At 40.8% G+C, this 122,176-nt stretch overlaps 3 protein-coding genes and 1 long non-coding RNA gene across 7 annotated transcripts in view; 2 read left to right on the top strand and 2 right to left on the bottom strand.

Annotated features, from left to right (window-relative positions):
• Positions 1–4,826: 4,826 nt before the first annotated feature.
• LOC119482061 (GRB2-associated-binding protein 1-like) lies at positions 4,827–30,099 on the bottom strand. Of its 2 annotated transcripts, none has more exons than XM_037759450.1 (14): positions 29,794–30,099; positions 29,543–29,662; positions 21,273–21,401; positions 20,688–20,883; positions 18,877–19,069; positions 16,870–17,558; positions 15,457–15,539; positions 15,238–15,347; positions 13,931–14,220; positions 12,046–12,117; positions 10,224–10,320; positions 8,701–8,833; positions 7,857–7,991; positions 4,827–5,532 (listed from the first exon to the last, which is right to left on the bottom strand). In XM_037759450.1, the coding sequence occupies exons 2-14, from the start codon at positions 29,618–29,620 to the stop codon at positions 5,350–5,352; spliced, it is 2,388 nt and encodes a 795-aa protein (XP_037615378.1). In that variant the 5' UTR covers positions 29,621–29,662; positions 29,794–30,099; the 3' UTR covers positions 4,827–5,349. The 2 variants fall into 2 exon arrangements, with proteins under 2 accessions (XP_037615378.1, XP_037615379.1); XM_037759451.1 differs by having other exon boundaries at positions 20,718–20,883; positions 29,794–30,097.
• Positions 30,100–33,733: 3,634 nt separating this feature from the next.
• Positions 33,734–104,886, bottom strand: col4a5 (collagen, type IV, alpha 5 (Alport syndrome)). Of its 3 annotated transcripts, XM_037759417.1 has the most exons (52): positions 104,547–104,886; positions 75,402–75,458; positions 75,147–75,236; positions 74,207–74,251; positions 73,766–73,810; positions 71,800–71,862; positions 70,242–70,295; positions 70,120–70,146; positions 68,124–68,204; positions 66,680–66,742; positions 66,532–66,567; positions 66,373–66,414; positions 66,194–66,286; positions 63,156–63,209; positions 62,983–63,039; positions 60,755–60,799; positions 60,612–60,665; positions 60,477–60,518; positions 59,346–59,442; positions 57,567–57,854; positions 56,567–56,656; positions 56,336–56,406; positions 54,831–55,022; positions 54,581–54,749; positions 53,711–53,803; positions 53,503–53,607; positions 53,239–53,336; positions 52,501–52,651; positions 52,316–52,429; positions 51,346–51,354; positions 50,057–50,224; positions 49,631–49,720; positions 49,254–49,403; positions 49,034–49,132; positions 48,859–48,948; positions 48,631–48,770; positions 48,423–48,549; positions 48,147–48,326; positions 47,989–48,039; positions 47,723–47,908; positions 42,907–42,915; positions 40,419–40,427; positions 39,052–39,185; positions 38,887–38,959; positions 37,718–37,789; positions 37,432–37,557; positions 36,581–36,679; positions 36,219–36,431; positions 35,953–36,130; positions 35,752–35,866; positions 35,488–35,660; positions 33,734–34,120 (listed from the first exon to the last, which is right to left on the bottom strand). In XM_037759417.1, the coding sequence occupies exons 1-52, from the start codon at positions 104,628–104,630 to the stop codon at positions 34,039–34,041; spliced, it is 5,073 nt and encodes a 1,690-aa protein (XP_037615345.1). In that variant the 5' UTR covers positions 104,631–104,886; the 3' UTR covers positions 33,734–34,038. The 3 variants fall into 3 exon arrangements, with proteins under 3 accessions (XP_037615345.1, XP_037615346.1, XP_037615347.1); XM_037759418.1 differs by lacking the exon at positions 51,346–51,354 and having other exon boundaries at positions 104,547–104,885; XM_037759419.1 differs by lacking the exons at positions 40,419–40,427; positions 42,907–42,915 and having other exon boundaries at positions 104,547–104,885.
• On the top strand, positions 69,451–76,847 carry LOC119482080. Its single transcript, XR_005205359.1, has 4 exons — positions 69,451–69,652; positions 74,113–74,115; positions 75,132–75,254; positions 76,477–76,847. It is a non-coding gene; the product is annotated as an uncharacterized LOC119482080 (long non-coding RNA).
• A 4,577-nt stretch (positions 104,887–109,463) lies between the features above and the next one.
• Positions 109,464–122,176, top strand: part of col4a6 (collagen, type IV, alpha 6) — a 171,617-nt gene continuing 158,904 nt past the window's right edge. The window contains 3 exon segments of the mRNA XM_037759416.1: positions 109,464–109,597; positions 109,766–109,891; positions 110,017–110,062. Of these exon segments, the coding sequence (XP_037615344.1) occupies positions 109,881–109,891; positions 110,017–110,062 (57 nt within the window). The 5' untranslated portion in view covers positions 109,464–109,597; positions 109,766–109,880.

Genomic DNA, 122,176 nt, shown 5'->3' with positions numbered 1-122,176 from the left:
TCAGACATTCATGTTCCCCAGGGGATGAATCCTACTGACTTTGGTGATCCTCTGACCTTTACTGGAGCGTCACTGTGAGGTTGAAGTTTGTGATTTTGAGTGAAATATCTCAACAACTGTTGGATAGATTTCTATGAAATTTGGTTCAGACATTCATGGTTCCCAGAGGGTGAATATTAGCCCTGACTTTTCTACTAGCGCCACCATTAGGTTGACATTTATGGATTTTAGTGAAATATCTGAACAACTATTGGATGGATTGCCATGAAATTTGCTATCGACATTCATGATCCCCTCAGGACGAATGTAATACCTTTGGTGATGCTCTGAGTTTTCATCTAGAGCCACCACCAGCAGATCAGCCAATAGGAATTATGGGTAGGGGGACAGACTTTCCAAATTGGGCCCCTGATCCACCCCGACTCCAGGTCGCCCAGTTTCATATGATATTATTATATTATATATTAGACAATATTCATATTCACTCCAACTTTAAAAATGAGCCCGCTAGTAGGCTTTATTTGCTAGTCTGCCTATAGCTCCTCATCTTTGTACGTTCAGCTTCGCCTGTCATACCTGCTGCTTCTCCAGAAATTCAGTCATTGCCTCTCTGATCCTTTCATTTTCTTGTTCTCTCTGTACCCTGGCTTTTATTTTGTAGAGCCCCCGATCCGGGATTTCCACAAGGATATGGAGTAGCCAGGCACTGGATAACAATAGCCAGCCAGTGTGAAACAGTAGCCAGCTAGGGGGGTCCGGGGGCATGCCCCTCGGAGAATTTTTTTTTTATAAAAGCCGAAATTTGGTGACCTCTGGCACATTCTGATGCTACTGTTCCACCATATACACTGATCTTAATGATTGTAAACATGTAGCTAGTGAATTATTGTAAAGGAGAATCAGGCTTCTCGTGCATTTTAGCCCACAGTCTGTAATAGTTATTCATATTTAAAACCACGTCTATTCCTGACAGATCAGAACTTTTCTAATTTAGAGTCATATACATTATTTATTATTTATTTATTGACACCTTCACTGTGGTGTATCAAGACATGCCACAATGATGCTTAATGTGTAAATGCTCTCTTATTCAATGGAAATAAACACGGTTACTTTAAGGGTCCCAAAATATGACACAAAGATATATATATATATATATTAACTGTATAAAGATATATGACACAAAGTTATTCACTGTACAAAGTTATACACTGTACAAAGATATCCCAGGTCTAATCCAGCCTGTGTATTGATTTTAAATTAAACTATTGATAAAATAAAACTGTGGCAAAAAGAGCTCTGAAATAACAAAACATGTGAATCACTTGACTCAAATCATGTGAATCTAGTAAATCAACCTATCTTCTGTCATCTTCACTATCATCATACTTTATCATAGGGGCCTACAACAGGAAGTTCCATTACATCATATTTATATTTAGGATTTGGGACATCTGAATGAGTCTGACCCTCTGAAGGTAACGTCATCTCTCATCGATCAGCTGTTTCCCGTTAATTATGCCCGCCTGCAGTTTCAGAATGAACTGATCATATTTCTACATTTCTCCAGTGGGGTCGGTTGGCGATCGCCAAGTCTGTCTGGAAGATTCAACTCAGCGGGTAGAAGGATCCCCGTTGGACCCCTCTTGGCGCATCTCCTCCGTGTGGTGCGCGGACCTCGCCACTTTCCGGGGGGGGGGGGGGGGGGGGGGTATGAGATGATAAGTTGAAAGGTGTTTTAATGATACCAATATATTTATTCATCATATAAATATATTTAACTTGCACTGTCAGTGATATAGGTCAGCAAGTTAAGTGTTGTTCTAGATCCCATTTAAGGGTCAAACATAGACCTTTGCATGGGCCCCACCCTCTGGCCTTGGGTCCACCCTGGCCTTGGGTCCCCTCTGGCCTCTGGCCCCCCCCTGGCCTTGGGTCCCCTCTGGCCTCGGGCCCCCCCTGGCCCCGGGCCCCCCCTGGCCTTGGGTCCCCCTCTGGCCTCGGGCCACCCCTGGCCTCGGGCCCCCCCTGGCCTTGGGTCCCCTCTGGCCTTGGGTCCCCTCTGGCCTTGGGCCCCCCCTGGCCTCCGGTGTCCCCGGGCCAGAGGCCTCCGGTGTCCCCGGGCCTCCACCCTGGCCTTGGGTCCCCTCTGGCCTCTGGCCCCCCCCTGGCCTTGGGTCCCATCTGGCCTTGGGCCCCCCCTGGCCTCCGGTCCCCCCTGGCCTGTGGCCCGGGGACAGCTGTACCCTTTGCCCCCGCCTTACGGCGGTCCTGACCACCGGGTCAAAATATTAATTTTTCCAATATTTTGTTTTAAGACCAAATACATGCTAACACGCTACACTGAGATGGTAAACATTACATCTGCTAAACATCAGCATGTTAGCATTGTGATTGTGAGCATGTTAGCATGCTGATGTTAGCACATAGCTAAAAGCATCACTGTGCCAAAGTACAGCCTCAGTGAGCCACTAGCATGGCTGCACACTCTTGTTCTTTGCTGGTCACACAGGTATGTTTTTGTTTTTACTTTAGGGCTGCTCAGATCTGGGTAATCCCAGTTTCAATTCATGTTTCGGTTCTGCTGAATAACATAGCAGAGCCTGACTCAAAAAGTGGCAAGATTAAGATCTACTTCATTCATCCACATGGGGAAATTTATGTTGGACTTATGTTGGAATTGATGTTGGAAATCTATGTTGGACACACTCAATATAAAACCAGGAGCACCCAATCATAGTAAAAGATACTGTAGAACTGCAGTGTCATCATGTTGCATTGCTTTTTCACTCCAGGTAGTTTCACTATTACATGAGCTCCTTGTCAGCACTTCTGGGCAGTGGATTCCTTTACTTTACCGTGCCTTCACTTTAGACCTGCCTTTCCTAAATATACACTGGCATGCTGAGGCATTTCATACACCTCATGCACAAGGCATACATAGCACGCATGCCTTGTCTTTACACTATGTTGCCTTTTGTTGTGAAAGACAGATCTTGCCTCAGATTTCAGACTTGAGACTTGAAAGCAGAAACATTTAAATCTCATCTTATGGCACTAAAATGATTTAAAGACTTGTGACTTGATTGGCCCCTAAGGACATAAAGCTTGACTTGAGACTTACTCGAAATTACTTGAGTCACAAACAGCTCTGAAATCAGCTGTAGTCATTCACAACCGAGTACCGATGTGGCAGCTGCCAATTCTCTGGTGCTTGCTGTTGTTTCCCTTTTCCCTGGTGTTTTTTTGGTTGAGTTGCTGAGTGATTAGAGGGTTATTCAGTTCACCTGTTGCGCAGGGTGTGGGGACTGGCTCTTAAATGATAGTTGAGAGCAGCTTGGTGCATTCCCCTCTTGGCCAATCAGGGTGTAACGACGCCCTTTCTGTAGGGCTTAAAAGAGGAGGGAAACTGCACACCCAGGGTCATTCTGATCTCTCCTTCACTCAATGCAACATGTGTTATCAGCTTTACCAGAAACTCTGGTCTGTTTTGGGCCCTTTTGGGATTCTGTGATCTTTGTGTTTTGTTTGTTGAGAGTGTTGACTCTCCTAGTTGGGGAAACAAGTTAAGTGCCAACCAATTGGGTTACCTGCACTGGGACGTTTAGGTACTATTTGTGCAACGATCTGGCTTGCCTTACAATAGCCTAACGCCTGCAGGCTGTATTTTTGTATTCTATTCATTTGTTGATTTTCAATGAAACCCTTTATACCCATTTCTTTTAGTGTATTTTATTTGGGAAAACTTTAAAGGAGGGTAAAAGGAAAAACACAAACCAATATTTCAGTTTCCTTAATTGTTTGTTAATATAGAGGCATTTGTTCATTATTGAAGAGGCATTTGTTCATTATTATTATTAAGAAGGCATTTTATTTTATATTATTATGTGGATGGGAACTGTTTTTCAGTCTTCTGACTCAGTACCGCCACACCGATACGAGTACTTCTCTGTGCCAAAAGACCCTCGTTAACAACCAGCTGGAGGGTGTGAGCGACACACGGCAGGCTGGGGAGTCCCGCATACGAGGCGGTGCGCCGCTACTGGCTCTAGGTTGGCTTGGAAAGGCTCGGGGTGAAGGTGAATCGCGGCCGCAGCTTTACAACGCTCCCCGCCCGGACCGCGCCGCACCGTGACGGGGCTCTCTGCTCCCTGCGCGACTGTCAACCGGGGCGGACTGTCCAACCGCGCTGTGCCGCGGCCCACGTAAAACGCGCCAGGGGCCAGTGGCGATGTCGGCAACCCACCCGACTCGTCTTGAAACACGGACCAAGGAGTCTAACGCCCGCGCGAGTCAGAGGGTGCAAGCAAAACCCCGTGGCGCAATGAAAGTGAGGGCCGGCGCGCGCCGGCTGAGGTGGGATCCTGGCCCAGCTGGGTCGGGCGCACCACCGGCCCGTCTCGCCTGCACCGTCGGGGAGGTGGAGCGGGAGGACCCGAAAGATGGTGACGAGAGGTTAACGTTGCGCTGCTGTAAAGTGGTATCGGTGCCGTTGTATTGGAGCCGCTTTGCGAGTACGAGTACATGAGCACCCATACCCATTCGAGTATCGGGTATGGGTGCATCCCTGTACATAATTATTTGTCCAAATTGCACCAAATTCGCCGAAGCACTCCCTTTGGTCCCCAATAATTCACCTGCCAAGTGTGAAGTAGATCGGATGAGCGGTTCTCGAGACATGCGGATGATACGAAGGACACACAGAGATTCCTCACTTTATAGTTTTGCAGCATCTAGTGGCCACTAGATGAACTGCATGTTTAAGCTGATTAGGGCTTGGATTCAGACTTCCTGTTAACCAATAAAAACCCACTAGAAGCCCAAAGAGTGATGTGTAGTGTTTATTCATGGATTCACTGTTGGACTAGACATCACTGTAAATCACAGAATCATCGATCAGGAGGAACATTACAGATTTGATTTTGACAGAATCACTGGCTGCACACGAAGCTGCTGGAACGATTACATATGAAAATGATCACTGATAATAATTATTCTGATTTGTGAATCATCAGAACATCTGATTCGTCCACCATCGTGTTCACTATTTCAGAGAACTAACTGACGCTTGAGTTGATGCTGGTGGATTTAACTGGGCTGACTGTCGTTCTTTAGAAACTGGTATCTTGACCTACGTTTTTATTTCTACAACATTTCTCAGAGGCAAAGAAATAATCTAGTTAGTTAAATAAAATCTCAGTTTCAATACATCCGATCACACAATACAGATGTTATCACTGACATATCTTTCTGTTCGTATAGAAAAGAGAAGTGGAGTAAAGAATTTATTACTTTTAAGCAAAGTAACTGGTTTCAAACATCACGTCTGTGAGTGTGTTCACATCTCAATCATTTCTCCTTCTCCGTGGACATCCTCCCATCATGCCATGCTTCTCTGGTGCTCCTCAGGGCCTTGGTTCTTTTGGGGTCCACCACCACGTAGTCCACACGCGTACGCTCGCCCCGTGCACGCTCCTCGCCTGCTCCGGCCTGCTCACTGCCGTCGCCTCCACCTTCTGCCGTGCAGCGTTTCTGGTTATGGTAAAGATGTATTTTAACACTTATGTTGATTTATTGATGCAAGAAGAAGAATATGCTTGGAAGGTGAATATAAGATACTTTAGAACTCCATTGACCGTATACAAGTATACACAAAACACAAATCCAGTTGCTAGAGGGAATGTGGGCAAGATAAGGTGGACCATACACATATATTGTTTACATGTAAAACAAACAAGGGCTATGAAAGTTAACGTGATAATAACGCGTTAGCGCAAACTCGTTTTGACGGCAACCATTTCTTTAACGCATTACTTGTGATTTTTAGGTTGTAGCGGCTTAGTTTTAAAGCTAGAATGAAGATAAATAAAATAAAAAACGCTCCAAACTTAAGCTAAATTTTAGCGAGGACAAACTGTCATGGCCATTTTCAAAGGGGTCCCTTGACCTCTGACCTCCAGATCAGTGAATGTAAATGGGTTCTATGGGTTTCTACGAGTCTCCCCTTTACAGACATGCCCACTTTATGATAATCACATGCAGTTTGGGGCTGAAACCATGCAGTATAAAAGTGTTATTGTCTCCTATTCTAAAATGTTGTTTTAGAATATTGCCACATACTGGGGTCCCTAAACAGTCTTGAGACCATTTTTGTTTTAAACGTGACCTCACTGTATAAAATGACCTGTGGTGACCTCTAGGATCATCACAGCCTCATGAAACTTTACAGCCACAAACTAGAGACCTAGAGCATTCAGAGGATGGATGGATCACACTAGAGACCTAGAGCATTCAGAGGATGGATGGATCAGACTAGAGACCTAGAGCATTCAGAGGATGGATGGATCAGACTAGAGACCTAGAGCATTCAGAAGATGGATGGATCAGACTAGAGACCTAGAGCATTCAGAGGATGGATGGATCAAACTAAAGACCTAGAGCATTCAGAGGACGGATGGATCAGACTAGAGACCTAGAGCATTCAGAGGACGGATGGATCAAACTAGAGACCTAGAGCATTCAGAGGATGGATGGATTAGACTAGAGACCTAGAGCATTCAGAGGATGGATGGATCAAACTAAAGACCTAGAGCATTCAGAGGATGGATGGATCAGACTAGAGACCTAGAGCATTCAGAGGATGGATGGATCAAACTAGAGACCTAGAGCATTCAGAGGATGGATGGATCAGACTAGAGACCTAGAGCATTCAGAGGATGGATGGCTTTCCTAGCTAGATTGACAATAAGAATTGCAAAAAGAACAAAAACAAATGTCAAAAGTTTTTGATCCCAAATCACAGCATGTCTTTTTCTCTGGTGTTCCTCAAGGTCTTGGTGTCTTAATGTGGTATTTTGGAGGGATTATTGATCATTTTTATCAATTCTCAAGTGGAAACAAATGGTTACATTTAGCACCAAATCTGTGTAACAAATGATGTCAACTTATGAGAATTGATAAAGCATGGGGATAGCATCATATACTTCTATCTCTATAATGTTCTACGCTCTTATACAATTTCACAATTTATTTTAATGAATTTATTTATTTATACATTTTTATTTCTGATTTCTGACTAGAACAGCTTGACACACAGTGCTGGGCCGCATCTCAAATTAATCTTCAGGAGAAGTAAAGTTAAGTTTTGCCTGCAGGACTTTTACTTCTAGTATTTCTACACTGTGGTATTACTATTTTTACTCAAGTACAAGATCTGAGTACTTCTTCCACCTCTGAGTAATATAGATGAAACTTTAATAGAAAGTCATAGCAGCAGCAGAAGGCCTACTTCTATAATGAAACATCAAATTAAACTCTTTTTCCCTTTTGTTCCTTTTTTTGTTTGTTTGTTTATGCACTGGGTTATCTGTATGTGAAAGATATAAAATTCTATAAAAAAAATTTGCTTCAAGATATTTAAATAATGGAAAAGAAATACAAAAAAAATATTTTTAAAAAAAGAAGAAAACTGTGAAAAAAAGATATGATGCAGCCAATGACAAAGCTGATCAAATTATAAATATATTATTACACATATTGAAAAAACAACAGAATAAATTAGTGGAATAAAATATTAACTATTTAATACTTAAACACATGAAGAAAGTGTTGATAAGATGTTATGTCCCTCTAGTAGCCTTAACTCCCACCAGACATGAATGATTTATTAGATCTCTATTGACCAATTATTGAAAAATGATAACAAAATATATATATACATGCAAACAGGGCTGCACAATACAATAACAGTAGAAGATATATGCAGTGTTAATGTGATTTGTGTGACGTGACAGAGAGAAAGAGAGAGAGAGAGAGAGAGAGAGAGAGAGAGAGAGAGAGAGACAGAGTGGTGTTACCTGTCTCGTTGGAGTGGATCGCCCGGTGTGGAGGTCCAGGTCCAGGTACTCCACCTGTTTGTCGCCTTTGGCTCGCCGTAGCACCGGGCTGCTGACGCCGCCCTCTGAGGCCCGGTGCAGCATGAGCCTCAGAGACTGTACACGTACACACACACACACACACACACACACACACACACACACACACACACCAGGGTTATTATAGCAAACTACAACTGAACCAAAAATAATTAGCAAAAAATATTTTTTGTCAACTAAATAAAAACTATATCCTTAAAGAAAAACTAAAACTAAACTGAAACGATAATGCCTGATTGAAAACTAATAAAAAACAAATACAATTCTACACGCTTGGCTACCTGTGCGTAAAAGCTATATCGTAGTCTGTTTGTGTGTGTTTTAATTGTCCTGTATCTCCTTCCTGAGGGAAGGGGAGTAAACACTAAACAGGATGTTACCATGTTTACTATCTTAGTTTAGTGTGTTAGCATACTAACATGCTGATGTTTAGAAGATGTTTACCATGTTTACTATCTTACTATAGCGTGGTAGCATGCTGATTTTTTAGAACAAAACAAAAATAAATGTGGAAGAAGAAAGAGAAAGAAGGGAAGGAAAGAATAAATAAACAAATGAAAGAAGTAAATGGAGGGAGAGAAAATAAGTCATGAAGCCAAAAATGAATAAGATCAAAAAGGTAAGGAAGAAATGAAGTAAGGATGGATGAAAGGAAAGATGATAGATAGGAAGAAGGAAGGACAGAGGAAAGAGAGAAATCATGGAAGGAAAAAAAGAAGAGAGGAAAAAAGAAAGGAAGTACAGTGTTAAGGAAGGAGTGTTTTACCGGCTCCCCGGCGCTGAAACTGAGGCTGGGGGCCGTCGTCATGGCGACGTAGCTTTCCTCTGTGTCATCAGAGTCGGAGGAGGGAGACGAGCTGTGAGCAGAGGTCGGCCTGACTGACGGACGACTGGACGGACTGACACACACACGCACACGCACGCACGCACGCACACACACACACACACACACACACACACACACACACACACACACACACACACACACACACACACACACACACACACACACACACACACACACACACACACACACACACACACACACACACACACACACACACTGTCAGACAGCCCTTTCCAACAGGGAACTGTAGCCATTGTATCCATCTATACTCTCTTCAAAGCCACCAGACTCCATTGAAAAAACCTGTGATTTTCCCTCACAGAAACGGGAGTTGCTGGTCTACCGCGTCCTCGGTCGGTTAGTTTGTTTGTGTTATTGTGAGATTTTGGTGAATTCAAACTAACCAAAGTCACACAATAACACAATCAAACTAATCAATCGAGGCAGCAGTAGAATAGCAACTCCTGTGTTCTGTGAGGTAAAATTACAGTTTTTTTCCAATGGAATCTGGTGGCTTTGGCAAGAGCATAGATAACAGCTTTAGCAAATTAAACCAGTGAAAATATTTTAAATATAGCGTACACTTGAACTGATATTGATTCTTTTAGGTGTCTAAAATCCGTTTTGCTGCTGCCCCCGTCCACAGCAGTACAATACACTGACTATGGAGAAATACCTCATACAACCCCACTTCAAAACACCCGAACTATCCCTTTAAGCTATGGGAAGTTGCGATGGGCATTTTAAAAAAAAAACTGTTTTTAAATTTAATATAGGCAAAACGATTAATCAATTAATCAAGAGAATAACTGTCTGATTAATCCATAATCTGCAGCCCTGAATTAATGAAATAGTACGAATGAACTAACGACAAAATATATTACCAAATTCATATTTTCAGTATAATGTAATTGTTTTTATTATTTACTTATTTTACTGTGGTTATGTATTGTATGTGTGATGCACATATTTGTACATATTTCTTATTTTTATCATATATTTATATTCCTCTACATATATTATGTTATGTGTAATAGTATTATGTACATAATTTACATTTTATATACTCCTTTATTTCTATTTTTCTCATATTTCTTTATGCTTTTTTTTATAAGAGCAACTGTAACATCCCAATTCTTTCATCATTAGATATAGTTAATCATTATATAATAACACCAGTATTAGATTATATGTTCATGTCTCAGTTTTTTTGTGTGTGTAGCAGCTACTACTTTCTACTTTAATCTCTATTAGTCAATCAGTAATAACTTGCAGTAATCGTTCATCACTACAGTGGGGCAGCAGAGAGCAACACAGCTGAATGTAACTGCTCTGATATTCACACATCACTCTCTGGTTCTGTAGTAGACATTAAATATTGACATGTTTTGTAGTTTTCTGTCGAGGCTGCGATAAAACATCACAAACATACAAACACTTACTCTCGTGTGAAGGTTCGAGTGACAGGCGAGCGGACCGGGGGCGGGACTTCCTGCCAGTCCTGCTGCACTGGAGTGATGTCCAGAGGAGCTGGTTTCACTGGAAGGGAGAGAGAGAGAGAGGGAGAGGCTTTTCACTCTGTGTTGAAGTAAAATATTGTTTGTCATCTCACCCATAGTAGAGTACAGATTTAGGACTAGAGCCTGCAATCAGAGGGAAATGAATGGGGCTTTTAGTTTGGTAGATCAGGGGGAGTGTAGAGACCGGAGCGTCTGCACTGACGTCTCACATGGGGTAATAGGTGTGACTCAAGTGTTATTAGCTGCTGATGCAACACACCTGGTAGGGTCGCCAGGAGCACAACAGTGGAGAGAGAATACTGCTGTTGTTCAAGAAATAGCTTTTTGAGGCATCAGATTTCCTTTATTTGCAGTTTTTTGTGCTAAACAGGTCCGAGACACAGAGGTTAAAGACCCTATTTACACTCTTCACTTCATTGTTTTGTGTTGTTCATCGATTTACAATAATAAATATATACATACATTTGCATAAAGCAGCATATTTGCCCACTCCCATGTTGATAAGAGTATTAAATACTTGACAATTCTCTCTTTAAGGTACATTTTGAACAACAAAACATATGCGATTAATCGCGATTAAATATTTTAATCGACTGACAGCCCCAATAAATACACATTTAAAAATAAATGTAAAAATAAATAAAAGATAAATGCAAAAATAAATAAATAAAAAATAAATGCAAATGATATGCAAATATAAATGATTAATTTAAACATTAATACAAATAAATGAATAAATAAAAGGGGAAATTCAACAGAGGAGTAAATAAATAAATAAGAGAATTAATACAAAGAAACAAATAAAGAAGAAACAGAAATATAAATTTATGACGCATTTTATGAATTCATTAATTAATGCCTACATTTATTTTTATATTATTCTTGCTACATATAATGATATATTTATTTATTTACTGAGTCATTTATTTATTTATTAATTTATTTTTTATTTTGGCAGGTTCCGTCCTCCATAAACAACCGCCATAATCAATTGATTGATTGACACACATACAGACAAATCAGTGTTGAATTCAGACGTGTTGTTTGACTTTTTATATTAAATAGTAAATATCATTATTATTATTATTTCAATTCTGGTGAAACCCGGGACAATTTGGTAGTGAATGTTGGAAACCGGGACATTTTAGTGTTTAACAGATATTGGTTGGGACTTGGGACACCATGCTTGAAACCGGGACTATCCTAATATCTGGTCATTGTAGATAAAGGCAACCAAAGTTACACTAAAATTAGCCTCTTCTTCTCTGTCTCATTAAAGAAGGAATCCAGCATTGGATAGTTGTTAATAGCTAAACTGCTAAAGTGCAAAGGTTATTCTTCTACCAAACAGCTTCTTCTGGACTGGATGTAGCTGGAAACACCAAGACGGATTACAATCATGTTTGTGATCTGGCCAACAGAGACGCGTGTATATGGCTTATAGTAAAGTCTCTAAACACTAATGTGTTTTTTATGTTTAAAATCTCCAATGAAGCAGTTTGGAGTGTTGCAGAATCAGCTCCCTACCTGTGAACCTTTACTAATATTTAACGAGTTTCTATAAGCTACATATGGAGCTGTGGCTGTCGTGCAGCCTCGTTGAGCAAAGTGGAAGCAGGTAAATAATTCAAACTAAAAGAGGTTGAAGGGGAACAAGAGAGGCGAGAAATGACAAACAGAGAGAGACATATGGAGAGAGCCACTGAGAGAGAAGAAACAGGAGGAGAAATCTTGCAGTTCATACCTCTGGTTTTGTGTGTGGACTCTGCAGCAGTCTGGACGTCCGTTCTCTCTGCAGGCTGACCGACACAAACTCCTGCAGTGATTCACAACATCAGAGAGCAGAAAGCATCAACCAACTAAATCAATGTCTGTTAACGTGCACAATTTACATTTCAGTTTCTATGCAAACCAGAACAACAACAGTCTCTTCGTATAGTGATGATTCCTTGTTTGGTTTAGATCAGGGGTCAGCAACCTTCACTATCAAAAGAGCAATATTAGGCAAAAAAAAGGAAAAAGAAAAAATCTGTCTGGAGCCGCAAAACATTTAAACATTGTGATGAAGGTAACACAGACTACAGTCTACGTATATAAATATACGACGGAGTATAAGGGCCACATTTAGGGAAAAAAAACAGAGATTTCGAGAATAAAGTCATAATACTATGAGAAAAAATTCGTAATGTTATGAGAATAAAGTCACAACTTTGCGTGAAAAATTTCGGAATATTACGAGAATAAAGTCATAACTTTACGAGAAAGAAAATCGTCATATTACGAGAATAAAGTCATAAATTTGCAAGAAAAAGTCGTAATATTCCGAAAATAAAGTCATAACTTTACGAGAAAAAAAAGTCGTAATATTCCAAGAATAAAGTAATAGCTTTACGAGAAAAAAAGACATAATATTACGAGAATAAATAATAATCATAATATTGCAACTTTTTTTCTCGTAAACCTTTGATTTTATTCTCGTAATATTAAGATTTTATTCTCGAAATCTCAGATTTTTTTTTTTTTCCCTCAATGTGGCCCTAATACTCCGTCGTACCGTCGTACCATAGACCTGCAACACTGATAAATAAAAATTCAAATGTAAACAAAAAAAAGTTATTTATTTCCACAATTTTTTTTTTTTTAAATCCACAGGGAGCCCCTGGAGAGGAGCTAAAGAGCCGCATGTGGCTCCGGAGCCGCAGGTTGCTGACCCCTGGTTTAGAGAGATTATAGCCGACCTTACTGTAAGAAATAATAAAATTCAATGCAATTTAATGAAACGTACCATCGATGACTTTCTCACTAAAATTAGCTGGCTGGGTCAACATTAGCTGTGCTGAAGTTTGGAAATAACTGAAACGGTTAGTGCAGATTTTTTGAAGAGGGGTTGTATGTAATGACTGTTTTTGTAAATGAAGTCTGGCGGCTTTGAAGAGAGCGATGTAACGGCTTCAGTTCCCCATCGGAAAGCGCTGTCCGACGGCGAGGTAAAGCGGCTGTGGACGGGAGCAACAGAAAAATGTATTTTAGCCACTTAAAAAAAAACTAAATATCAGTTTAAGTGTACGCTATATTTAGAATATTTTCAACTCTTTACCTCGCTATCAGGCAGCTCTTTCTGACGGGGAACTGAAGCCGTTATATCGCTGTCTTCAAAACCACCAGACTCCATTCACAAAAACAGTAATTTTACCTCGCAGTACACGGGAGTTGCTGGTCTACTGCTGCATCGTTTGTTATTGTGTGACTTTCGGATTCGATCTATAGCTTAGCTTCCGTACCGGTACTCCTGTCTGCTTCTCCAAACTGGGAGCGTGCCGACCGCCATCTAAGCTACTGTATGTAACGTTAATACACTGACTATGAGGATGTTTAGTTACTGTATATGTAGCAGCGTCATCATGCAGAAACCTACGTCAGGTCACGTGGGGAAACGTTTGTAGAAGGGCTTGAAGGGAAAATAGCAAAAAAAAAGGCCCTTCAAAGTAGCCAAAAGATGTTTGAGTGCATCTGTTAGTAATTGTAATTTTCTTTCTTTCCTTTCTACTTATATAGTTTTTGTAATTTGATAATGTAATGCGGTTCTATTACGTCCCAGTCTTGATAATCCCTGATGAGCTCCTACTCACCTCTGCGTTGTGGTTTCAGGTTGCGGTGGATCGGAGGGGGCATGGTCTCCACCCCGCCGCCGGTGTTCACGGTGTTCCTCCGGAGCGGCGGGGTGAGGGGAGTGCCGGAAGCCAGGGGGGAGTTACGAAAACCCATGTGGGCGGGTGGGGGGACTTGCCTCCCCAGGGACGCCAGGTCACCTGTGGCAGGGATGGGGTGAACGGGAAGGGAAGGGGTGAGGGGGGTCATGGGGACGTAGTTGGCATCCTGGAGCTGGACAGAGGGGTCAGAGGGAGGATGTGGAGGCACCCTGGAACCAGAGAAGAAGACATTAGAAATTGGGGTGGTGTTTTTGAAAATAAGTCCCAGGGAAGTCCGGGGATCAATATGGGGTTCCACTTCCACAGGTTGTATAAAGGGTAGAATATTGTGTTCTTCAGAGTGTTTTAGGGTTCTTTGATGAGGTTGTAGCCAACATGTATGTTTGGTCGTCTTAATATGATCCGTTATATCGGCATTTCCACTGTGCATGACCGAAAACTGTACTCTGGCAGTGTGTGCAGAAAACAGCATTTTCACTGCCGGGTACTTAACGAAGGAAGGAGTAAGACTCCTGGAGCTCTTTAGAAAAGACCGACCAGCTAACCGTTAGCTTACTAACAGGTTCTGTCAGAAAGAGCCACAAGCGTCATAGCAACTATGGAGGACGGAACCATGATGACACATGTTGAGCGACAGCCCCCTCATTTGCATAATGAGGCAGAAATGCATAAAGAAAAGAATACAGAAGAAATAAGTTTGGGGAAATACAGTAAGATAAGGGGTGAAATGCAAAGGGAGAATCATGCAGAAATAAATAAATGCATAAATACATAAATAAATAAACCCATTTCAAAACGAATATAAAATAAATGCAAAAAAAACGAATACATATAAAAAAAAATAAAAAATAAACACATAATAAATAAAAGGGAAAATTAAACAGAGGAGTAAATAAAAATAGAGGAATTAACACAAAGACAAATAAATAAAGATGCAAATTAAAACAGAAATTTCAATTTATCTCCTATTTTATCAATGGCTACATTTATTTTTTATATTATTTTTTTCTACATTTAATGACACATTTATTTTTGTATTTATGGAGTTTATAAATGTTTAAAAATATGTCAAAAGAAACACGTTATTAGCATTATAATAAAAATGTCTGTTAACGCTTTTTCTTTAAACTGCAGGTCAAAACGTAACAATTTCAGCTCTTTTAATCCTTTCGAAACAAATCACTAAATGAACACAGTCTCATCACGTCACGTATAATCTGACTAACCTCGGTGCAACAGGAGGCTCAGTGGTGGCGGCGCTCATGGGAACATAGTTTTCGTCCACATCATCATCTTCAGAGCAAACACTACCCAGCGGCACCATGCCTTTATTAAACTGAGAGAGACGTTTTGAAATGATACAGAGATAAAATGATAAAATAAAGACATGGAACATGTACAGGTGTTGTATTTTATTTTTGAGGGTTTTAAAAGTTTGAACTTACAAAGTAGCTGTTGAAGCTCTCGCTGAACTCAAACATGCTCGCTCTGTCGGACAGAGACCGAGGGATGTAAAAAGACTCACAACCTGAAAAACACACATATATAGATACATATATATATATATATATATATATATATATACACAGTATATAGACTATTACATAAAACACCTGAAGCACAATGGTTCAAAACCAATAGCTCAACGATTTTGGAAAACCTTGCTGAGAGTTAGATGAGAAGATTAACACCAATCTATGAACACAGAGTAGTGTCAATCTTCTCATTTCATTCTCGGCAAGAAAACAAATGTGTTTATTTCCCAAAATGTCAAACTATTCCTTTATATGCTACATATACTGAACATACATTGACCACTATTACATTGTAAAAATCACATGTAACTTATTGATAGAATATTTGTGCAGCTTTATACGATGACATATTAGGGCCATTGTAGGTAAAAGATGCTAATTACAGAGCCAAGGGAGGGCGGTAATATTCAGAGAAAAAACTCAGATTTTTTTAGATTAAAGTCGTAAATGTATGAGAAACATTATTTGGATATTCTTTGAGATTAAAGTGGCAAATTTACAAGAAAAAAACTTTGTGAGATTATAAAGTCATAAATTTACGAGAAGAAAGCTTTAATATTCTCTGAGACTAAAGTGGCAAATTTAGGAGAATAAATAAATACAATTGTGAGATTAGAAATTCAAAAATTTTACGAAAAAAACTTGGATATTCCTTGAGATTAAATTGGCAAATTTAATGGAAAAATAACTCACAAATTTGCGATATTAAAAAGTCATACATTTACGAGAAAAAAGCTTGGACATTCTCTAAGATTAAAGTGGCAAATTTACAAGAAAAAAACTCAAAAATTTGCAAGATTATAAAATCATAAATTTACGAGAAGAAAAACTTTAATATTCTCTGAGATTAAAGTGGCAAATTTATGAGAATATCTCTGAATATTAACCCCCTCCCCCGGCTCTAATCCACCGCCGGGCTTTAAGACTTGTGTTGACAGAGTGGAAACAGAGCTTGACCAGATCTGAATGTAGATGGCCAATCAAGTCTGAGCAAGTCTGAATCCAGAGACTGTTGTCCTGAATATGTTCTGAAGCAGCTGTGTTGCTATCATGAAAGAATATTTGAGAAAGCTTTTTTACAGAGATCTGGCTGATCTGTGCTGTTGTGGGGCAACGTTCTCATGAAACTAATTCCCAATTATGGTGCAAACAGGCACAAACTGTTTCAGCTGTGAGGATATAATCCATCAACGCTGCCAGTTCTACACAATAAAGCTGCTTACCTCTGCCGGTTAGTAGTGACGATGAAGCATATTTCCCACAATGTCAAACTATTCCTTTAAAACAAGACGTTTAATGAAAGCCAGACTGCTGTCTTCTTACCCGTCTGTGTGCGTCCTGGTGCTGTGATAGTGTTGCTCCTCGGCACACCTCCTGCCCCTCCCTCCACATATCCATCCCTCCTCTCCGGCTCTGCGCTGGAGCGGGGGAGTGTGGCAGGCCACGTGCCCACAGCCGAGCTCTCTCCCTGGGCCGCGATGGTCTGGGGCTTGGGTGGGCGTGGAGGTGGAGTCGGGGTGGAGGCGTGGAGCTCCGCCTGGGTCAGGGAGTCCACACTGGGGGTAGAGGATGGGCGGCGAGGGGGTCGCGGTTGCGTGGTGGACGCCGGACGAGGGATCTGGTAACCACTGGTGGTGTTGGAGTGCGTATTTGGATGCACGGCGGAGAGTGTATCGTCACTGAGAGGTATCGCCACGGGTCGCAGGTGGAAGTCCAGGGAGTGCTTCCTGGGATGCGGAGAGGGGTGACAACGAGGTCTGCCGGCTTGTCTCTGGAGGTCAGAGGTCGTGCTGGCATCCGGAGACTGGCTGAAAGGGCCTGTCATGGAAGCAACTGTCCAAGGGGCTGTCCTAAAGCCGGAAGAAGAGGAGGAGGAAGAGGAGGATGGAAGTGGGAGGCCGTTGGGAAGCAGGGAAGGAGAGGAGGAAGAGGAAGAGGAGGAGGAGGTGGCGGAGGGAGGAGGGTTGTCGGTGTAGTCAGTTTCAAGAGAAGTGGAGGAACCTAAAGGAGGCCTGGACACACCAAAATAAGAGAGTTTTAAAACGGACAGTTCATCAAAGATGCAGCAAAACACCAAAAACATGATTGAGTAGTTCTCATTGAAACTGTTCATACTAAAGAGTAACTGGTCAGTTTTACTCATTTAGCGGCTAATTAGCACGCTAGCTGGCTAATTCCACCATGCTTTCATGCTACAGTTACAGAACATAAATAAAACACCACATGATCTGCTGGGCTTGGTCTACGTTACTTTAGCATTTAGCCGGGCTTTACTGTTTTTAAATGACTGTTCATGATAGCCGTTACCCTTCCAATTAGCTAATTAGTGCTAATGCTAATCGCTAGCATGCTGACTATTGTTATGATGAGTGCTGTAAATGGTTTGTCATGGTGACAAAATACAGTATAAACTCTTATAAACATTTGTGAATGTGAGTTTATGTGCAAGACTGGGATGTGTGTATGCTTGCGATTAGCATTAGTGCTAGCGATTACCCTCTGAGACCTTTACCGTCTTTCAGAGGCTCTAGCAGGTTCAGTTTTAGGGCTAGAGTGAAGCTACAGATATCACATGAAACTACAAAGCATTGGTACCAACCATGGTATACCACCTTGTCGGAAAAGAGGCTACATAACGCTCCAACGTTGGGCTACATTTTAGCGAGGAAAAACTGGCATGGCCATTTTCAAAGCGGTCCCTTGACCTCTGACCCCAAGACATGTGAATGAAAATGGGTTCTATGGGTACCCACGAGTCTCCCCTTCAAAGACATGTTCACTTTATGCATGTTATGATTGGAGCATATTGTTTTATGCTAAATGCAGTACCTGTGAGGGTTTCTGGACAATATCTGTCATTGTTTTGTGTTGGCAATTGATTTCCAATAATAAATATATACATACATTTGCATAAAGCAGCATATTTGTCCACTCCCATGTTGATAAGAGTATTAAATACTTGACAAATCTCCCTTTAAGGTACATTTTGAACGGATACAAAATGTGTGATTAATTTGTGACTCCCAGATTGGAAAAGTCAAATTTGAGCATTTATATATTTTTTAAACGTAAGCCAACCTTTTACACAAAACTCACCTGTGTAACTGATTCATAATTCTGTTTACTATTATCATTGTGTCATTTTTTGTTTTGCTAAGTTTTAATAGTCGGTCGGCAGAAGCATATTGCACTTGTTTAGTCCTTCTTCTTCTAGGATTGAGGTCTGTAAATCCCTAAAAATCTCCAAATTCAGAGTATAAACAGACTGGAAACAGTTTCACATCCCAAAAAAGGAAGTCTCGTTTCCTGTATTTGTGTGTGTGTGTTTACCCAATGTGACTCTGGCAGTGTGATAGCCACAGGTAATCTTCTTCTGCATTTCCATCGGGCTCCAGGTTTCGCACATTCACTGGGTCATAGGGGGGTGGGAGTAACCCTGCTACCGTGGCAACGGCGGCAGTGCCACTGGTCGGGGTCATCGCTGTGACGGAGGACGAGCCGGAGACGGGAGGTCTCTCCGGGACTGTAGAAAGAAAAGTCACCCAAATGAGGAAGGAAAATGTTGAGAGAGAAACTCCTCCAAGTTCCTGTGTCTCCCTGCAGGGCATTGTGGGTATTGCAGCTCAACCTATTAACACAGATTTTAGTTAGTGGTGGTGTTGGACTGTACTGTATCATATCATATCATATCATATCATATCATATCAAATCAATAGTACAATAAATCTTTGTTAGGCTGCAACAACTGTGTCAAAGCAGAAGTCCATCGATCTCAGCATAAACATTACAGTTAGATTAACCCTTATAAAATTAACTTTAAAAGGTACAGTGTGTAGAATCTGGCGGTATCTAGTGGTGTGGTTGCAGATTGCAACCAACCGAGTACCCCTCCACTCACTCATCCCTCACTCAGAGACCATCCTCAGCATATTAACACTACTTTAGGAGCAGTACCGGTACCATGGTTTAGCACTCTGACGATCACGTTACTGCAGTTTCACAAGCGTGTCAGAGAACTACAGTGGCCTTCAGGTAACTTAAAAGCAGTGTTTGCTTTGTCCGTTCCGGGCTACTGTAGAAACATGGCGGACTCCGTGAAGAGGACCCGCTCCCTATGTAGATATGAAGGACTCATTCTAAGCTAACGAAGACAAAACAATTCTTAGTTTCAGGTGATTTTACACTTATGAAAACATATTATATACAGTATATCATCATATTCCATTTCTGTTAATTGCTACACACTGTTCCTTTAAGAAAAGAGTGTTACGCATGTTGCTAAAAGTTGGTATTGAAGTCAAATGACTGCAAAAGGCAGAGCTGTTATACATAATACCATATCTGATATTTTACATCTGAGTCACCGACGTCCTTGGGACACTTTCGTCAATCTTTTCTTTCTGCATGTTCTCTCTCTTCTCTCCTCCCACTAGTTTTCACACTGACTCAGCCACAACCCACACTTCTATCCACTTCAAATACAGAACAAGAAAGGTGCTCTCCATCCATCATCCATCCATCTACCTAATTCTCTGTCTACCTATCTATCTCTCTATCTATCTATCTACCTACCTCTCTATCTATCCATCCACCTCTCTATCTACCTCTCTACCTACCTACCTACCTACCTACATACATACCTCTCTACCTCTCTACCTACCTACCTACCTACATACCTCTCTACCTACCTACCTACATACCTCTCTACCTACCTACCTCTCTACCTACCTACCTACATACCTCTCTACCTACCTACCTCTCTACCTACCTACCTACATACCTCTCTACCTCTCTACCTACCTACCTCTCTACCTCTCTACCTACTTACCTCTACCTACCTACCTACATACCTCTCTACCTCTCTACCTACCTACCTACCTACCTCTCTACCTACCTACATACCTCTATACCTACCTACCTATCTACTTACCTAGCTACCTACATACCTCTCTACCTACCTACATACCTCTACCTACCTACATACCTCTCTACCTACCTACATACCTCTCTACCTACCAACATACCTCTCTAGCTACCCACTTACCTCTCTACCTACCTCTCTACCTACCTACCTACCTACCTACCTAACTTCCTACCTCTCTACCTACCTACCTACCTCCCTACCTACCTACCCCTCCTATCTTTCTTCCCTCCCTCTGTCTCCGTCGTACCGTCGTCGGTGGGGTTGAAGCCACAGAGCAGACAGATGGAGGACACCCAGCGGTTCATGTCCTCCTCAGACTCGGCCACCAGGTACCAGGTCCTCTCCTCCGTCCTCAGGTCGAAAACGAAGCTGCTCTCCAGCTCCTTCTTGGTAAACGTCAGGCCGGCGTCCACCTGAAGGAGAAAGGGATACAGAGAGGCAGACATGGGGAATGAGTGTACAACATTCAGTAACGTCAAGCAACAAAACCTGTTGCTTCTATTAAGGAAAATTCAATAATATATCATTAGCAAATAAAATGCAGCATTAATAATTAGTTAGTATTCAACACAGAAACTTGTGTCTACATATTACTTCTGTTAGTGCAGTGGAGCATATTTATGGAGGATTAAAATGACTCATCCATAAATTAATACATAAAAGAATAAATACATGAAGAAAATAAATAAATATTCTAACACACAAACCTTTAATCTGTAAAGAGAAGCTAAAAAAAGAACTCAATTAAAACTTTTAAACATGCACAATAAGTTTCAGATTCCTTCTTGTAATCTCTATTCACCTGTTCACACAGGTTCAGGTTGATGGTCCTGATTGGCCGGCGGGACTGCTGGTTCTTGAAGTACTGCAGGACGTCGGGCTCCCCGCTTAGCCGACCGCTCCGCAGCACGAACCAACGCCGCTTCCACGCCTGGACACAGCCAGAGACAGTTATTAACACACAATGGGACACAATCTGGCAGATGGACGCGCCCTTTAAGTGAAAGTATTATCAGCACAATCTCCTTAAAAGTCAAAGTATCGATTGTGCAATCAATGTTTTGACTATTCTATCTGATGTTTCTGCCTGACTCTGGTGTCTCTCTCCCATGTCAGAAGTTTTACACTCCACTGCACATGAATGTTAACTAAACATCACACACACACACGCACACAATGTTTAACACTTCTCTCAGGTTGTTGCCGTCATGCGCTGAGCATTATGGGTAGGGTCCATCTCCCATGAGCGACCCACGGGATGACACCTCATATTTCAGACATGACTCACCGGCCATGTGTGTGTTTGAGTGGTTAGTGTGTAGTTAGTGTGTATCATGACTGTTTAAACGTGTGAAGCAGAGCATGAGGAAGGATTTTTCTGTTTAAAGGAATCAGAGAAAAAACTAAAGAAACGACACAGACTTGGTGACGGAGAGTGTTTTCAATTGTAGGATTAAGCTTTGTGCTTCTGCTTATGTGGCTAAATGCAGCACGTGTGCGTGTGTGTCCAACAGTCCAACAAATCCATCGCTTCCGATCCCTGTTTAATTATGTTTCTCAACATAACCAACGTGACCACCCCCCCCACCCCCTCACCCACACACACAGAACACAGACAGGAAGAGGAAATAGCTGAACAGGAAATGCCATTAAGAGATGGCAGTAGATGTGTGTGTTTGTTCTCCCCTCACTCTGCCATCTTCAAGCTTCTACGCCTTCTAATTAAAGCTGCAGTAGGTAGAAATGGAGCAAATATGAGTAATGTGTCCTTCGGTGCTCCTAACGGCATCTGCAAGATTTCACAGACCGGAGGAAAACAAGCAGTCAGAGCTGATCTGGAGCCTTGCCGTCTCTGACCGGCTGTCAATCACTCACAAACTCCGATCAAACGGTCAAACTATGCAGCGCTGATCAAATATGAATCAATATTCTGTTACGTTAATGTCTATTTCTCTCCTCAGATGTTTTCAGAATCATCTTGTAGTGCACGGTTTAGCTGTAAAATGAGAAAGGTTGTGACCCGGCAGCCATGTTGAGATCCGTTGAGGAAATACCAAGTACCGGCCACCAGCCGGAGCAAACTTTCTCGACCAGGCGGACACACTGAGCTGCAGGCAGCAGAGTGTGTTTACCGCTGTGACCACCGGCAGCCCTCGTCCCACGTCATGTTGCTTTTTCATATACGTCGGCGGACTAATTTGCCTGATCTTCGCAGGTCTTCAGACCGTCAGTGGGTTGAAGGAACCTTTTAGTTCCTTGAAGAGTTGTTCCAGGCTCTAAAAGTCCCGGGTGCTTTTGGTGGAAACCCGGCTTAATTCAACAACCTGCCCTGGACTCAGCGATCCAATGTTATCACAGACACAGATTACAGTAGGTGCACATTTTCCAACATATGAGAGGTAACAATTATATTGCTATAGATTTAAATCCATGATCCCACTCCATAATAACAAAGAGAAACCTGTTAGGAGAAACCATTAGAAGTTCATCCTATGGGCGTTTCACTCAGCAAAGTCATCAACAACACGGCCCACCTACAATAGTAATACGGCCAAATATTGGCTTCCTACATGGGCCCGTTCAGAGGGTTAATATCGTCGATATTTACTCCGTTGTCAGCAACTAATTCACGAGCCGAAAAAGCTTCTTTTTTTTTTACACACAATATGCATTTTGTTGGAAAGAAATCACTTGTATTTGTACATTTCATCTGTCTGCAAAAAGTAACATTATCCTTATTATCCACACTGAATATCAGAATAATGATAACCTCTTCTCCCCAAACACTTTCTCTAATCTCTTCTCCACCTATTCTCTCTCATTTGTTTCCTCCTTTGACCTCTGACCCCTGAGAGGAAGAGGGCACAATGGATCTAAAATAACACTTCCTCCATCCTGCCTCCAAACCAAAATTAACAGCAGAGCTGAATAACGTCGTCCCACTGTTCACTTCCTCATTTTACTGATCTATTCCTCCTCTTCGCATCACATTCAACACTTTCCAGTTCTCAGAACTGCAGACGTGTAACTTTCAACAACACTTTCGATCTTACGGCGGTGAAACACTGTGAAGGAACTGAAATCAAACGTCTCTGCAGTCGAAATGCCTCGTCCCTTCTTATCAACTACACCTCGTTGTTTATTATTGCTTCCTTAAAGGTGCCATATTGTAAAAAGTGAGATTTCCATGTCTTTTATATTATAAAGCAGGTATAAGTGCTATATAAATACTGTTAAACTATCAAAACTATCAATATACAGAGCCCGTATTCAGAAATTGTGCGTTTGAAACAAGCCATTAGGATTTCTGTCCATTTGTGATGAAATATACAATATTTACATGGTTTTAAACATAAACATTCCAAATGTGTCCCAGTTTATTTCCTGTTGCAGTGTATGTTAATAACATCAGCTGACAGGAAGTAAACATGGACTCAAGCTGTTGCCTAGCGACGCAATTCCGTTGGAATGCACTAAAACGGAGCGTTTCAGACGGAGGGTGAATACAGGTACATTCAGACAGACAGTATGAAAAAAATAAAGGCTTTCTTGAACATTACAGCATGTAAACATGTTCTAGTAGAAACACAAAATACAAGTATGAACCTGAAAATGAGCACGATATGGGACCTTTAAAACTCCCAAATATGGAGCAGAAAAGCATCAAAATAGTTTTCAAATCCAATGACACTAAAATGGAACATATTTATTATTTAATTATATTTATTTATTTATTTATTTATTTATTTATTATTTATTCTTTAAGGATGGTTCTGGTTTATCACTACTTGTTTTGGTCATCAGTTATGTCAGTTACTGTATGTTGACTTTGCGAAACACTAAATGGATTGCTGAGATCTGGGAACACACCAACATTACTACTACAGTCATTATAAAGATGATATAAACAAGTTGTGGTTACCAACCTTTTATGCGTGTTACCCCTTAAAATAAAGCTACTGTGTGTCTAATCGCAACCTAAGAAAGAATTATTTCCTTCTTTGATTGTTTAATTTAAAAGTTGTTAGGGACTTTAAGACGCAATATTAATCATCATTTCATAAACAAACAAAAAAAATGTACATCATTTTGTGTAGCAGAAATAGACGATTTATTTTGGTATTTTTTTCCCCAGTAATTTACATTAAAAAAATCAACAACTAGAGGAACGTAAAAAATAATAATAAAAGTCCATCAATTGTCTGCAGCTCCTCAAATTTATCTTGGAACTCTCTTGGGGGTCCACTGAACCACTGAATCCCTTCATTGCAAAGGAAATTATACTATAAATCAAAGTTTAACCAGTAAATAAGCAGGTTTTAGCATCAAAATGTTTCTAAAATCTTTTCCCATGTGAACTGACGTCAGTTTCTGCATGATGACTCTGCTACATGTTAGATATATATACATCCTTATAGTCAGTGTATTAACATACAATAACTTAGATGGCGGTCGGCGTGCTCCCAGTTTGGAGAAGCAGACAAGAGTACCAGCAAGGAAGCTAAGCGATGTACTGCTGTGAACGCCACGTTAGTTTGGATCCGAAAGTCACACAACACCCATCCCGTTCTCATTCCCAGGGCGTCAAAATACCGAGGCTTTGTCATGGCCATCAGCGTTCGGTACCACAATACCCTTTAGCGCCGGTATGATACGCAACAGACGTTCCGTTAACTACAATGTAAACCTATCCACGGCGACGCTCCGAAAAAGTGCGGCGCGTGTGTGGTGATGTAGTTGAAAGAGCAAAAAGACACACACTGGGCTGGCGGGAGGGGAGGTAGATGGGTCCACTAAACACAAGGATTTCATCCAGGAGACCGCTGTTCGTGTCCCGTCACTTCCACGTTACTGTTCGTCCGTGTCCTGCGTTTACAACGTTCATTTTCGCTGTACAAATGTAGTAGTTTTTAGCTGTAGTTCTTTCCTAAACCTAAAACGAGTTTTGTTGCCTAGTCCTAAAGTGACGCCAAGGGGCGGGACAAAGCGGCTGTATATGACGAGTCTTGCAATAACATAAACAAACTAACTGATCGAGGCAGTGGTAGACCAGCAACTCCTGTGTTCTGCAAGGTAAAATTACTGTTTTTGTGAATGGAGTCTGGTGGCTTTGACGGGAGCGTAGATAACGGCTTTATCCTAAGTATTTTAGGAGCAGTGCTGCCGTAAGCACCCGGGGATGCACTTTGGGTTTAGTGTCTCGCTCAAGGACACTTCGTCATGCGTCATTCGTCAGTCTGTAGGAACTGGGGATCGAACCGCCAACCTTGTGGTTAAAGGACGACCCGCTCTACCCACTGAGCTACAGCCACCTTCAACCAGGAACTCATACCCGGGTCGGGGTGGTGAGAGCGCCGAATCCTAGTCTCTAGACCATCAGGGAGCCATTCACGACCTCGTAAGTGGAAAGATTCTGAAAGCTCAGAGTTCACGAGTTGTGACGTGTTTGTTGACGGTTTTTTTTTGTGCATAATAACTGAATGTATTGTAATTTTAGTCGTATATTGTTTTTCTTTGTAATTTTATAATATGTCTGAGGAAAACGCTGATATTCCCAACGGCCTCATCTTCTTCCTTTGTCATTATACCTTTGTATTTCCTGCATTATGTTACCCGCTAGCTTGCTAAATTGATAGCCTCTGTGGCTTCTAGACGCCGACAGTAACATTAATATTTCCGTTGCTTAGTAGCGGTGTTCTCACGACTTAACCACTTAAACGCCAAACATATTGTGTACACGACTTCCCATGTTGCAAACACGAGCTCACCAGTTTCATTTGAAGGCACCATAAATATAGCGTACACTTAAACTGATATTGATTTGTTTTAGGTGGCATTTTTCTGTTGCCCCCGTCCACAGCTGCTTCACCTCGCCGCCAGACAGCTCTTTCCGGCGGGAAGCTGAAGCCGCGATATCGCTCTCTTCAAAGCCACCAGACTCCATTCAGAAAAGCAACAATTTTACGCCGCAGAACACGTGAATATACATACAACCCCGCTTCAAAAAATCTGAACTAAACCTTTAAGTTATTTACAAACTTAGCACAGCTAACGTTGACTCAGCTAGCGCTAGCGTTCACATTATTCAGAACCTTATTGATTAGCTTACTGAACGGCTTAGTGGGCGTTTCCATTTGAAAATAAATGTGTTACCTTTACAGATACGGCTTTCCTTAAACTGTGTTTGACCTTGTGTGTTATTGCACTGAAGGTTGCAGAATGTATCATTCTCCTTAGTTTTGTTCCAGTCCATGTGTTTGTTTCCAAATCTTCTAAATCTTCAGGGAGGCCCCCTCTTCCAACCAGGCCCAGCTGAGAGCGATTAGTTTATTACATAACACACACACACACACACACACACACACACACACACACACACACACACACACACACACACACACACACACACACACACACACACACTCACGCACACACACACACACACTTCCAGAACAGGGAGTGTATGTATGATGAGGTACACTCCACGAACTCTGGCCCAATACTTAACATGAACACATGAACACACACTCGGCCTGCTGCAGCCATTATAGGCTGCTCCGTGTGTGTGTGTGTGTGTGTGTGTGTGTGTGTTGACAGTCGACACACAGCTGGCCTGACGGTGTATGTGTGTGTGTGTACACACACTAGGCTGTGTATACCATCATGGCGGGCACACAGTCTGAACAATGAGCTCTTCATCTCGTCTCTCTCCTCTTCTTCTTCTTCTTTGCAACTTGTGCGGTATGTTTGTTCCCTCTCTAAAACCCTGGGATGACATTTAGTTTACAGCTACGGGGATTGTGGGAAATGGAGTCCTGTTCTTTTAGCCGTCATTTGTTTCAGCATCTGTTCTCATTTTATCAGAGGGAGAACCCACTTCATCCACATAAAAGTTTGCTGTGTCAGATCAGAAACCACAACCGCTCAGACACACAGCAGTAGAAAAGGCAAGTTCTCTCTTCTTCTGTCTAAACAATAACTTTTACACACACACACACACACACACACACACACAAACACACAGAAAAAACAGGAAGAGAAAGTAAATGAATGAAAGAGAAAGGGACAGTCTGGAAACAAAGACAACAGAGCAAAGAAAGAAAACATTAAGGGAAAATATGTAGAGGTGAGATGAGATCAGCTCAACTCACTGGCAAAGCATGCCAGATATGCAGTGTGTGTGTGTGTGTGTGTATATAACGGCCTAAGCTGCTTCTTTACTGGAAAGCGAGCTGTGCTGCAGCGTAGCCTCGTGCTGATTTGAATTGTTCCCAAATTCATTGGATTTTGGTTTCTATCTATCTATCTATCTCTCTCTCTAGCTACCTATTTATCTACCTACCTACCTATCTCTCTATTTACCTAGTATGTATCCATCTTATCCATCTCTCTCTCTCTCTATCTATCTATTTATCTATCTATTTACCTACCTACCAACGTCTTTATCTCCCTACCTACCTACTTACCTACCTACGTCTTTAGCTACCTACCTACCTACCTACCTACCTACGTCTTTATCTCCCTACCTACTTACGTCTTTATCAGCCTACCTACCTACCTACGTCTTTATCTCCATACCTACCTACCTACGTCTTTATCTCCATACCTACCTACCTACGTCTTTATCTCCCTACCTGCCTACCTACGTCTTTATCAGCCTACCAACCTACCTACCTATGTCTTTATCTCCCTACCTACATACCTACCTACCTACGTCTTTATCTCCATACCTACCTACGTCTTTATCTCCCTACCTACCTACGTCTTTATCAGCCTACCAACCTACCTACCTATGTCTTTATCTCCCTACCTACATACCTACCTACCTACGTCTTTATCTCCATACCTACCTACGTCTTTATCAGCCTACCTACCTACCTACCTACCTACGTCTTTATCTCCATACCTACCTACCTACGTCTTTATCTCCATACCTACCTACCTACGTCTTTATCTCCCTACCTACCTACGTCTTTATCAGCCTACCTACCTACCTACCAACCTACCTACGTCTTTATCTCCCTACCTACATACCTACCTACCTACGTCTTTATCAGTCTACCTACCTACCTACGTCTTTATTTCCCTACCTACCTACCTACCTACGTCTTTATCTCCCTACATACCTACCTACCTACCTACCTACCTACCTACGTCTTAATCTCCCTACCTACCTAGAAGAAGAAAAGGTTGAATTAAACAGACAGGAAATGCATATTCTGACAGACCAAAGTAAATCTAAAACATGAGGTCACTTTCTGTCCAGTGTGAGCAGCAGACAGATGATTGTTTTATCACTTTATGATTGTGACTTTGGAAAATGACTTAGTATGTAAATAGTGATAAAACAGAGAGCTCATCTTCAGGCTTAATTTAAAACTACTCAGGAGTGTGTTTGCTCAGCAGGTCAGCATCTAAAAATCAGTCAGTATTAACACCCAACAAGCCAACAGGTAGCCTACTTTTTAGTCTTTTAAAAACGTATTCTGAGATTTTGTTTTTTGCCAAAAGTAAAAGTGAAGTACTCAACATGGCGACGGTGCAAACCAAGATGGCGACGGCCAAAAACCAAGATGGCGACAGACAAAAACCAAGATGGCGATGATGACCAAAAACCAAGAGAGTGACAGCCAAAAACCAAGATGGCAGTGGCCAAAAAATAATATGGCGATGGCCAAAAACCAAGATGACGATGGCCAAAAACCAAGACGGAGACGGCCAAGATGAAGCCACGAACTTGAGGCTTCAAAGCGTCCACAAACTAATGGGTGACGTCTCGGTGACTACGTCCACTTCTTATATGCAGTCTGTGGGCATGTTCATTTAATTGTGAGAAGCCAAAATCGTCATCATGATTAATATTTGATTAATTGTGCAGCCCTAGTAAATAGTGATGAAACAGAGAGCTCATTTTCAGGCTTAACGAAAAACTGTGTGTGTTCAGCATGTCAGCTTCTGAAAATCAGTCAGTATTGACTGAGTGCAGGCACCCAACAAGCCAACAGGTGCTTTTCAGTATTTTAAAAACTTCAAGATTATATTTTTGGCTAAAAGTAAAAGTGAACTACTCACATAACGGCGTAGCTTCTTCTCTGGTGGTGACTTTCTCAGCCAGCCTTCACACACCACCTCCCCTGCTGCTCCGCTCATCCTGGCTCCAACAACTCCAACACAGACCTCCGATCAATCAACCTGAAACAACCAGTCGATCAGGCCTTCCAATCAGGTGTCACAGACTTCCAATGAGTCAATTAGGATCCCCAGCAGTCAATCAGACTAGACCAATCGAGCGTCAAATCAGTCGATTTGGCTTCTAATCAGACCTGAAATCAGTTGATCTGGCTTCAAGTCAGTCCTCCAACCGATCCGATGATCTTTAAATCAGTAAGATCAGACTTCCAATCATTTGGAGAGAGTTTAAATCAGTTCCTGTGATCAATAAACTTGGTTGATAGACTCCAGCAGTTTCCATCCACACATGAGGGAGCTGCTCCTCCGTCTCCACGGCTGAGTCACACCTCCTTCTGAAAGGGTTTCTACTTCCCAGCAAAGTCCCTCTTCCCTCCTCCCTCCTATCCCTCTCTCTCTCTCTCTCTGGTTGTGCGACAACCAAACACAATAATGCCTTGGCTGGACATTCCTTCCCTCCTCTCCTCCCCCTTTCCCCTCCTTCCTTACTCCTCCCCTTCTGCTCTTGCTCAGGATAACAGGAAACTCCCCCTGTGGCTATGTATGTGTATGTGCAGCGTAGAAGTTCTCACAAGTTACAAGTCAAAATCCTGCATTCAAAATTCAACAATAGTTTTGCGAGTACCAAAGTAAAAGTCATTATGCAGAATGGCCATTTCAGAATAATGTACAATACTGTATTTTAATGATTGACGTCTTGGTGTCTTAATGTGGTATTTCCGAGGGATTATTGATCATTTTTTTATCAATTCTCGAACGAAGTTAAATTTAGCACCAAATCTGTGTAACAAATGGTATCAACCTAAGCATTGCAGCAACAATTTATGAGACATAAGTAAGCATGTTAATTTCTGATTAATGACTAGAACAACTTGACACACAGTGCTGAGATGCATCTCAGATTAATCTTCAGGTTCCCAGCTTTCAGATGATGTACACCACTTCTACGTGACATCTACTGTTGACCTGCTATCTCCACCTAAAGACCCCCTGTACCACCCTAAGAAAACACACGTCTATTGTGGGACTCCGAGGGTAAATGTTGTTAATTTTTGGCTTGTATATTTTACCAAGGGATCAATAGTCTCTATCATTAATAATACATTATAATTCATTTGTTGATGATATTGTGTATTATATTCTATATTCTAGTGCAGTAAAACATACACTATTTCCCTCTGAAATGTAGTGGAGTAGAAGTATAGGTAGCAGAAAATGGAAATATTCAAGAACAAGTACCTCAAAGTTATAGCCTACTAAAGTACAGTACTTGAGTCCGAAATCACATACTATGCACTACATATGCAATTTGCGTGCTATTTGTTTCATACTAAGGTTTCAGACATACTAAAATACCTCACATACTGTTTTAGTGTACTTAATAGCATGTTAGTATGGAATTTCGGAGGCAACCCAAATGTACCTAAATTTGGCTTGGAAATACTGAATCCTACATTTCCCATAATGCAATTCAATATAGAAAAGACTGATTTCTCTCTCCAGAGCCACAGAAGACAATCTGTAAGCATCACAGGATGAGTACTACTCCTCGTAACCAGTAAACTAAACTTCCTTCAGCTTTTAATATCACACACAGGCGTGATATTAAAAGTGACTTTTATTGATATTTTACAGATATTAAATTATAATAAAATTGAGATGGATTATTAGATTGAATGACTCAGACTTCACTTTGTGAAGTACACCAGAAAAATGAATCTTTTGAGATGAATTTAGGGATAAATGCTGACATCTAGTGGAGGGACACCTGAGTGCAGCAGTCCAGAAACAGTTCCTCCTGTCAACGTTGGTCTCTTTGAAGGCACATAAATACATTTAATAACTAATCTATTAGTTCATTTAAAAAGTCAGCTGATTCTCATTGTGTATGATAAATTGAAAGATGTATGTCTGTGTTCATAAAGCTAATCAAGACCTCTCCTATAGAGTTACACAGTATTAGGATTTGCTGTTTTATTTCAAACTTTTAAATTGACCTTTTTTTCCTTGAAAATGTTTGTTGTGTCTAATATAATGTTTATATAACATAGTTGCTTCTAGTGTAATATGAAGCTAATGTTAAGCACAAAAAGGACACTGAAGTGCATAATTTACAGATGACTTAATAGACTGAGCATACTTGCCATGCTTTCATTCTTCTGTGATTCTCTGTGTGCATGTGTAGCTGACCTTTGGCCTTGGACTGTTGTTTTCGTTCCTTCTGACTGTTTTCCATCCCTCTATCACTACAAGCCCAGTTATTTCCCCCTTTGGCGGTTAACATTAGCAAGTGGCTATAAAATAGCTGCTTCTAGTGTAATTTGAAGCATGTGGCTATAAAATCCAGATTCTGCAGGCCCACTGCTCTGCACGTCACAGTGGGTGTGATATGCTAGTATGTTAGTATTTAAATAACGGTTTTAGACCAAAAGAGGTCATATTATCCAAGAACTTGTTTTTTCCTTCCTTCCTCTCCCATTAATCATCTCATGACCCCTCAGATGTATCTCGTGACTTTTCATGTTCAAATAAAAACCTTAAAATGTTCATGAAGCTGCTTTTCCACAGTAGGAGATTCTCTCTTGGTGATAATCACACATTTTCAGAGGACACCACTTTGGACATAGTATTTATTTCAGTCTTAAAGTTTATAACAACTTCTGGATAACATAACATGAAAAATAAACAAAAAAAAAATACACATTTTAATCTCACCCCAGGTTGACAATTAGAATTCATAAAAGCAGTTTTGAAAAAATAAAAATAACAATAAAATCACAGGAAAAAAATTCTTCCCCCCCAAAAAACAGCTCTTGTAGACTTTCAGTACATCAGGAGTGTGAACACCTGATGTGAGAGAAGCGTCACATCAGGGACCGTTAACACCTGATTTAAATGTACAAACACTTCAACCTGCATTTCCACAGGGTCGTGTGTGAACACTTGAACCGATTTTGGATACAAATTCAAGCCAGCGAAAGTGGATTCGAAGGTTTTGGGTGCAAAATAGGCCCAAAAACCTCAGGCCCTCTTTTTACAAGCAAAGCCCAGCACCTGGAAATGTTAAAAAACACAAAACAAATATCGAGGTTTTCTAATCAAGGAGCCATGATTTAATTCAAATCCTTTTTTTGCACAAATATCTGTAACATCCCCCAATCATTAGACTACCTAAAAGCAAATCCCCTTTATTTCAGTTCAACATTTATCAATTCTACAAATTGAATACAAAAGGTTTAAGCGATTTGCGTCGTTAATATCATACAAGACTGTTATGTTTTAGGGAAAATGGCTCTGTCTGTGCTCAGTAGTTGGCTTTAATATTCGGTGAAATGCCTGACCTTTGTTTGTGTTTGAAAACAGCGAACAATCTCCCCACAGCCGAATAAAGTTTATATACCTTTTTATCCTCTTTTTTCAAATATATATTTATTATATATAAAATACTGTTTCATTCATAAAAGCCTTACTTTATACAATATCTGAGTCGATGTGCATCAGTGAGCAATGAAGTGAATGAGTGTGTGTGTGTGTGTGTGTGTGTGAATGCGTGAGTGTGTGAGCTAAAAAGAACCTGGAAAATTGTCTTATAACAAACAGCTGGTACCGATTCAGGACCTAATACACTAAAAACAAAAAGGTGTTTTACACAATATACACATTTTATTACTTACAAAAAAAAGTAAGAGAAAGACAGGCAGATGGTTAGAAGGCGGGCTACAGCAGGGTTAGTACCACCAAATGTAACGTTAAACGACAGAAAAATGACGAAGAGAGAAAGAGAGAAAGTGTGAATGAAGAGCTAGTAATAAAAAAAGGCAGTCTCACTAAGGAAAGCTCATCGTCAGTGCATCTCTCATCTTGGATGTTCCGAAGTCAAAGTGCCGATTTGGTAATCCACTCCTCATCAATACGGCCAAAAACAAAACAAAAAAAAGAGCACTTCTGTCTAGAAACGGTGCGGCATCACATTTTAGTTGCACCAACGTCAAAAGTGTTTTGTTTGTTTTTTAAGAAGAGAAAGGAGATCCTTTTGGGAAAGAATGAAAAATGCACTTTTGTTGTCACACATCCATCATGGCACCATTTAGTGGATATTTATCTGCTTTCATTTTGAGGTACTTCTTAAGAGTAACAAAGAATAAATGTAAGGTTTATTTACGTCTTTTTTTTTTTAAGCTGTGTTGCACAGTAGCACCATTGTTTAAAGTCGTACGTTTGTTTTCCGGAAGATAATGCACCATTGGAAGTCCACCTTGTTGTCACGGCGACGCTCCCCCCCCCCTCCCTTCCCCTTACTTGTCCCCCGTCATCCAATCATCTCTTGTTATTGATTGTGCGTCCCCGGCAACGGTGGGTTTGCTTGTTGCCGTGTGCCGTTACGTCCTCTTCATGCAGACCACGCAACGGCTGACGCGCGTCCGTAGGTTACCCGCCTTGAGAGTCTCCGACTGGGGCTTCCTGTAAGGGTCAAAGGGTGGAGGTGGTTAGGACAGGAGATGGATATATGCATATGTAACTATATTAGTTTGAGTTATATAATCAAGTTAAACTATCAGACTCTTGTAAACAGGGAAATTATTTTTGTTTCAAAATGAGAGATCTTGATGAGTCACTCAACTTTGGACTATCGTACATGCATTTTGTAGTGGCCAAATATGCTGCTTATGCAAATGTATGTACATACAGTATTTATTAGAGCTGGGACGATACACGTATCTCTGGATTCAATACTATCACGATACTTGTGTGCCGATTTGATATGTATTGCAATTTTGGGAAAAAGTTGAATCATACACTTCTAGGGACTTTTACTTTGGAAAATATCTAAATTAATCTAGCAAAACTGTTTGATTTTCAGCATGTATGTAGTCAGAGATGTCCTGAAGTCAAATATATCAGTCATTGTCAGCAATCATTTATTACATTTTTTCCAGCAACACAAAAATCAATTTCCTTCACAAATCAGTGGTATTTTCTTTTTAATTTATAAGGGACATGTAATGTTTTATACTTCTGGTGAATATAATCCATCAATCTTATTTCCATAGATGTGTTTTGTATATACAGTTCCCTTTGTTAACACCTTATTTTGAAAAGCGGACATAGTCCCACGTGTTTACTTCCTCTAACTTCTCCAAGGTGGTCTCTAGCTCTCCCGTCAGCTCCGTTCTCTTTATCCATCCATGGTCAGCTCCATCGGGGCCGTTTCAATACATTTAACATAAATGTCAGTATATGGGTGCTCTACAGTTGTAGCGTCGGCCCATTTGACCACGGAGATGAGAGTGACGGTCGGCTCGACCGCAACGTTACCGCGTTTCCTGACCGTGACAGAGTTAGCATGCAGCTTTAGCCGTGATGTCTGGCTCTGCTTTTCCTGCAATGTGTGAAACCCAAAGTGTTTCCATCCTATACTGGATATGTAGTGTTTACCACGCTGGATTTAACATGTGAGGGTGCAGGTCGTATCCACACTGACCCTCCAACGTTTTATATTGCATCGTTTCAGCTCGCTGTGGTTTGTTTTGGTTGACAAATAAGTAAAGGATATGACGTCACGTTACTCAGACTACAACAATAAAAGCGGGGACTTCCTTCTACATCCTCATAGTGAAGCAAATAATTTATATCGATTCTATCATTAAAAAAATCTAATTCAAAATCGTAAAAAAACACTGAGCCCACTACAACCAAAAAATCGCAAGTTGCATTAATGCGTTTAAGAAATTTGTGGCGTTAAGACAAATTTTGATGGCGTTATCATTTCGTTAACTTTGACGGCCCTACTAATCACTAAAGCGCCCTGCTGGCACTTGTATCCGTACCTGAACATCTCAGAGGGTTCTACAGTGGCCAGCCAGAAGCTGTAGGAGTTGCCGTAGTAGTTGCACGTCCCTCTGCCGTGGCACTCTATGAAGGGGGCGCTGCGGAACTCCTCCAGGCAGGAGCCGGGGGAGGCCAGGGCCTGACCGGAGCCCTCCGCACCCGCACTGGTGTGCTAGGGAGGGGGGGGAAGACGACAGGTGGTGGGGTTAAGCATGTAGCTGTGATGGCTACCTATGAGTGCAGACGTGTGGGTAATATCGTACCATCATGAAGGAGTATCCTATCCACAGAGCTTCCCAATTTGAAGGGCAAGTGGGAATCTGGATGGTCTGACTGTGGACTGCGATCACCATGGCCGGAGCTTCACACACTGAACACCTGGACACAGAAATGTAGAATTTAACATGTCACATCTTCCCTTTCTTCTTCTTCTTCTTCTTCCTCCCTCTGTCTGCATCCCTAACCTGCTGATGAAAGGCTTGATGCCCTCTCCGGTGATGGGGGCCATGGACATGGGCATGGGCTCCGGCGTGGACAGCCAGTAGGAGTAGTCGTTGCGGGAGGCGAAGTTGCAGACGTTGTTGATGTTGCAGAACATGAAGGGCATGGTGCTGAACCTGCGCAGACAGCTGCCGGCCGTGCCTGAAGAAGAAGAAGAAGAAGAACAAGACGGTCAAATATATGATGATAAAATACGATCGGGAAGGCTTAGTGAAACAAAAATTGGTACCGAGGTCCTGTCCGTGTGCTCTCTCGTTGCCCTGCACGTACAGCAGGGAGTAGCCGTCGTAGATGAGGCTGGTTCCGTCGGGACAGTAGGGCACTTCCTGGCCCTGGCTGTGTCGGGTGATGAGGAAGCCATGGGCTGAAGAGACTGATCCTGGAGAACCGGGAAGACCCTGTGGACCGTCTGAACCAGGGGGACCAGGGTAGCCACGCTGACCTGAGATCAGGGGAAAGGCACGTATTAGGGCTGCACAATTAATGGAATATTATTCGTGATCACGATCAACCACTAGGTGGCAGCAAAATCAGCATTATTATTATTATTGAGTTGTGATGGTCGGTGTGTCTGGTTCCTGTTTCACTCACCAGGCTGACCGGCGGGTCCGTTGTCTCCCTTCCTGCCTGATGGGCCGCTGAAGCCGGGAGGACCCTCGGGACCAGCATCCCCAGGGCCACCAGGTAGACCTGAGAGCAGGGGGAGAAAGAGAAGAATACTCTTTTTTAGGTTTTAGAGGGCTCAATTTTAAAGCTAGAGTGAAGATACTGATATCATATGAAACTAGAAAAACCTGATGAATCCATCAGTACCAACCATGTCATACTAGTTTGTCATGAAGGAGGCTAAATAACGCTCCAAACTTACATTTTGTCGCGGAAAAACTGTATGCCCATTTTCAAAGGAGTCCCTTGACCTCTGACCTCCAGATATGTGAATGTAAATGGGTTCTCTGGGTACCCACGAGTTTCCCCTTTACAGACATGCCCACTTTATGATAATCACATGCAGTTTGAGGCAAGTCAGAGTCAAGTCAGCACACTGACACACTGACAGCTGTTGTTGCCTGTTGGGCTGCAGTTTGTTATGATCTGAGCATATTGTTTTATGCTAAATGCAGTACCTGTGAGGGTTTCTGGACAATATCTGTTGTTGTTTTGTGTTGTTAATTGATTTACAATAATAAATATACACATACATTTGCATAAAGCAGCATATTTGTCCACTCACATGTTGATAAGAGTTTTAAGTGCTTGACAAATCTCCCTTTAAGGTACATTGAAAGGATAAATAAAGTGCGACAATCACGCGCTAAATCTCAATTAAATATTTGAATCGATTGACAGCTTTAATTAACTATTATCAATACTGTTGTAATTTCTCATCCCCAACTGTCCCGTGACCTTCACCAGGTCCCATCAAAGAGTCCACATTCACCCACCTGAAGGTCCATCACGCCCAGGATTACCAGGCTGTCCCCGACCACCAGGCTGGCCCTGAGCACCAGGAGGTCCTCGCTCTCCCTTCACATAGGTATCCTCAGGTACACGGGCGTCACCAGGAGGGCCTACAGGTCAAGTGTGACAAAAGAAAACAATCAAGTGTCTGACGCTCCACGAGAAACTGATTTTTAAAGGCAAATCTAAATGTTTGTTTAGAAATGAATAGAACTTCAGTGCCAGTTATTACTGACGCCATCTACTGTAACTGAAAGTGTGTTCACCCACCAGGGGCTCCGACATCTCCAGGATCTCCAGTAAGGCCACTGCCACCGGGGAGTCCTGGGTCTCCCTTTGGTCCTGGCAAAAAACACAAATGATATAAATGTTTGCTTACAAGGAATTCACTAAGGTCGGGACGATACAGCTATCTCCTGATTCAATACTATCACCATACTTGGGTGCCGATTCAATATGTATTTTGATTTTTAAGTATTCGATTTTATGATTTATTGTGATTTTTGTTAACTTTTTTAACACTAGGTCATGGGAAAAAGTTGAATCATAAACTACTAGGGACTTTTACTTTGAAAAATATCTAAATTAATCTAGTAAAACTGTTTGATTTTCAGCATGTATGTAGTCAGAGATGTCCTGAAGTCAAATATATCAGTCATTGTCAGCAATTATTTATTACATTTTTTCCAGCAACCCAAAAATGAAAGAATGAAGACATTTTTTGATGTATTTTGTATATACGTTTCCCTTTGTTAACACCTTATTTTGAAAACTGGATGTAGTCCCACGTGTCTACTTCCTCTAACTTCTCCAAGGTGGTCTCTAGCTCTCCCGTCAGCTCCGTTCTCTTTATCCATCCATGTTCAGCTCCATCGAGGCCGTTTGAATACATTTAACATAAATGTCAGTATATAGGCGCTCTACAGTTGTAGCGTCGGCCCATTTGACCACGGAGATGAGAGCGACGGTCGGCTCGACCGCACCTTACTGCGATACGATAACGTTTCCTGTCTGTGACAGAGTTAGCATGCAGCTTTAGCCGTGATGTCTAGCTCTGCTTTTCCTGCAATGTGTGAAACCCAAAGTGTTTCCATCCTTTACTGGATGTGTAGTGTTTACCACGCTGGATTTAACATGTGAGGGTGCAGGTCGTATCCACGCTGAGCCTCCAACATTTTATACTTCCTCGTTTCAGCTCGCTGAGGTTTGTTTTGGTTGACGGATACGGAACGGATATGACGTCACGTTACTCAGACTACAACAATAAAAGTGGTAACTTCCTTCTTATTTCGAAATTGTAAAAAAAATCCCAAAACATTGGGATACATACTGTAGGTGAATCGATTTGTTTTCCCATTCCTACAATTCACAGGATCAAAATACAGTTTTGGATAGCAGGAAGAAATCTGACAAATGCTGTTACAGTATTGTGGACTAACCAGGGAATCCAGGAACGCCAGGCAGACCGATATCTCCCTTCAGACCAGAACCACCGGTAAGGCCAGAGGGACCCTGTTGAGAAAACAAGTGTGAATCAAGTTAAATCTCAGTCCCCTTTGACCGGCCCTACTTCACAAGTTCAAGAGACCAAATTCAAATCTTACTGGGAATCCGGGAACGCCACCGTCTCCCTTCTGTCCCAGGAAGCCCGGCTGGCCAGGAGCGCCGGGAATACCCTTCTCTCCCTTAACGCCACCGCTTCCTCCAGGCCCACGGGGACCCTGTGGGCCAGGCCCACCTTCATACGCAGACACCAAAAGTCAAAGGTCAGGTACAGAATGATGGAGAAGTAACACAATGTTTCTCCTCATTATATTCTCACCAGGATCAGTTCGGTTTCAATTCATCAATTCAAAAGTAGGATTTTGTTTATGAGTTTTTATTTTGTTGCCTTCTAGTGGTTGACTTGTCTTGTCTAAATTTAGATTAATAACTGAAAAAAGATGTCGTAAACCATATTCTCACTACTTATTTTAAACTGTATAAATGGAAACTGAACTGATCCAGACCTTGTTTTTTTATTTATTACAATACAGCCACTGACTCATGAATTAAACATATATTAAGTATAATATTATATTATACAGTACAATAGTATAATTATACAGCATAACACAAGGAATATCTCAGACGTCAACTTCCATTTCATTCATGGAAACATTTGCAACACAAAAAACTGAAGAGTTTCATTCCCAAATCTGACATAACTGGCTGAGAAAACATTAATATTATATGTAATATTACATGTATTTATTCTGATAAAAGATGGTGTATTGATAGGGAACAAAACATAATGGTAGGCATCTTGAGCCCTTCATTGACACATTTTGCATATCATTTCAGTTGTCAGTTTTTAGTGAAAAGTTCATGAGTTCATTCTTTGCTATTCAATTCCTTTGTTTCCCGCAGAGCAGCTTCACCTCAGAGAAACTTGGAACTGACAGAAATGGAAAAGATGAAGGAGAAAGATCAGAAAAGGACAACCAGTTCTGTTCCCTCAAACACCTGAATGAAACTCTTCAGTAACACAGTTGGAGTAAATGTGTATGTTTTCTTTTATGCATGTGTCTGAGTGATTAAGAGCAGTCGTGAGTGTCCAGCCTGTCCTGTGGGGTAAAGAAAAGGTAAAAAACAACAATACGGATTTTCACTCATTCTCACACACTCCATGTGTTGCTGCTAATTAAAAACAGATCAATATATCACAAAGCTAAACAATGTATTAGGATACACATAAAGAGATCAGGGTTTGGATGAATGCATCTTCAAAAGCAGTAAATCGTAAAATATTTAGCTATAAAATAAATTTCAATTATACAAATTCAAATTTGAACCGAGAGCGTTTTGAAGTGAATCAACCTCAACCCCCCGCCGCCCCCCGCACGGGACACATTAAAACGTCGCCCTTCATTTCCCCAACAGATCCCATTAAAGAGCATGTATCAAAACCATCAAACCGCTGGAGTCTAACCTGCAGGACCTAGGGTTCCCAGAATTCCCAGGCAAAGCGGAGCCGGGTTGACGGCAAAAGGCAAAAAAAAAGAAGAGGAGGTTTAGGCAGAAGCAAGCATCAGTACAGAAACACAGTCACACTAAACAACATATGTTGCCATTAAAGAGTAACTAAACCCCGGAGTTTGAACTAAAGTGGAAAAAAATGCCTCTAGGACATGAAAAAAGTACCAACATGGACTGGGCTCGGGGGCTAACTCGCGTCTATCTAAGAATAAAGTTCACTCATTTAGGGGCTTGCTAGAACGGAACATAAACAGTATCACATGAACTGCTGGGCTTGTTCTACGTTACATTTAGCTGGACTTGGCGATGATAGCCTTTACCCTTTCAATTAGCTCACACTTATCGTTAGCGCTAATCGCTAATTGCTAGCATGCTGACTATGGGGACTTATGGTGATAAAATACCGTATGAATTATAAACATTTGTGAATTTGAGTTTACATGCAAGGCAGGGATATGTGTATGCTACTAATTAGCATTAGCGCTAGCTATGTGTATATGGTGTGTAAGTGATTCACAGGCTAACTGAAAGGGTAATGGCAACTTTTAGCTAATACTATTTTCTACACAGTCTGCAGAGTCCATGTTGGTTTTATAGGAGGGGGTTGGTTGGTGAAGAAAGCTACCTCCATATATATCACCTGCCTCCAGATCTCAAATACTTCGCATCAAAGTGTCAAAATTTGGACCTGAATCCACCAACAACACGACTAAATACCCATATACATTGTTTTTTAGTTTACACAAAGTGGTTTTGGGGTTTGGTTACTCTTTAAGTAGCAAGGAGGTATTAACCAAAAAGGCTACTGGACAACTTCAAAAGCTCCACTGCTGTTTGTTTGTAGTCTCAATGATGATTTATAATAATTTAATGTTAAGGATAATGACTCTGTACAGCTGTAGTTAGTCTTAAAAATTAGCTGCTGTTAATCTTGCTTGAGTAAAAATGATAAAAATGATCACCCAACAACGCTCCCGTATCTCAACATTTGCTCCAAGCTTACTGCTGAGGTTTTGAAATGTATGGATACCCCTGGAGGTCACACGGTAGAGGAAAAATAGTACTAGTTTGTGTTCTCAAATTAATAATTTATGTGCACTGATACCGACGTTGGTCATCCCTTGACTTTTCCTCTTGCGCAACCATGAGGTTGACATGGTCAATAAGGGAATTACAATATATATATATATATATATATATATATATATATACACACATGTATATATAAACATCAGCATGTTCACATTGTCTTTGTTAGCATGTAGCATTTAGCATTTAGCATGACCCATTGGTTTGTGGTCTACCGTTTTGAGGCATTTTGGCCGTTGCCATCTTATTTTTGGCCGTCACCATCTTGGTTTTTTGTAACCAGAAGTGACACGAGAGGGAGGAGCTAAGTACAACCGAACGCTGAATAAGACGTTTTTAGGCGACCAAAAAAGTTACAATTAACTTTCATGAACGAAAACACAAACAAATCCCAGACCGGACAAAGCCGTGGCAGCGACCTGTCAATCACAAGGTAGCCCCGCCCTAAAGCATCCCCTGCTTTATGGTCTATTTGACTCTAAATGGGACCATCATTTACTAAATGAACGTCATGCTGTGTTGAAGACTTGAAACTAGTGATTGAGACCATAAACTCATGTTTACAATGTTTACTGGGGTAATAAATCAAGTGAGAAGCAGACTCATTTTCTCATAGACTTCTATACAATCAGACTTCTTTTAGCAACCAGAGAAGTCGCCCCCTGCTGGCTGGTAGAGAGAATGCAGGTTTAAGGCACTTCAGCATTGGCTTCATTTATTGAGACCCGGAGGTCAAATCACTGCAATTCTTATACCATGTGACCACCCGGGGGATCAGCAGAGACTCTTAACAGCAAGTTGGGGGTCATTTTTAGGATTTGGGAGATACTGCTGGTTGCTACAACAAAAACCTTTAATCTCAAATATGTTTAAATTATAATAGTTCTGATGCACAAACAACAACATTTCAGTAAAATAAAACAGAACTAGAATTACAGTATGTGAAACATTAATGCTTCAGGTGAGTTAGTTAAATTATGTTTTTTGTGCACAAACTGTATGATGCTGTACGCATAACACATTCTGCATGTTAGATGTATATTTGACAGTAATGTGATCCAGATAACATGCTACTTGTGCCAGAAAACTACTGTGAGTTTTAAAATCTACTACTGTGTGTTTTTATCATTATGAAACTTTTATTTTTTAGGTGCTTACTTGTTAAAGGTGCATTACGCTACCATCAGTGTGCATGGAAAGTGGAAGGAGACAGTCATTAGAAGCAGAAATAAAGAGTCAGAAAAGATCAAATGATTTCCCAGTAGAACCCTTTAGATCAGAGAGTGGGGTTAAACTCAGTCAGTGGTACTGTAAGGAACGTGCAGTAGACGTCTGGACGCCGTTGATCTGACCTTGGGGACCTGTGGCGGTCGGATGCACGTGTCATCACGTGAAGAGGCGGGGCCACACCGCAGTGGGTGGGGCCAAGCCACAGGAAACACAGGGGGTAAAATGTCAAAGTTTCAATTCTGTCACCCTGACACCCAGAAAAACACTTGAGTGTTCGTTTTTACAAGCCTAACACAGTGCTGGTGGGTGGTTAGTGCTGACATTTCATTTTAAAAAGGATATGAAGTTATGTCTGATGTATTTACTATAACTATGAATTCTAATCTGGGAGAAAACATGCAATATAAGCCTTATTTTTTTTTTTTTTTACTTTTTTCTACAGGCTCCAAAAACTTAAGAATAAAAATTCCCCAAAAATAAATAAAATAAATAAAATAAATAAAATAAATAAAATAAATAAAATGACTTCTATCATAATATATTTAAACTCCACATAAAGGGTGCTATACATGCCACAGTTTTGATTATATTTCCCTGTATTTTTTAAATATATTTTTACAGTTTAAGGTGAGACACCCCATTGTTTTTTCAGGTCAAGTTTGAGATTTTTGGGTCTTCTTTCAGACTAATGGAAAGAAAAGATCCGGAATACACATTTAGGTGTTTATTTTACAACTTTGTCTATTGGCATCTATGGATTTCTCCTACATTCACCAAAAGTTAGCATTACATAATGCCTCATTTGCATATTTAAACATAACATTTCAGAAAACTTGTAATACAAGAACTAATTGTCTTAATGTCAGTAATCAACTGGGCGACGTTTGATGGTGATATCTAGTAGGTAAATATTTAACCCTATTGACCTGTAGTGTCACCCCTTAACATGCTGACAAGTTGTAGTTGTGATGTGAACCTGGAGCAAATTCATAAACACATTAGAGATGTACAGTAAAAAGGTACCCTAATTTATTGCATGTTAACTTTCCAACTGTGGTGAATGGCATTTGTCGGGTTGAGAAATGTTTCCAACTGCTTGTATCACGCATTATCTATCTTCCCGAGGAGTTCGTCAGAGCTGTCCACTCTTTCCAGCATTGTGTTAGGCTTGTTCTCAACGTGTATGTTTGTAAGTGTGTTGGGACAAACAGTGTCCATGCAGATGACTGATTGGTGGAACAAAACACAAGACAGTAAAGCCTGATGCAAACACTCTGAGCTAGACTCTAGTTTATTGTTTATGGTAATAGTAGCCGGGTTGGAGAAAAATCCGATACCTAGACCCTTACTAGTTAATGTTTTTGTTAAAGGCCCTGAAAGCCTGTTTTCTCAATCATCTTCTTACTATGAGCAAGTGTTGTTATTTCACGCAAAGTTTAGTTTTTTTCAAATGACAGATTTCTGTATTTTTTTTGTAGGGCTGCCCCCTCTTCGTCAATTAATCCAGTGGTTCCCAACCTGGGGTCCGGGCCCCCCTCAGGATTCGTCTGCTCTGAAGTTGTCAAAATTATACTATATATATATATATATATATATATATATATATAAAATACATTATACAGTATACAAGACTATTTTAATTTAAAAAATTTTTTTTATTTAATACTAAATAATCTGCTTTAATCCATATTTGCTGGCGTTTAGCCTTTCAAAACCGACATTTTCGGGCACGCACCTATATTAACGGGGTGGTCTAGCAGCAATCTAACACCATAAATAAAAAAAAATACACGCAAAAAATTAACAAAATAAATAAAAATAAATAAAAATAAACACAAAAATCTATTTAGGCTCTAACGCTATTATAGTAAATTAATGAAGTTGTTACAAAAAAAAGGATTATATTATATATCTGCATTCACTTGCTGAATCCGTCAAGACCTCATGATTTTATTTATGTCGACGAATTCTTTTGGGAACCACTGGATTAGTCGACTAATCGGCCGTTTTGGTCTCAGTTGACTAAGATTTCTTTAGTTGATTAGTCATTTTTTATGCTTTTTTCATGCTGAATGTCTTATTTCCAAGAGACTTCTGAGCACATCTCTGGTAAACACCAGATTTAAAGTGGTGCTTTTGTGTGATTCTTTGTGGAGAAACTCAGTTTTACAGATCAGTCGTTTATAATCAACTAATCTATTAGTGAGGGTTAGTTGACTAAGAGTTTCTTTAGTCGAGGACAGCTGTCATTTTTTGTTTTATCTCTGCTTTTCTAATTTTCAAACAGATTAGCTGAGTTTTTAAGTGTTAAACTCTTAATATATAATAACTAGTTTGTTTATTTAGTCATTAATACTGAAGATTTGAAACCAGGTTTTCAGGGGCTTTAATTGTAATGAACAAAACTGTCACTGAATCCCATCTTGAACTCAGTTTTTAAGATGCAAGTTGAGAGGTTTGTCTCAGGCTGAGCTGTTTCACACCAACATTTCTTCAAAATGATCTAACATGACACACACAACGAGCACACACACACACACATATACAGTACTTCAGGGCTGCGGAGAGATGGATAGATTACAGCTTTCCCCCCCCGTTGTGGGATCAGGAGAAGAGGGCAAGGGGGTGAGGAAGACATGAGGACAGATGAATCGGTGGATAAAAGACAAAAAAAATGGATGATGTTGAGACAACAAAGTGCCATGCTCTTTTGGGGGTCAGACCCCGGTGACAAATAGTGATTGGTGCATGAGGAGCACCCCGACATTTCCTGGTGAAAAAGTATTCTTATCATTTGTGCTCAAGTGTTCGTGACAATGACTTGACAGGTGGTGCTCAAACAGTGACGTGGCTCTTATGCCAGTGGTGGCGATTGGTGCGACGACGTCCCATGCAAATCAACTGACATGGAGATGAAAGCATTCACATTTAAAAGTGCACTGTCTGCCGTTTTACTGTCTGGTTTTCATCAGTACTGTGTTTTTCTTTAGTTTGCAAATAGAATGTTTGTACTGCAAATTCCGTACAGGATTATGGTGGTTTTGTATGTTTTAGACCATCAATTATAAACTGCATTTGCCAAAGCATATTGTATGTTTCTTTTCAACCCCTTTCAGGCAGCCACTTAGTTTCAGTTCATCGTTGCACATAATAAAAAAACAGCTTCCTGGAGTTGAAACTTTCTTGCAGTAGGTGATAGGGCTTATCAACGATTATGAAATCAAGATAATCAACATAAAACGATTATTGTGCCACATTCCGTTTCACAATGACGCTTTCGTTTTGTCATGTGTTACAAATTCAGCGCACCCCTTTCCTTTAAGGCGGCACACTTTTGCCCCGCTCAGCGGGTCGTGGACGACCATGCAGCGTGCCAGATCGGGGCTCGGCCCACGTAAAAGGCGCCAGGGGTCTGTGGCGATATCGGCAACCCAACCGACCAGTCTTGAAACACGGACCATGGCAGAGGGTGCAAGCAAAACCCCGTGGCGCAATGAAAGTGAGGGCTGGTGCGCGCCGGCTGAGGTGGGATCCCGGCCCAGCGGGATCCCGGCCCAGTGGAGTCAGGCGCACCACCATAAAATGGTATCGCTGCCGTTGTATCGGAGCCGTTTTTCGAGTACGAGTACATGAGCACAGTATCGGACCAGATACCCGATAATGGTATCCCTACCCTCGTGGATACTTTTGCTGGCTGCATTTCCACCGTAGTGGTTTACCGCAAGCAGCTCTAGGTCAGCTTGGCGCTTTACAGCACCCGTCGCCCGGACCTCACCGCTTAGTGCTCGTGCCCTCTCTGGGGCTCCCTGCTCCCGGCGCAACAACCGGGGCAGACTGACCTCAGTGCGGCGATGTCGGCGAACCCACCCAACCCCTCTTGAAACACGTTACCCCGTCTCTTTTAGCATGCTTTTGTTTGCTGTGTCATCACCATTAATATTTATACAACCAATTTATGATTCAATTGTTTACTAGAGCAGATATTTATTCATAGATTAGATCTTAACTCTGCTCTCAAAGTGCACCAGATTCATGCATTTAACTTTAAAATGTAGGCTACAAAATTTTCTTTCTAAATACATGATATTTCATCAGAGAAGTTTTTGTATTTAATGTCAATAACTCTGAAGCGAGAGTCCTTTGAAAAGACAAAATCATCCTTTTCTATCCTGTCCTCTTGTTTTTCTTCCATGTTTCATCTTCCAGAGTCACAGCTCATGATTGACTTCATTGAAAACGGAGCTCTTGTAAAACTCTGGCCAGGGAGAAAGTTTTCAGTTATCTTTTGTGAGGCGTCTCTAATGAGGCGACATGTCGTGCAACGGCAGCGTAGCCAAATAACCTGCTAACAGAACTCTTAACATGTTTACACATAAATGTACGGTTACTTTTCCAAAATACTGGGGAACAGGGACGTCAGAATGCATTACGGTGGTCGCTGCTACATTATTAAATGCAACGACACAGACCCCCGCCGCCAGTGTGTGTGTTTTTGCGTTTTCATCTGGACACAGATTTTTTTTAAAACTGTGCTTGAGTGGACGGGACGAAGGAGGAAAAAGCGCTGTTTACAAAAATACCCGTGGATGTGTGTGACAAAGCCTGAAATCTCAAAAATCAGCACCTCGCTGGTGGACTCGAGCAACAACAAGGAAGCTTCAAAAACAGTTCCTGACGTCAAACGAGCGATCACAAGCAAGATTTAAGACTTTCAGTAAGTGAAGCCAGTAGCTGATTGAAAAAGGCCGGCAGCAGTGATGTAAAGAATCCAAAACAACAATACAAAATACTAGTATAGTTCCCAATAAACCCCACCCACCTGCTACTGTAGGTGAGTAAAACAAACCACCACTCGTTCTAGGTCTGACAGTTTATCAGAAAACCAGGCAGCAATTTCTGGCAGCACATGGTGACAGATACTATATCCAAATGCTTTACCTCCTCTTCCGGGTGGTCCAGGGGGTCCTTGGAGTCCTTTGGGGCCCTGCAGAGCCAGTCCTGGAGACCCAGGAGGGCCGCCGCTGCCTGGTGGACCAGGGGAGCCGGGGAAACCAGCCTCTCCTTTAGAGCCGGGGAAACCGGGACTGCCAGATGGGCCGGAAAGACCTGAGTCTCCCTTTGCACCTTAGTGAGAAATAAAGTAGAGATTGTTATATCAGTGCAGACACAAATAAAGCTGTTACATATAGTAGGTGACTACTCACCTGGCAACCCTGGAAGCCCAGGTGCACCGGGTCCACCGTAACCAGGACGCCCTGGAGCAGACAAGAATCAGAACCGAATCAAAACTAAATATTCTATGGGGGAAGTTTTGATTTACATTTCAGTGATGTTTTTCCGAGCACCTTGAGCAGTGACGTACCTGGGTCTCCTTTGACTCCAGCTGGTCCTGGGATCCCGTCCCGACCTGCTTGACCCTTGTCTCCTGACGACCCTGGTCCTCCTGGTCGGCCAGACTCTCCTGGTCTACCGGGAGCTCCAGTGAGACCTGGGGCACCGGGCCCACCGTCGAGACCCTTAGGACCGGGGATACCAGGAGAACCTGAGCAGATGGACAATGCATCAGTTACTGTTGCAGCTTCTTACCAACATATCAAACATTAATTGCACAATTGCTGTAGTCAAACTTCAGACTTACCTTGGAATCCTGGGAGTCCGGGGTCGCCTTTGGAACCTGGCCCTCCTGGTATACCTGAGAGACCGGGTGATCCTGGGGTTCCTTTAAGTCCTGAACTTCCTGGGAACCCTGGCTGACCTGGTTCACCCTATAGGAGACATTTAAAAAATGAAGGTATGAACCTAAAATCTGTGCTTTGCAGTTTTTCCAAAGTAAAACATTTCTGTACCTTGGGTCCAGATGATCCGGGTGGTCCGACTCCAGCAGAGCCTGGTTCACCTTTGGCTCCTGGGAAACCAGATCCTCCTGGCTGTCCCGGGGTTCCTCCCCTACCTGGCCCACCTGGTAGACCCTTCTGTCCTGACGGTCCTGTGACATTAGCATTTATGGCAAAGAAATCAGTTTGGGAACAGCTTTCAGTAGGTCGCCAACTACGGGACTGTGAGTTCAAACCCACCTGGAAATCCCATTTCTCCCATGCTGCCTTTTCCTCCTGGACTTCCAGGACCACCTGGGCCTCCTGGGAAGCCAGGATCTCCCTTGGGACCTGCAGCACAGTGGAAACAGCACCTTAGGAACCTATTTGCATGAGTGAGTTTGTATTTATGTATGCACGGGAGGTAAACACATACCTGGTGGTCCGGGGAGTCCGGGGCGTCCATCTGATCCTGGCCCTCCAGGGTCACCAGAGAGACCAGGGACACCTTTCTGACCTGGAAAACCTGATGCACCTGTAGAACACAGACAAAATGTATTGTGTATTCAACAATATAGTGAGTAGTAATTGAATATGATTACCTACTTTTAAAATGTGTTATAATTGGTGTTCAGTGAAGGTGTTTTCAGCTGTACCTGGTACTCCAGGATCTCCTTTGGCTCCCTTTGATACCTCTGGTGGCGCGCTTACGGCTCCGGGGGGTCCCTGGACGCCAGGGTCACCTCTCTCTCCTTTACCACCGGGGCCGCCGGGACCACCGTCTCTGCCTTGGAATCCAGGTTCACCTGGAGAGGAGAACATGAGGATCAGAGAAGTTTAGCGCTCATCAGCAAGGTTATACAGAGACCTCCAGAGTTATTGAAGCTAACGTTAGCAAGTAGCTATAAAATAGCTGCTTCTAGTGTAATTTCAAACTATGTAATCTAAACTTTACAAAGTGGGAACATAACTTGTCAATATTGTGTGTGATATGTGCCTTTTAGGGCTGTATGCAAGAGTTATGAGTGAACACCTTTGTATCCGGGACCGCCCGGCCCTCCTGGTCCTCCAGGTCCTCCAGAAGGTCCTGGAGTTCCCATGGGACCCATGTCTCCTTTCTGACCTGTAACCAGATGTTAGAGCAGAAAATAAACAAAAACTGAAAATATTCAATTACATAGTCCATCGTTCACACAGCTACAGCAAGTCATATAGTCAGTCATATCTTAACTGCCAGTCAGTAAATTAAGTTCACAGCTAGACAATGAACAGCTGGGTAACCCTAACTAGCCCTGTTGGTAGGCAGATAGCAAGCCATGATGAGAAATGATACTGAGGTTTTCTGTCTATAGTCTCTAGATGTATTAGTTAGCTAAGAGGTTAACCAGCTAGCCTTTGGCCTTTACAGTTCACTACTGAGTCATAACTATAGATTAATGACGTAGGCTTTAGTTTTTACCTGGCAGTCCAGGCAGGCCATCCCGTCCAGGTCCTCCAGGAGGTCCTGGGGTTCCGACTTGTCCTGGGGAACCTGGGAAACCGGGACTTCCTCTGTCTCCTGGCAGACCTGGGATGTCTAGACCTGGAGTGCCGGGGTCTCCCTTCGCTCCGTTTGATCCAGGGAATCCTGTAATGATGATATCAAGATTTTATTGTTTGGATATAGGAACTGAGGCTTTATTCTCCTGGTGATGAGCCCACAACAAACTTATATAGTAATAATAATAGTAAAATCGGACTACTTTCTGGTCTTAAGACGCCCAGTGCAGTCAAGATGCAGGGAATTGTGTGTTTGTAGACAAAGCAGCGCATCATTAAAGGGTGGGTCCATTATTTTTACGTTTTTTGTATCATTCGGTAGCTGCACAGTGGTGTTCTTTGTGTATTCAAATCCGAATATTAAAATGTTGGTTTAAGTACGTATGTTTTAGCATCAAAATGCTATTTTCCCTTCAAGCCCTTCTAAAAACGTTTTACCCCGTGACCTGACGTAGGTTTTTGCATGATGACGTTCTACATATATACAAATATCCTTATCCATAGTCAGTGTGTATTACAGTAACTTAGATGGCAGTCGACATGCTCCCGGCTTGAAGAAGCGGACAGGAGTACCAGCACGGAAGCTAAGCAATGTACTGCTGTGGACGCTGAGAAATTACTGTTTTTGTGAATGGAGTCTGGTGGCTTTGAAGACGGCTTCAGTTCCCCATCAGAAAGGGCTGTCTGATGGCGAGGTAAAGCAGTGATAATATTGTAAATATAGCGTACACTGACATAGATATTTATTTAGGTGGCTAAAATACGTTTTTCTGCTGCTCCCGTCCACAGCCGCTTTACCTCACTGTCAGACCTTTCCAAGGGGGAACCGAAGCAGCTATATCGCTCTCTTCAAAGCCACCAAACTCCATTCACAAAAACAGTAATTTTACCTCACAGAACACAAGAGTATACATACAACCCCACTTCAAAAAATCAAAACTAACCCTTTCAGTTATTTCCAAACTTAGCACAGCTAACGTTGACTCAGCTAGCGCTAGCGTTCACATTATTCAGAACCTTATCTTACTATGGTAACCTACGTCGCTGCTTTTTGCAACGACTGAGTGCAGACAGGCCCACCCTTTAAAAACTAAAAGTATCCACACAAATGGAGTCTTAATACCTCAAATGACAGCTTTTCAGTGTACAGGTGTGGTACGTGTCACCATTAACTGGCCATTGACCAGCACCAGTATTGGGTTACAATACCTTTCTCGCCTTGGCATCAGAGGGTCGCAGGTAAGGGAGGGGCGTGTTTCAAAGCGCAGAGGGCGGAGCGTTGGATTAAGCCGATGAGATGAGGACAACAAATTATAAAATGCATTAAATGCATTAAAAATTCGATATGAAGCAGGTTTTTCGAACACTCTGAATATGCACCGAAGCTTTTACGGAAAAACTTCACTGAACGTGTCCAGCGGCAACCAATGCATGCTCAGAGTATTTGAAATATTCTGTTGGATTTGTGTTAGTTTGTGTTTTTTTGTGTTGCATTCGAAGAAGAGCGGTGTGAGGTTAAATACTAGTGAAACTCTATGCTGTTAGTTTAAGATTGGTGTAATCGCAAAGAAAGTGCCTTGAGTGATGTTAAAGTGGTGTAGCTCTGAAATACAGAAGTGGAGGGTGGTGATTCGGCCAAGAAAGGGTGAGAGAGCTGTGATATTTTTGGTGGCGTCTTAAAAACGAGGTGGCACTCAAGTGAAAGCAAAGACAAGATGAAGCTGTGAGGGAAAAGTTCCCCAGATCAAGGTATGGTTTCCTTCCAGTAGTGCGGTAACCGTGATATTCAAACGCATTCACCTTGATCACCAACACACCCCAAAAGGGTGACAATCAACCAAACAAACCCCTCAGACCCTCAGTCTGGTGCTCAGCTGCTCAGTGGGCGACATATAGTTTGAACCTCTATACCAAAACGACATCCAGACACCTCAACAAGCTCAAAACATGGACAAGTGGGTGGTCATGCACAGTCCTGGGTGACTATCCAAACAAACTAATACATATTTCAATATTGTAAACACGCAAAAACATACACAAAGACTAAATGAAAAAAGAAGCATTGTTCTTTTGCAAACTAAATCTGATGAGTACTCTACGTGTGTCGGTTCCAATCAACAAAGTGAAAATAAGAAGCTTATCCACGAGAATACGTGCTCACAGATGTTATGCATCTCACCTGGTGGTCCCATTGGGCCAGGGGGTCCAGGGGGGCCTTGAGGCCCCCCCGGACCGGAGATGGGGGATCCAGGTGGGCCACGAGCTCCAGGTATACCGGGTGTACCAGGGTCACCTGGACAGAGAAAGTCACCGTCAGCTCGGTGTATTGTTAAGTGTCAAATCGGGAACAGAACTGCAGAATACCTTTAGTTCCCGGACCGCCGTCAAATCCAGATCGGCCAGGTGAACCGGGGCCGCCAGGGAAGCCAGGATCTCCCTTTGATCCGGTGAAACCTTTAGATCCGGGTACTCCTGGTAAACCTGGGGGACCAGGAAGGCCAAAGCCAGGCTCACCCTGTCACACACACACACACACACACACACACACACACACACACACACACACACACACACACACACACACACACACACACACACACACACACACACACACACACACACACACACACACACACACAGACAGACAGACAGACAGAGGGCGGCAGACTGTTAATTAAATTCTTGGGGACACAACATGCAGGTAAAGATCAGTGTAAAAGAATCTGCTTCTTAATATTTTTCTTGAAAAATCATGGAAAAATGAAGCCAGGTTTTCAGGTTTTCAGGTTTTCAGGTTTTCAGGTATTCCCGATTACTTTTCGGGAACAATCGATGACTACTAAAATGCAGCAGTTGTTAATGTCCTCTGTAAATATTTAGACTGTTTCTTACTCATTTAGCCAGAGTCAAATAGCTACATTATGTTATTATTGTGTAGGATATCACTTCCAGGAAGTGTCTGGTCATGCCTTCATTGTATATATTTAGAGTCCTTGTTTTCGTTCAGTTTCTAACCAAAGATTTCTTTTGTCATTTACCTTTCTAATGTGAATTTCCCATCGGTATTAATAAAACACCTTATCCATCCATCTATCTACATACCTTGGATCCCGGAAATCCAGGCTGGCCAGGGAGTCCATCTACTCCTGGTCTACCTGGTCCTGCTGCAGGTCCTGGCTGACCGGGGACACCTGGGAATCCTGGAGGAGAAAAAAAAAGAGAGGATGGGGGGGAGGAGAGGTGGCGGTTAAAAGAGAATTTGTGAGGAGGATGTACTGAGATGAGGATGTGAAGGTCAAGAAGAGGAGGATAGGGGAAGAAAAAGAAGTTGCAAAGGTCGACAAGGAGGAAGGAGAATGTCTTTACCTTTAACTCCTGGGGGCCCTGGGAGTCCGATGCCTGGGAGTCCAGGGTCACCCTTCGTTCCTGGTGAACCAGAGAAACCGTTCTGTCCGGGCCCTCCTTGGTTACCTGCCAATCAGACATCAGAAACATATGTCACCTCGGTTGCAGGTAAGCTGGAGTGAGCACTGCATGAACACGTGTCCTTTACTGTAGAATAATAATTATGTACCTGGTGAGCCGGGCAGTCCTGGTGAGCCATCCTGTCCTCTGGGTCCTGGATCACCTTTCGCGGCCACCGCCAGGCCTGGTTCACCTTTAGTACCTGCATGGTGAGAGAAAGCAAAGGCGAAAGGTCAGTGAGGTAAGTTTAAAGTATTTTAGAAAAATATCAGTTTAAGTGTACGCTATCTTTAGAGTATTTTCGCTGGTTTACCTCGCCGTCAGACAGCCCTTTCTGACGAGGACCTGAAGCCGTTGTATCCATCTATGCTCTCGCCAAAGCCACCTGACTCCATTGAAAAAACCTGTAATTTTACCTTGCATAACACAGGAGTTACTGGTCTACCGCTGCCTTGATCGGTTAGTTTGTTTGTGCTATTGTGTGACTTCTGGTGAATCTGAACTAACTGAAGTCACACAATAACATCAACAAAGTAACCGATCGAGGCAGCGGTAGACCAGCAACCCCCGTGTTCTGCGAGGTCAAATTACAGGTTTTTTTCAATGGAGTCTGGTTGCTTTGGCGAGATCATAGATAACAGCTTCAGTTCCCCGTCGGAAACATAGACTGTATAGCTGTTTCACGGCAAGCTAAACCAGTTCAAATATTCTAAATACAGCGAACACTTAAACTGATGTAGATGTTTTTAGGTGAGTCTTTTAGGCGTCTAAAAAACTATAATAGTAATATACTATAACTGGGGGCGTGCCGACCGTCATCTACTGTAGGTAATACACTCACTATGGAGAAGTACCTCATACAACCCCACGTAAAAACACCCGACCTATGCCAGATGTTGCACGGGATGTGAACCCCAATATGGAGGGAAGTAGGATAGATTTGGAAGGTCACTAAATACACCTATAATTGTCATCCTACCGGGTGCACCGGAACCTCCAGGTCTTCCTGAGACGCCCTGGACACCTTTCTCTCCTGTAGATCCCTGAGGTCCAAAGCCAGGTCCTCCTGGAGGACCCCTGTCTCCTGGATTACCTGGGGAGCCTGGCTCACCGGGGATACCTCGTTCTCCTTTCACCAGCAGAGAGCCCTGTTGCACACATATTAGTTATAAAAATGAATCGTGGGTGGATCTCAATGAATCTAAATGATGGGAGTGAAAGCCACCTACAGGAGCTCCTTTGGGTCCAGAAGATCCAGGCTGTCCATCGCGACCGGGTCGGCCGTCCAGACCGGGAAGACCGGGTGATCCGGGGAAGCCGCTGTCACCCTTCTCTCCCCTCACACCGTTGACTGTGATGGCTTCGCCTGGGTCTCCCTTCTCTCCGGGGAATCCTGGAGAACCTGGACCACCGGAGGTACCCTGGAAAGGAAAGGAAAGAGGGCAGATGTTGTTGTTAGTATTAGATTTTGTTTATTTGTCATAAGGGTTCAATCAAACTCGTAATTACAAACTCAAAATTAGCACGCATATGCAGGTTTTTTAAACACGGTAAAACACGCTAAAAATAGGCGATAGGCTCTTTTCCCATTGCAAGTATGCCGTTGCACTGGCCTGTCTGTTTTTTTTTCCTGGTGTGTCACGTTCGACGTCACCGGAAGCAGGGTTAGTAATCTTTTATCTGTTACTTATTCAGTCTCTCTTTCAAACTCTCAAACCAGAGTTGGTGATTGTTGGAACAGTGGAAAGACGGTTTTATTTTTGTTTGAATGAAGTGTGTTTTACAACGATCAGCGAGTTAAAATGACTGTTTCTGTCAACAGAGTCTGGTGGCTTCGAGGTGAGCATATAACGGCTGTTTCTTTTCACATCTAACTCCGTGAATTAAAGGTTTTATTTCGACCAGACCAGAGTTGGTGATTGTTGGAACAGTGGTAAGACTAACAGATGAGTTATATTTTAAGTTTGAATGAAGTGTGTTTAACAATGATCAGTGAGGTAAAATCACTGTTTTTGTCAATGGAGTCTGGTAGCTTCGAGGAGAGCATTCATTGTATGTTGTTGTTTTGTATGTCAATAAATTATAATAATTGTCCAAATCCTTGTTGATTTTATTACCTCTGCCAAAGCCGAAGGCCTAGGAAGGAGGTTATGTTTTCACCGGCGTTGGTTTGTTGGTTTGTTGGTTTGTTGGTTTGTCCGTTTGGAGGATTACTCCAAAAGTCCGCAGTGGATTTGAATGAAATTTTTTGGAGGGGTGCGGTGTGGCACAATGAACAATCCATTCGATTTTGGTGGCTTTGGGATTTTTTTTTTAAATAACTCCGCTTAGCCTGTGCATTAACACCACCGACGTACATGAAACATGCCTTGGCCGAGGTCTGCGCTCTCCGAGTGCTCTAGTTTATTATATATATTCACTACAACGTGCGTCACTTAGCATTGCACCGGAAAAAGAAGCGAAAATAGTGAGTCATTTGTCCCGGGAATGAATGCCAGTTGTTAGTGTTTTTTTTGTCCAGTGGCCAAGTTACTTAAGATAGCAGTTGACATCAGAAAGTTATATAAGCTTTAAGTTATACCAACCATTAATGTGAGATAATAACAAAATGTATTATAACCTTAATTTAAAGCTCAAAGAGTAGTATATTCATACCCCAGATCAACATTTTGATGTCATGATTATCTGTTGTAATATGATATGTGCTGCTTTAGGAAAAGTAAAAAATACTAACAGGGGGTCCAACGACACCAGGTGTTCCTGGATATCCTCTGTCTCCTTTGCCACCTGGGCTGCCAGGAGATCCTGATGGGAGGAGAGGGAAGGAATTACTAATACAGTAATAATGATACAATAGATTTACACTGCTAAGTAGAAACTTGCGGCTATTTCATAATCCCTTTTCCTTCCAAAGATTTCTGCATAAAGCTATGTCTGACGGGAGTAGGAAGTTAAGTGGTGTTACCAGGGAAACCGGGCTGTCCTGCAGGTCCTGGGGGTCCTGGGATGCCACTGGTACCGCCAAAGCAGTTCACACAGGTGTCGCCCCTGTCACCTGAAACAACAACAGATCACTAATGTCAGTTTATTTCTACATTTGCATAAAGCAGCATATCTGCCCACTCCCATGTTGATAAAGATATTAAATACTTGACAAATCTCCCTTTAAGATACATTTTGAACAAACGTGTGATTCATTTCCGATTAATCATGATTAACTATTTTAATCGATTGACAGCCCTTCTCCCTTATTATCTTATGACATTTTAGTTTGTAGAAATGACAAAAATCTTACCAACATATATTCTTTACTAGGGCTGTGTATTGGCAAGAATCTGGCGATACGATACGTATCATGATACAGGGGTAACGATTCACTATATTGCGACACTGTAAGCAAGGCGATATATTGAGATTTTTTAAATCTAATTTTAGGAAAACTGTCATAGTGTAAAGAACACACCAGAAATAAACAATTTTAAAATAGGCAAAAATAACACATTTATACTGCATTCAAAAAACTGCAGTGTTTTTTGCCCCTAAACTGCATGTGATTATCATAAAGTGGGCATGTCTGTAAAGGGGAGACTCGTGGGTACCCATAGAACCCATTTACATTCACAAATCTGGAGGTCGAGGTCAAGGGACCCCTTTGAAAATCACCATGCCAGTCTTTCCTCGCCAAGCGTAACTTTGGAGCGTTATTTAGTGTCTTTCTCGACAAGGTAGTATGACAGGGTTCAGTTTTTCTAGTTTCATATGATGTCAGTATCTTCACTCTAGCTTTAAAACTGAGCCACTACAACCTCTGAAAGACAGTATAGCACAAAATATAATATCGCGATACTCATGTGTGTCGATATTTTCTTACACAGCTATTCTTTACTTTTCTGTTTAGTGTTTTTTCATAGCCTAAATATTAATACATTTTTTGGATGAGCACCAGCATCTCTATATTCTCTCACCTTTCTGGCCCGACGCTCCAGGGTAACCCCTGTCTCCCTGCACACCAGGACGCCCGGGCTCTCCACCGACGCAGGGTTGTCCTCCTGAGGAAGAGCCTGGAGGTCCAGGGAGCCCTTGTTGACCCGGGGCACCAGGAGTCCCTGAACGTCCTGGGGGACCAGGCAAAGACAGCCCTGGAGCGCCGAAGTCTCCCTTCTGACCTCTCTCTCCTGGGAAGCCTGGAGCTCCAATCTGACCACCACCACCGATAGCTGGAAGTCCTGGTGATCCTGGAGGTCCTGATAAACCTGAAGGAGACGGGACCAAAACCAATTAAAGAGCCTGAATTTAACTCAGTTATTTAATTCAACTCTACTGTCCTCTTATTGTCTCATTCTATTTCTTTTATTAATCTGCCCTTGTTTGAATGTGTTGCATTTTAATTTTCTTTTGTAAAGCACCACGAGCTACATCTCTTGTATGAAAAGTGCTCTATAAATTATTTTTTAAATTATTATTATTAGTAGTATTAATAATAATAATAATAATAATGAATGTAAAATATATTAAATACATTAACAAATATGTATTATTATTAGTCATTATTTAGAGCTGCAACTAACAGTGACTTTCATTATTGTTTAATTTGCCAGTTATTTTATATTGGTATTAACATATTTGAGAAATAAATACAAAACTGAAGAACCAAAAAAGTTTGAGAGACAGTAGAAGTGTCATTGAACTGAATTAGATGACAGTGGGCAGTGCCACATAATCACTAACTAGCTTGTTAGCATAACATTAGCTTGTTAGTGTAGCTGAGTCAATATGTTGGTTATGTTATTTTTATTATTTTCATTTTGTTTAGTGAACATTCTCAAAACCGGTGTGTTATACTTTCTTTTGTCATCAATATCAGCCAAATGATCTGTATTGTAACTTTACTTGTGTTAACTTTGTATTGAATGAATGAAACAGTTCTGTTTTCATGGTTCCGGGTTACCTGTTGTAGCAGGGGGGCTTTAATTGTTGACGCACAAAACACACACAGGCAAAGCATGGACAGCTTTTGCATTGGTAAGATGTGTTGTGAGGCTCTTTCTCCTCTGCTTAAGCTAACATGTTTAAAAGTTGTGTATTCTGGCTTAACCTGTATGAAAATGCAATGATGCATCGTTATCAATATGTTTCTGAGGTTGTCATTTGGTTTTGAACGGCCAAAATACGACTTTTACTTCTGTTAACTCCGTCGGAGTTTCTCGCTCATTTGCATATTGTCTGAGTGCTGCAGGGGACTGAGAAAGAGCCTGCCACTGAGTGTGTGTGTGTGTGTTGACTGTGCCCTGTGCTGCTCCTTATAGGAAAATAAATGTGCAGATCCTGATTCCTGGTCTGAGTGCTGTCTTTCAATCTACGAGCAACCATTCTACAGCTGCTACATTAGCATCACATTAGCTTGTTAGTTAGCCTCCAACCTCAGAACTAGCCCCACTAGCTTACAGCTCTCTGCTTAAGCTAACTAGTTAGCCTGCTAAGTTCATCTTCCCAAAAAAAACCCGGCATGATCACGACTTCAGTAAGAAGTTATACAAATTAAAATGTTACAATTGATTTTTTACAATATAATGTGACAACAGTTGAGTTTAAAGTTAGTTAGTTGAGTTAAAGCCACTTAGCAAGGGTTTCAACATCTGTTCTTAAGCTAGCGCATAGAGCTAGCATCAGCCTTATTGAAGAACCTCTCCTTAGGGGACTTGATCACAGGTTGGAGTGTTTGGTGTCTGTGTGAGTGTGTTTACCTGACGGTCCTCTATCTCCTTTGACTCCAGGTCCCCCTGGGAAGCCGGGCTCTCCTTTAGGACCGACCCGTCCTCCTGTCGGTCCACCACCGAGCACCTGGTGGAGGGACGATGAGACATACAATCACACTCACTCACACACCAAGAAAGTCCTTTATTCATTATTAATAATAAATAAATAAAGAGTATTAGTATACAATATTCATATTTTAATATATAGGAGGACATTTTTTTTAATTCAATCAAGGTGAGGGAGATGTCACCATCTAGTGGTCAGAAAGATGTAGTTTTTTTTCAGAATATCTTTTTATTAATAAATAATATAAAAGACAGGAAAAGCTGGAAAGAGACATTTTTACACAGATCTCACTTATTTGTATATGTTTTTATACTTTTTAACTGCAATGTGTACATTTTTCTATTCTTATCTTAAGCTAACTTTACTTTTTTGTATATATATATTTCTTTTTTTCAGAATATCTTTTTATTAATAAATAATATGAGACAGGAGAAGCTGGAAAGATAGAAATGTTTACACAGATCTCACTATTTGTATATTTTTTCATACTTTTTAACTGAAATGTCTACATTTTATATGTATACACAGGTATATATTTTAAGAGCAAAATCTGAATTTTTCTGTTTCTGTATTTTTAAATTAAACTTATTTATATATTTGATTACAACATTAGACAGCTCTGTATACACACTTCAAGTAGATCTTTACTCTATTATACGTAGACTTTTTGTTCTTATTTCACTTTGGCAGTGTAAACGGATGTTTTCATGCCAATAAAGCCCTTTTGAGTTGAAAATTGAAATTGAAATGTCTTTATCTAGTGGTCAGAAAGATGTAGTGCACCGAGAAGCAAATGGGTCTATTATTTGTGCTTTTATGTGTGGAACTTTAATGCTGCCGTCTTGGCCAGGAATTAAATCTCAGTGGGACTATCCTAGATAAATAAAGGTTAAATACTTCTTTACTTTCTTAACTTAATTTCCTAATTGTCAAGTAGAGTTTTACACTATGGTTCAACAGTTTCCATGAAGGAAAAAAAACCTCCAAGGCAACTTAGCAAACTCCATCTGCTGATAGCTCCAGAAAAAACGCATTAAATGTAGAATACACACCAGTCCTGGTGGGCCTGGGTATCCATGGTCACCTTTGAGTCCCTAAAATAAGAGAGGGACGGGGTGGAGGGAATTATCAAAACAATCCATGACATACCCTTATGACCTGAAGAATATAGCTCATAGAGAACCTACTCTGTCTCCATCCCTGCCCGGAGGACCTGGCAGGCCTGAGCCTCCTTTGGTTCCCTGATAGTGAACGAGGACAAAAGAAAGTTAGACATGCGAATAAGAGAATAAGTGTTATGAATTGTATAGTTTTTTGGGGTAGAACTCACGGGGAAGCCTGGAGAACCGGGATCACCATCTTTGCCTGGTTTGCCCTGCAGATAGAAGAAAACAGTGATCAGGGTTGGACAGATATTTACTGTTTCTTAAATATGAACTTAAATAAAAGTATTAAAATGTGCGTGTGGTTTAGAGGATATCTTTGGAAAGTGAGAACAATTTAGCCCATCCTTTAAGCTTATTGTTAAATGCTTCATCCGTCCAATCAAACAGGATAACATTTCATACCAATATGTCTAAAATTTCTGAATACCATCGTAGCTTCCTCCTGGCTGCAACCCACAGCTTTCTCTGAAACTTCAGCGTCCATTTTGTCTTTGTGGATTTGAACTTACAAATTGGGATGACGGCGCAGAGTTTCTCTTTGAGGGAATTCATGGAGTTGAAAGTGGGCATGATTGTCACATCCCCGGTGCTCTAAGGGCGCTTTCACAAGCCAACATTAGACCGTTTTAATCCAACTCGTTTGGGCAGTTGTGAACGCAGTAATCGTACTCTGGTTTCGGATCAAAACAACCACCTCTAGGAAGTAGTCTCGGACTGTTTCCAAGCGAACCCTGGTGCGGTTCGATTGCACTGAGAACATAATCTGACCCGACTGCAGGAAGCGAACCAAAATGCAGGCTTTCTATGAGGGTATTTGTTGAGATGGATTCAGGTAAACGGCAGGTTAACATGAGCGGGGAGAGGACGGACCTGGACTTCTGCAGAAGTCCCATCTTGGCCGAAGAGAACATACAGAATATGCTAAATAGTAATAGAGAGCGAGATAAACTGGAGGAGAAGCGGTTAGTGTGCACAGTCAAGTGCTGAGTCAAAGGGAAAAAACTTTGACAACATCAGAGTCTGGGATTCCCTGCATAGAAGTGGCAGCTCTCCAGACGAAAAAGATAAATTCGCTCTTTCGTACACGCCCCTCAGCAAATATTTTTTTTTATTTGTTCCACTTTAATTTGTGCACTGTGAAACTGAACCAGACTAAATAGAAAATTAACTAAAAGTATACATTTTACTCTGATTCGGACTTGCCAAACAAACTATGGCTGTGAAAGCTCCCTTAAATGATTCAATAAAGTACTTTGAAGCAAACTGAGGCATTTAGAATTAAGTGTAGCTGGGACGTGTAGAAGGAAAATATTATGTCAATGAAGGTCCTCATAATAACTATACACAGGGTATGAAGCACCCGCCAGCCACCAAATGTGGGAAAACGCTTTTGATGGGAAAAGAGAACCGGTTCTAAGTTGTTCGATTCCTTGGCACCTCATGCCTCCGTGACTTTCGATTCCTCTTATCTATGCTTTCAGACAGTTACGCATGAACAATGACACATACGCATGCCGTATCCTGTTTCAGTTTGTTTGGGATCGGAGACACGGCGGAGAGACAAAAAGCGCTCAACAACGTGGCGCTACTAAACCTGAGGGGGTGCACCCCTATTTTTCCCTGATAATTCTACACTGTTAATAACAAAACTGTGTTTAAATCAGCAGGAGGAGAGTTAGTAACGTTAGCTGTTAGCAGCCGTTAGCAGCACAGTCCTGACTGGTTAAATAGCGGAGCTACTAACGTTAACGGAGGTGCCACTCAGTTATTATTATGAGGCATTTAAGCTCTGCTCAGTAAAATTACTATTGGGCAAAGGGAAATTACAACGTTATGATGTATTCAAATGTAATCTCGTACAAAATAAGTTTTTGGTGAGAAACTTGAATAGATCCAGTTGTATGAAGATGTTTTCACAGCAATATTAAATAGATATTACAGAGGGAATTATGACCTGTTTAACTTCCTAACACTAGCTCTAAGCAGCTTGCCAAGATTTTTTTTTAATCAAAGCAAGTATTTAAATAATCATTTGAATTGTGTGTTTTTATGCAAATAACCACTATAGATGACAATAACAAAGTACAGTACTGCTGTGTACACTACCCTCCCGCCCAGAAAAACAGGGCTCCCCTAGAAGCCACGGTGTATTTCGAACACTGTAATTTACCGTGTATATAATGTTTTCTGTCTTAAATATATCCAACATTTAATGACATCAGATCTAAAATGTTATTCCCTCATTTAGCGCAGAGGTTTCAAAAGTGTCAGATAACATTTCTGAGTGCATACTTATGTACCTGCCACAGTGGCAGGAAGTGAAAAAAGTTAATTTCAGACCTTGACTATAGAAGCACATTTGTGTATCTGTTCATGTGTGATCTGGACTTACTCGTTTGCCTGCTTCTCCTAATTCTCCCTTGTCTCCTTTCTGGCCACCTGAAGGACCCTACAAGGACAACAATACAACACCAATATCAACAACATGACTGTTTTTCTTTTCTGATATTTTTATAACGTGGATCAATAATATTATGATGTTTGCAGGTGGAAATAGATACTTACAGGAGGTCCTGGATAGCCTGGATCACCTGGGGGACCTTGAAAACCTGGATCGCCCTACAGAGAAAGAGTTCAGTTTCAACCAAACAATGTGACTGGTTGGAAATGTGCTCTGATGATGGGTATCTGAGCTTTACTGGTTTAACTAAGCTGCTCATTGCTATCATATCTATTGTAATATAATAGCACAACATAAATATGAATACAGGAATGCACCAGATCTATAAAACATCGTCAGGAATAAAACTTCCAGAAAACAATGTCATACAATCAACAGCAGTGGCTCCCAACCATTCCCCTTAAGGGATCCCTTTTCTATCATTGAGTAAACCCCTGACTAAGTGACATATTTAATGAATATTTCATATTATATTCAATGCATAACAATAACAGCACAGAACAGCTGATAAACTGGACAATTAACCCAAATAGTGAACGCAATAACTGCAGGAAGTTTGTGTAAAACGAGCGATTTGGATGAATTTGGAGCAGATTATTTCTAGCAACTTTTAATACAGCCATCTGTCTGTGTTATGTATTTTTCTTAATTTTAACAATCATTCGTACTTAATACACTTCTTTTTTGACAAGTTCTGTGTTTTCTTCTCTCTGACGCTTGGCCATTGTTCTATTTGGTTGTTTTAACTGCGCATTTTCAAATGACTACTTTCAAATCCGAGCTAAAGACCTTCCTGTTTACCGTTGCTTTTAATTCATTTTCTTGTTTGCTTTTATTGTTTTTATTATATGTGCTTTTGCCTGTTTGCTTTTATTGTTTTTATCACTTGTTTCCTGTGCAATCTGCAAAGCACTTTGGGTATGAAATGTGCTGTGTAAATACATTTGCTTGAAGTTTATATCTTAAATAACAATCCAATCTTTAAAAATAACAATTTCATTTAGTTTTCTTCACAGAAATTAATAAAATACTGAGATATAGGCCAACTGTAAAAAAGGTTGTTTTAGGACCCGGTGTGAAACTTTGGCGACCCTTAGTGGGGGTTGGGACCCCCAGGTTGGGAACCATTGATGTAACTCTTTCGTACATCGTCCCATACGGTGAAGATATTAGCAAAACAAAGGTAAGAAGTGTCTTTACTTTACTTTAGAGTTACTGTACAGAGTTACAGGTCTGCTGTCATCTAGTGGCTGATGTGAAAGTTGCAGCATCCGGCAGTTTACACAGAACTTTTAAGAAAACAAGAAGCAAAAATTGATTTCTTTTTATTATTATTTTACTGCTTTGGCCTGATGGAAACATTTCTTGCATTTGAAATTAGTTCACATTTTCTAACATAAATTAGGTTAGACCCCTTTAAGGGTCACCAAAGCTTCACGGAGGGTCACGAGGCCTTCTTGATTTTAAGGGGTGTAAGACAACTTTTTAAACAAACATACAGTTGGCCTTCAGCATTTCATTAATTTCTCTGAAAAGAGGTTAATTAAATTGTTATTTTTAAAGTTTGGACTATTATTTAAAAGGTCCCTAATTGTAAAAAAAGTGAGATTTTCATGTCTTTTATATCATAAAGCAGGTTTAAGTGATATATAAATACTGTGAAAGTATCAAAACACTCAATCCACTGAGAAATACCCACAGCCCGTATTCAGAAACTGTGCGTTTCAAACAAGCCGTTAGGACTTCTGTCCATTTGTGATGTCACAAATCTACAATATTTAGATCATTTCACAGTTTTAAACGTAAACATACTAAATGTGTCCCAGTTTATTTCCTGTTGCCATGTATGGGAATGACATCAGCTGACAGGATGTAAACATGGACTCAAGCTGTTTCCTAGCAACGCAGTTTGGCTGCCATTCTGTTGAAATGCGCTAAAACGGAGCGTTTCAGACAGAGGTTGAATACAGGTATATTCAGGCAGACAGTATGAGGAAAATAATGTGTTTTTTGAACAATAAAGCATGTAAACATGTTCTAGTAGAAACCCAAAATACAAACATGAACCTGAAAATTAGCATGATATGTCCCCTTTAAGATATCAGAATCAGCTTTATTTTGCCAAGTACATAATGTACATGGAATTTGACTCTTTGGTTTTATGCAGCTCTCTCGATGTACCTACACAGAATAGAAATAACAGCTAGGAACAACAATGACCAACAATAAACTAAGAATACAATAATGAAAATAAAAATAAAATGTATATATACAAGTCAAGTGTACAACTGTAATATAAACTTAAATATATATTATATATACTATAATATAAACTTAAATATATACTATACAGTATATACTATAATATAAACTTAAATATATACTAAATATACTATATATAAACTTAAATATATACTAAATATACTATATATAAACTTAAATATATACTATATATAAACTTAAATATATACCATATATACACTATAATATAAACTGAAATATATACTATACAGTATATACTATAATATAAACTTAAATATGTACTAAATATACTATAATATAAACTTAAATATATACTATACAGTATATACTATAATATAAAATTAAATATATATCATATATATACTATAATATAAACTTAAAAATGAGAAAAGTACGCATTTAAAACAACCAAAGAGCTAATAGAAACAATGGCCAAGCGTCAGGGAGAAGAAAACACTGAATTGCTCAAAAAAGAAGCCTATTAAGTAAGAATGATTGTTAAAATACAACAAAAATATATAATACAGACAGATGATTGTATTAAAAGTTGCTAGAAATAACAAGAAAACAGGAAATAATCTGCTCCAAGTTCATCCAAATCGCTCGTTTCACACAAACTTCCTGCAGTTATTGCGTTCACTATTTGGGTTCATTCATTGTACAGTTTATCAGCTGTTCTGTGCTGTTATTGTCATGCATTGAATATAATATGAAATATTTATAAAATATGTCCCTTAGTCAGGGGTTTACTCAATGACAGAGAAGGGCTCCCTTTAGGATAAAAAGTTGGGAACCAATGGTTTAGCCTATTTGAAGCCTATTTCGTCGCCTTACAACTATTTAACTTTGCCTTTCCTTTGTAGTCAGACAAAGTCATTACCTTGTCTCCTCTCTGAATCTCCGTCTCCGGCGGCCTCTGCTGTTCTCCAACTTGCCCCGGAGGACCAGCAGGTCCTTGCAGACCTGGATCACCCTGTGTTCACACACCACATGAGACGAAGGGTTAAGCTTCTTATTAGTGGTAGAAGATGCCAGTCAAACTGTAACACTGGTGATTACCTTCTCTCCTTTGGGTCCTTGGAAGTTCAATCCCATGTTTCCCTGTTGGAGAAAGCAGGAAAACACACAAGCTCTCAGTCTCAGAATCTCAACAGGATGACAAAACGCATCTTTAATCTTTGTAAACTCTGTTTCTCTGTTGTCAATGTTTGAACTCACCTTTGGTCCGGGAGGACCTGGAGAACCTGGACGACCCTGGAAAACACCCCCGGAAGACAATATTGTTCACTTTAACAACTTCAATTGAAAAATATGAACGAAAAATATAGATGAAAATGATATGAAGCTTTGCAGCAGCTTTCTTTACCTCATAACCTCTGGGTCCTGGAGGGCCGAGTGGACCCTGCGAACCGGTGGATCCAGCTGGTCCCTGTGACACGAACACACACAGAAAAAATATTATACATTAAGACATACATTAAGATAATTATTATGTGTTTCACTATATATGGGATATGTATATTCATATATTGTATATAGTTTTTACACTGTTTGTAGGAGGAAACGTTATCGTATCGCGGTAACGTGTGGTCGAGCCGGCCGTCGCTCTCGTCTTCGTGGTCAAATGGGCCGACGCTACAACTGTAGAGCACCCATATACTGACATTTATGTTAAATGCATTCAAACGGCCCGATGGAGCTGACCATGGATGGATAAAGAGAACGGAGCTGACGGGAGAGCTAGAGACCACCTTGGAGAAGTTAGAGGAAGTAGACACGTGGGACTACGTCCGCTTTTCAAAATAAGGTGTTAACAAAGGGAACTGTATATACAAAATACATCTATGGAAATAAGATTGATGGATTATATTCACCAGAAGTATAAAACATTACATGTCCCTTATAAATTAAAAAGAAAATACCACTAATTTGTCTAAACGTCTTTATTCTTTGATTTTTTGGGTCGCTGGAAAAAATGTAGTAAATAATTCCTCACAATGACTGATATATTTGACTTCAGGACATCTCTGACTATATACATGCTGAAAATCAAACAGTTTTACTGGATTAATTTAGAGATTTTCCAAATTAAAAGTCCCTAGAAGTGTATGATTCAACTTTTTCCCATGGTCTAGTGTTAAAAAAGTTAACAAAAATCACAATAAATCAGAATATCAAATACTTAAAAATCAAAATACATAGCAAGTATCGTGATAGTATTGAACCAGGAGATAGGTGTATCGTCCCAGCTCTAATAAGAGATATAGATTCATGTCGATTTTATGCCTCATGTGTGCTTTGAAAGGTGAAGGTGGTTTATACTAAATGTTTGGCAATAATAAATAAATATATATTTGAGATCTACAGTAAATACATGAGGCTTTTCTGTGTATATTTCAGTTGGACCACATTCTTTCAATATCAGATAATGGTAACTCTTTTATTGTAAAATTACTTGAAGGCTCACGATACTAAAATACATATTATCTTTGTAATATTTCAGCATATAAAAGATGAAATTTAAAGATTAAGCGTCTGTCTATCCATATTTATAACCCCTTAATGTACAGTTTCCCCCCTCGTGCAGCTTTAAGGTTAGAACAATCTTCTTTTTGTGACCGTCTGATAGCATCACTTTTCTGTATCAGATAGTTCCAGTTCTTCATTGAAGCTCTATGATGTTCACAATATCCGTTATTCACTCCTAAATGTAGCCTGACATATTCGGCGTCTGATCTCCACTAAATAAAGTTTGAACAAGCTGCACGGTACGAGTTTTTTAAAAGGTTAAAATACGCAAAAAAACTCACAGGAATTCCTGGCAATCCGGGCAATCCCACTGCTCCTTTCTCTCCGAACCGATTGGTGGAGATCACATCGCCTGGGTCGCCCTGCAGGGGAGAAAAACACCAGCAGAGGAAACTGTTAAGACATGAAATATCTGCTATTTTTTAGAGGTTTGTTGTTTAAAACTATCAGATGCTGTTTCACATCAGCAGTGAGGGAGAATGATCCATTTTGCAGATGTCTAATAAAAGTGAAACAGCACCATCTTGTGGCAAAAACAAAGAATTCAACTAAACTTCAAGTCGTATAAACATCTAATCAAATTAATTTAACGAAAACCTGATTAAGTGAATAAGAGCCAATAATATTGTGTGATTTTGAGGTGTTCTTTTACAATAATGACCGCCTCAGCAAACACTGAAGATTATTTGCAAAAGTTTGACCCTGTCTACATGTTGACAGATATTTTTAAAAACGGATATTTTCCCCTCCATTTAAAAAAAAAAAAAAATCTGTCCACAAGACCTTTCTTTTACAAAATATCTCACCCAAAAGCTCATTCAACCACCATTCAGCCTCCAAATGTTTAATGTGTTCCTGCTTTGGCCTCCTGTGACTGGAACATGTTTTAAATGTAAAGTAGTAATTAGTCCGAGCAGGGCTCAGTAGTCCGCCATCTTTGTTATTGTTTCTGATACATGTTCATTACATGAAGCAACAAAGGGCATGCGCGAGATGAGGAGTTAACCTCATCATTTCCCAAACGCTCCGTTTTACACGTCAATACCGACTGAAGTAGTTTCAAAGTTTTTAAAAATATGCACCTTAGAAGGCGTTTTCAAAAATATCTGTTTTTGTGACCCAAAAATCTGTTTGTGTGTGGACGAGAGGACAAAACCTAGAGGAAAATATCCCTTTTTAAAAACACCTGTATATGTGTAGACGGAGCCTTAAAGGTCCCATATTGTAAGAAGTGAGATTTGTATGTCTTTTATATTTAAAGCAAGTTTAAGTGATATATAAATACTGTTAAAGTATCAAAAGGCTCAATCCATGAAGAAACACACACAGCCCGTATTCAGAAACGCTGCTTTTGAGACAAGCTGTCAGGATTTCTGTCCATTTGTGATGTCACAAATCTACAATGTTTAGACCATTACTCAGTTTTAAACATTAACATTCTAAATGTGTCCCATTTTATATCCGGTTGCAAAGTGTATGTGAATGACATCAGCTGACAGGAAGTAAACATGAACCAAAATGGTTGCCTAGCAACACAATTCTGTTATAATTCCGTTGAAATGTACTAGTACTTGAATATCTAGTGAATGTTCAGTGGACATTTGTGCAGAAATAACTGCTGCAGCTCCTCCAGACCAACAGAGGCTTCCCGTGTCTTGTGAAGTGACGGGGCTCTGCAGCGAGAAACGTTTACCGGTGCCGGTGTCTCGGGACACCGGTCGGGAGGCTGAAGCAGGAAAAGCCAACACTAGGATCAGCAGTGATTCATGGAGAGACCTTCGTCTGGTCAGCTAACATTACTGCCAAGCAGGTGAAATATAAAGTGATGTTGTGGTTTTAGCTGATGTGTGTCACCTCAATGTTTTGAGTGATGCTCGTTCATGTCTATTTAGAGCGAGGACAAGCGCGAGCAACAGGACGCTGACTTTAGTTGACTTAATAGCCACAGGTGTTGCTGTTAACAAGACATTTCTGAATCTTACAAACAGTCCCTTTAAGCAACGTAAACATGTTCTAGTAGAAACATAAAATACAAATATGAACCTGAAAATGAGCATGCTATGGGACCTTTAAACTTGAGCCTGAAACACTGATGACTCTAATAAAGTACAGTGTGACAGCATTTAATTAGCTTGAACTGTTTGAGCTGACTCCATCTACCTGGTTAAAGGCCCCGCTCAGCCACACAGGTGTTTCTAGTCACCTTGGCTGATTAGACCTCTGCAGTAGGAGCTGTGATTTTATGTACCAATAAGATTCATGACATTTAACACTCACCTTTTGTCCTGGCAGACCAGGTGGACCCTAGAAAGAAAAAGATAAAACATGTTAAAGGAGAACGTTAATTGTTAAACGGTCTGATAACGAAACAAACTCTCTCTTCAATGCTGAAAACTCACGTGCTGTCCCTGCTGTCCGGGGATTCCACCGCTTCCTGAGAAACCCCTCTCACCCTGGAGAGAGGAGGAACACAGTTAACACACAGCCCACAGATAATAATTAGGGCTGTCAAAGTTAAATACATTTAAGTTTTAACTTCACTAATTACTTCATTGCATTAACGCAACGTCCGATTTGTAGGATGTAGCGGGCTCAGTTTTAAAGCTAGAGGGAAGACACTGTTATCATATGAAACTAGAAAAACCTAAAGAATCCATCGGTACCAACCATGTCATACTAGCTTGTCGTGAAGGAGTTTAAATAACTCTCCAAACTAGTGCTAAATATGGGCGAGGAAAAACGGTCATGTCCATTTTCAAAGGGGTCCCTTGACCTCTGACCTCCAGATCAGTGAATGTAAATGGGTTCTATGGGTACCCACGAGTCTCCCCTTTACAGACATGACCTCTTTATGATAATCACATGCAGTTTGGGGCAAGTCATAGTCAAGTCAGCACACTGACACACTGACAGCTGTTGTTGCCTGTTGGGCTGCAGTTTGTTATGATTTGATCATATTGTTTTATGCTAAATGCAGTACCTGAGAGGGTTTCTGGACAATATTTGTCATTGTTTTGTGTTGTTAATTGATTTGCATTAATAAATATATACATACTTTTGCATAAAGCAGCATATTTGTCCACTCCCATGTGGATAAATGGATTAAATACTTGATAAATCTCCCTTTAAGGTACATTTAAAAAAAAGAAAAATGTGATTAGCTATTAATCCAGATTAACTATAGACAATCATGCAATTAATCACAACTTTAATCGATTGAGAGCCATAATAAAAATGCTCCGGAAAAAGCTAGAAAGTAGGCTTTGAGTTAAGATTTATTTTGTCGACGCCCATAAATGGTTATTATTATTCATGGCATTACAGAGGCTTTTGCAATGTGAGAATAATACAAATCTGGCAAAAATTTAAATCTCTAGGTCAAAAACAATATCAAATGACAAGATAATAAAATCTGGCACAAATTAGCTTTGATGCAAAATGATTACTCATCATTATCCTTTTAATAATATATCAGACGCTACTTATTTTTTAGGTTTACTTTCTTATTTTTTCAGACACAACTCGTCACACACTGACGCTCTGTCAGATCCCTCGGCGTCACTTTTCGGTCGCAGTAAACACGTGTTTGATGTTGTGAAGTAAACAAAAACACTTGATTAGGTTTAGGCAACACAACCACTTAGTTAGGTTTAGGAAAAAAACTAAATGGTTGGACTTAAAATGGCTACGGCTTTACAGTGCAAATGTGACTTGTCGGACCCATCCACCTCCCGCTTTCTCTGAGCGCTTACTCTGAGGCCGCGGATGGGTTTACATTGTAGTTCATGGAAAGCTTGTGCGTCTCATACCATCGGTATCGAGCGCTGACAGCCGGGACAAAGCGTCCGGTATTTCACGCCCTGGGAATAACAACGGGCTGGAACTCCTGTCTTTTCTGTCATTTGTTCCAAATGCTTTTTTTTATTTTAATTTCCTGAAAGACTTTTCATCAGATACCTTAGTCCCATTGCAACCCGCCACTCCTCTCGGGCCTGGAGGTCCGTCCTGGCCGGGCAGACCCTGAGGAAACACAAAGTAAACAGGAAGTTACATCACACGTGCTCCTACCTGGGTTTTTTTGACCAAGTAGTGTAAGAATTATTTCAGTAGGACTTTAAACAGGGGTGGAAGCTACAAATTACTTTTCCTTTCTTTTTTTCTTCTTTTTTTTAGTGTGTACCTGTACAATAGAGTGCTCAGGGAGCAGATTTTGGGCTAGGAGTTCCTTAATTTAGCGTATTATTGCCTCTAGTTCTTGATTGGCTGAGAAGCACTCAATCATTAGCACAGACCAATAGTATCATGCGCAGCATAAGAACCTGACCTAGTAGTTACAGGTACATTCTTTAAAAGGTCCCATATTGTAAAAAATTACATTTTCATGTCTTTTATATTAAAAAGCAGGTTTAAGTTCTATATAAATACTGTGAAAGTATCGAAACGCTCAATCCACAGAGAAATACACACAGCCCCTATTCAGAAACTGAGAAACAAGCCGTCAGGATTTTTAAACATTAAATTAGGTAAACATGTTCTAGTAGAAACCCTAAATAGAAGTAAGAACCTGAAAATGAGCATGATATGGGACCTTTAATCTCAAAAGAAGAAACGAGTAGCCTAATACATCCTTAGAATGGATTTAGATACATGAATCATTTTTTTTTTTTAAATCTGTAATTTTACTTTTACTTTGAAGTTTTCAAGTCATGATAAACTGTGTGCAAATAGAAAAAAAAGAATATATAAAACATAGATAGATATAATAAAAGCTGATGTCATTAGGTTAGCATTATTTTACCGCGGAATAGGTTAGATTAATTAATCACTGGTTTATTGCACCACCCAGCGGGCACGCTAGCTGACACAAATCAAACACACCCAAAAAGTGCATGCTGTGGCTAACATGCTAAATGCTAACATGCTAAATGGTGGATCCTTCAGCCATGACTTCTGCATTCAGGCTGAGTGAACTGGTTCTACTGGGACAGAGAGGCTGAGTGGACTGGGTATACTGGGACAGAGCGAACGAGTGGACTGGTTCTACTGGGACAGAGAGGCTGAGTGGACTGGGTATACTGGGACAGAGCGAACGAGTGGACTGGTTCTACTGGGACAGAGAGGCTGAGTGGACTGGGTATACTGGGTGAGAGAGGCTGATTGGACTGGGTATACTGGGACAGAGAGGCTGAGTGGACTGGTTCTACTGGGACAGAGAGGCTGAGTGGACTGGGTATACTGGGACAGAGGCTGAGTGGACTGGGTATACTGGGTGAGAGAGGCTGATTGGACTGGGTATACTGGGACAGAGAGGCTGAGTGGACTGGGTGTACTGGGACAGAGAGGCTGAGTGGACTGGTTCTACTGGGACAGAGAGGCTGAGTGGACTGGGTATACTGAGACAGAGAGGCTGAGTGGACTGGTTATACTGGGACAGAGAGGCTGAGTGGACTGGTTCTACTGGGACAGAGAGGCTGAGTGGACTGGGTATACTGAGACAGAGAGGCTGAGTGGACTGGTTATACTGGGACAGAGAGGCTGAGTGGACTGGTTCTACTGGGACAGAGAGGCTGAGTGGACTGGGTATACTGAGACAGAGAGGCTGAGTGGACTGGTTATACTGGGACAGAGAGGCTGAGTGGACTGTTTCTACTGGGACAGAGAGGCTGAGTGGACTGGGTATACAGGGTGAGAGAGGCTGAGTGGACTGGTTCTACTGGGACAGAGAGACTGAGTGGACTGGTTCTACTGGGACAGAGAGGCTGAGTGGACTGGTTCTACTGGGACTTTTTAATTTGATCTAATACATTTTTACTCAAGTATTTGTACTTGAGTAAAATGCCTTTAAATTAGCAGTACTTTTACATCAGTAAAATCCTCTAGTACTCTTTCCACCCCTGATTTTTAGATGATGTGGAAAACTCACTGGAAGTCCTGGTGTTCCTGGGAATCCTGGCAATCCAGACGGCCCCTGTTAGGAGGGAAATAATGAAAAGAATCTGTCATTTAAAGTATAAAAGCTGCAGAATATGTCAACCACAGAGGATTCAGCTCATAGTTTCTTTATGACTTCAATGACTCTGTTAGTGATAAGATGAAATGTGGACATCTGCTGGTCAGAGGAGGGTATTACAACCTGGGATCCTTCACTGTTTACACAATGTTGGTGAAAACTAATCCAACTGAAATCCCTTTTTTACCCTGGGATTACCATGAAGGGAGGACAATGATCATTAAATGAATGTAAACCTGATTAGAGAGAGTTTTTCTCAGTATGTCTGTAAAGTAAACTGTTGCGGCAAGAGAAGAGATGGCAAATAAATAATAATAAATATAAATAAAAATGAAAAAAAGGTGATATACTTACTCGTATTCCTTTTGGACCGTATAGTCCCTGAAGTCCATCGCCACCCTGAGAGGAAGAGCAGACATTAAACTGAATTAGATGAATAACATTCGACCGAATTGCGTCCATCCATGTAAAGAGCTTTGAGTCCATTTACCATCATGTAACGTTACTGAGAGTTTGCAACCAAAACACTTCATCATATTTTCAGTTTTGTTTAATTATTCTGTGATCAGACAAAGTATTGAAATCAAATATAGACTCAGGTTTTTGTAATGGGTGAATACCTGCTAAGTAGTTCCAGTTAAACTGCCCGTTCACCGTTCTAAATCAATGCGCCAGTTAAACTGCCCGTTCACCTTTCTAAATCAATGCGCCAGTTAAACTGCCCGTTCACCGTTCTAAATCAATGCGCCAGTTAAACTGCCTGTTCACCTTTCTAAATCAATGCGCCGGCTACTGAAACAGCTAACCCAATCTTACTAGCTTACTGTTAGCTTTATGCTAGCGTTACGCTAACTTTGTGAAACCTTTGATATTGGTGAGGAGACTGACATGGCTGTATAGCTAGATAGTCTTGTTGTTAAACCTGCTGTCAAATTATATTTACCGTTTTTAAAACCGTACGCAACATTACTGACTCTGAATCTGTTAGCTTTATGTTAGCGTGATGCTAATCAAGATTTTGTGTAAATCTTGATATAGATTTGGGGACAGTGACATGGCTGGATGGCTAGCTAGTCTCATTGTTAAACATACTGTCAAATTATATTTGACATATATTTGTCAACCGTACGTTATGTTATTGACTTTGACTCACTGACTTAGCTTTAGCTGAGCTAAAGGGTCCTATGAGCGGAGCGGACTAGAAATATCTCCCGTTGCCAAGTCATAGCTAAGGTCCGTCCTATTTACTGGAGCAGTGACGGACGTTTCCATTGCATAGGGACCCCCGACCCACCTTCTCTCCTCTGGATCCGATCGGCCCCTCAGGTCCGGGGAATCCTGGGACACCAGGCTGTCCGGTGAGACCTGGGAAACCCCGCTCACCCTGCACACAGTGAAACAGGTACCGTAAACAAACAGTAACACTTCACCTCAACCCTTCCTTATTCAGCATTCATATGCAGAGTATATAGACTTTTAATGACACACTATACTGTAGGCGTTAACAGCTAGAAGTCCTCCTGTGGGTGTTGTGTGTTTTTTTGCCTACCTTGGTTCCTTTTACTCCGCTGCAGTCACATTTGGATCCCACACATCCATGGCAAGCCTGTTGGGCAACACGAAAGAGAGATGAGGATGTTTGTTTGTAAAATATCATAATTATTTATTTTTATATATTCTCAGTCTCATTAAAAAACAATGTTTTATAAGAGTCTCAAAGTCAAAAAACACTTAACTCAGAGACAAAACCACAGACAAATAACCTTAAATATATATCACCATGTGGACATCGGGTTTGGGTTCGGAAAATAATCATAATAAATAGAAAATAAAAAATAATTCCTTAGAAAATAATTTATAAAAATGTACTGTAGTTTCTTGCTATCACTGTTCTTTATTATCTTTTTTTTTATTGTTGTTTTATTTATGACAATTTCTCACATTATAAAAACAGTGAGCAAACAGCAAATAACAAAAAAAAGCAAACAAATTGTGAATATTGATTGGGAATATACATATGTAAATTGAATTCTTATTGAAGTCGTGTGGAGTTCATTATGATCTTTGTTCAAGGTCAGGCTTTCTTTATTAATACCCAAGGGTACATTTGTCAAATGTTAAAGACAAACACTCACAGCACAAGAAAACATACATTAAAACAAACATCATCATAATAGAAAAATAGTAAAAAATTTCAAGAACTCCTAAAAAAAGGCTTAAAATCCTGTTTGCATTTTTTTGTTTGCTGTTGTTTTGTTGATATCTCTTTAATATTATGCATCTATCAGTGAAAGTGGATGCTTAAAATCCACCAGCGCCACTAGAGGGCGCTCTATCATCATGATACTGCATGCTGCAGGCAGCACTCCTTCCCACAGAGAAGGAGGTTTGCAGGTGTGTTTAATGATGTGAGGTCAGCGAGGACCAAAACAACAAGCTAACCTCAAATAATAAGCTTTTATCTAAAAAAAAAAAACAACTTCGGTTTTCTCAGCAGGAAATGCCTTTATCAGAGGCGTAAAGAGTGAGAAGGTTGTGGAGGAGAGGGGTTAAAGGGAAGAAGGGAGGGATGGAAGTGGGAGTGCCAAGCTGTTGATTAACTTTTCCCATGCTTGTTGACACAGCGGATGCCAGACGGGCATCGATTGCACGCATGCCAGCCAGCCAGCCAGTCAGGTTGTGAGAAAGACAGACAGGGAGGCAGAGAGCGCACGAGAGAGAGGACGGTCAGCATTCTTCTGCGTCGGCAAAACCTTTTTGTGTGTCCGTGTTTGAGTTGGTGGCTTTCATGGTGTCACTGTTTTATTGGTCAGCGCAGACGGATGGGCTGTGACTAATTCTCAGTGTAAAAAAATGGCGGAAAATTGTAAGAAATGCCCGTCAAATGTCTTGTTTTGTGTGAGTGGCAGTCCAAAACCCAAATATATTCAATTTGCAGTGATATAAAACACAAAAAAGCAGCAGATCCTCAAATTTGAGAAGCTGAAACTAGCAATTATGTGTGTCTTTGTCCATCAAATGAAGTGTTACAGCCCAGTGAGAGGTGTAATGGGTCAGATTCATAGAAAAGCTTCAAATTCCTACATTTGAAAAGCAGATTTTTTGACATTTTTGCCTGCAAAATGACAAGTCACAACTGTTGCAGGTCATTTTTCTGTTGATCCATTGATTAAACGACAAATTGTTTCAGTTCTCGCATTGATATCGGTCCAGACGATCAGATTAGTGCATCTTTAATAGGGGTGTAAATCATATCGATTCTTTGGACAATGATATGATATTTGCTGATATCACAAAGTCTGCCACAATAGGATTTTGATTACACCTAGGTGCCTGCGAGCGATATGTGCGATATGTGCGCTAAGGGGGATATGTGCGATATGTGCGATGCAGCATCGCCCTGTCGATGATTCTTTCACAGCAATGACCCGCTAGCTGTACATTATCCCGCTTATTACACGGCTACTTACTGAAGAAATCAATATTTTGACGCAAAAATGGTCTCCAGACTCCATTCACAAAAACAGTAATTTTATCTTACAGAACACAAGTTGCTGGTCTAGAGGTCTAGAGATCTAGAGATAGATCGCTGTCTGTATGTAGCGGCGTCTTCCTGCAAGGCTCAGAGGCTAAAGCAAGGCACTGTTAACAGACAGGGGATGAGGGTTTGATTCCCACGGAGGCCTTCCATGTCAGAAAGTATAAACTTCTCACACGTCAGGAGTATTTTTGGGGTTTAAAAGATGCCCAGAATGTCACATGTTGGCGGTAAACACAAACTGTTCTCTGGACTGGAGGGTAGAGGGGTCACCAACACACACATACATGCCTGAATACATTTGCACATGGGTAGTCAAGTGTGTGTGTGTGTGTGTGTGTGTGTGTGTGTGTGTGTGTGTGTGTCGAGGTGTTTTTACAAGCCCTGAATCTCCAGATTAGTCTCTGGTCTGCTTCAGCTCAATGCAGTCTGCTCTCCCACGCCCAGGCCTGCAGCTCACACTCTTTTCAACTCCATCTCTCTCTTTCTCTTCATCCATCTGTTTTCCTGCTGTCTCTACACTCATCCCTCTCCCCCCCCCCATCGATATGCATTTATCCAGAGGAGCATGACAGCGCTCGTCTGCTCTAATAAGGCTTTAAAAACATCTTTAAAACCCAGGAGATTTCCACTTAAACCAGTCACAACACTGTACTTGTTACCCACTTGATTGGACTTTATGGACCAACTCTGTCTCCGAAAAAAATTCCCATAAAACTTAACTGCATTCTTTAGTACATTTCGAAGGAAACATATTTTCTACCGGATTACAGTCGCACTTTTATGCAGTTTTAAACACGTGCTAACGTTGTGAATTAAGACAAAACAAAAAAACAAAACTACGTCCTGATTAAATCATCCACCATGCTTTCATGCTACACTGGAGGAAATACAAAAAACACCACATGAACTGCTGGCCTTACATTACTTTAACTTTACCGTTAATGATAGGCGTTACCCTTTCAGTTAGCCTGTGAATAACTGAAAGGGTTTTTGTGGGGTTGTATGGCTATACCCTTGTGTTCTGCGAAGTAAAATGACTGTTTTTGTCAATGGAGTCTGGTGGCTTTGAAGAGAGTCATATAATGGCTTCAGTTCAAATCAATATCAGTTTAAGTGTACGCTATATTTAGAATATTTTCACCGCTTTATCTTTCCACTAGACAGCCCTTTCCGACAGTGAACTGAAGCCGTTATGTCACTCTCTTCAAAGCCACCAGACTCCATTCACAAAAACAATAATTTTATCTTACAGAACACAGGAGATGTTGAACTATCGTAGCCTACCGGAGGCTTGAAACGTATCGTACATGAGTCATAACCACGAGAACAAATGGACGTAAATGGATAATTTTACAAAACAAATATTAAACAACTTTTTGACACACCTACAAATCTACCCACATCCTTTTTTTTGTTTCTTTTAAATCAAGCTGACGTAGCTATGATGTGTAGAAGGGGCTGTATGTCCATGTCATTTGTTGTAATAGCCTCCTTTTATAAAATTGAATTACAAGACAGGAGGGAGAGAGAACGACAGCCGTGCTCGCGAGTCAAATTATCATACGGTACATTATGGCACTTTTTGCATTATTGATGGTACAGAGGGCAAAATTATCCTACAAATACGCTACTAATCATACATCTGGCAACGCTGCTGTGAATCGTTGATGATACCGATACCGAGTACCGATCCGATACCAGTGTTTAATTAATGAGCTCTATGCCTCACTGTGTGGAAGTCAGTGTTCTTTTGTGTATAAGGCAACTTCAGGTTTGACTTAAACATTGTTTTCTTAACTTTCTTAACTTATATAAAATGTAACAAATAAATAGAAATATTAAATAATATAATATTATAATATTATTTTATTTATACACGTTGAATTTTTATTTATGATTAAAATAATAAATCGTACACCAGTAATTTGGTAAAAAAAATCTTAAAAATGAACAGAATTTTTATTTATTATTAAAATAATAAATCTTACACCAACAACTTGGTAAAGAAATCTCAATTAATAGGAATTACAATTCAAGTGTAAACGTTTTCAATGCAGCAAAAATTTTATCAAAATTAAACAGGAATTCAAATTCCAGTATATAATATATATAGTATATAAACATAGAATAGAATTGAATAGATCGGATCCATTGTCACCGATACCCCATCCAGCTATTTAAGTCAGTATCGGCCCGATATCCGATCCGGTATCGGTGCAGCCCTACTAGCAATTAGCATTAGCAATTAGCATAAGTGATTAACACTAGCAATCAGCATAAACGTGAGAGCAGTGGTTCCAGACCTTTTTCCCCAAGGGACCCCTTTTCTATGAGTAAACTGATGACTCCTGACTAAGTGACATATTTTATGGATATTTCATATCATATTATATTATATCATTATCCAAACTTTTAAAATAACAATTTAATTTGGCTTTCTTCACAGAAATCTAGGAAATGCCGAGATATAGGTTAGCTGTATATATATATATATATATATATATATATATATTTTAAAAAGTTGTCTTGCATCCCTTAAAATCATGAAACCATTTTATAGCTACTGAACAGCTGTTGTAACTGGCCGATTATTAATTATTTTGAAGATAAAAAAATTAATTAATAATAAAAAATTTCTCTGAAACTGACCACAGAACCAAAAGTTTACTGTTTGACTTTATGGGAAAATTCTTATGACTCTAAAATAATCTCTTAAATTTGAACAGAAACGTATTATATTAACGATGTAACGTGTTTCTATCATCCATCATGAATATTACAACTGTTTGATGTATTTAATAAAACAGTAACAGTGCCAACTAACATTAACAAGTGCTGTGTAATGTTGTAGCATGTTAGAAGGTAGTAAAGTCTCTGAATAGCGGTTTGAAAATGCACATTAACCTGCCAGCAGGGCTGAGTGATGGAGTTTCTGCTGAATCATAATAACTTTTTAAAATATTTTTATTTAATATATATATTTTTAAATTTCTGATTAATATCTCACAAACTAACTTTTATTTAGGACCTCTATACTGTATTATAAATATCTTTTGGTTGATCATCTCACGGCCCCTCGGATATCTCTTGCGACCCCTCGTTGGGGTCCTGACCCTCAGCTTGGGAACCATTACATAACTTATATGAAAATCAGACTATCTTGATAAATACTGTGGTAATGATGTAACCATGTCAGCCTTCCAGTGTCATACATTTGAGGCAATAAGTAGTGGTGGAATGTAACGGAGTACATTTACTCAAGTACTGTACTTAAGTATAATTTTGAAGTACTTCTATTTTAGTAAACTCCACTACATTTATTTGACAGCTTTAGCTCCATATAACTAATATTCAACACCAATCAGCTAATAAATTATGATGTCTTATTAATGATTAAGCTACCGACGGTAAAGTAGTTAAATTAGCTGCAGCTACATTAGTGATGCTTGCAAATTAATGTGTCAATAATTATAGTAATATATTATTTATTATTCCGCATAATGAGTACTTTTAGTTTTGGTATTTTAAGTATATTTTCATGCTAATACTTACAGAGTATTTCTACACTGTGGTATTACAACTTTTACTTAAAAGGTCTGAATACTTCTTCCACCGCTGTATATAGCTGGGGCTGGGCGATAATTCAATATGATAATGTATCGTCTTTCAATGGAATCGTGATAAAATCATATATCGAGATATCGCGATATAGCACATGCTAACTAATATTTCTCAAAAAAATCTGATCAAACTCGGACAAATCAAACTATTGTATTGATCTGATGACTCTGTATTTGTGTGCGTGCATGTAAACGTTTAAGTGTAGCTGGAAATATATTTGTTTCTTTATAATTTATTCCTTGAAACTGAGAAAATTCTCTGTATTTTTCATTTGCCAAGTGTTTAATTCACACAGGAGTATACGAAAATAGGTTTTACCACGTGGTTATTACATATAGACTATTTATTTATTGCAGAAAACATGATATATTGTGATATATATCGTTACTGAGATATGAAATGACCTATATCGTGATAAAAGATTTCGTCCTGATCACCCAGCCCTACATATAACATATAACAGACTAATGATATCACACGCTAAATGATGGTATGGTATTACATTATGAATCTATGATATCGACAGTGGTCCTAATGACGGTAAAATGAATGCTGCATGTTTGAGTGTGTTTTACTTGGTTCTTATCATATAGCTGCAGGCTGAGGTGTTGCACTGTGCACTGATGTGTTTGATTAACTGCAAATCTGTTTTCCTTTGGGGTAAAATAATGGACTGAGCAGAGTTGAGCGTGGTTTATAAACCTGCCTAAATACAGTCTCTCTCTCGCTCTCTCTCTCTCTCTCTCTCTCTCTCTCTCTCTCTCTCTCTCTCTCTCTCCATGCCGTGGAATCCCTCTCTCCACCCTCTCATTTACCCCCGCAGCACTGACGGGGCATGTAATCCACTTAGAGAGGTCAGTGAGCTGCAGATATTTGCTCCACTCCCTCTGTCTGTATCTGTCTTTTAGCTCTCTCTATCAGTCCCCTCACTCCCTCCTTACCTCCGTCCCACTTTTTTATTTTTTTCCATCACGCCGATCAGGCCCTGAGAGGGCGGGGTAAAGCCGGGCTTGTGTACTCTACCAAGCCCCAGCCGGCCCGCCGCAGCACCACTGGAGGTCCGTACAGGACAGGTAGTACCAGCCAGAGTCATGACTGCACAGGTACAGCTCTCACACTGACAGGTGAACATGTACTATATGAGGTCAGGGTGAAGCGTATAATGGGCAACAAGTAGCCTAAGTTTAAGTAAGTAAGAAGTACTTTTTACTTCAGTAAAAATAGTAATATCACAGTGAAGAAGTAAAAGTCCTTCATTCAAAATCCTATTTGAGTAAAAGTACAAAAGTAGTATCAAAACATACTACAGAAAGTAAAAGTAGTCATTATGCAGAATGACCCATTTCAGACCAGTGGTGGAAAGTAACTACGTGCATTTACTTAAGTACTGTACTTAAGTACACATTTGAGGTCCATTTTCTGCTACTTCAAAGTTCTACTCCTACATCTCAGAGGTAAATATTATTTGACAACTTTAGTTACTTTACATATTGAGCTTCATAATACAAAATAATCAAATAAATGATGATGTAATGGGCTATTATAGATTCAGATAAAAACGTTACTGATCCTCGGGTAGGGATGTTAATAATTAACCGTTAACCGTTAACCAACATTAAGCATTTTAACTGATTAACGCTATCGGTTGAAACCAAGCCCCCAGGAAGTGCTCCGGTAGACGATCCGGACTTTCGTAGCGGCCAAACGGCGGTACTGCAACTTCCGTGTCCGTCACATGATGCCGTTGGGCCCAAAAATACTTTTTCCCATAGACTTACATTGGGAAAGAGACGTCTGTAACTCAGCAGATACATCTTTTTGAGGTGAATCAACTTCCCAGTACGAACACTCTAATAGTCCTTATTTAAAAAAATACGTTTTTAAAGTTGTAAAATGCATTAATAGCTGAATCCAGAGTTATTTCCCTTCCTCCGTTCATGGGAGTGAGACCCTGACCGAGGCTGGAGCGCAAGCCGTGACGACGGCGTGACCCCGTGACCGAGTCATGTGACCGAGCGGACGCTACTGCGCATGTCCCAGTTGCCCTAATCCGCCAAGATCCGGGTACTTCTCCAGACGGAAGTCGAGCCATTTAGGCTTTATGCGCCAATGAGCAACTCTCATAGGAATGAACGGGGCGCCGCCTCCAACGCTGTACCCAGTTCTTTTAATACATCCATGGTTGAAACGGTTAAAAGAAATGTTAATAATGAATTAAAAAGCTGAGAAAAACTTGTCTCTTTAAGGGGAAAAGCTGTGCAGTTGATTAGCGATTAGCTAGCCAGTGGGACACACACAGCTTCCATTCACATGATGGGTATCGAATGAAGTACTCTATTAGTATCGGGATCACTTTAAGGGTACTGGTAGTGGTGCTGGCATCGGCAGTTTTTAAACGATACACAGTAAAGTAAATAAAATGAACGGCAACATTAAAGTGATGAACACATGAATGCATCAATAATCATAATACAATAATATAATATACTGTATATGGGCCATTCTGCATAATGAGTAGGATACTTTTAATGTATTTTGATGCTAATACTATTTTTGTAAAGATTTCTTTTTATTAGCAAAATGCTTATTTTACAATTCAATTCCAACGTGTGTCTTTTCTGTTTTTAAAATAAATGTTGAAACCAGAAAAATAAAATAAAATAAAATAAGCAATTCATAATTATAGGAAAAAAATTTGGTAATGATATATTATTGATAATGAACCTATCCTTGTATCAAGTAACTACATAATAATTATTATTATTATAATAAAGAGTAAATGAAAATATAAGAATATAGGATGCATTCAAAGTAATGATTGAAATTGATATATATAATAAACACACGTATTTAGTGCCATGCTAATACTTTGTACTAAAATAAAACTTTGAACGCATTAGGAGTATTTCTACACTGTGGTATTGGTACTTGTACTTCAGTAAAAGATCAGAGTACTTCTTCCAGCACTTGATATAATCCACACAAAAAAATAATGGCGTATAGGAGTACCTGAGGGGTGATTTAATTTATTTTTTTATCCCAAAAACAAACTGTTGAAAAACGAAAAGGAGCTCTAGGCGTGTACAGAGTGATGGAGGGGTGAGCCAGGTGAGGAGGAGGAGGAGGAGGAGGAGGAGGAGGAAGAGCGCGAGGGAGGGGGGGTGGGGAGTTTGGGGGGGAGCGGAAGGCATGTACCCGGGGATTAGACTGGCGAGACTGGAATTCCCCCACTCATCAGAGACTGATGATTAGACACCTACACACACCGCCCTGCCCTGGATAACACACACACACACCTACCTAGGCATTGATGCAGCATAGAAACACACTGCAAATAGACAAACACTCTCATACACGGAACACACAGCTGCCGTCGTTAATACACACAAACACACCGAGCGTGTGAATCCGTCCTCAATCTAACCACAACTAATAACTTCTGCTTTCCAACACTGATCCCAGAGCAGTCAGAGACCGCAATCTGAGACTAGAGCCAACACGTTCACACCAGAGACACACATATTTATATACGTTTCCAGTAGAAATGTTTCTAATCAAATCTATTTGGTTCTAATTCTGATCAGCGTGTGAGATAACAAAATGTTCTGCTTAAAGGATGAGCCTGTAATGTGTCTGACTGCATACATTACAGGTTTATTTGCATGCATAGGACACTGGCCCCTTGTCATTGTATCAGAATATAATATACTTTTATTCATACTTCAGCCTCAAATACGTTCAAACATTGCCCAACTATTTTAATGTTAAAAACAGATCTAACCTTTCTATTTTCTATTCAGGATTCTTGACTTTTGTAGCACTTGTCTTTTCTTTTGTCTTAATGTTTATTGTTACGCATATTCTATAAACCTGATTCTGATGCATGCATCTCCATTAGCAGGATACAAAAATGGGATTTTATCTGTCCTGGTTTTCCTTCACAGGCCCAGGGGCCCAAAATGTCAGGGGCCTCCTAGGTCTTCACCTACAAAATGTAACTCGAAGAGACACAAACCAACCACAATGATATGAAAAACAACTACAAAGAGACACAATGACGAGAAAGAGACAAAAAACGACCACAAAGACACAAAACGACTACAAAGAGACACAAAGTGATTACAAAGACACACAAAACGACAATAAAGAGATGCAAAACGACTACAAAGAGAAATAAAACGACTACAAAGAGACATAAAACGACTATAAAGAGACACAAAACGATTACAAAGAGACACAAAATGACCACAAAGAGACACAAGATGACCACAAAGAGACACAAAACAACTATAAAGTGATACAAATGACTACAAAACGACTGCAAGGACACGGAACAACTACAAAGACAAACAAAACACCTACAAAGAGACACAGAACAACTTCAAAGGCACACAAAATGACTGCGAGACACAAAATTACCGCAAGGAGATACAAAATGACTACAGAGACACAAAAAAGAACTACAAAGAGTCACAAAACAACTGCAAAGAGACACAAAACGACTACAGAGACACAAAATTATTACAAAGAGACACAAAATGACCGCAAGAAGATACAAAATGACTAGAGAGACACAGAATGACCAAAAATAACACAACATAATTACAAAGAGACACAAAACGACTACAATGACACATAAAACGACTACAAAGACACACAAAACAACTACAAAGAGTCACAAAATGACTACAAAGAGACACAAAACAACTACAAGTGGACAGCAAATGACTACAAAGAGACAGTAATGACCAAAAGTGACACATAATGACAGACTAAATGACCATAGAGACAAAAAACGGACTGTGTCTTGTTCCTACGTACGAGAGGTGGTTGGGTCTGCAGAATATAATCCGCCCATGAATTAGTGTGTTTGCTGCCGTTTTGGTTACATCTGGATTGCACTTTTCATGGTGAAAATATGGAAGAACACTTTTATAATATAAGCAGTATATATTGTTAGGGTCCTTACCGTTAACCTGTTTAGATTATTTGGCATTGTTTATATTTTATATTTGCATTCTTATTTTGTGCTGCAACTGCTGCACAACCCTTTCCCTTTGGATGAATAGTTCCATTTGATCTCTTATCTTATAACTTTTCATGTGACTTTATAACTAAAATATGAGAAAAGTGATCAGAGTATGGTATGCGTTACTGCTGACAATTTGATGCAGAAAAACTAGAGGGTAACGTTATTGTAATGGTATCACTTCATGGCTCAGCATGTGTGTGAATGTTCTACTTCCTGTGTTGAGTATCTGTGTGTTTAAAGTATGTGTGTGTGTGTGTGTGTGTGTGTGTTTATTGTTGTGGTGGAGAGTGGCGCTCTGGGCTCCGTGAAAACGTTGATCCCTTTCATCACTGCTGGACTTTGACTACTTCAAGGTGCTGACGCCCCAAGAGCGACGACCAAACCAAATATTTTCACTTTGACAAAAAAAAAAAGAAAAATCTGACCATGTGTGTTTTGACTAACCGGCTCTTTGGAAGAGGAAGACCCCCGACTGTCTCACACACACACACACACACACACACACACACACAAACACACACACACACTCACACACACACACACACACACACACACACACACACACACACACACACACACACACACACACACACACACACACACACACACACACACACACACACACACACCATGCCATCGTGCCACAGTGCCGGTCCAGGAATTCCATTGATATTCCCGTGAATTCTCTTTCTTCTGAACGTAATTTTCCCCCCAATCTTCTCTTTTCATTTGGTCTAATGAATGTTGACCCTGAGTGACCTCCTGCTGAGAGATACCTGCAGGGAGAGCACTTAAGCATCTTGAGGCACCAGACCTAGTTCATTTTGTAAGCAATTTAGTGTTAGTGCAAATACTGCATTATCCACAAACTTTCGAGGGAGTGTTTGGACTTTCTAAAACTTGATGAACAGAATAACAAAACTAGGACTATAAACTACACTACAAATCTCCGACTGAGCTGACGGCAGTCATGTTGCATTGTGGGTAATGTAGGTGCCATGCAAGAATGCATGGGATAAAAAATCGATACATCGCTACGAGGAAAAACCCCATGGTTGGGCTTAAAATAAGTATGTAAACTAAGGAAAATATGTACTGAAACGACCAAAAATTACACAATGTGATTACAAAGAGACACAAAACGACTATAAAGAGACACAGAATGACTACAAAGAGACACAGAATGACTACAAAGAGACACAGAACGATTACAAAGAGACACAAAACGACTACAAAGAGACACAGAATGACTACAAAGAGACAGAACGATTACAAAGAGACACAAAACGACTACAAAGAGACACAGAATGACTAAAAAGAGACACAAAACGACTACAAAGAGACACAGAACGATTACAAAGAAACACAAAACGACCAAAAATTACACAATGTGATTACAGAGAGACACAGAACGACTACAAAGACACAGAACAATTACAAGGAGACACAGAACAACTACAAAGAGACAGAACAATTACAAGGAGACACAGAACGACTACAAAGAGACAGAACAATTACAAGGAGACACAGAGAAACTACAATGAGACACAGAACAACTACAAGGAGACACAGAACAACTACAAAGAGACAGAACAACTACAAGGAGACACAGAGAAACTACAATGAGACACAGAACAACTACAAGGAGACACAGAACAACTACAAAGAGACAGAACAACTACAAGGAGACACAGAACAACTACAAAGAGACAGAACAACTACAAGGAGACACAGAACAACTACAAAGAGACACAGAACAACTACAAGGAGACACAGAACAACTACAATGAGACAACGGAAAACACGTCAGAAACGTCACTAACGCAAGTTACAAAAAAACACCGGTCTCGAACTGCGGTCACGCTAAATGCCTTGTGAATTATTGCGTCATTTCTGCGCCTTTTCGTGCGACTGGGCTGAAATATTAGCACCTTCAGTCTCCATTTCATTCCAAGTCTTGGTGCCTTTTCTCACTTGGCTGTGCTCTATTGGGAGTTTTAGGTGCTTATATGAATGCAAATCATTTCACCGTTTAATCTGAAGATCTAAATGATTCTAGAAAGCTGTGCAGAATATGCAAACATGCATCGCTGATCTATCAGTGATTGTTCCAGAAAAATTTCCTCACGTGGATCTTGTAAACAGGGAGGGTTGAATTCCTACCCACCCTAGCCCAGCCCGGCCCGGCCCAGCCCAGCCCTGCCTGACACAGGTTTAAACATGCTCCTCTACCATCTCTCTGCAACGCTCCACATACATCACCACTTGGCACGGTGCGTCGTAGCTACGGGCAACAAGAAATTAGAGAGGTGCGCGGCGGCTTGCCAGCTGAATACCTGGATATGTGTAGCCTGGGGGATAGACTGAGAGGGGGGAAGGAGGTGAGAAAGAAAGAGAGAAAGCTCAGCACCTTTTCTTTCTAAATATGCTTTAAAAGCCCGCTGATAAGATCACGCCTGTGGGATTTGCTCTGCGTGATGCATTCAGGTTCACAGTCAGAAACTGTAACTGCAAAAACAGACAAATCTGTGTGGTCCGAATTGTTCTTCCTTTGGGCTCAAAGCACAGGGGCGTCTGTTTCATACAATCATGAACATCTTTATATCTGTAACCACCTCCTGCTGTCTGCTCTCGAGGGAATTCCTGCACCCTGAGCCAAAAAATCTCAGCGAAAAACATCCATCCAAACAAATCACGTTTCAGGAAAAGAAATGAGCACGTTTACGTTTAAACTTAACAGACTCTGCAGAGAAAGTGGACATCTGTGTAAACCTTCTGCTCCGTGCTTCTATAAACCAAGCAGTGAAACCTGCATGGTGGAGGTGTATAGCTGTTTGGATGAGCCGCTTCCCAACCTTAATATTTACCCAGGAGCCTCCGCTGTAGACAAAACAAGATAGCACTGGATGTCCTGATACTTTATCTGTGAGATAGTGGGACAGAGAGGAGAATCGTCTTTCTTTAAACTCTGACTTCATTCTGACTGGGACTGAAAGCTACAGGGATTAATATATGTGGGAACGGCCGTGACAAAAAAAAGATGTTTACATCTGTACTCCACGCCCACAACTGATTGTTAACTTAATAAAACCAGGCTGTAGGGATTCGCTCCAACGCGGCTCACAGTTGGTGTTCCAGTTCATCCCAAAGGTGTTGGATGAGGTTGAGGTCAGGACTGTACAGGCCAGTCAAACCCATGTCTTTATGGAGCACTGAGGTTAGGGCTGGGTATTGATACTCGATACCTTTTAAGGTATTGACCGGAAAAACCAAGAACCAAGTAGTATCGAACCTTCTCCAGTCAAACGATAACTGCAATCGATCCTTTTTGTGCCCAGATCTAGAAAAAAAGACTATTACTATGGTTTGCTTGCAGCCAATCACAGCAAGTGTTCTATGATTTAATGTGACGTGTGATTGGCCCACTACCACAGCAGCTACAATCAAGCCCCCGGGAAGAGCGCCGGTCGTTGATGCCAATTTTACATAGTGGCCAAATGGCGGTACTACAACTTCAGTGTCCGTCATGTGATGGTGCTAACAGCATGAACAGTGCTAATGGCACGTGTCCACAGGATCCGTCCTTTCCAAGCTTCTCATTCATTGTCTATGTAAGCAACCGTGCAATGCATTCTGGTTGCGTTGTGGCGTGTTTTTGAAAGACGGGGCGTCACTTTGGGCACTCCTCATTTTGTGTAAAGTTGAGGTCTAGGCTACTTTGTGCAAATCAGGTGAGTCTGGCGCGACCCGCCGCCTCTGAAAAACTAACTAACTGTTGTCGATCTAACATATAGACATATTCAGCAACTGCACGGATTATTACTCGCCTCAAATGTTTTCAGAAACACATTTCGGGGAACTTTTTTCGTAATATACGAGAAAAAAGGCTTCCAAACAAGCCGCCATGTTGGTTCCGGTTTGAAAGCTGGGAGCAGCGGCACCACGAAGGGAAAGCTTTCGTCAAATCAGGTGCCGAGTGGCAGACCAACAAGGGTCCAATGCTGGGAAGCGAGGCGATCCCTCGCATCAAAAAACGCCCCTGTTTACACGTACCATAACAGCTGTATGAGACACACCCACAGCTTCCATTCACACGATGGGTATCAAATGAAGTACTCTATTGGTGTCAGTATCACTTTAAGGGTACCGGTATTGTTACCGGCATCGTCATTTTTTGAACGATACCCAGCCCTAACGGAGGTATTGTCATGTTGAAACAGGAACGGACTTTCCCCAAACTGTTGCCACAAAGTTGGAAGCACACTAACGTTACATTGTTCTAGATGATTCTCACCCAGCCCTAACCCTTAGCACTTTGAGGTACATTTTGCTTTAAACTTGTTCTTTTTTGTAATTATTTATGACTTTTTGTGCATTTTAATATGTTAAGCTCATTCGACTCCTGAATTGTAAACCCTTTGCACCTTAAGATTTATTCTGGTATAGCTTCTCTTTTACATTAGTTGCATTTTAATGTTTTATGATGATTTTATTAGCATGCTGTCCTGTCTGTCCTGCACTATAAGCTCATCAAGGCAGATTCCAGACAACGGTTGTTGAGATTAAGTTCACTCAACAAACTAAACTATGACCATGCTTCTACCTGTACACCTGTAGTTTCAGTCTTCACCACATGAGGGCGGTAACAAGAGATGAGAAGCATCTGAGCCACAGTAAAGAGACTAAACATTATTTTAGACATTCATGAATCAAAAGTCCAGCAAAACAATAACTTATTCATTTTAGATGCCTTCTAAAAGCCTAGTTTTTGTTTAGGAATGAGTTACATTTAAGTTGCTGTTTTCTGGCTGTAGTTTGGTTCAGATCCTCACAGCTGCAACATGCTCTCTCTTGCTTCGCCTCAGTGTTGAGATCTGATCTGGTGAAGAGGCAGGTCACAGCAGCTTCCTGCCGTGCCTATGTACATTTCTCTTAAATTTGCTCACTTAAAACTGCCTCTAATCAGAACAGTCACATCTAGAGTTCAACTGGGAGGCTTTCTAATGGTTTTGCACTAATAAAATGAGAAAAGGGGAAACTTTTAGAGGGGAAACATGGATGACTTCAACCAGCGGGCAACTCCGGGGTCTGATAAGTGAAGCCAATGCTGAAAGAAGTCTGATTGTATAGAAGTCTATGAGAAAATGAGCCTACTTCTCACTTGATTTATTACCTCAGTAAACATTGTAAACATGAGTTTATGGTCTTAATTGCTAATTTCAAGTCTTCTTCAATACAGCATGATGTTCATTTAGTAAATTTATGGTCCCATTTAGAGTCAAATAGACCATAAAGCAGGGGATGCTTTAGGGCGGGGCTACCTTGTGATTGACAGGTTGCTACCATGGCGTTGTCCTTTCTGGGTGTTGTTTGTGTTTTTGTCATACAACTTTAACCCTTTCACAGTGTGTTTTCACTTCATGAAAGTTAATTATAATCTTTTGGTTGCCTAAAAGTGTCTTATTCAGCGCTCGGTTGTACTTAGCTCCACCCTCTCGTGTCACTCCTGGTTGTAAAAAACCAAGATGGACACAGCCAAAAAACAAGATGGAGACGGTCAAAAACCAAGATGGAGACGGACAAAAACCAAGATGGAGACGGCCAAAAACCAAGATGGCGACAGCCAAAAACTAAGATGGCGACGGCCAAAAACCAAGATGGAGACGGTCAAAAACCAAGATGGAGACGGACAAAAACCAAGATGGAGACGGTCAAAAACCAAGATGGCGATGGCTAAAAACCAAGATGGAGACGTCCAAAAACCAAGATGGCGACGGCCAAAATGCTGATCTCGAGGCTTTAAAACCGTAGTCCAGAAACCAATGGGTGACGTCACGGTGACTACGTTCACTTCTTATATACTGTCTGTGACTTCAACCTAGAAATGCTAAGACAAGACATTTGCTGGGACGGACTAGCTTTTTCAGATTAGCTGCTAGCATTTTAGCAAGCTTTAAAATGGTGGATATTTAGTAGCTTTTCTTTACTGTCCAATGAAAAAAGTGTATCCAAAGTTTTTTTTTGCATAAAACGTACACGAATTTACTCAACCAATAAAGGAGCATTTAATTCTTTTTTTTGCAAGGCGAGTTAGAAAGTCACCTAGACACAATGAGCAAGGTCAGTTTAGGGACTAGTTCCTCGCTCTATCTGCAAAACCTAAAATCTATTTAGTTAGTTTTTGTCAAACATGGAGGACAGGAGGGGTCCTCAGCGCTCTATGGCTGCCCAACTGTTTGCCTTCAATATTTTCTTCTCACATTTTTCCACCTCGCCTCTCATCTATCCCTCCACCCCTGTCTTCTTCTTCTTCTCTCTCACTGTGCTGTGACAGATGTCTGATATTTCCCGTTGTTCTGAGCGACGGGGGTCTGTTTGTCTAGAGGAGACAAGGAATGCCGTGCACTCCTTGTTGACACGCACAAACAAACACTTATATACAAGCAAAACCCCCCAAAAATAAGGGTATGTCTTGTCTTTACATTTTAAATTTAATTCTGTACGGCACTATATTGACGATAAAGATGTGGAAAGAAAACGCAAGTAATCATTGTCTCACTCTTTGCCTTCGGGAGGGAAAATGTTCTGTTATAAAATCGGCCTTTTATCACCACTCAACCACATACAAACAGGTGATAAATTAAAGGAAAAACCTGAATTAATGAGCCGAGAAGTTCAGAGTCATAAAGATTCTATGACAAGGATCATTACAGCTCCTCTGGAGGCTAAATAAAGACACTTTGTGTATTTTTTCCCCTTTAATTTGTCACCCATCTGTATCTAAATCAATAAACAGAAAGAAGACAGGCCACAAAGTCATTAAAAATGAAAAGAATCCACCAATAAATACTACAAAGATGACATACAATCATGAACAGAACACAGAACTGTCCCTAAAAAGTTATTCCAGGCAAAAGGACAGATAGAGGATAAAATAAAATAATATTATATTCATAAAAATACTAATTAACAACTAATGCAGAAACAAGCGTTGGATGAGGTGCCTCCGGCCCCCCCTCAGTGTCACTAAACAATGTGAAAAATGCTCCAGCAGAGACCTCAACATGCTCCACGCTGCTGAACATTATCCTGCGACTGCATGCTAAAGGCTTAGCTGCATACCAGCCGGCACACTGACCTGAGATTAACTAGGACCCGGCTCCACCTGACGAACACACACACACACACACTGAAACACAGCGGCATGCAGCTTAGTGTAAAGTACAAACAGTATTTGTGACTTCTGTGTATGTGCAGCACAAGTTATTAAGACTCTGATCTGATGATTGGGAGAAATGAAAGAAGGGAGAGAAGAGAAGGGACTTGTCCTCCAAAACTAAATTACAAAATAGGTTTTTCTATCTGACACCTTTATGGTTATGGTTTGATTAAAGCTGTATGAATCGATACGCAACAAAACTATTATAACAGCCGCCGTTAGGTTTAGGCAACAATAGGACTGTGTATCAGCAAGAATATGGCGATACGATACGTATCACGATACTGGGGTTACGATTCAATACATCGCGATATATTGCGATACTGTAAGCAAGGCGATATATTGCAATCGATACAGATACATACACATAAAGAATCGATACAGTATCACAAAACAAAATATTGTGATACTCAATATTTTCGATATTTTCCTACACCCCTAGGCGACAAAACCGCTTTGTTAGATTTAGGAAAAACATCATGGTTGGGGTTTAAATAAGTACGGAAACAACGTAACATCAGTACGGAAAATGTCACAAATTTTTCCTCCTCTGGTTGTGTATGGCGTACAAATGGCACACCAAAAGCAACGCCGCTCTTATTGCACGCTGAATGCAAAATATCCTGTCATTCACACAACCCTTCGTGTGACTCTTCTGGTTATACAGTTAAGAAACAGGCCGTGAACAATCCATGCATCCATTCCACCCTCCCTCCTAAAAGTGCTACAACAACATCACACTACTTCCAACCTTCGCTCCGGAGAAACTGGAGTCGTAATTCTCACGACCACCAGAGGTCCTTGTCAGGAAAATGTAAACATACCTCTAAGGTTTAAGAGTGAAGGAGGGAACAGCCAAGTGGATCAAATATATTTCTATAGCTTGTCCTTTACTTTGAAATGACTCCGTCTGGACACGTATAATGTGGTAACCCACTCTGAAATATGTAAAGAAACAGTAGCCACAAATACAGAAACGCACGCTCACTCATACCATTTGTTCCCATGTGGTTTTTGGGGAAGCCCTGTTTCCTCCTTAGTAGTGTGATTAGAGAAACAGGTGCTCAAAAATGGAAGAGAGCATTAAAAGTAGTGAGGGAACAAGAGAGAGAGTGAGAGAAAAACAGAGAAGAAGAGAGAACCAGATGCCCTCCCACACTATAAGATCCATTCAGCTGCAGTCAAAACAGATTTCTGCCTCTCTGAAGCAGCTCTAATGACTTCATTCATTCGCCCACAGACAGCCACAGACTACACGCTAAGCTGTGTGTGTTTTAGTATTGTGTGTGTTATCGCTCCTCGCCATCAGTCTCTCATGTGAGATGAACAGATAGAGGGAAAGACGGAGGCCGAGAGACGACAGGAAGGTACAAGAAGTGTTATTTCATGACAGATGTTAAGTGAGGCTTACAGGCAGACTGATTGGTGGACTTTGCTGTCAATCACCATATCAATACTCTGGGTCTGAAAAGTGAAGCCAATGCTGTAGTGTCTTAAACCTGCATTCTTTCTAATATCCAGCAGGGGGCGACTCCTCTGGTTGCTAAAAGAAGTCTGATTGTATAGAAGTCTATGAGAAAATGAGCCTACTTCTCTCTTGATTTATTACCTCAGTAGACATTGTAAACATGAGTTTATGGTGTCAATCGCTAGTTTCAAGTCTTCTTCAATACAGCATGATGTTCATTTACTAAACTATGGTCCCATTTAGAGTCAAATAGACCATAAAGCAGGGGATGCTTTTGGGGGGGGGGCTACCTTGTGATTGACAGGTCGCTACCACGGCGTTGTCCGTTCTGGGAGTGTTTTATCTTAATTGTACTATTTTGAGCACCCGTTGATCATTATGAATTATTTCATCCTATTTTATTCTAGTAACATTTTACTACTTCTAACATCCTCAGTGTTGCTTGTAAAGCACTTTGAAGTGCATTCGATTTGTTCGGAAGTTGCTTTGTAAATCAAGTTGAATTGATTGATTTCGATGGAGAATTCAGGTGGAGAATTGGTGGGACACTTTTTGTAATTTGTAAATTTAAAACAATTATCTCTTGCCGCCATTTGTGAATGCTAATGTGTAAAGTTGCCTTGTGGTTGCTTTTTTTTTTTATTATTGTAATGCCAGATTTTACAACAAAGTTCTACATTTGTTAGGAACGACAGGAAATGAGAAATTAGAGTGTGACAAAAAGCTTGGAAATAGGGCTTGGCAATATGGAGAAAATCAAATATTACTATATTTTGAACCAAATACCTCAATGACGATATTACGACGATGTTGTAGGGTTGACAATTGGTGATTTAAAAAAATATTTAGACAATGAGATTTTTGAAAACCAAGATGGTGACGGCCAAAAACCAAGAAGGCAATGGCCAAAAAACATGATAAACACGGCCAAAAACCATGACAACAACGGCCAAAAACCATGACGACGGCCAAAAACCAAGAAAGCAACGGCTAAAAACCATGACAACAACGGCCAAAAATCATGGCGCCTAAAACCAAAAACCAAGATGACAATGACCAAAAACCAAGACGACGACGGCCAAAAACCCTGATGTTGACGGCCAAAAACCCTGATGTTGACGGCCAAAAACCAAGAAGGCAATGACCAAAAACCATGACGACGACAGACAAAAACCCACGAAGGCTATGAGCAAAAACCAAGATGGCATTGACCAAAAACCAAGATGCCGAACAGCCAAAAACATGTACACATAAATGTTGATATAATAATCAGTAATATGTCTATAATGACTAAGTAGGTAAAGACAAATAACAGAACAGCTAGAACAGTCTGGTAAGTTCAGAGAATTACATCACTTTACTGTAATGCAGCCTTTAAAACCATGAGAAGACACTTATGCCATATGACGATCTCCAAAATCTAAGACGATATCTAGTATCATATCACAATATAGATATAATATTGATATGTTGGAAACAAGGAGAGTTTGTGTTTTACATTCAGCTTCCAGTTTTAAAAGAAGATGCAGAGAAAGAGACGAGCCTGGAGGAGTAACAGGAGACAGGGAGTGGATGGTAATAAACAGGCGTTGAATGATGTAAAGACGAGGGCGAGTCAGCTCGGGTTGGACTGCAATCACAAATATTTGTTAATAAGTACTTCAGGGGAATCTGTACAACACAGGCTGCAGTTTAAAGCAGGTGAGAGGGAAAGGAGAGGAAGAAGTAGACATCTGTAGATCAAGGTCAGACAGGCTAAACTCCTCCTTCTCCTTCGCTCCATAAAGAAAGAATGCAAAACAATAAATAAGAAATATGCGGTACATTTCAATCTTCCTGCATCTTCGGTACTTATTTGCTCGTTTGATCCTTTGTTTTGCTTTTCAGTCGAGCTTTTATTGTTTTTCTTTCTTCCCACCTGAAGCCATATGTCTTGTTTTTTCACTTTGTCCCTAAGCAGCGCTCGGTGTTTCCTTTGGGCTGTAAAATTTCATTTTTTTCCTGAGAGAAAAAAGGGGGAGCATTATGAAGAAAAGGAGGTCAGGAAAACAGAAGAAGAAGAAGAAAGGGAGGGAGGGAGGACTGTTCTGTGTAGGTGGACTTGTCAGGTAGCCACACAAACATACTGCAAGAAAACAAAATTCTGATAAAGTTGCTCATAGGAAATAATTCAAAAGCCAAAGTTTAAGCTTTTTTGAATTTAAAAAAGTATACACAACTTCAATACGAGCTGGAACGAAAGTGGTTCTCCAACTTGAAAACACTTCCACACCTGCGTCAATGATAAATAATTCCCAAACTTGCACAGCTTCCGCCTCCGTAAGTCCGATGTTTAATGTTCAAGTTCCAGATGTCTGACTTTCCCACCAGCACATGAACACAACATGGTAGTTGGCGAAAATGCAAAAAACACATTATGAAATGGCAGAAAATGCAGGTCTGGATTTTCACCAGAAGCTGATCCCAGAACCAAATCTTGCAAACAGACACAAACAAACAACTTTCCATTTCCGAAACAAGATTCAATCCCACATAAATCTGTTTCTGCTGGTCTTCAGGAAAGAAAAACACTCTTTAAGTGTGCTAAGATCAAAAGAAGAAGTCAGACGAGATGAAGCAGATACAGACTGAGATATAGACGCCCTTATGTTATGCATCTTAGGATATCTTACAAAGAGTTTATTTATTATTTACTGAAAGTGCTTCACTACATATCCACTGAAATCTAAATCAGCGGAACTATCTTCAGTATCTGAAGGACCGGTTGATAAAAACATTACAGAGGATCCAACCACAATTTCAAATGAGCTACTATAGGTTGGAAAAGTAGCAAAATAGTGTTTACTATTGCAAGAGCCATTTCATTTTAATAGTCATGGATGCTTTCCATTAAAAAAACAAAATGACGACGGCCAAAAACCAAGATGGAGACAACTAAAAATCAAGATAGCAAGGGACAAAAACCAAGATGGCGACAGCAAAATAAACAAGATAGTGACAATCAAAAACCAAGAAAGCAAGGGCCAAAAACCAAGATGGCGACAGAAAAAAAACAAGATGGAGACAATCAAAAACCAAGATAGCAAGGGTCAAAAACCAAGATGGCGGCGGCCAAAAACCAAGATGCCGACAGCCAAAAACCAAGATGGCAACGGCAAAAAACCGAGATGGTGACAATCAAAAACCAAGATGGCAACGGCCAAAAACCAAGATGCCGATGGCCAAAAACCAAGATGAAGGCCAAAAACCAAGATGACGACAGCCAAAAACCAAGATGGCAACAGCAAAAAAACAAGATGGCGACAGCAAAAAAAACGAGATGGTGACAATCAAAAACCAAGATAGCAACGGCCAAAAATCAAGATGGGACAGCAAAAAACAAAGATGGTGACAGCAAAAAACCCAGATGTCCATGGCCAAAAACCAAGATGGAGACAATCAAAAACCAAGATTGCAAGGGCCAAAAACCAAGATGGCGACAGCCAAAAACCAAGATGGCGACAACCAAAAACCAAGAGGCCAACAGCCAAAATGCTGAACTCGGGGCTTCAAAACCATAGTTCAGAAACCAATGGGTGACGTCACGGTGACTACGTCTACTTCTTATACACTGTCTATGACTTGTACACATAAATGTTAATCAAAATCAATACAAATGTCCCAGAACTGCTTACTTCACCTACCAAACAGTTCAGTCCTAATGTCACCTTTTAAACAGATACCTGAAAAGTGTTATTTTTATATGCAGATGTACTTCTCACACCTCACAGCGTTTTAAACTTCAGGTTATGGGAAGTTACAGATTAATTTCCTGCAGTGGAAAAGGACTACATATACTGGTAGCATGTACTAAAGTCCAATACTAACTAAATACACTGGCAAACTGTTGCTTCAAAGCCATCGTGGGCAATAAGTAAGAAACATGGGGTGTAAAGGGTCAGTTTGTTGTATATCATAGAAAGAAGGGTAAAATGACTGATCTTGTCAATGGAGTCTGGTCTGATGGCTATAGAATATTTTCACCTTGCCGTCACCTACACATCTTTTTAACCTTAATCTGTAACCTAATTCAGCCCCAAATCCACAAAGAAAGAGCTCTGCTTTAATCTGGATATTCTCACTGCCCTTCAAAGAAAAGATCAGAGATTCCTGACTTTTATAACCCCAAGAAACTTTAAATCCCACACAGACCGAGTGAGCGGTTAAAGCTGCTGTCATGTGGGGAGCTGTGAATAACACCACGACTATGAGCTGTTGTTTTTTTTTTTGGGGGGGGGTAGTAAGCAACAAAGTAAAAATAGGTTTAGACTGCATGGTGGTCTGGTTAGTGATGAGAGCAACAATATAATAAGAAGGATATAGATGGACGGATGATGGGGAGAGGTGAAAAAAAGACACGGTTGACCTTTAAAGCCTCAAACCAAACAGTGAGGGATGGAGTAAATAAAAAAGTCTCTAACAAACACACCGTGTTTACCCTCCTCTTCACACTGAAGGGGGAGGAGGAGGAGGGAGGAAGAGGGGTGATAATGAGGTTAAGTGAAAGAAAAAGAGATCTAGTGCAAAGAGATTATAATCCCCAGTGGGAAGGGAAACCAAGGCAGGACGAGGAAAGAAAAACGTAAAATTAGTGTTCAAATTGTTTGATTTATTACTTCTACCACTACCACTGGTACTCATCCCAATGTACCTCTATCATCCTCTTTTCTCGGACTGCCTCCCCCTCTCTTTTTCCCTCCCCCATCCCTCCCTTTCTCTTCTCTCTTTGTGTCCTCGAAGGCAAATTCCACCTTTTTCTCACCTGCTCTGAGAGAAGGGCTCCTTAAACAAGCAGCAGTGCGGGCAGCAATCATATTGACCTCCTTTATATAGTTACACATTATAAAGGAAGGTATGTGTGTGTGTGTGTGTGTGTGTGTGTGTTTTCCTGGTGGAACTCACACTGTGGTGTCAATGAGTTGGAGATGTCATTAAGGATTAACAGGTGGACAAAAGTCACCGAGAGCTAAGACCGAATGTTTAGACAGCTAATTACCTCCATCCAGTACTTTCACTCCCTCCTCCTCCTCTCTGTTTACTGTTTCACTCATTCTCTCCTTCTGCAGCTGGAGGAAGCAGTAGTACAGTATTATATATGCAATATTTAATAATGACAGAATGATAGAAGTAGTAGTGGTAGTAAAAGGAGATGGAGTGATGGGAGGAGCGGGAGTGGGTGTAGAAATACTACTAGTAGTAATACTAGAAATGCTAGTTGTAGCAGTAGTAGTTACAGAAGTTGCAACGGCCACAAACAAAGATGGTGACTTCAAAAAAACAAGATGACGACGGCAAAAAAACAAGACAGCGACTTAAAAAAAACAAGGTGACAACAACCAAAAACCAAGATGGTGACAACCGAGAACCAAGACGGGACCTCAAAAAACCGAGATGGTGACTTCAAAAAACCAAGCTTACAACAATCAAAAACCAAGATTGCAACGGTCAAAAACCAAGATGGTGACGACCAAGTACCAAGACGGCGACCTCAAAAAACAAGCTGACAACAACCAAAAACCAAGATGGCGATTGCCACATATTATAGTAGTATAGTAGTAGTAAGTATTATAGTATATTATAGTAGCATACAATCGTTGTGTGTGTGTGTGTGTGTGTGTGTGTGTGTGTGTGTGCGCGCGCACAGGGAAGCATGCATCACATTAAGTGTGTGTTTGTGGTTGCGCGGCATGACGGGTTCAAAGGGAACCCTCCAGGTATACATTACAGCTGAACCCCCTCACCTGGCTGAATGGAGATTCATATCTGGGTGAGGATTAATACTGCGCACACACACACACACACACACACACACACACACACACATACACACACGCACGACCAAATAGCTATGAAACAGTGATGTATGAGACGCTCTGTTTATAACAAGTTAATGATTACGAGCTGAACGAGAGGCTCTTTGCAGGAGTTGATTGTGAATTCAGTGGAATCTAAAGGGTTTACTTGCCTAAGCAGTAGGACAGTTGAGAAGTTAATACTTCTTTTATAATCAAAACGTCACCGTGTTTGGTGATATGTGTTATTTTAGTGAACAGTGATGATAAAGACGAGTTGGATTCCAGAGGACATATTTGCTGGTGTGGGTGTCATACCCACGGCCTCCACTAGGGGGCCTCAGTGAGACTACTGCTGCAGCTCACACACAACCAGGAAGACTGGATGAGTGCATTCATTCACATCTTCCTTCTTGTTCTCAACTCTTCCCCTTGAGACTTTTATTTTCTGAGAAAAGATGAACTCTTTTAACGTTTCTGACTCTGTTTTACAGATGTTTTATTGAATCTGTTTTGTATAATTGCTTGGTTTGGAATGCTAATTACTTCATTTATCCTAATTTTAGGATAAATGAAGTAATTACTGTATAAATGAGCTTTATTGTTTGGCTATTATTCGGTATATTGTTGCTTTTTAAATGACAAAGATGACAGTTAGAGGTAGAGTACTTGCTTTGGATGAAGAGAAGGCTATGTGTGTCCATGTGTGTTCATTTCTCCTCCACAGTTGTTGTTGTTCAGCACTTGTTATTAATCTTTGTATTAATTCCCTTATTTATTCTATTTAATTTTCCCTTTTATTTCTTTATATGTTTTTTTTTATTAATTTTAAAATTTATTTATTTGTAATAATTTTTTCACTTATTTATTTTTCTTTTTTAAATGTGTGTATTTATTTATGTATTTATGCATTTGTACATGTGTACGGTTGGTCTTTGTGGTATGTTGCTGGACGGTGACATGCGCAGCGTTTTACTTAAAGTTGAAAATTTTTCAACTCTTGGTGACCAGATGAAAGCACCTAAAATATGAACATAGCGGTTGTGGTGGTCGGTTGCCATCCACAGCGGTCAGCTTGTCAATATTATTGCAATATTGCAGATAATGTGACAGCCCTAAATTGGAAGTTTTGTAAGATTTCAGGGGACGTCAGGATATGCTCTTGGACATTTATTACAGGCAGGTCCTTAAAGGAGCTAATGCTATAATGAACTGCCAGGACCTTCCACTGCTGAATAGGGCTGTGAATCTGGTGATACGATACATATCACGATACAAGGGTTACGATTCACTATATTGCGATACTGTAAGCAAGGCGATATATTGCAATTTTTTCACAGCCCTACTTCGAGAAGGAGTATCTCTTTACAAGAGAAATAAAGTATTGACTTAGTCAATCTTTGCATGTAAACTGTTATTATTAAAAATCGATACTGCGTTTTCGTGAATCGATGCGGTATCACAAAACATAATATCGCGATATTTTATATTTTATATATTTTCTTACACCCCTACTACTGAAGGAGTTCAAGCTTTTGCCCCCTGGACGTCGTTTTCAGGGCACCCGTTAGGAGAACTAAAAGATTCCACGTCTCCTTCATCCCAAGTGCTATTAATATGCACTTCTATTGCACTATTGCACGATTGTAAAACAAATCCCCCCCTCACTTACTCGCTTCTTTTCTGTAGCCTGATCAAACTCCACATACTGATGAAGGCGGTGAGATGTGGTTGAAAGCCATTAAGTGGACCAAATCTTTGTTCTTTCACGCTCAATTATTTGGTCTTTTTTTTTTGCTCTCCTCTATCCATCTTCACCCTTTCTCCTCTGAACTTCCTCTTTCCTAGAGGGTGGGGTCAGCTACATTCTCAGGGTACAAAGTGGACCTCCTCCCTTCCCTCCCCTTCATTTCCATGGCAACAATAACAGCCACTCTTTATTTATTACTTTTCTTGTACGTGATTGTTCTAACGTGGCTGGAGTATCTTGTGCATTATGGAAATATGAACTGATTGAAATGATTGTCTGCATGCATGGATGTACATATTGGACTAGGAGAGCATCTTCACTCCTTAATTGTAGATGTTATTATTTTATCATTAGGACATATTTACCTCTAGAGAAACAGATGTAAAGTAGGGCTGCCCCCTCTTAGTCGATTAGTCAACTAATAATCAGTCGTTTTTTATCCTTTTTTCATGCTGAATGACTTATTTCTAAGGAATATATGAGCACATCTCTGGTAAACACCAGATTTAAAATTGCTGCTTTTGTGTGATTATTTGTGGAGTATCAGAATTAAATATAAATATGAATAAATATAAAATATTTTGTTGATTATTTACTGAATTGGGACATACAGTTGCTCTTAAATATATATATAAGCATAAAGAAATGTAAGAAAATTTAAATAAATGAGCATGTAACACGTAAATGATGTACATAATGCTACAATATATGTAGAGCAATATAAATAAATAATACAAAATATAAGACATATGTACAAATATGTGCATCAAACACATACAATATATAACCGCAATACAAAATGCTGAGAAGTGGGATCGATTAAGTGTGTTAAATATATGTAAGAATAGTATAAATAAGAATATTTATTGAAATGTGACTCGGTTAGTTGACAAAATCGTACGAGTGTTAGTTAATTCCTTTTGGTCGAGGACGGCCCTAGTTTGAAGCATGATAACAACATATTGAAGATTTAATCTGTTTGATAATGCAGCAACATCAAGCACCTGGCAGGCAGGAGAGAGGTCTCCGAGTTCAGATGCTGATGCATGAACTCAGAGGAGGAAGTATAAACTTTGAGCAGACTCGCTGCACGTCCTCTCACTTATATCACCCTGACCGTTACATTAATTTATTAATTAATAGTGATGTTAACAGCCTAAAAAGCTGACTTTGTGCTCCGTTAAGTAATGCGATACTGCCATAGAAACACAAGATGCAAGGTGGAGGTATATATATATATATATATATATAAAGGGTCTTGGAGCATAAAACAGGCTCATACTGAAGAGCAGGCCTGATTGGACACGCCTTGCGTGTGGGAGGTACATCAGCCTGCAACTAGCCTCATGAATATTAATGAGATGTGAATATTCATCACATAGATGTTAGAATATTACATGAGAAGTCAGACTGAGGCGCTTCCACTGATGATGGATGAATTTAGATGAAGTGGAGTTGGAGAGCAAACAAATGCAGTGCGGAGAGGGGTGAAGTGTGCGTAAAACACGCGCACACACACACACACACACACACACACACACACACACGCCTCTCCTGGATCTCTCAAGTGCAAAGACACACTTCCCCTTGATGCATATTAACTGAGTGCAGAATCTCAACGTGCACTGAGAGGTAAAGGTGTATTTGATGTGTTCTATGTGCGCCAGTGAGCAGGTGCTGTCAACATACAACACACCTGCAGGGGAGATGCTCCTTCAGCTGCAAAATCACATTCCCGCTCTTACAACAGGGATGGGAATGGATATTCTCCAAAAACGAATTGACGCATGACATGTTTTAAGGCTGCCAGTCAACTTTAACTTGGAGACAAACTTGCCCTTTTCTCCGCAACACAGCTCCCATGTTTGATTAGAAGAATAAAAGGCAGATGGATGCAGGAGGCTAAGAGGAGTGCGTGTTGCTACAGGTCGCCTCCTCCCGCTGCAGCCAACAGGACACTAACTCTCCCAACTACGGAGCACAGCCCGTGGAGCTGCTCGTCGTTAACAAAAAAAAGTGCCACTAAAAGCTCAGCATGAATCTGTAGAAGTGGGATTATTATTAGAGTTGTTATAAAGCAGCCTCTCTATTTATAAACCGTCGGTGTGAGAGAGCCGGTGGTGTCCCGGTACCGGCTGACTGAGAGCAGCAGGTCTTCTTCGTGCGGGGAAATCTCTGCAAAACAACAAGAAGGAGAAGAAGGAGAAGGAGAAGAAGAAGAAGCGCACTTACCGCAGAGTGGGCTCGCTGCACCGCGACGCAGAGGAGCGCGAGGAGCAGCAGCGGCGCCGCGAGCTGTCGCAAGTCTTTACTCATCTTTGAAGGAATAAAAGAAGGATCCGCGTGCGTTAACACTCACTAAACTGTCTCTAGTCGCGAGTCATAGCCCTGCGTTCCCCCCTCGTGCACACTTTGAAACAGAAATAATAAGACTTCTTCTTCTTCTTCTTCTTCTTCTCGGTGTGCTCGTTGCGCTCGCAGAGTGTCCCAGTGGTCCTGGTCCTGGTCCTGGTCCTGGCTGTGGCACCGTGCGCCTCTGCAGTCCTCCTCTCTAACTTGTTCTGTCCTCGACTTGCAACCAGCCCAGCCGGATCTACTTCCCACACGCTAGCGCACTGATATCACCTCCACCAACACGCACAACCCAGCTAAAAGTCACTTTCAGGCTGATTTGCGTGTTAGAATGTGGCGGTACGCTGATAAATCAATGCGCGGCGTTTCAGTTCCACATGACGAGTTGTTTAAAATCTCTTTCACAATTAAAAATAGTTTGTTAGGACCTCGCAAAGCGCGGATGGATATCCTTCCTCCTGTGTGCCTCCCCCAATCCTACCCAGCGCCTGAGGCTGCACAAAAAAAAAGCTTTGACATTAAACCTTTATTTGACATTTTCTATACGCCCGGACATGTTGCATTCCTGCCAGATTATTAAGGGCCAAATACTCTTGACTCCTGACAGAGGGATGCTGCCGGCAGAATGGAAGTCAAATTTACTTTAAAACTAAAAAACAAGTACATCATCCTCTCCTTCTCATTTTACTGCATTCTTCTAACATGGGGTGTGGAGCAAGAGCTGCTCATAGTGTCTATAATATATCAAACTATATGGATGAGATCATCAAAACCTCCTAAAACACACAGGACATTAATACACTGACATTTCAGTTTTTCTTTTTCTTGTAATGTAACATTAAATGTCCGAGATAATAAATCCCGAAAGCACTAAAACACCTGAACTGCAGATGATGTCAGTTATTGGAGTTGTAAAGTAATCAGGAGTTAATGATTATTGGTCTGTTTCACAAGTTTCACTCTCAACTTGCATTTTATGTGCTTTAGCTCTGGTCTCTCGCGGCAATCCGGTTTCACGGGAAGGCGTAAAAATCACCTTTTCGCGTGTCATTTGTACGCCACACAACAAAACTACGGTAACGTCCGGAGTTAAGCTGAGCCAACAAAACCACTCAGTTTGGCTTATGGTACGTGTCCACATGGCTTCGTCCTGTCCACGCTTCCCATTCATTGTCTACGTAAGCAGCCGTGCAATGCATTCTTGTAGCGTGGCGGTGCGATTCGTCAGACAGGACGTCACGTTAGCCGCTCGTCATTTGCATAATGTTGAGGTCAAGGCTACTTTATGCAAATCAGGGCTGTCCGACGCGACTCGCTGCCTCTCAAAACTCCCGAGAAACTATTAAACTAACCGTTGTTGATCTAAAATAAAGACAGATTCAGCAACTGCATGGCTTTTTTTTTTCGCATAAAATGTTTTCAGAAACACATTTCGGTGAACTATTTTCGTGATATAAGAGAAGAAAGTTTCCAAACGAGCCACCATGTTGGTTCCAGTTTGAACCCTAGGAGCAGCAGCCCACGAGGGAAAGCGTTCGTTCAATCAGGTGTCTTGTGTTTAGTGGCAGCCCATCAAGTGTCCAATGCTGGGAAGCGAGGCGATCCCTCACGATAAAAACGTTCCTGTGGACACGTACGGTACCAAGAGGAAAAACGTCATAGTTGGCCTTGAAATAAGTACGTAATCTAAGTAACATACGTACGGAAACAACGTAACATAAGTAGCCTACCGCAGTGGTTCCCAACCTATTTTCGTTGAAGACTCCTCTACTTGTATCTAAGAAAAGCTGAGTTGATGTTCATCAACATAAATAAAGTGTTGACGTCTTGACGTTATTTATTTATTTTTCAGTTCATACCTTGAATACCAATTTACAAATTTACCCGGCTGGTAAATTGGCTAGCTTGCCGCTTGAAAATACGATACGATGCAACCAATGCCAGATCATGCAGAGTGGCTGCTGTAAGTTACAGCTAATTGGCTAACTGTTATTAGATTGCTGCTAGACTGCCCCGTTAATACAGACGTGTATGTCCCTTAGTGTACGTCAAGCAGAACAGCAAACAGGTTTTTGAAAGTGTTATTTTTGAAAGGCTAAACGCCAACAAATACGGATTGAAGCAGAACATTTTGTTAGATTTTGCTACTGACTAGCAAAAATCTATATTTTTTAAATACAAAACAAACCACTGGTCTCAAACACCGGTCTCCTGGTTGAAAGTCCTGTGTTCGTTTACATTGGACTCGGTACAGACTACATGGCGTACAAATGACACGGCAAAAGCAAGAAAGGTGTTTGTGTTGCACGCTAAATGCTTTGCGCATTGTCGTGGCATTTATTCGCCTTTTTGTGTGAATGGGCTGTTCATGGGCTTACACACTTATCTCACGGTATACAGATCCAGGTGCAGACCAGAATTTGAAGTATCTCATAAACCACTTTTGCAGGGACGGTCCACCCGACACATTCTCACTCCCAACTCGTCAAACGCGTTGACGAGGTTCCCCTCTTGTATTACTTTTAGACGGACCAGGGACGGCGCGTCAATATGCCTTGTTATATGCATGGTGTCCTTTCAAAATAAACTTCTGTTTTCACAGGAAGTTAGGTTTAGAAAACACAACCACTTAGGTAGGGTTAGGAAACGGTCGTGGTTGATGTTCACTGATTAACAACTCACGTGACTCACGTGACTCACAGGACCGACGATACCGACGACTGACGTGTCAAAATAAGTCAAAGTTACTTTTAGTTTCACATAGCAGTCTCCTGGTTGAAAGTCTTGTGTTTGTTTGACACAGCGCCAACAGCGTGTAGCCAACGTAGCAAAATACTCTCCCGGGGCTGATCTGGCTGGTAAACTGGCTAGCTTGCCGTTGGCAAATAACTTCATCAAATACCGAGGCTTTGTCACGGCCGTCGGCAGCTTTAGCCCCAGACGCTCCAGCCGTTCCATCAACTACAATATAAACTCAGAAGTAACAACAGTAAGCGCTCCGAGAAACTGCACCGGGAGTGACTGTGGTGACGTAGTTTAAAGAGTTTAAAGACACACTCAGGGCGAGCGGCAGGGGAAGTGGATGGGTCTAAAGGCCCTGACACACCAAGCAGACGGTCGGCTGTCGGACAGTTTGGGGCTGTCAGTGAGCGTCCATCGCTCTAGTTTTTTTCCGCGTGTTCCACACCGTCGGCTCTAGTCTGCCCGTGTTGGAGTTTTTTCAGACGATTCAGCGTGTTGAATCGGCGGCGGAGCCCGTCGGTGAGAGAAATCACTCTGATTGGCTGTTCAGCTTAAAGGAATCAGTGCACGAGAAGAGAAATGGAAGTGAGGCAACGAGTAAAGTCAAGAGGAAAAACACATCTTCATCTCATCTGATCGTTCCGACACACGGATATTTTCACAGCGACATGAACATCTGGAATGAAGCTGAGTGAGAGTGGTGAGAAAAAACGGTTGGCCGGCAGACGCTGCTTTGTTTCATGTTCGTATCATAACAACAGCTTGTATATCCGCCGTCCTCGGTTTTCCGCTTTCCCTTTTTTGAATGATGAATACAGACTACCGCCGCCTGCGGGTGTGGAGAGTCATTTCCTCTCACGTAGGAGCAGAACGTACGTGGTAGTCGGCCATCAGCTGTAGTCTTTGCGGTGTGTTCAAGTGCAATTATTTGGCCAAGACAAAGGCGACGTGAGACAACGCAACTAGTGGCCTTCATCGCCGCTAGTTCACTGATGTCGGTTTGGTGTGTCTTTACAAACACAAGGCTTTCATTCAGGAGACCGCTGTTTGTGTCCTGTGCGTTAAGCTTCACTTTCACGTTACAATCAGCTGATCGTTTGTGTCCCGTGTTCACAACGTTCAGTTTCATTTTCACTGTACAAACGTAGTAGTTTTAAGCCCAACAATGTAGTTCTTTCCCTAAACCTAACTATAGTGGTTTTGATGCCAAAACCTAATGCAACCCCAAGGGGCGTGACAAAGTTGTGACTAGTCGGGTTGAGAAGGTGTTTATCTGGCGTTGGTTGCTTCGTAACGTTAGCTGATAAAGAAGTCTAAATTGCAAATAGCAAGCTGGTTAGTATCATGGAGCCAATGGTCCAAATAAAATATAGGAACGTTATGACGTATGATTGTAATGTCACGTCACTGTTTCGGTCAATGCCCAGGATGCTCGCTCGCGACTAAAGTGCGAGTGCGAGCAATATGATTCGGGCTGCAGTTCACTTAACAGCCACCGGTGTCATTAATAATAAAAAAATTCCAAAAGTTACATAGACTAGTACCTTTACCGTAGACCTATATGACCCTCACACACAGAGCTATGATAATCTTCAAATATATTTGCAGGTTTATGAAGTAAAAAAAATAAAATAATTGTAAGTTTATTGCAAATTGATGATACACATCAGAAATACAATTCAGCCACAGGAGATTAAATAAAGCTTACTATTTGTTAGCAGACTTAATAGAGTGTAATATGACCCCTATATGGTTGATAATGTAGCATAACATAGATAGATAGATGTACTTTAATGATCCCAAACCGGGAAAATATTGAATAAGGTCACTTTAAACAACAGTGATTATTGATTAACTAATATTTAAGGGATATTATGGGGGATAGGGTAAAGAAAAATGTTAATAAAGGTTTCTAGAAACTCACAATTGAGCATAATGGGAATAAAGTCTTTATTTTTTTACTTTTTATTTTCATGGATAAGAACCAAAGACTTGCTCCGGATAGAAGAGTCTCCTTGGCTGCAACCAAACAGTTTGATGGTAAGTGAAGGTCTGGAGGCATGAATGAGTGGATGACTGGATGACATGTGTTGGCCCCTCCTCCCCTCTCCGCCGCTGCTCTGCTGCGCTGCTGAGTTGAAGCGCAACAACCCGGAGAGCGCAGCAGCGACTTCACCGCTGACACTTTGGTGAGTTGGATAAGCTCTGATTTTTATGATAGAAATCAGCTACCGAAAGAGGGCTTTACCCGTGCTGGTGGTGTTTGTAATGCGTGAAGCTTTGTATGTGTGTGTGTGTGTGGGTTGTGTGTTGGCGGTGGGACTACTTTATCTCTCTGTTTCTGTGTCTCCGGGTAGATGACAGGGTTTGTTGGAGCCGTCGATGAGCGCGTTTGAAGAGCCTTGCTGCTGAAGACAAGAGGAGAAGAGAGTCGACCTGTGGTTCACCCTCTCCTCTGCCAGGCGGAGCAAAATGAAATTCCTGTAAGTTATTTCCCTCTTTTGATAACCATAACTTTTATTTCTGTAAAGTTTTTCGACGGAGACAATCTATAGCCGCAGTTTACCTGCCACAAAAGTGACTGTGTGACTGTTTGTTTCTCTGGCAGGTTGTGTGTGATAGCAGTCGCCTTGGCGGTGAGCTCTGCGCACGGAGTAAGTCCTCGTTTGCTTATTATATTTCCCTCCTCCAGGTGAAGTGGCTCTCCACTCGGTTTATTTACAACGCAGATGCAACATAAACCATGAAGCACTGACACTGTGTATTTGCTGGACAAGATACTTTTTCCTCAATGTTTTGCGCGTAAATGCCTCAGCTGACCCAATGCGAACAGTTTGAACCTTTTTAAAAGACACAGCTTGTTGCATTCATTATAAGTGTATTTGTTCATAAGGTGACTTTCATGCATGTTGACCATATCAGAGACTCTGCAGCAGCTCCATGCGTCACGTTGTGGGTGTCTTCAGCCATGAGGAGATGCTGAATATGTCCTCTACACATCTTTACGCACACTTCAGTCACTCTTTTGCACTTCTTTTTTTGTCATTTTATTGAAACATTATATTATATAAGTGTGTGTCCAATGTTGCACCATTCACGCACTACCCCCGTGTGGATGTTTGTTTTAAAGCTTTGGTGTGAAGTTTGCATTTCTTAGTATAGCCAGAGGGAGTTCATATTTGAGTGGGCCGCGCACACTCATTATCAATTCAAACCCCGCCCCCTGCTCATGAATATTTAAAATCAAGAGATTATTGGGGCGACATGCCTTTTTTCCAAGACACACCTATAAACTACATACTGCAGCAGCAGCAGCAACCAAACTGGGACTATTTGCACCACTCAAAAAGTGCATTCTTTATAACCTTTATGTGTTATTTAATTCATCAGTATATCGGGGCTGTTTGAAGGCGTATAAGTGAATGTTAGTTTCTCATTTTATTTCTTTTTCTAAAATCTTACTTTTAAACTAGAGCACATAATACAGTGGCAGTTTATTTGTGCAGGATCATTATGAAAACTTTGTGCAGTGAAAAATGACTATAATATACTCCAAAAACAAACATACTGAACCATGAAAAAAATATTGTATCTATGGCGAGCTGTTTTAACATTTAATAGCTACTGTAGACAGGGTATTCATTAGAGATATCTGCAACGTCATTTAGCCTAGTCAAAACTCTAATTCAAGATATCCTTAATTACATTTTGACCAGTACCATTCAAACTACTTTTGCCATTCATGAATTGTGGATTGTGAATTGTTGCAGATATCTGTAATGATGTCAGAAGGTGGGGGGCAGGATGGGACGGGAGGTGAAGCTATTCAAACATAGTATGTCGCTGCCTTGCAGCCATATGGTTTATAAAGTGTGTCTGGAGACAATAAATCTACAATAGGCTGTTCATTTCAAAGCTCTCGTTGGCCACAGATTCCTCGATGATGAGCTCTTTCTATTTCATGTCATTTTCTAACTATCTGATCCACAGCGGTCCCCGACCACTCGTCTCACAGCCGGCTGCACATAGAGACCGATGTTATGTGTCCAGCTCGGAGGACTAAAGGCTCGTTGTGATTAAGATGAGCTTGTAGCTCGTTGTCTACCTCACTACGGTTAGAAAGAGCCCTCGTTGGTGTTTTAACAACTTATGAGTTATTGATCCGGGAAGTTTGGATCTGTGAATATCTTTCCAACTTTACCGAACTATCCAAGTTATCCAAGCTTCTTCTAACGCTGTTCAGATGCTTTGTTGGGCCGATATCCAATGGGAAGCCTTGATGAGCAACGTCATGACAACAACTCTGACTAGTCATAATGACGTTTGAGATATCTATAACTGTTATTTGGGATAGTCAGAACTGAATTACAGATATCTCTAACTGTCGTTTTGACTAGTCACAATTACGTTATAGATGTCTGGAATAAGAATTCTGACTAATCAAAATGCAACTGTAGATATCTCTAATGTTAATTCTGGACAGTAAAGCTTAGCTTGGAGCTAAGTCTTGGAAAGGGAGGAGTGAGCGGAGGGGAACTCAGTTGGTTGCAATCTGCAACCACACCACTAGATATCGCCAAATCCTACACACTGTCCCTTTAAAGGAGTTTACTGACTCAGCATATATCGTGGCTTATTCTACTGTCAGGAGTACACAGAATATAAAAATACTGTAATCAAACTGAAGGCTTTGATTACTATAGGGTTTGCTTGGCTCCACAAAATTATGCAATATTTGAAGGAATCAGAATGCATGAAATAGTTGCAGAATGTAAACAAATTTTATTGTACAAACTGTATAAAAATAAAATAAATAGATATGCCAAAAACTTTAACATTGCTTCCTTTTCAAACAAAACATTTGTATGAACACTCTAAACGGACCTTGATATTGTGTTATAAAATATATATGATCTATACTGCTATAGGGAGTTAAAGTTAAGTGTTTTATTGAGACACAGACTGGCCATCTGTGATGACGAGGGTCAGGTTAGGTTGTGGAGAGGAGGGTCAACGCAGCGCTACACTCATTACCTCCCACATTAGAATAAGAAAGAGCGGCGGTGCTGTTTGGTGGTGTCATTCAGCCTGATGGGGGGGGCAACTTCTTTCTTGTTAACTGGGCCGGATGTTTGGCTGTGGATGTTTTTATCTGTTCAAAATGTACCTTAAAGGGAGATTTGTCAAGTATTTAATACTCTTATCAACATGGGAGTGGACAAATATGCTGCTTTATGCAAATGTATGTACATATTTATTATTGGAAATCAATTAACAACACAAAACAATGACAGATATTGTCCAGAGACCCTCACAGGTACTGCATTTAGCATAAAGAATATGCTCACATCATAACATGGCAAAGTCGAGACTCGTGGGTACCCATAGGTTTTCCTCGCCAAAATTTAGCGTACATTTGGAGCGTTATTTAACCTCCTTTGTGACAAGCTAGCATGACATGGCTGGTACCAATGGATTCATTAGGTTTTTTCTAGTTTCATATGATACCAGTATCTTCGCTCTAGCTTTAAAACGGAGCCCGCTACAACCTAAAAGTTGCGTTAATGTGTTAAATAAATTAGTGGCGTTAAAACTAATTTGTGTTAACGCATTATTATTGAGTAACTTCAACAGCCTAATAAAAATATGAAAGTATCAAAAGTCAAAGTACTCGTTATGCAGTCATGTTCTTATATATATTATTATTGGATTAATATGTAAGTACAAGTACCTAAAAATTGCACTTGACTACAGTATATGAGTAAATGTACTTACTTACATCCAACAACTGCACAGGTGGTGCAAAATCAACCGTAATCCTTCATCATTGAACTATAGAGGGGACTCAAACCCTCAACCTTAGCAGTGTTAGTGCCTTGCTCTACCAGCCGAGTCACAGGAAATGACAGTGAGGTTGTGACAGAGATGCCGACGGGGAAAACATTAAAGCGAATCAGCAGCAGAAAGCTTCCTGCGTCTCAATAGGACTCATTTGATGGAGCTGCATTGACTCTGAATTGACTCCTCCACCCACTTCCCACCTCCCTGTTGTTTTGTGTTGTATATATGTGTGTGGGGGGGGTGGCTGAGTGCATGGATACGTGTGTGTGTGTGTTGAGTGACTGACAGATGAGTTCATTGGGTGGTCTGGGTAGTCGTAACCTTAGTAACCGTGTCTTCGGGTATCGCCGTGGTGAGGCAGTGGTCCAGGCCAGAGTTAGTGTGTGTTAAGTTAATTACCTTTCTGTGCTTCTGATAACATACGAAACACCTTTATCAGGTGTTCATGTGTATTTCTAGAAAATACTGAAAAATTTCTTTCAGTTCATATTCCAATAAATTTGGCCCAGAAGCTTGAACACATTAGTATTAACTTGCAACAAAACATTAGCATGATAAAAAATGTAATCCAGGTAACCTCTATGTGCTGAGATAAAACCTATTTGTATTACATGGACTTTGGTTGATGTAACACAGTCTGGCAGTCATTTTGTTGAACCTCAGCTAGTTTAGCTAGCCAACCATAGTATCTGTTAGCTTTATTTTACCGTCTAGTCAGCATGTGTAGAAGAAGCCATCTTTAGTAGTGGCTAGGAGTAGCCTGTTAGCATTGTTTAGCTTGTGAATATGGAAATATGTGTGTCTGTTGGACTACTTTGCTTTATTTTGTATCATTAGTAATCAAACCTTAACCCACATCATAGCCATAGTCTTTTAGGTAACATTAGCTCCCTTTTCTTAGCCTGGTTGTCATAGTGAGGGATTATTTGAACGTTAGCGCAGTCTTTTTGTGAAATGATGTTTCAGTGAACATCCAGAGAGAGGTGTCTGTCGGGGCTGACACAGCTGTTGGTACAGGGGAAACATCACACTGGGGTGAGGAGGAATGGTGAGGAGAGGGGAGGAGGCATGATGGGAAGGAGAGGAGGGAGTCGAAGGTTGGAGTGAGTGGTAAACTGGCATTTGTTGGAATGCAAGATGGATGGGTTGTACACATTTGTACATACAGTTTAATCTCAGTCTGGTGACAAATGAGGGTTTTAAGAACAAGTTTGGCACTCTTGGATATGTTGTATGGGCGTAGTTCATGGCAGAAATGGACATTTCTGTCTTGTCTCCTCAGCCAGGTAGACATTGGCATTTGTAGCATTAAAGGACCTTACCAGTGTTTTTGCAAGTTGTATCCCCACTGTGGGACTAATAAAGGATTAACTCATCTTATGTTGCATTTTTTGAATGCTTGCTATGCAGTTTTAGATATTTTTCCTACTGTTCCGCTCACCCATTGATTTCCATTTATGTCGGTGTGATATGATAATCAATTAGCACACTCTTGAGACTTGCTTGAGACGTCTAAACCATCATCGTGATCATCGAATCTGCATTATTACATTATCGTTTTGTGCAAGTGTGCTAATTAATTCTCCTGCGGTACGAAAATGAATAGAAAGCAATGGCTGCCAGGAAAAAAGTACTTGCACATTTCTAAAACACAATAGTTTGGTATGCAAATACATGATTTGTTGTAAGGCTACAACAAATCAATTTTGCCTTTAAATGTCAGAACATAAAGTGAAAAGAGCCATTATAATTTCCCAGAGTATCCCAAAAGTATTGAATTGCGTCTTTTATCCCAGGGCCCCCCTTACGGGGGCGCTCAAGATCACAGGGGGTGCGCAAGGATTTGTATGCCCTGAGGTTGTCAAAATTAGATTTCAAAATTCACAAATTGTTTTAATCTAACAAAATATTCTGCTTCAATGGATATTTGTTGGCGTTTAGCCTTTCAAAAACAACATTTTCACAAACTGTTCGCTCACACACTGATGAGTTATGTTCATTAAAGAAAGTTTCCTAAATTACAAAAAAAGAAATCATTTAATACACTGAATCACATTATTCAAATTGAGGATTTTGTTTGAGGATTTGTAATTTTTTTAGGGTAATGATTTCAGAAAATATGAGGGGGGGGGCCTCGCATTTTCTTAGATACAAGTGGGCGGTATTCAAGGAAGGTTGGGAACCACTGTTTTATCCGACCCAACAATACTAAAATCCAAACATATTCAGTTTACCATCATGCACAACAAAAAAAGCATCAAATCCCCACATTTGAAAAGCTGTAACCAGCAAATGCTTGATATTTTTTGCTTGAAAAATGTATTTAATTAGCAGATTATGGCTTAAAAAATGCAAAAATACTGGTATGATAGTAAAAACAGTCAAACATAAGTGTGGGAGAGCTTTCTGATACTATATTTGATGTGTTCAAGCTGCTGAAAACAGTTAAAGTGGCAATTAACTCTGGGTTGTTGCAGAAAAAGTAGGGCCTTCTGTGGTTCTGGTGCAGAAAACTTGCACACTGACAAACGGTGCAGGGACATCCATTTACTCGCTCCCCTCCTCTCATCTTCCTCCCTTCCTCCCCCCTTCATTGAATTCCTCCAGAGCTTGGCAGGACTTGTCGGGCTGTCTCCCACTCCCTGCAGGTGCTATAGGCTGGAACATTCCAGAAACGCTAAGTGAGGCGACTGATCACTGCTTGATTTGTGGTTGTTAGACCCTCCCCAACTTGACTGAGTCCCCCACCTCCTCCTTCCTTTCCCTTGTGCCCTCCTCTCTCCACTCCCTCCTTTACCCGATCCTTACCCCCCTCACAACCCCCTTTTCCTATCACTTTTTTTGGCTTCTTCAAGTCAGGCAATCCAGTAGATTTGTGGTTTGATTTGCAAGGGTTTGTCCCCCCCAAACCTCTTCCTGTGTCTTTCTTCCTTTTTCCAAATTAAAAAGTTCCTCTTTTGCAAAACTTTAAATTCTTTAGAGGCAGCGGCTCAAATGCATCTGTTGGCTGGGCGATATGACCAAAATCTTCTATCCCGATATAGGTCATTTCATATCTCGATAATGATATGTATCACGATATAGCATGTTTTCTGGTAGTTCAAGAAATAAGTAGTCTCTATGAAATAACAACATGGTAAAACCTATTTTCGTATACTCCTGTATGAATTAAATACTAGACAAATTAAAAGTACTGAGTATTTTCTCATTTTAAGAACTTGAGTACAAAATTAACACAACAGTTTTAAGTGAAATTATAGAGAAAAATAAATAAATATAGCCTGTATTACGATATAAACAATTTAGAAAAATAAACAAGACAGACATTTTTATATTGTTTTGCCGATATACACTCACCGGCCACTTTATTAGGTACACCTTGCTAGTACCGGATGGTCTTCTGCTGCTGTAGCCCATCTGCTTCAAGGTTCGACGTGTTGTGCGTTCAGAGATGGTATTCTGCATACCTTGGTTGTAACGAGTGGTTATTTGAGTTACTGTTGCCTTTCTATCATCTCCAACCACTCTGCCCATTCTCCTCTGACCTCTGACCTCTGACATCAACAAGGCATTTTCGTCCACACAACTGCCGCTCATTGGATATTTTCTCTTGTTCGGACCATTCTCTGTAAACCCTAGAGATGGTTGTGCGGGAAAATCCCAGTAGATCAGCAGTTTTTGAAATACTCAGACCAGCCCGTCTGGCACCAACAACCATGCCACGTTCAAAGTCACTTAAATCCCCTTTCTTCCCCATTCTGATGCTCCGTTTGAACTTCAGCAAGTCGTCTTCACCACGTCTAGATCCCTTAATGCATTGAGTTGCTGCCATGTGATTGGCTGATTAGCTATTTGTGTTAACAAGCAATTGAACAAGTGTGCCTAATAAAGTGGCCGGTGAGTGTATATTGTCATATTGCCCAGCCCAATCTGCCATTATTTTGATAATGTTCAAACATTTTCTGGTTCCAGTTACTCAAACGTGAGGATTAGCTGCAGTTCTTTGTCATTTATGATAGTAAACTGAATATTTTTTAAGATTTTGGACTATTGGCTAAACAAAACAAGTCATTTGCAGATGGCACTTTGGGCTCTGGGACATTAAAAATTATTTTATAGTCAAACAATCAAGAAAGAATATTCATCAGATTAGTTGAGAATGAAAATAAGGGTTAGTTGCAGCCCTACTAACCTTCCTGTTATTCATTCTTTAAGTGCTTTAGATTCATTATGTGCATAAAAAGCATCAATTAAATCTATAATTTCTGCCGTGTGAGAGAAAAAGAAGGTGACAAGCACCAAAACCACATAATTGTAGTGCAGAAAGACCTGTCAAACCTAATCAAACACAATTTATTACTTATTGGGTTAGAAATATTCCAGTTTTTTTGTGTGTGTTGGTTTAAATATCAGTATGTTCCTGGAGGTTTGCTGTAGTTTACATTCCCCAAAGGCTCTTTTTTCTCTTTTTCCTGAAAACAAGAATGAACACTGGTGATTTGGGTCAGGATGAGATTAGTGGAGTTTGTGAAAAAGTTCTGAGGTTGTTTTGAAATGTGATAGGCAAAGAGCCGACTGGTAAATCCGGAAAGAAGAGTGTGTGTGTTTGATATGACTGGGTCACGCTGCTCTGCCTCAGTTTGTGGTCCATGTTGTGGGTCTGGAGGAGTCAGGATGCAGATGTCTCTTTACTCCCTTTTCTTCTCTCACTACCTCTAATTCACCTTTTGTGTCACTTTGTGCCTCTCTTTCCCGCTCATTCTCTCGCCATAAACCTAATTCCTTTGCATGTTTTCAAAGCTGGAATAACCCTTTTTCCTTTTCTCCCCCTTACTTTTCTCTCTCTGTAGTTTCATCAGAGGAAAATGCCTTGTCAGTTAGTGCATTAGGAAACCTATAAACCAAGCATATAGCAGGTTTAACGTACCGTTGAAAAGCCCCCGCTACTCCTCTCCCACGCCCACACTTAAAGACTCTGCTACCTGTGTGGTGCTTACATGCATTTGTGCATGTTTCCCAGCCCCGTAAAATGGTATATGTCTCTGTTTGTGTGTGTGTGTGTGTGTGTGTGTGTGTGTGTTGTTAGTGCAGGTGGGATGAAGGCCCTTTTTTTTTTTCAGTGGCGGGAAATACCCTCCCCAGAACTATTTAAAAGGACACACTGACTTTTTGGCTATTTGATGCCACAACAGTAAAGCTAATCTGGAGTCAACAGGAGACCAATGTGTGAAACCAAATATGCAAAAAGAAATGTTCACAGAACTTCTTCAAGTCTGTTCAAGTCTCTTGAAAAATGGCTTTTGCATGTTTCCTGAAAAGATTTCTATAAGATAGTGCCCCTTTAAGTATGAAATGAGTAGAGTTCTAGTCAGTTAAATGTCAGCAACTCAACTTGGCTTGTTGTTCTTTTCCAGAAACATCAGCACGGTCTGAAAGCATCTTTGACTATTTCCATTTTAATTTACATTTGTCTGAATTAAGGCTGCAAATAATGATTATTTTCATTGTTGATGAATCTGTCGATTAATTTCTCGATTAATCGATTAGTTGTTTGGTCTATAAAATGTCAGAAAATGTCGATCAGTGTTTCCCGAAGCCCGAGATGACGTCCTGAAATGTCTTGTTTTGTCCACAACTCAAAGATATTCAGTTAACTGTCATAGAGGAGGAAAGAAACCAGAAAATATTCACATTAAAGAAGCTGGAATCAGAGATTTTTAATATTTTGTATAATATATTTTTAATTTAATAGTGAGAACTAATCGATCAATCGTTGCAGCTCAATGTTTGTTTGACATTTTTGCTTTATCTCATTATTTCAGCAATACAACATTTAATTCTTTGTCAATTTAAATTGTGATTCATATCCACACACTGTGTCTGTAGCTCCACACTGAAGACAAAGTTGTATTAGTTTAAAAGTATTGATAACTGGGTAGATGCAGCGATGAACATCAGTTCATTATCATCCATCTATCGTATGTCATCCTGTTTCTCTCTACTTGCTTGTCAGGTGAATAAATCTACGTTTTGGAGGCTCAAATGTTTGGCTAGCATTATTACCTCTCCGCCCTTTGACAATGACCTTTGTGATACTTATTTAGGAAACACAGAACCTTGCATGGGCAAAGTCTGTACCTCTGAGGAATGTTACGCAATCTCTGTGATGCTTAAGCCCGAATAAGAATTTGTTAAAACATCCAAAAACAACAGTGAGGGAGGTGCGTTGGCGTAACCGTTGACAGACGCTGCCTTCGGCCCTACCTTTTCCTTTCCCCCCTCATCATCTTTGACTCGGTAACAGTGTTTGCGTTGCGGGCAATCCTCCCAAAAAAGTCCCACCTGTCACGCTTGTGCACCCATCCATCATTTCATGCATCCCCTGAAACGAACCCTGTGTTCTCTGGTCATGTTTACAGGTACGATTACAAGGAACAGCTTGCTTGGATACGATTGATAAGGATGATTGAAATTCTGATTCATTATTGTCGTCTCTATTTGTGTTGCATTCCGACTTTATCTAGTGTGTTTTATATGGTGCTGAAGGTCTTGGCAGCTGTTAACGTGGTGGTACAATTTGGTATTTTAATGCCAAATTCATCAGTTTTAAAGGCTGTGGAAACAAATGGCAGGACGGGACAAGGAAACAAGTCGTCCCCCTCCATCCCGAGTTCTTGGCACCGCCACTTTCACATATCGGACCCCCCCCCTTCTCTTTTGACGAAGCACACGCTGTCAGTTTGTCCCCCGATTGGTCGCGGTGAACTCCAGGGGTCAGAGGTCGCCCGAGCACAAAGGCAGCAGGGGCTCTGGGCTTAACATTCCACCGGGCCGCTCTCCAGATTTGTTTATCGCACTTTGTCTTTTGCTTTTTCTGCCACTCGTGAAAGGAAGACGAGCAAAAACACCTCAGATGGAGAGGAAGAGCAGAGGGGAGGGAAGACGGGGGGGTTATTCTATCTCTGTGCAGGCCCCCGGGGGTGTGTTTGTGAAGGTCTTTAGGCTTGTCAGAGAGGAGCTGAGGTGGGGCAGTGTTTGGCTGCTTGGATGCTCGGTGGGAGTGCTGTCTTAGCTTGTTCGACGTGCCCGGTCCCTTCTCCTTAATGCCATCGCTCCCCTCGGGGCTGTTTGCACTTCAGAAGGATTAGACCTCCAATCTACTTCTCCCCACTTGTTGGGTTTTCTTTTCTGTCTGTCTTGTCTTTCATTATTCCTTTTCTTGCTTTTCATTTTGTTTATCTTGTTCCTTTGAAACTCGTTTCTTTACTTTTCATGCAACACCTCAATGCTGCCCCTTTTTACTCCCAAAAGTCCCTCATCTTGGTGTTAGATGTGGACACATTTGGCAACTTGAAGCTGCACTCATCAATATTTTTGAGGGCTGTCAGTCGATTAAAATATTGAATCGTGATTAATTGCATGATTGTCCATAGTTAATTATAGTTTTTATCTGTTCAAAATGTACCATAAAGAAAGATTTGTCAAGTATTTAATACTCTTATCAACATGGGAGTGGACAAATATGCTGCTTCATGCATGTACTGTATGTATGTATATATTTGTTATTGGAAATCAATTAACAACACAAAACAATGACAAATATTGTCCAGAAAACCTCACAGGTACTGCATTTAGCATAAAACTATATGCTCACGTCATAACATGGCAAACTGCAGCCCAACAGGCAACAACAGCTGTCAGTGTGTCAGTGTGCTGACTTGACTATGACTTGCCCCAAACTGCATGTGATTATCATAAAGTGGGCATGTCTGTAAAGGGGAGACTCATGGATACCCATAGAACCCATTTACATTCACTGATCTGGAGGTCAGAGGTCAAGGGACCCCTTTGAAAATGGCCATGGCAGTTTTTCCTCGCCAAATTTGAGCGTTATTTAACCTCCTTCCAAGCTAGTATGACATAGTTGGTATCAATGGATTCATCAGGTTTTCTAGTTTCATATGATACCAGTATCTTCACTCTAGCTTTAAGACTAAACTCGCTACAAGCTAAAAATTGGACAAAAGATTAAATGACTGTGTGTTATGTTAGAGGGGTCCAACAGAGAATCTCCTCAGCTCTACAAGACGTTTTAGCGTCTTTCAGCTCATTTTCATTTCCATCAACTCTGTTTCTAGCAGCAGCAGACAGCTGTTTGCAGTGAAAAAGGTCTGATAAACCAACTGTACACTACCTTCTCAGCACCAAACACCAAGCAGACACATAGTTAGCAACTAGCTGGTGAACATAGTGGAGCATTTAGCAGCTAAAGAGACAGATATTTTTCTAAGGAGTTGGTGGAGACCAAAAACAGAGCTAAAAGAGAGTTTGTGAGACTTAAATTAGTCAGAAACGTGACTCCAAACGAGATAATGTTGCTTCTTGTCTGCTAGATGTGTAAATAAGCAACAGTTTGCTAACCCGTTAGCTAAAACAACATTACAAGGTGAAGTACTGGTTTTAAACAGTTTTGGGGTGAAGAATTGTACATTTCTTACCTCAATGTTAGTTTCTTAGTTAACAGGGGAAAAGCTTCAACCAAGACGTCATTTCATCTATAAGTTTCATCAGGGTTTTCTAACAGAAACCTTTTATGGTTGATGTGGATTTTAAGACCATGGCAACTTAACCCCCCCGAAGACTTTCAGTTTGTTTTGATGTCAGGAAACCTGACAGGTTCAATTCCCGCTTTGCTTTGATGCTCCACTTTCCCCCCCCCTGCAACATCATTACTTTGGCATTAGACACCAACATCAGCCCTTTAAGTCAAACATTTTTCACTGCAATTATCATCTGCCTGTGCCTGTGCAGAGGGAACACATCTCCTTTTGTTTGTCAGTTTACTGTGGTGGTGGTCTGAACAACCGCCCCTGCAGGGACAAGGTGTGTGTATGTGACTGTGTGTTTTTGAGTGGCTTTCTAATTAC

Source organism: Sebastes umbrosus, chromosome 22 (genome assembly GCF_015220745.1).
Source record: "Sebastes umbrosus isolate fSebUmb1 chromosome 22, fSebUmb1.pri, whole genome shotgun sequence".
Taxonomy (NCBI): domain Eukaryota; kingdom Metazoa; phylum Chordata; class Actinopteri; order Perciformes; family Sebastidae; genus Sebastes; species Sebastes umbrosus.
The sequence above is the reverse complement of the archived record's forward strand: the minus strand, read 5'-3'. Positions and strand labels throughout refer to the sequence as shown.

Excerpts from the sequence above, each read along its gene's own strand:
- LOC119482061 (XM_037759450.1), bottom strand. The coding sequence starts at position 29,620 with ATGAGCGGAGCAGCAGGGGAGGTGGTGTGTGAAGGCTGGCTGAGAAAG. Across the intron at positions 20,884-21,272 it reads ACCTGAACCTGTGTGAACAG|GTGGACGCCGGCCTGACGTT; the intron begins GTGAATAGAGAT and ends TTTCTCCTTCAG. Across the intron at positions 14,221-15,237 it reads GAGCCTCCTGTTGCACCGAG|GGTGCCTCCACATCCTCCCT; the intron begins GTTAGTCAGATT and ends CTCTGGTTCCAG.
- col4a5 (XM_037759417.1), bottom strand. The coding sequence starts at position 104,630 with ATGAGTAAAGACTTGCGACAGCTCGCGGCGCCGCTGCTGCTCCTCGCG. Across the intron at positions 63,210-66,193 it reads AGATTCAGAGAGGAGACAAG|GGCGATCCAGGTTTTCAAGG; the intron begins GTAATGACTTTG and ends CTTTCTCTGTAG. Across the intron at positions 38,960-39,051 it reads GTGGCGTTCCCGGATTCCCA|GGTCCCTCTGGCCTTACCGG; the intron begins GTAAGATTTGAA and ends TTTTCTCAACAG.